The sequence below is a fragment of the Diplotaxodon limnothrissa genome, linkage group LG11 (assembly GCF_057381915.1).
Source record: "Diplotaxodon limnothrissa isolate DT_005_m linkage group LG11, D_limnothrissa_male_GT1.1, whole genome shotgun sequence".
NCBI lineage: Eukaryota > Metazoa > Chordata > Actinopteri > Cichliformes > Cichlidae > Diplotaxodon > Diplotaxodon limnothrissa.
The window spans coordinates 2996993-3140425 of record NC_140606.1 but is presented as its reverse complement, the minus strand read 5'-3'; the positions used below and the strand labels follow the sequence as shown (position 1 = coordinate 3140425).

The 143433-nt window shown below is 43.2% G+C and overlaps 6 protein-coding genes across 9 annotated transcripts in view; 2 read left to right on the top strand and 4 right to left on the bottom strand.

Annotated features, from left to right (window-relative positions):
* Positions 1-9353, bottom strand: part of LOC146622203 (aldehyde dehydrogenase, mitochondrial-like) — a 30159-nt gene extending 20806 nt beyond the window's left edge. The window contains exons 1-5 of the mRNA XM_085366103.1: positions 9135-9353; positions 6988-7092; positions 2409-2549; positions 1304-1383; positions 1041-1152 (exon numbers count right to left, since the gene is read on the bottom strand). Coding sequence (XP_085222229.1) covers positions 1041-1152; positions 1304-1383; positions 2409-2549; positions 6988-7092; positions 9135-9338 — 642 coding nt within the window. The 5' untranslated portion in view covers positions 9339-9353. The remainder of the gene's footprint in view (positions 1-1040; positions 1153-1303; positions 1384-2408; positions 2550-6987; positions 7093-9134) is intronic.
* Positions 9354-22734: 13381 nt separating this feature from the next.
* Positions 22735-29772, top strand: rbm42 (RNA binding motif protein 42). Its single transcript, XM_085366102.1, has 12 exons — positions 22735-22992; positions 23088-23144; positions 24398-24533; positions 24620-24689; positions 25065-25133; positions 25465-25610; positions 25717-25887; positions 25989-26123; positions 27113-27230; positions 27432-27529; positions 29375-29471; positions 29565-29772. The coding sequence occupies exons 2-12, from the start codon at positions 23089-23091 to the stop codon at positions 29675-29677; spliced, it is 1209 nt and encodes a 402-aa protein (XP_085222228.1). The 5' UTR covers positions 22735-22992; position 23088; the 3' UTR covers positions 29678-29772.
* A 95-nt stretch (positions 29773-29867) lies between these two features.
* Positions 29868-41145, bottom strand: ppox (protoporphyrinogen oxidase). Of its 2 annotated transcripts, none has more exons than XM_085366101.1 (13): positions 41089-41145; positions 38884-38974; positions 37513-37647; positions 37183-37298; positions 36886-37018; positions 35627-35771; positions 35074-35267; positions 34580-34640; positions 32996-33114; positions 32646-32759; positions 31747-31896; positions 30877-30919; positions 29868-30795 (listed from the first exon to the last, which is right to left on the bottom strand). In XM_085366101.1, exons 2-13 carry the CDS (start codon positions 38965-38967, stop codon positions 30659-30661), a joined length of 1431 nt encoding a protein of 476 aa, XP_085222227.1. In that variant the 5' UTR covers positions 38968-38974; positions 41089-41145; the 3' UTR covers positions 29868-30658. The 2 variants fall into 2 exon arrangements, with proteins under 2 accessions (XP_085222227.1, XP_085222226.1); XM_085366100.1 differs by lacking the exon at positions 41089-41145 and adding an exon at positions 40964-41066.
* Positions 41146-45442: 4297 nt separating this feature from the next.
* Positions 45443-104644, bottom strand: dyrk1b (dual-specificity tyrosine-(Y)-phosphorylation regulated kinase 1B). Of its 2 annotated transcripts, none has more exons than XM_085366099.1 (13): positions 103974-104644; positions 62049-62215; positions 57788-57907; positions 56508-56696; positions 55903-56050; positions 55282-55431; positions 54456-54592; positions 53634-53780; positions 53141-53281; positions 51655-51775; positions 50676-50858; positions 49880-49983; positions 45443-49048 (listed from the first exon to the last, which is right to left on the bottom strand). In XM_085366099.1, the coding sequence occupies exons 2-13, from the start codon at positions 62115-62117 to the stop codon at positions 48533-48535; spliced, it is 2025 nt and encodes a 674-aa protein (XP_085222225.1). In that variant the 5' UTR covers positions 62118-62215; positions 103974-104644; the 3' UTR covers positions 45443-48532. The 2 variants fall into 2 exon arrangements, with proteins under 2 accessions (XP_085222225.1, XP_085222224.1); XM_085366098.1 differs by lacking the exon at positions 103974-104644 and adding an exon at positions 76735-79516.
* Positions 104645-105604: 960 nt separating this feature from the next.
* Positions 105605-114988, bottom strand: fbl (fibrillarin rRNA 2'-O-methyltransferase). Its single transcript, XM_085366097.1, has 9 exons — positions 114882-114988; positions 114039-114155; positions 111385-111537; positions 111134-111228; positions 110860-111030; positions 110347-110479; positions 110086-110198; positions 109448-109593; positions 105605-106764 (listed from the first exon to the last, which is right to left on the bottom strand). The coding sequence occupies exons 1-9, from the start codon at positions 114889-114891 to the stop codon at positions 106740-106742; spliced, it is 963 nt and encodes a 320-aa protein (XP_085222223.1). The 5' UTR covers positions 114892-114988; the 3' UTR covers positions 105605-106739.
* Positions 114989-123627: 8639 nt separating this feature from the next.
* The window catches only part of sacm1lb (SAC1 like phosphatidylinositide phosphatase b), a 20552-nt gene continuing 746 nt past the window's right edge, over positions 123628-143433 (top strand). The window contains exons 1-20 of one of the 2 annotated variants that reach the window (XM_085366096.1): positions 123628-123682; positions 124084-124181; positions 125492-125566; positions 125673-125800; positions 127268-127417; positions 129807-129866; positions 130581-130614; positions 130994-131095; positions 132473-132558; positions 133576-133662; positions 133749-133817; positions 133965-134044; positions 134141-134239; positions 134323-134461; positions 138616-138685; positions 139189-139261; positions 141007-141100; positions 142650-142742; positions 142825-142882; positions 142959-143433. The exon at positions 142959-143433 is cut by the window's right edge and continues 746 nt beyond it. In XM_085366096.1, coding sequence (XP_085222222.1) covers positions 123654-123682; positions 124084-124181; positions 125492-125566; positions 125673-125800; positions 127268-127417; positions 129807-129866; positions 130581-130614; positions 130994-131095; positions 132473-132558; positions 133576-133662; positions 133749-133817; positions 133965-134044; positions 134141-134239; positions 134323-134461; positions 138616-138685; positions 139189-139261; positions 141007-141100; positions 142650-142742; positions 142825-142882; positions 142959-143095 — 1761 coding nt within the window. In that variant the 5' untranslated portion in view covers positions 123628-123653 and the 3' untranslated portion in view covers positions 143096-143433. Of the gene's footprint in view, positions 124182-125491; positions 125567-125672; positions 125801-127267; positions 127418-129806; positions 129867-130580; positions 130615-130993; positions 131096-132472; positions 132559-133575; positions 133663-133748; positions 133818-133964; positions 134045-134140; positions 134240-134322; positions 134462-138615; positions 138686-139188; positions 139262-141006; positions 141101-142649; positions 142743-142824; positions 142883-142958 lie in introns of both variants that reach the window. The other variant, XM_085366095.1, reaches the window with a different exon arrangement.

The following is a 143433-nucleotide window of genomic DNA, read 5'->3' as shown; positions in this document are numbered from 1 at the left end:
TGTTCCTGTGCTACTGCGACTGTAACTACCCCCCCCCCCTCCCCCCGCTCAGCGCAAGCCCCCTTCTCACGTGAGGAGTGAAGCAGAAAGACAAAAAAACAAACCTTGGGAGCCGGCTCGTGTCGTTCACTTCATAGAGCCGGCTCTAAGACCATGAACCAGAGCAGTAACTGTTGTTTCAGTGTTAATATCCAATGATGCTGTATCTGTATAGCTATATCTGGTGTATCGTGGTCTGTGGCTCAGCTGCAGGGGAGGGGTGGTACACTGGGTTCAGGGGGCAGTGCCAGGGGGGGCTGGCAGGCCTCCCCTATTTCAGTAGCATGCTGGGACCTGGGAGAGAGAGGAGCTGGACGGTCTGCGGTCCAGACTGTCAGAACGAGCAAACAGCAGCTACTAGAGCCTGGAAAGGGCAGATTATAAATACATGGATCGCTGTGCGTATATGCAGAGCTCGGCTGAGGATAAAACTACTCTGTGTCTTTCAATCACAGGATAACCAAGTGACATTTACCTCGTTACAATTCGGTAGCAAAAGCTGTTACAAACATACAATCATGTAAAAAAGTCGCACACCCTCTGTCAGCGCTCAGATTGTTCTTATCAGGACGGAGTAAAACAATGACCTGGTCCCTTTTAGGTTTGACCCTCTTCATGTATGTTGGTACACGTCGTTCTGCACAACACGGCAAAAATGTGACCAAGTGTAGAACCTGTTTTATCAGCAATAACTTAAAGTGATACAGAAAATTATGATTTCATCAGTATCTCATATCACTGGACTTTTCGTCAGTCAAGTCTTGAAATTTTTTTAGATGCAACTTTTTAAACGTAAGCCACGTTGCCATGGTAACCCTTCCAAACAGGTGATACTTGCTCCTTCATCTCTTAATCATGCTGTCACTAACTTAGCGTTTCACATGCCCACTGAGGCATTCATTTCATGCCACACTGTATGTACACAGAGGTCACGGGTGACTCTGCAGCCTTCACTCTGCAGGTGTAAAGAGAATATGTGAAGCATCTTTCTACTTCCTTACCGGTATGATCTGTCCACAGACTCCAATGGGTTCATGTCTAGTGTAGCAGAAATAATCTCCATCGATGGGGATGGTCTTTCCCTCCCATTTGTCGGCCCAGCCTGCATAATATCTACACAACAGAAGTGGATTTACACACTGCGGGGTTGGATAAGGAGGCAGCTGAATGCTTCAGCAAGAAATAACAAGGAAATGATTGGACTTTGTAACATCATTTCAGATACACTTTGAAAGGCTCTAAAACTTTGTTGTGTGTTTGTTACCTGAAAACTTTCACTACTGTGGGCAGATCCACTGCATAGGCAACAGCATAGGGCTTCCCATTGTCAAGGGTCTCAAGCTCCTGTGGAAACAACACAACAGTTTCACATGGTATAGAAAACATTGACATAACAAAAGTGCAACATCATGAGGCTCCATGTACTGCAAATGTCGTATAAAGGAACAATGCTGTGTTGGTGCCATCTTTACAGGCTGCAGAGAGACGCTGTAGATGACAGCAATGCTACCCAAGCTCCACAGTCGATCATCAAACCCTGATGAATGTGAACCAAACAGGTCACAGTAAACGATAAAACAGTCCTGTGAAAAAGTCCGATGTCCCACGGGAACACGGGCTTCTTAAGGAAGTATTTCAGAAATGAGAGCGCACAGAAAAGATGACACTTGTGCTTTGTACTTTTTCATAATTGAAGTGAAAAATAAAGAACCTTTGCTCTCGTGGCCAGATGGTTGTAGACAAACTGTTGTCACATTGGCTTGTAGAATATTTTCCCAGTAATCCGATCGTTTATTTCAGTTGGTTTGGACAGGGTTGAGTCACAGGCATTCACAAACTTCACTCTGAACCACAGCTCTTTAAATCCTGTCGTTACGATGCTCGACACTAACACAGCATAGGTGGATGTAACCGACGCCAGTGCGCTACATTCTCAGTGACAGAAAAAGCAGTCGCAACATCTGGAAGACGTCTAAAAGTTATTTCTACCAACTCTTCTCACAAGAACACTGAAAGTTTTATGATTGCAAATAGAGGTAATGCATCAACGAGGATTAAATGTCTGCTCGTGCGGTCGCCGGTTTAGCTCAGCGCGCTGAGCGGGCGGCCACATGCCATACGGCTGAGGGCGGCCAGCCCGCGGCCCCTCCTCGCTCTGCCCCACGCTTTCCTGTCATTTCTTCACTGTGTCTATCAAATAAAGCTGAAAAATGCCAAAAGATATATTTACAAAAGTTTGCTCATGCATGACTATCTCAGAAAGAGCCAAATATTTCCATCAGATACTTTTGCACATGACTGTGGTCACGATGAACAGAGAAGTACAAGAAAAGCTGCTGTCAGAGTTTTAGCCTTTAAGGATCACTCACAGCGAGGTAGGCAGCATCTCTCTCTATAGCATCAGCCAATCTGTTCAGCAGCACGCCACGATGAGAGGCATCCGTCCGTCGCCATGGTGATCCCAACCTGAAGGCATTACTTGCTGCTTTCACTGCCTTCTCCACATCTGCCTGGAAAGACAGCAGTGCAGGATTAGCCGAGCAGTTAGTTAGGAGGTGTTTATAAAGTAATACAGCATCAAACACTGGTTAGGGCCAAGGAAAGCCAAATGAAGGAATTCGTGTGCATTCAAATTGTGGTCAGTAGACAAAGTATAATTCACCAGTCCTCTTTTGATCGATCCGTCAATATTCATATGATACTGTAAATATCCATAACGAAAGAAAAAACATTTACAATCAAATAGAAAAGACAAAATTGAGACTAATACAGATTTATATAGTGCCAAATCACAGCAACAAAAGTCTCAGGACACTTTATGTTGTAAAGTAAAGACACACAGAAACAACAACCATCAAACGACCGCCTTTGAGCAAACACCCGGCAGAACCAGGCTCAGGGAGGGGCAGCCGTGGACGGGAGTGTGGGGAGTAAGGACCAAGACCCACATCAGCTGATTCAGATTGCGTGGCAGAGGACAAAAATAGCGACGCAGTTCAGAGCAGGGATGTGGACATGTGCTTCTGCACACAAGAGGACGAGATAAACAGGTTCCAGGACAGAAACAACCGCACCGTGCTGCTAACACAACTTCAGTTCTTTGCAAGCGTCTGCTAAGACAGCATGCTAACACTAAGCTAGCCAAGAAGCCAGAGTGAATGGCGACCCCAGCACCCTGACCATCGACCTCAGCAGTAACAGGCAGATGAGCAGTTGGGCTGCAGCCGCCCATTTCTACAGCAGAATCACCGTGGTGATCACTTTCTTGTGCTGGTCTTCATTTTTGCTTTATGCAATCAGTAACGGTTTCATTAAATGAAGGCATGTTGTACAAACCCCATTCATAGAGATATTTAAGCAACATTAATTAACAGTAGCTTCTTTGAAGAAATGGGATCTAATAGACACATTTGGAGGAAGTGATTATTGACGCTATTTAAATATCAATAGTACTGAAAGTAGCTGTGAGTAATGACATGTCTGTGAGATGCTTATGAATATTTTTTTCTCCAACTGTTAAAATTGTATTTGTGAAGAAATCTGTGAAGTTGTTACTAATTAAGATTGAATGAATACTCAGCTGACCACAGCCCGACTCTTACTCTGCCTAGATACAGCGCTGAAGAGAAACCTGGGGTTACTAGTGGGGCGACCGTGGCTCAGGGTTGGGAAGCACATCTGTAACCAGAAGGTCGCCGGTTCGATCCCTGCTCTCTCTGTCCTGGTCGTTGTGTCCTTGGGCAAGACACTTTACCTAACGCCTACTGGTGTTGGCCAGAGGGGCCGGTGGCGCGATATGGCAGCCTCGCTTCTGTCAGTCTGCCCCAGGGCAGCTGTGGCTACAGCTGTAGCTGCCTCCACCAGTGTGTGAATGAATAGTGGCATTGTAAAGCGCTATAAATGCAATCCATTATTATTAGTAAGATGTCCTATATTTACAGAGGGCTTCTTTTTACAACAATAGACTGCTTTCCAGGCTCACTGAGAATCTAAATGAGTGAGATCCCATTTCCTCTCCACCTTACAGGAAAGTTGCTTTAAGGAGTGTGTTTGAGCATTACACCAGGGAGTCAAGTACGTCTGATTTTAGGCTCTCTTTGCTGCGAGGAAGTAACACTGTTAACCAGATAATCAACTTATTTGGAAGTAGATGATCAGACATAAGTTTTCATGTCAAATGTACACATAAATGTAAAGTCATAAGCACTCCCCATGACTCAGCAGCTTGTTTGTTCAGATGCAACTTTGCAAACCTCATCCATGCTGCCACGTTCTTTTTGTTTTATTAGAGAAGAGGGTTTCTGCTGGAAAACCTTCCAGACAAGCCCTTGTTCACTGTCATGAACTTTAATATTTAACATGCTCACTGACATCTGTCGAGTCTGACATGTATTCTTGGGTTTCTTACAATTGGATCTGAGCAGTGGAGCTCTGATAGAGATGTGACCACCTTCAGGGATTTTTATAAAGCTGCTGGGACAAAATATGGACCACAAGCCCCCAAAATTCCTAGTTTCTCTTCATATCTTAATGTTTCCTTCATGAATAGATGATCCACGTCGTACTGGCTGTCATAATGGAGTAATGTTTTATCCACCAGGGTAGCAACTAGGTCACATGACTGAAAACTATGAACACTGTATGATAAAATAAGTTTCCATGGATGGAATGTGTTATTTCATAGGAACAAGAGTAGACTTTTATTTTAAGTCCACCCTGAGTGGCGTCCCAGTCCCCATGCATGTTGAAGAGGCAAATGTGTCAGGGCATCCACGCTGCCACGGACTACAAGGCCCCACCGTGTAAGCGTGTTACCGACACCTCTCTCCCAAATGTACTTAACACATTCCATGCCAGGTTTGAGACCCAAAACAACGAGCCAGCACGGAAAACCATCCCCTCGCCAGACAACCAAGTGCTGTCCCTGACTGCAGCCAGTGTGAGAAGGACTCTCGCTGGGGTCGACCCACACAAAGCTGCTGGACCAGAGGATATACCTGGACGTGTGCTCAGTCTGTGCTGACCAGCTGACTGATGTCCTAGCAGACGTCTTTAACAAGATGTTAGCATTCAGGCCAAAGAGTTCAATCTTTGTTTCATCACAGATTTTTGTTTCTGTTATGTGACTTTTACTGAGGAGCGGCTTCCATGTGGAGTGCTGTAGAAATGGCTCTTTCTAGATGATTCACCTCTCTCCAGTCCAACACTGGCGCTCTGTCAGAGTGACCTTCACCTCACTGACTAAGACCTTTCTATTGTTCAGATTGGCTGGACGGTCAGTGTCCTGTGAACTCCCATCAAGTCACTGTAGAAACATCTGACAGATGCTTGAGTCTCAGGTAAAGGCTGTGAATACTTCTATTATATTTCTGTTTTTCATTTGAAATAGATGTGCAAGTATATTAAGCAGACTTTTTTCACTCAGTGGAACAAGTGAAGCGCTGTGAATACTTCCTGGATTTCTGCATATCTGTAAGCATGTACTGATTTTAATCACAGAAAGTTTAAAAATACAGACAAGTCAGCAGCTACAAGTCACACAGCCTTCTGACACGAAGCCATACTTGAGTCCTAAAAAATCCTCCACACTATTATAATGTATGTTTTTTACATGGATCTGAGCGTTTGCTCTTCATCTGGTTCATCAGCAATCACTGCTGCTCCCAGTTACAGATAACACTGTGGTTTTTACAAAGCTCCAATACGAACTAAATATGAACACACATAAACATGTACCTACAGTCAGCATATGGTAAATTCATTATGGTCAGTCCATCTGAGCCTGCCTTTCACCAGCACAGCCAGCACTAAGCAGCTGCTCAGTGTCACAGTTAAAGTGCTGAGAACTGGTGATGGCGCAGCCTGAGCCTGTAAGTCTGAGCTCAGGGTTGATGATCCCTGAAAGACACTGTAAGGTTCATCACTTACAAGGTGTAAAAACAGCTGGGCAAAAACTTGTCTGTACTTTTAGTGTCCACTCACATCTGGTTACACACAAGACACTTTGCTACAGTAACAGTCCCACAGGTTATGGGTTAGTGGAAGAACGTAGACTTTAGATTAGTGATGCGCGAATCATGAACGAATCGTTCATTACTCGAGAATCACTTTACTGACTCATGAATCATGATTCACAAGCCCAACTGACTCACTGACTCATCCCTGTTGCTGTTAGCAGCAATGTATCTAGCTTATAATTAAAATTGTGGAGAAAAACACAACATCCAGTATCTTAACAAAAAAATTTCTGCTCTGAACTGGAAGAAAAAACCCTGAGTAGAAGCTCACATCAAGAAAATAGCTCCTCGGTTCACAGTAGCATCGCTCTGCTAACATGCTAACAGCACATTTGAGCTACTCACCCCCTCCCTCCTGTGCTGAATCATAGAGCGAGCGAACGAATCACTCACTCACTCACTCACTCACTCACCCCCTCCCTCCTGGCTCACAGCTTCTTCTTCTTCTTGGTTGGCAACCAATGTTAAGGCACATTACCGCCCCCTGGCTCACAGCTCAGTGGACATTTAGATGAGAAAATATATATTTAACACATTTAAGGAAAATACTAATAAAATAAAAAATAAAAATATATTAAAATAAAATAAAATAAATGTTTATTAAGCAATTTTGATAGGAAATTGCTTAATTTTAGAAATGTTTTTGCTCTTTTTTGCTCTATAAAATAGTTGTTTTCTTTTAGAATCATTCATCTTAGCAGTAGGATTTACATGAAAAGAGAAACAAATTAAGTTTGAGTGAAAATGTACATTTTTTGCACACTCTGGTCGACTGACTCAGTGAATCAAATGACTGAAAAATCGATTCACTTTGGTGAGTGACTCATTAAAACTCGATTCAGTAAAAAGAATCAAATTTACCATCACTACTTTAGATGGTTAACAACCGACTGCAGGATATCTTTGTGTTTTTACCTTTACAGACTCTTACCTCATCAGCTTCTGCAACCTGACAGATGACTTCACCAGTTGCCGGATTTATCGTAGGAAACGTTTTCCCACTCACTGCATCATGCCACTCATTGTTGATAAAGAGCTGAAACATTAAAAAGGTCAGTACATCATTACGAGTGCAGCGACTCTGATAAAGTAAAACACTCAATACTGTTTCCTGTAATGACTGTAAAACACTGATTTCAAGACAGCCAATTGAATGTTTTAATGAAATAAAGACAAAGGTCTCGCAGACTTCTGTCAGACATTTTCCTTTTGTATCTTTAAATGTAGCAGGATAAAGAGGAACTTCCACTTCTGTGATTTTTAAAAATGAATTTTGTTTTCATGCTTGACTTTTTATTGTGTTCTTAAAGAGCTTACACAAAGTCACAACTGTCATTTACTGGTGTCTAATAGAAACAATGACACTGCATGTGATATTGTTACCAATTTACCAACTAGCTTCCTAATATTAAGTGTCTCTGGGCAACTGTTGTTGTAATTTGTTGCTCACTAAATAACGAACTGAACTCTTAGCCACAAAGTCCAAACTTTAACACCAGCTAAATGCAGACAGACGTATACTACAGCCCGCTGCTACACTGGCAGGTAAATGTTTATACCAAGGCTGCAACGATTCATCAAGAAACTCATCGAAGCCAATTCTTTGTGTTGATGCTTCGTTTAACGCACAGCTCTGACGCGCTCAGTGGTGACGATGGAAACATAACCATAGTTGGGTTTATGACTGAACGATCTCAGGAAATGATCTAATTACGATTTTTCTGGCAGATATTGTGATTTCAATTCAATTCACGATTTTCTTCAAATTAACCTTCAGCACAAAATTCACAGGGTACAGTAACACTAACAAACGTGACAGAAAATGACGTCATATCATCAAAAAATAATGCCGTTACTCTAATGTAGCATGAAAAGTAAAGGTAAGAAGTGATTTCAAATGTATTTCTTAATAAGAAACATGCATGTAACTCTCTAAAGTTTTTGACCAATGGCAGTTATTACAAATGAGGAACTGAAAGAGCCATTTTTGACTGTCTTAACTTAAAAAATCCTTAATTGTGTGACGTTAAACAAGCTTGAGAATCAAGTTAATAATTACTAATTAGAAAAACAAAATTCAACAATTCCAACAAAGGAAAAAGCCTCTGCTTTGACCACATATCAGTAACACTCTGCTTGTTCTTTACACTCTCACAGCTGTGGGATGGTCAGCTGGACAGTAGGTGTGGGGGGGTATCGCATATCTGCTGTCCAGCGTGGGGAGGTTTGTATTTAGTGACCGTGTTAACACACACCACGTCCCTGGCTATATGGGCTCAAAATGTGGTCATAAATATTGTGTACTTGTAAATCAGTTTCGTATGTGTAAAAAGATTTGTGCGTGGACTTTGCCAAAAAACCCTGCAAGTTACAAGTACGAAGTTTGACCCTATTTTTCTTCCTTTCATCTGATTGGTCAATGCCATGTCAATCACAAATGTAACAATCCAATCAGAAAACAGATGGCTTTTATGAAACTGCAGGTAACAGGGACCATGCTGATACAAGAAACACGCGTGACCCGTGGATCTTCAGAGAGTCTCCATGAGCACAAGGACAACATTTAAAGAGGAGTTCTTTTGACTTTCTCAGTCTTGGCCATCTCCTCCTCTGCCCGTGAGCTCAGTCACTGCACACCACGCAGCAGAAGGTCTCCGTTACTGCAGAGCACTGCGTGCAGGATCTGAGGGAGCACAGCTCAGCTGAGTGAGTTTTCACAACAAATACCGGAGAAACAAGAATCATCCCATACTGGCCGTTTCTGTCGTGCATAGATTAAATCTTCATGATCTTGTTGTGAAATCCCACGAGCTCAGCGTGGCGCAGCGCTCAGAGTTATATAAGCTCCAAGTGAAAGCTGAGCGTGACCTGTTGCTGCTTCACTGTTAGCTCTGTGAGCAGCTCGTCCCTCCTATCATAGCTCTGCATGCAGAGTGCTGGAAGCACAGCACCGCGCAGTTTATACACTTTATAGCGCTTTAATAGCGCTCCTGTCACGCTGCGCGCACTTGTTGATTACGCAGTTGGCTAACATCCAACATCTCGTCAGCGCAGTAACAACCGCTGGAGCGACTCTACCTTGTTGTAGTGGACCTCCGGCTGGGTGCTGGGTGCTGGGATGGCGGCTGCAGAGTAGTGACAGACCGGCAGTCGTCTTAGTGTTGGAAGGCTCCGAAAAAGCACAGCGCGAAGCATGATTCCTGCTGCTGAACACCGAGACAGCGAGCTGCAAACACGGGAGATGTGGGTGAAGGTCGCGGCGGGGGGGCTGAGCAGCACCATCAGGGCCGCCCACTTTCGTGACGCCTTGTCACGTGGAAACGGATTAAGACAGACGAGGGTGGGAAAAGTGAAGGTAAAGCAAAAGTGCCTTCAACCTGCGCTCTACCAAAAGAAGACCGCAAAGAGACTTCCGGTCCTGTAGAAGTCTGTGAAAACTGCTTTTTGTATTGAGCCCTACGAACACTTTCCACACTGATCACGTTGAATCAAAAGCCCAGTCTGTTTGTGGATCTCACTCATGCTGGAGGATCACCCGTGGAACCTTTCATACCCACCAGATCTCTGATGGGCTCACGCCATTACACTGGTCTGTGTACTTTCAAACTTACAGTGACTCCTAACGGACCTTCACTTCAGCGAGGTCAAGGTTACAGCCATTTTTGTAGTTTTCAGCGGGTTTTCAGTCAATGTCAACCAGTGACAAGAAGCCCAATCAAGGTCTTTCTGTACTTTTCACACTACAACAGGGTGTGAAGTGCGCTGATGTTTCATTTAAATACCAGTTTAATGCTAATGATATAACTGTCAGTTTAAACGAATTTATTGTATTGATATCCATATAAGCTGCACAGAATCTTGAGGCTACTACAATATACCTCTGCTGTCTGGACAAAAAGTGCATGCATTTCCAAAGCTTGGCTTTAATCACACCAGTACTCAGTCACACTAGTTTTTGGAAAACCTGACTTTGTTCCTTCTGTTTACTCTGCTGCTGCCACAATGTTAACCTGAGATTCAACCGTATGCAGGACTGAGGTCACAAGAGGGTTTTTTTTTATCAAACTTTTATTGTTTTTAGACAAACACAAACATATAATCACTATTAGTTCAGTTCAGTTCATTTTTATTTCAAACATTTCAAACATGTGCCTTCACAATCATTACAAAATATCATTCCATTATTTGTTTGAAAAGGAGTAGGCTGAAGTATTTACTTATTTGTCCCTACCCCCTCAAGTTTTACCTCTCATTCATTTAATTTTTTTTTGTCTTAAATTAAACAAACAACATATGAAACATATAAACATATGAAGTAAAACAAAACATAACATACATAAATCAAAAACAAGAAATTAGCAAGCCCCACCACAGTATAGTTTCTTTCATATGAAAAATACAGAATGTGTATATTTGCAGATACACAAGTTATGGAAAAACAACAAACCAAAACAAAACAAAAAAACAAAAAAACAACCAAAAAAGAACCGCAACACCATTACCAGCAACATTACCATCCTGGGTTAACCCCGTTTTCTTCATTCTTATACTTATTTAATTTAACTTATTTAATTATCAAAAATAAAATAAAAGGTAAGCAATCAACAACAGAAAGAAAGACAACTTCAAAGACCAGAGAGAAAAGGAAAAAGCTGCTCTGAAAGGAAGCATGAGAAAAAGAAAGAAGGGGGAGGTAAACAGCCCAGAGCAAAAGATGTGGGAGCACTGTTGTCCCCGGCTCGGGCCCAAAGTTTCACTGCGTCTGTTTTAGCTCCATGGGTTTGAGCTGCAGGCAGTTCAAGATAAGCAAAATCAATAAACGCTGCCCACTGCTGCCAGTGAGCAACTGAAGTTTCCAGTGACAGTCAACTTTTTTTTTACAGCTATCAAACCCAGCTTAAAAACAAAAGACAAACATCTCTGAGCCTTATTTTGTTTGACTTGATATAAGTCGTTTATAGTAGAACAGACATGTGTAATAAAGTAGACAGTACATTAGAATGTTCTAATGTTTTTTTTTCCAATGGATGGTTCAGCAGTTATTAGATTCAATTCAGTTCAGTTTTATTTATATATCCCATAATTTCTTCACCTGCTTGCATTTAAATCCAGATCTAGGGTTCGTTCCAATAGATTGAAGAAGGTTCCTCACTGACAGACCTGACCCCAAAACAATGAAATGGTGGCAAAAATAACAGTTCTTCCAATTCTCTAAATATTAAGGAAAGGAACTTAAATGCACAACTGAACTCTGCCAGGTGCTCCTAGCACACCCTCACTATACGTTAAGGTGCACCAGGTCTGTCCAGTGTCCTCTCTTGCCATCAACCCACTACCCATCGGATCAGTGATCAGTCCCCACCCAAGGCACTCATCCCTATGAGAACCCATCAGATAACATAGACCCTGGGATCACTGGAACACACACACCCTCCCACCACAGAAAGTTGGGGATTTGTGGAGGGTAGAGAGTGATATTATACCCCTTTCGTCAAAAAAAGTGACAGGTTACTTCCGGAGCTCATTAATTATTCATGAGCTCCGGAAGTAATTAAATTATTCATGAGCTCCGGAAGTAGGAAGTAATTAAGTAATAAAAATATGATATTCATAAAAATATGATATTCATAAAAATATAATTGATTATTTAGAAAGTTTCTTATATATCAAAATAGCATTCTTTTATTTCTTTAAGCAATTAAATTTTTATTTTTATTTTTTTTATGCTCAAAAAACGCCATCTGGTGGCGGGTCAGTGTGTGTGCGCGCGCCCGCGGCTGTGTGTCTGGGCGCGCGGGGGCGCGCCCGTGTCTCCGGACCGTGCTCTCTCGGGCTCCGTGCTCATGTGTTTAAAAATGTATTAAACCATATTAAAATTGTTTAGTTAAACTTGTGCTTTTGTAACGTTCAGTATGGCCACAAACACATGCTGCATGCCTTGGGGGAAAACTTTATTTCGATTTATATGCATTTGTAGATTTAGAATAAAACTCATACTCAGAAAAAACTCGCGATCCCCTAACCCTCCTTAGATACATAAGCAGGGAAAACTCCTTAAAAAACCCTCCGCGATTTCTCCAAAACCCTACAATAACTTGTTAGGGTACCCCCTCTATTCCCAAAACCTTATATTCGATAACAGGGAAATCCTGAAAAAATCCTTAGTCTTTTTTCTCAAATTCAGCGCCCCGCGGCTCCCTTCATGCTCAGCCAAACAAAGCCAAAACTCCTTTTAAAAATTTCTCCGCGATTTCTCCAAAACCCCTAGAATAACTTGTTAGCTACCCCTCTATTCCCAAAAACCTTATATTCGATAACAGGGAAAATCCTTATTCTTTTTTCCTTCAAAAACTTCCCTCTTACTAGCAAGCTCTAAAATTCAACCCACACTCTAAGTTCTACCTCGCTCTTAATCTCCGATCCACAACTTCTTGCAGAGCACAATTTGTCCTGCTTGTTCGCTCCCCGCTCTGCTCCCGAATGCGCTGCTTACCTCGTTTGAAAATTCCCCCCTTAGACCAACTCCGCCTCACTGCGCCCCGCTGCCAATCACATAACCCTTGCACCGCTCCCTTCGCACCCCGGTTAGCCAATCCGCTCCAGGTCTGATTTTACGATCTCCCGCTGATGTTAAGACTATCTTCGAACCCCCAGAAGACCCCTGCCTTCAGCCATATCAACAACTGGAACCGCTCAGACTGCTTGCGAGTTCGCATAGGGAGCGGCCGATTTCAACAGCAACTTGCGTCTCTTTCCTTATCCGCATATCATTCGGTAAGTGTTAATCTTCCTCTCTAACTACATTTTTGCATTTTCCTTTTTACCATTCTGTCAATCCTTTCATTTAAAAAAATAAATAAATATCACAATGGTTTGTAACAGGTACAATACACCATCCATCCATCCATTCGCCTCCACTTATCCTTTTCTCAGGCTCGCGCGGTGCGCTGGAGCCTATCCCACGTACAATACACTTTAAAATATATATAAGCTCCACTTTTAACTCCCGTAAAAGTTTATACATTACATGTCTACATCACCTATCATGGCCTCATCGGGTATCTCATATCATCTTGTTATTGTTATGTTATGCTCCTTTGATATTTTGCTAGTTTGCGTGTTTTAAAACTCTTTTTGTTTTTCTTTATATTTTTAGACCCAGATGTGTTAACCTGATCCCTGCGAAACACCAGCTCTGCGTGGATTTTGACCGCGAGTGACCGGATGTTGTTTCCGGCCTGAGGTTGCCTGAAATGCCGTGAGGCTCGTTTGAAAGATTGCGCCCGAGACCAACTCCGCCTCCAAGGCATGCCTACCTTTAGCTGCCACCAGTGAGATATCAGAGCCGGGCTCCACATATCCAATCAGGAGCACGAGCAAGACAGCTTTTGCAGACTCTCCAGAAATATACAAGTCCTTACCAACTGCTCTGCAACCCAGTGTTTCTGGTCCCCTCACTAACATCGCTTTTTGAGATATTTTTTATGAACCACCAAAAAAGCAATTTTACCCCACAGTACAGAAGACTGGGTCTGAGGGCAGCAGCAGGGACAAATGATTGTAATGAAGCGACGGACATTTCATGGCTGGTCTTGCATAATCGTGAGTTATTATGTCATATGGTGATAAGTACATAGTTTTGCAAGAGGCATACAAGCACTGTGGAAAAAGTAATCATAAAACTGTTTTTGTGAACACCCTACGTTATGCTTTAAAAAATGTGATACATGTAATGTGATCATCAAAGAACATGATTTTTTAAAAAAAAAACTTTTATTCTTATGCTTTTAAAGTATGTCAGATTATCTTAAAACACTTATTTGTATGTTATAATGTTTTTCTTACACCATGTGTAATTTTTATAGACACCTTATTCATTGTATCAATGTGTAATTATGTATCTTTGATAAATAAATAAAATATTTAATCTTGTATTTGTGTACTTTCTGGTGATTCAATAAAAAATTAGTCACATATCGCTCTGATAAACACAGATGGCTGAAAGAAATGTTTGATGGAACAAAGGAAACAAGTGTCTTGCTGCTAAACTTTTAAGTCACCATGGTTTAAATGAGAAAGTCTGTATGTAAAACATGAAAAACTCCATATCAGTGATATCTACAAAGGTGTACTCATTTCTTTGTAATGGTACTTTACTGTTCCAATGAAACAAAAAGAAAATCTCATTTTTAAAGTACATTTTTCGGCCACCCTGACCTATTTTCAGGGGCAAGAATGTTGATGTTAGACTGTGTTTTAAATCAGGTTGTGATCTTAAACTAACTATCACAGCACTGATTTCAGTTGTAATGTCAATTAGAATCCCAATTTGGCTTTTCTCCAGTCAGTGTTATGGTGAAATTTAACTTGTTCTTTTGTGTAATTGCACATGGCCCAGCAAAGGACCCCTTAGTAAACTGTACAGCATAAGTTTTCAATTCACTTTTGTCAGAAAACTTCACAGTATGAGAAGTTACAGCACAGTTTCTCCAAACGTGTGGTTCTTTTTCAGCCAGCGTGCTTTTAGAGCATCTACATTAGCTCATGTAGTAAAAGTACAATCAGTAAGTGTACTTTAACATTTGAGATTCCGAGTCACTCTTGCTTAGATCATGTGAACTATATCATGAACCTTTTTTTGTATAATGCATCAAACGTGTTCAAATCAGTTTATTTTCAATTTATTTTAACTCATCTAGAGACAAGCAACTCCTTTTTAGCTTCTGTTATGCATTTACCTCTCACACCTTAATCTAGATGTTAGTGTTCTCAGAGTTAACATGTCTCATGTTGCCATGTTGTATTTCTAATACCCAGCCTCAGTGTTCGCCCTGTTGACCCTCAAATCCAAACACCAATGATCTAGATATTCACAACATTCATAAGGAGATTCTTAAGGTCTTAAGTTTTGTTGTTTTTATGTTTTACAAAAAAAAAACTTCACATTTTTTATATTTTTAAACGAAAAGTGACATGCAAGGATATTTTTCTTTAGTGATGTTGCTTCAGCAATCTCAAATACTAATTATTCTGGGAATTTTTATGGTCAAACTATGTGATTTTCCAAATGTGTGTGTGTGTGTGTGTGTGGAGTAAAATGACCTTGTTCTTATGATGTTGTCACCGTGAATCATTTAGGATTAACAACACAAATTGTATCGATAGCAGAAACAGTCTTATAACTTATAATTCTCACACGTTACCGCTAGTTTTACAAACGCAGTCTTCTTCAGCTCTGTTTATGTAGCTTTTATGAAACTGATTTTCCATAGTACAAGTAGAATTTAATTTTTCTTTGCTCTCCAGTATAAATGCAATAATTTGCAGGCTTTTTACTGAAACTCTCACAATGCAACACTCAATGCTCAGAGCTTCATATATCAACAGCTCTGAAAATATCTTCTTTTTTAAAGTAATGTAGGACAGGATCTCTCACTCTCTGTGTCTCAAAAAAAACCCCAACTAAACTGGCAATCACCACTAAACAAATGAAAGTAGTTTATGGCTTTTTTATCAGCTGCATTTCTTTCATTTATGTATTGATCCCATTGTTTATTGGTAATGCTTTTAGGTCACTGTTTTAGCATGTCTGCCTCACACTCCATTTAAACAGTTTAACAGATAGTGGGGTCTGGTAAGGAAGTTGGGGGGAAGCAGACAACTCCACAGGAAGAGTCTTTTTGTCTTTTCTCCACTGTAAAAGATAGCAAGGCAGTGTGAAACTTTCTTTGCGGGAAAGACAAAACTGAGAGCCATGCTAGGCTCAGTGAGAGACTCTGCTCACCCTCTGCCCCAGCGATGGCAGTCCCTCACCAAGCTCGATTTCTGTTCTTTGTCTTGATTAAAGAATGTTAGCTACCGCTCATCGCTTGTCTGCAGGCTTTATTAAACGGAAAACTTCCACAACAACCTCTAAACAGTGGTTTATGGCTTTTTGTCACCTGCAACACCATGTAACACTTGGATGTTAGATTCTTTTACCAGTCAGTGTTGTTAGCCCCAACCCCCAGGCTCCAGGTGTCTGAGCTCTAACCCTGGCTGCCAAATGTCCCCCTGAGGCCTTTGTGCCTTTTACCACCAGACTAAGTTTGTAGTCCTATCTACTAATATTATTTTATTTTTTTATTATAGCACAAGTTTCAGTTAGGTTACTACTTTGACTTCCTCAATTTGAGCACATTTCTGACCCGATACTTTATCAAGCTTTTACTCGAGTGTTTTTGACACTAGCAGCTGTACTTCTACTTAAGTGAAAATTGCCTGCAATTTTGCCACCTCAGTTGCCACTTTTCTGGAGTTTGTACACTTTTTATATTGAAACGTTCAACGTTTTACGTGTTATCCTTGATCACAGTTCTAAACAAGTTAACTTTCTTCACTTCAAAGTAACCCAAAAAAGAAACTATATGTCCAGTTCTCTTTACTCCAAACCTGGTTTAAGGCTATGCTGTTGTTGTGATATGGCCATACAAATAATATTAAGTTTAATTAATCTTTTAAAAAAATGGCTGCTTCATGGCTACCTGTTCAGAGAATTTGCAGACTTTTATGGAAACTGTCACAATGTAACACTCTCACTGTCAAAACAGGGTTGATCCATGTTTCTATGAACACTGATTAATATATCAACAGCTCTGAAAATCCTTTTTTTTTTTTTTTTAAGTAAAGCAGAACAGGATCTCTGTGTCACGGTCTGGCTGGGGCAGACCGTATGTGTTGCAGAGGAGGACTCAAACGCAGACCAAAACGTAGTGTGGATAAACAAAACAAGCCGTTTATTGAGGCTAGCAATGAGGGTAAAAATAATCGGGCATCGGTGAAAACTAAACAATAACCTAAACTGGGTGAACTAATAACAAAACATGAAAAAGCTTAACCATAGTGAACTGACATGGGTACCTGGGGATGAGACATGGATGAGCAGACGACCTGACAATGGCATGCAGAAAACAAAGGGCTTAAATACATACATGAGGTGATCAGGGGAGGTGGAGACACATGGGGGAAACAGCTGACAGACATAAACCTAATGACAGGACCAGGAGAGGAAAGCTAAATACAATAAACAAAGAACACATGACATTGTCAGAATAAAACAGGAAATACTAAAACTAAAACATGACAACACAACTTAACAGACCTAATATGTGATGAATAAATACAAAACCCCAAAACATAGAAAACCCAGGAACAATAACTGCCTAAACTAAAGGCAGATAGGAAATAACACAAACTAAATCACATAACAAAATGAGACAAATACAAACATGAACTCAGAGCGCTGGGTCAGAGACCCAGCCTGTGACACTCTGTATCTCTAAAAATCCCAACAAAACTGGCAATCACCTCTAAACAAATGGAAGTAGTTTATGGATCTTTATCACCTGCAACACCATGTAACACCTAGATGTTAGACTCTTTTACCATCACATTTGCAAGGGTTTATGTGTTATCCTTGATCACAGTTCTAAATAAGTTAACTTTCTTGACATAAAAGTAGCCCAAAGAAGACAAATATATGTCCAGTTCTTTTTTACTCCAAACCTACTGATCGGAAAACATTATGTGATGCTGGAAGTTTTCATCCTATCCATCTGCAAAACAAGTTTACCTGTAAGCCAACACATTAGACGTAAGCAAATTTGTGAAATTCCTGAACAATGTGCTTTGTGGAGTAGCAGTAGTACTAGAACTAGTACTAGTAGTCCTAGTATTCTGCAGCAACCAGGCTTCAAGAGTGATCACTCTTCTGGCTTTCAAATGGTGAAAACATGTCACAGTCTTAACCGCAAATCAGAAATGTTGGTAAATTTAAAAAGGAATTTAAACGTCAGCTTTGACATAGACACAGACTTTATTAATGCCACACTCAGGAAATTCACATGTTACACATGATTTAGCTCACCTGCTAAATCCAACAGAACACCACTGGGACATTATGTTTCACTCCATCTGACTGTGCAGGAGCTCAGTGTTGGGTATGGTAAATGGTCTGTTTCATATTTAGTGCTTTTAGACTCTTCTTGGTTGTTGATGTTTGTTTCTAAAGATGTTGTTGATGAGACTTTGCAGAAAGCAGCTTCACCTCTGATCACACACACACACACACACACACACACACACACACACACACACTCAACTCCACTCACTCACCTGGAGGATCAACACTCAGGCTAATGATGCTGATGGGGTTATTGCTCTGGGGATTTAGCAGGTGAGCTAAATCATGTGTAACATGTGAATTTCCTGAGTGTGGCATTAATAAAGTCTGTGTCTATGTCAAAGCTGACGTTTAAATTCCTTTTTAAATTTACCAACATTTCTGATTTGCGGTTAAGACTGTGACATGTTTTCACCATTTGAAAGCCAGAAGAGTGATCACTCTTGAAGCCTGGTTGCTGCAGAATACTAGGACTACTAGTACTAGTTCTAGTACTACTGCTACTCCACAAAGCACATTGTTCAGGAATTTCACAAATTTGCTTACGTCTAATGTGTTGGAATGTTCCTGGAACATTTGGAAAATCACATAGTTTGACCATAAAAATTCCCAGAATAATTAGTATTTGAGATTGCTGAAGCAACATCACTAAAGAAAAATATCCTTGCATGTCACTTTTCGTTTAAAAATATAAAAAATGTGAAGTTTTTTTTTTGTAAAACATAAAAACAACAAAACTTAAGACCTTAAGAATCTCCTTATGAATGTTGTGAATATCTAGATCATTGGTGTTTGGATTTGAGGGTCAACAGGGCGAACACTGAGGCTGGGTATTAGAAATACAACATGGCAACATGAGACATGTTAACTCTGAGAACACTAACATCTAGATTAAGGTGTGAGAGGTAAATGCATAACAGAAGCTAAAAAGGAGTTGCTTGTCTCTAGATGAGTTAAAATAAATTGAAAATAAACTGATTTGAACACGTTTGATGCATTATACAAAAAAAGGTTCATGATATAGTTCACATGATCTAAGCAAGAGTGACTCGGAATCTCAAATGTTAAAGTACACTTACTGATTGTACTTTTACTACATGAGCTAATGTAGATGCTCTAAAAGCACGCTGGCTGAAAAAGAACCACACGTTTGGAGAAACTGTGCTGTAACTTCTCATACTGTGAAGTTTTCTGACAAAAGTGAATTGAAAACTTATGCTGTACAGTTTACTAAGGGGTCCTTTGCTGGGCCATGTGCAATTACACAAAAGAACAAGTTAAATTTCACCATAACACTGACTGGAGAAAAGCCAAATTGGGATTCTAATTGACATTACAACTGAAATCAGTGCTGTGATAGTTAGTTTAAGATCACAACCTGATTTAAAACACAGTCTAACATCAACATTCTTGCCCCTGAAAATAGGTCAGGGTGGCCGAAAAATGTACTTTAAAAATGAGATTTTCTTTTTGTTTCATTGGAACAGTAAAGTACCATTACAAAGAAATGAGTACACCTTTGTAGATATCACTGATATGGAGTTTTTCATGTTTTACATACAGACTTTCTCATTTAAACCATGGTGACTTAAAAGTTTAGCAGCAAGACACTTGTTTCCTTTGTTCCATCAAACATTTCTTTCAGCCATCTGTGTTTATCAGAGCGATATGTGACTAATTTTTTATTGAATCACCAGAAAGTACACAAATACAAGATTAAATATTTTATTTATTTATCAAAGATACATAATTACACATTGATACAATGAATAAGGTGTCTATAAAAATTACACATGGTGTAAGAAAAACATTATAACATACAAATAAGTGTTTTAAGATAATCTGACATACTTTAAAAGCATAAGAATAAAAGTTTTTTTTTTTTAAAAAATCATGTTCTTTGATGATCACATTACATGTATCACATTTTTTAAAGCATAACGTAGGGTGTTCACAAAAACAGTTTTATGATTACTTTTTCCACAGTGCTTGTATGCCTCTTGCAAAACTATGTACTTATCACCATATGACATAATAACTCACGATTATGCAAGACCAGCCATGAAATGTCCGTCGCTTCATTACAATCATTTGTCCCCGCTGCTGCCCTCAGACCCAGTCTGTGGGGTAAAATTGCTTTTTTGGTGGTTCATAAAAAATATCTCAAAAAGCGATGTTAGTGAGGGGACCAGAAACACTGGGTTGCAGAGCAGTTGGTAAGGACTTGTATATTTCTGGAGAGTCTGCAAAAGCTGTCTTGCTCGTGCTCCTGATTGGATATGTGGAGCCCGGCTCTGATATCTCACTGGTGGCAGCTAAAGGTAGGCATGCCTTGGAGGCGGAGTTGGTCTCGGGCGCAATCTTTCAAACGAGCCTCACGGCATTTCAGGCAACCTCAGGCCGGAAACAACATCCGGTCACTCGCGGTCAAAATCCACGCAGAGCTGGTGTTTCGCAGGGATCAGGTTAACACATCTGGGTCTAAAAATATAAAGAAAAACAAAAAGAGTTTTAAAACACGCAAACTAGCAAAATATCAAAGGAGCATAACATAACAATAACAAGATGATATGAGATACCCGATGAGGCCATGATAGGTGATGTAGACATGTAATGTATAAACTTTTACGGGAGTTAAAAGTGGAGCTTATATATATTTTAAAGTGTATTGTACGTGGGATAGGCTCCAGCGCACCGCGCGAGCCTGAGAAAAGGATAAGTGGAGGCGAATGGATGGATGGATGGTGTATTGTACCTGTTACAAACCATTGTGATATTTATTTATTTTTTTAAATGAAAGGATTGACAGAATGGTAAAAAGGAAAATGCAAAAATGTAGTTAGAGAGGAAGATTAACACTTACCGAATGATATGCGGATAAGGAAAGAGACGCAAGTTGCTGTTGAAATCGGCCGCTCCCTATGCGAACTCGCAAGCAGTCTGAGCGGTTCCAGTTGTTGATATGGCTGAAGGCAGGGGTCTTCTGGGGGTTCGAAGATAGTCTTAACATCAGCGGGAGATCGTAAAATCAGACCTGGAGCGGATTGGCTAACCGGGGTGCGAAGGGAGCGGTGCAAGGGTTATGTGATTGGCAGCGGGGCGCAGTGAGGCGGAGTTGGTCTAAGGGGGGAATTTTCAAACGAGGTAAGCAGCGCATTCGGGAGCAGAGCGGGGAGCGAACAAGCAGGACAAATTGTGCTCTGCAAGAAGTTGTGGATCGGAGATTAAGAGCGAGGTAGAACTTAGAGTGTGGGTTGAATTTTAGAGCTTGCTAGTAAGAGGGAAGTTTTTGAAGGAAAAAAGAATAAGGATTTTCCCTGTTATCGAATATAAGGTTTTTGGGAATAGAGGGGTAGCTAACAAGTTATTCTAGGGGTTTTGGAGAAATCGCGGAGAAATTTTTAAAAGGAGTTTTGGCTTTGTTTGGCTGAGCATGAAGGGAGCCGCGGGGCGCTGAATTTGAGAAAAAAGACTAAGGATTTTTTCAGGATTTCCCTGTTATCGAATATAAGGTTTTGGGAATAGAGGGGTAGCTAACAAGTTATTGTAGGGTTTTGGAGAAATCGCGGAGGGTTTTTTAAGGAGTTTTCCCTGCTTATGTATCTAAGGAGGGTTAGGGGATCGCGAGTTTTTTCTGAGTATGAGTTTTATTCTAAATCTACAAATGCATATAAATCGAAATAAAGTTTTCCCCCAAGGCATGCAGCATGTGTTTGTGGCCATACTGAACGTTACAAAAGCACAAGTTTAACTAAACAATTTTAATATGGTTTAATACATTTTTAAACACATGAGCACGGAGCCCGAGAGAGCACGGTCCGGAGACACGGGCGCGCCCCCGCGCGCCCAGACACACAGCCTCGGGCGCGCGCGGGCGCGCGCACACACACTGGCCCGCCACCAGATGGCGTTTTTTGAGCATAAAAAAAATAAAAATAAAAATTTAATTGCTTAAAGAAATAAAAGAATGCTATTTTGATATATAAGAAACTTTCTAAATAATCAATTATATTTTTATGAATATCATATTTTTATGAATATCATATTTTTATGAATATCATATTTTTATTACTTAATTACTTCCTATTTCCGGAGCTCATGAATAATTAATGAGCTCCGGAAGTAACCTGTCACTTTTTTTGACGAAAGGGGTATAATATCACTCTCTGAGGGTAGTCTAAGCAACTTAGTTATTTTATTATTGTGCTGTATTAAAAAAATCAAAAGTCTAATTTCGACTTAATTTAACTGGAACAGCTTTGAGAGTAAACTAAAAAAAATGTAATTATATCTCACACAAGATTTCTGTCTGACCTTTGTTTAAAAACTACAGGTTCATATAATAGGATATTATTTTATAGGAAACATGAGACGAAGAAAGGAGAGGACACCAGATTTCCAAATGCCAAAGGAAAACTGGAGAATGAGAAGCACAGGAAGGAACAGGAGAGAGGAGACAGTCATATCACAATTTATATCACACAGTTTTAAACATTATTCATAGCAGCCAAACGTGATTCAGACAAATGTGAGTGCTGTACCGGACAGGAAACCATAGAGCAAGCTGCACTACACTATGAAGCTGAGAGCAGGGTTAGAAGAGCGAAAGCTGACCTAAAGTTATTTAAGACTCGTTTGTTTCGGTTTTTGGAGCGACGTCATTCACACGCCCTACCAGTTGGTGGCGCTAATGCACCGTTTTGTTTGTCAATCGCTAACAAACATCAAGAAGACGAAGAAGAAGGTAAAGCAGAAGAACGTTAGGACGGTGGCTCAGTAGCCCGTGAATGTGTATTTGTTAGTGCATAATCCCATTCCTCTTTAGTTAGTTAGTACTGTTAGCGTGGAAGTGGGTTGGTGGGTTAGTGAGTGGGCTGAGAACAGCAGCAGAAACGGGCTCGTTGCTGGTTTAGCTCGAGCCTAACGAGCTAAACATTACTTGTTAGCTTGTAGCCCAGTCGGTGAACGTAGGCAGCGTACAAACTCCAGCTGAAGGTAAGGCTTACAGCGGCCAGCCGTGTGCAGACGGAGGCGCTTTTCTGAATGCAGCTGTTGTAGCGTTGAGCTCATGTTGGCTGTTTTTCCCACAGCATGGCGCTCAAGTCCGGCGAGGAGCGTCTGAAGGAGATGGAGGCTGAGATGGCGCTGTGAGTACGAAGCATCCTCACTGCACACACCGCAGAGCTGTACCAGCACCTCTCCGATTACGTCGCAGGTTTTTCATGTGACTGTTTGCATGTCGACGCGAGGATGCACGAGTGTGTTCCTCTGGCCTTTCTGTGTTAGCAAGGTGCTTCACTGAGACAGTATTCAGTCAAAACACTTCACTTTAAATGTCACAATAACAACATTAAACTAGTGCTGTGGTGCCCATTTGCCTAACAAGCAACAGATCCCAGTTTGAAGAGACACAGATGCGTGCAGCGTGCAGGTAACCCCTCAGGCAGCTGTGCAGGAAAATCCCAGCTGACATCAGCATCCAGCCACATTCAAACTCGGTGAAATCTCCAGTTTTCCTCATTCCGGTGTTTGCTTTGAACATCAGCAGTCATCTTGATAGTCTCGACAAAACTAAATGTATTGAGTAGATAATTGTATTAAAAAGCAGGTGAACACTTGTACCTAACAAAACGGTACTTGCACTTAGAGCTGCTGCCCTTTCTCTTTACTAGTTTATCTGTGAGCCACAGATTACTCCCTTTGCTCTTCACTGTCACGCAGGATGTTTCCTGACTTCTATTCCAGTTTATTTCCACAGCTTTGTGTAGATGCAGTCAGGGAAACATTATTTGAACCCCAGCTGATTTTGTAAGTTTGCTCACTAACAAAGAAATGATCAGAGTATAATTTTAGTGTCGGTTTATTTGAACAGTGAGAGACAACAATAATCTAAACAATGCATTTCAAAAAAGTTACAAATAAATTAGTATTTTGATGAATAAAATAAATATTTGATCCCCTGTCAATCAGCAAGATTTCTGCCTCCCAGGTGTATTTTATGCAGGTAACGAGCTGACATTAGGAGCCTTCTCGGCTCGTTACCTGCATAAAAGAGAGCCGTCCAGAGACTCAATCAATCTGTCCAGATTCCAAACTCTGCACCATGGCTAAGACCAAAACGTTTCCAAGGATGTCAGGGTGAAGATTGTGGACACTCAAGGAATAGGAGTAGGCTACAGGACCATCACCGAGCAGCTGCGAGCATAGCATCCTGCTCGCAGGGTCTCTCTGCTCAGGAAAGCCGCCGTACAGGCCTGTTTGAAGTTTGGCACTGAGCGTCTCAATCTCAGAGGACGATTGGGCGAAAGTGTTGTGGTCAGATGAGACCGAAATTGAGTGTTTGGAGGAGGAAAAAATGTCAAAAATGAAATCTAATACAAACATCACTCTGCTTCTCTAGCTTTGAGCAGGAGGTTCTCGGTGGGCCAGTACCAGTATCAGGAAGTCCACCTGTCATGGAGGCAGTACCTGTAGCTCTGGCTGTCCCAACAGTTCCAGTGGTGCGACCCATTATAGGAACCAACACCTACAGACAGGTTTGTGTGTTATAAAAGGATTGGTCTCGATGTGATTAATAACAACAGCACCCTCTCTCGCTCACACACTCCGTGGTCTTTCTCAGGTCCAGCAGACATTAGAAGCCAGAGCTGCAACTTTTGTTGGACCTCCACCACAAGCCTTTGTGGGACCAGGTAAAGACAAATGCTCACATGGCAAGAGTGTCACCATCCAGTAAAACTCTTCCTCACCTGGAAGCACGCTGACAGTTAGATCTGCTGCTCGTGGTTCGGTCCGGCTGCTTGCGTTTGTGTTTCAAAATATTTGGATGGAAACCAAAGCTGATGAAAGCTGTAGCTGGAATGGATAACGATATCAGCTGTTTCCTCAAAAAAAGTACTGGAGCACTGTAACCAAAATAATTTCCCCGAGGGATCAATAAAGTATTCTGATTGTTTTTGATGCATGTTGTGGTGCTAAGATTCATTTATGACTGACCAAAGTTTAGAGGCTTAAGCAGTATTTCAGATGCCGCCACGCTGTGCTCACTCCTGCTCTCTCTGTGTCAGTTCCTCCAGTACGACCTCCTCCTCCTATGATGAGACCGGCTTTTGTTCCACATATTCTGCAAAGACCAGGTAATTTTTGAAGACTTGGTGTTTTTGCCTTGTGGGTGTGTCTGAACATTACATGTAGCATATAGTGTATGAAATCTGCCTTATTTGGAGCAAACAACATGCAGACTTGATGGTCCGTGTTTCAGGACAGGGTGTTGATACAGCACAGGCTGATCACTCAAACTCCAGCTGAAGACGGAGTTTAAAGGAATCTGCTGAAAACACTCTAAGACACAAACCAGTCAGATGGGTTTGCAGAGTGTTGCGAAGCATTGAAATGGTTTCATAAACCAGTGTAGATGAAGTTTGTCCCAGCTGAACATGGATTGTGGGTTGGACTCTGTGTTGTCAGGTGGTCCGAGGCTACAGATGATGCGTGGTCCTCCAGTAGCACCTCCTTTGCCACGACCTCCTCCACCTCCACCCATGATGCTCCCTCCTTCCCTGCAGGGCCCAATGCCTCAGGGACCATCTCAGCCCATGGCTGCTCCACCTCAGGTTCACAAACACGAGTCTGTGTGCAGACTGCTTCATGTCTTACTGAGATCATGTAAAATGGACGAGCGCCACCTCGAACCCTCTCGTCCAAATTTGTCTCTTTCAGGTTGGTGATATGGTTTCGATGGTGTCAGGCCCACCTACGCGACAAGTAGCCCCACTTCCTGTCAAACCAACACCGTCAATCATCCAGGCAGCACCAACTGTGTACGTTGCTCCTCCTGCCCATGTTGGACTAAAAAGAAATGAAGTTCACGCTCAGAGACAGGCCCGAATGGTATTTTGATCCGTGCATGACGCACACATTTGTTTTACGCTGGATTCTTTCAGATGTACAGAACTTGTAGTTTCTGAGGCCTTGTGATCTGGGTGTTGCAGGAAGAACTGGCAGCGCGGGTGGCCGAGCAGCAGGCTGCAGTGATGGCTGCAGGTCTGCTCAGCAAGAAGGAGAGCGAGGACAGCGGCACGGTGATTGGACCTAGTATGCCGGAGCCTGAACCCCCCCAAACTGAGGTGGATTTCTGCAAAACACTTTGCTCTTTACTTTGTAACGAGGAGCGAGAGCCCGTAAATATTTAGACTGTGAAGCCATGTAGCAGGCGACGTGCTGGCAGTAACACTGCACGTGCCGCCGTTTCAGGGGTTATATGCATTTTTAAAATACTGGTGAATGGAAAACTTCTACGTTTAGTGCTGTGGGCGTAGAATTATAAATATTATTCTACAGCTAATTTCCTTCAACATCTAACATCGTGACCCAACCAATATGTGGGGACATTTATGAGTTTGCACATTTACAAATGAGATATTTATTTATATGAAATAATGTGTAAATCAGTATCTGTCACAGATTTGGGAATTTCTTTTGTTTAAGTTTACATTTTAGTGTTTTAGGTGCTGTTACAAATGATAAACAATTAACATAGAATGGTAAACAATATAAAACAATGTTTATAAGGTAAGTATTTAAAATCAAAATGCATACAATCAGAGTACATTTCAATGAAAATATTTTGAATATTACAGAAGTAGAAGTCAAATATTTGCTAATTATCAAAGCAAAACAAATGTTCAAAACACCTGGATACAAGCTGTTCTTTAACAGGACCATGCTTTGCTTTGCTGTTAGCGATAACGCTAGCTACCCACATAGCACAGCATTAGTTTGTTGTTATGGCCCTCTGGAGCTGCCGCTGCATTAACAGTGATGACTGAGTGCTCGTCTCAGACTGGATAGTGTGGAAAAGTAAATGTCTTCTTTTTAATAATTGTATTCAAAAAGGTAAACTTTCATATATTATTAAATGTAAAGTAAAATATTTAACGATTTTTTTTATTTTTGTTGACTGTGGTTCATCAGCAGCATATCAGATTATTAGAATATATCATCTTTAATGCTGCTGACTGTCCTGGTTGTCCAGATGATGCTTGACAACAGCAGTTTCTACCCAAAGTTAAACTTTGTGTGTGTGTGTGTGTGTGTGTGTGTGTGTGTGTGTCAGCATGTGGAAACTACTACTGAAGACAAAAAAAGGGCAAAATCGGAGAAGGTGAAGAAGTGTATCCGCACAGCTGCAGGGACGACCTGGGAGGACCAGAGTCTGCTGGAATGGGAATCAGGTGCAGCTCCACCAACTTCACTAACAGTAATAACAGAACAGAGACAGCTCAGTGTCATTGTTGGTTTCTTCAGTTGAGTGATGTTCTTCCATCAGTTGAATGCAGCTAAAGTAAATGCATTTAAAAAAAGGTGTGTTTCAGTAGCCATGGTGATTTTAGTTTTTCATGTGTAACATCAGCAGAATTGTCTCCATGTTGCAGATGACTTCCGTATTTTCTGTGGTGATCTTGGTAACGAGGTTAATGATGACATACTGGCCAGAGCCTTCAGCAGATACCCATCTTTCCTCAAAGCTAAGGTCGGGTCATTTGTCTGTTCGTCTTTCTTTTTTCTTCTTCTCCTAACAAAAAGACGATAACTGAGTTAAAAACGAATGACACGCTTTTAAAATAAGATTAAAATGTTATGGATAGATGAGATCAAATTAGAACAATTTAAGTTGTGTAGAACATGACGAATATGGAAATGATTCAGTCAGAAGTAATCCTGTGTGGGCGGTGACCTCTGACATTTAGTTGTATTTTCATGAGAAATAAGCAGCAAAGTGCTTGGAAGGAAGAGACGAGCGGAGACGCCTCAGGTGAAGGAAAACGAGAAGCTCTGTAAACTGTGGAGCTACTCTGACCAGTAAAAACACAAACAACTGAGTAAGCTTCAGATTTCATCAACTATATTTAGTCGACTAAAACTACATAAATGTACGTTTCTAAATTTTGATTGAAGCTAAATTAGATTTTAGTCAAGACACTCAAATGAAATCATATGCTGTCAAATTCAGTTGGATAGGATATCAATTCCCTGAACATTTAACACATACGCTGTAGGTAAACAATGTCTTCCATCTGGATTTATTAATATCTGGTAACAGATGAAAGCAGAGTTGGAGACTCCTCAGCTTCAAGCTGTAAACGGTTCATGTCGTCCTCCATGAAAGAGCCTTTATGGCAGCTTATATTAAAGGAACGCTGTTCAAGAGGCAGTAAAAACCTTCATGTTTGTTGTTTGTGCCTCAAATGTAACAAAAACCTGAACTCAAGGTTTTCTCAGGGGAAACCACTGATCTGGCAACCAGTGGATTTTCAGGGCAGGTGCACTGGTTTGACCTCTGACTGGGATTCTGCGAGGAGTTTGCAGAACCCCAAAATATTTTACTGTCATCTGCAACAAACTCCTGCTGTTGGTGCAAGGAGTGGCTGCACCTGCTCGCTCGGAGTATGCTGTTTCCTCCCACAGCCCAAAGGCATGTTATTTAATTAGCAAATATTAGGGTGCGTTGGGTATAAAGTACTGTTAAAAATACAACTTCTCTGTGGAAGTGTCTCGTGTCACCAGTTGGTGGGTAACATGAAGTCATTACTAGGGCTGGGCCATATCATACCGTTCACGGTAACACCGGTATAATGTTGGGCAACGATAAGAAAATGAAATATGGCGATAGAATATGGGTAAAACGCGCATGCGCAGTGCCTTTGTTTTCATACGCACATGGCGGAAAAAGCATGGCGGCGAATGAGAAGGTCGAAAGCGGATCGTTGAGTGAAACCATGAACCAGAACTGGTTTGTAAAAATGCTGCAGCTTCACTGGTGTGGAACTGGTTTAGCTTTCGTCCGTCAGATACACAACAAAGCACTATTTTTGGTAGCGCATGCTAGCGGGCCGTCGTTATTACCGCGTTGTTTGGAAAATACGGCGCACTTAAAATCAATCCTTTGATTTTTCTGAAAATCAACAGAGCCCCTTATAATCCCGTGTGCCTTATGTATGAACTCTGGTTGTGTTTCCTGACCTCGAAACCATTTTATGTGCACGGCGCTCGAAAATCTGTCAGATGTTTCAGTGCGACTTTGCTGAGCTACGAAGCACCGCTTGATGGATTGTTGGAGCATTTTGGTTAAACTGTCAGACAGGAACTTGCATTTGCACTGTTACATTTTTATATAACTTTAATGCACATAAACAGCTGCTTGTTTCAGTGAAAATACAGTGATGGGTTTTTTTGCACTAATAAAGTTGAGGAGTTGTAAAGTATTTTGTGTCAATTATATCGTCAGTTATATCGTTATCACAAATTTTCAAATGTATATCGTGATAAGTATTTTGGGTCACATCGCCCTGCTCTAATCATTACTGTGTGTCAGCAGGTGGTCAGGGACAAACGGACTGGAAAAACCAAAGGCTACGGTTTTGTGAGCTTCAAGGATCCAAATGACTACGTGAGAGCCATGAGAGAGATGAACGGTGAGTCTCACACAGGCTCTCGCTACAGCTGTTGTTACAGGGCATTTGGTACCATCCTGGCACTCTTACACTTCTTTCCCTCTGTTTGTCCAGGGAAGTACGTTGGTAGCCGTCCCATCAAACTGAGGAAGAGCATGTGGAAGGACCGCAACATTGAAGTGGTTCGCAAGAAACACAAAGAGAAGAAGAAACTGGGCCTCAGATAGTTTCCAGTTTGTGTGTGGCCTCAAGGCCAGACTGTGAGATCATGACCCGGTCCATGGACTCATAACTTTTTGTTTTCCTTCTAAAATAAAACCAATATTTTTAAGATGTTTGTTTTACGTGATGTGCTTACATTGTATCTCTACTGACTGCCATTGTGATCAGTTTATTTTGGACGAGGCAGTGGTTCCGTCTCCCTTTGGCTTGGAAAATTATTGGAGGGACTTTACAATAATGATTTGGTGCAATATACAATTGAACTGGAAGCCATGAGAGAAGGCTCTGCAGACAACAACTCAAGAGGGAAAGATCCTCATGACAATTCAGGGCTGACGAAATAAAGAAAATCACTTTATAACCGCAGAAACACAGGCCTACGTCTGAATGTTTTTATTAATAACATTGGCTCAATGAAAAGGCCTCAGCATGTGACATGGTTAACTGTCAGCATCTACAGGGGGAAGTAAAAGCTGTTACTTACTGTCATGGCAGGAATTTAAAGGCTGGATGCACACGCTGATTTTTGAGGGAAGAGCTTTATGACGGCGCTGCAGTAACAACTCGACTGGTGTATGTGCAGGTTACATCAGCTTATCTTTATCAGCAATTACATTCAAAATAAATGCAATGAAACAAAAACAAAGATCTTAAACTGCAAATCATGTCAGGTGGCAAGTTGGCCATTTAAAGTGAAACGTTCTCATATCTGTGTCGCCACAGACCATCCAATAAAAACAATGGGAACAAAGGCTGCACAACCTGAAGCAGCTGCGCGGTGACATTCAGCCGTGTTAACACAATCTTGAGTTACACAGGCAAAAATATAAAGTTTCAGATGCATCTTAGATTCAAACCGCTGCAGCTGACATCAGTGAGCGCACTTTTTCCAAACAACGTCAGATATGTCTGGATGATTCAAGGCATTACAGGTGGTAGAAGATTCAAGCCCACATGAATCCCATGATTCATAGCAACCAGCTTCATCATACTACAGTTCCCAACAACTCCTCCACAGCTGTCCGTCCACTGAAGATGACATCATTCACCGACACACCATCGTAACAGGAACCAGTCAAGGACAGGGCTAGGTTATTGTTCTTTATGAAGCCACGCATGGACTCTGGGAAGTAGACAAAATAGCATTAAACGATTTGTCATCACACTTTGTTGATGTTTAATATTTAAACGGATTCATACTCACCAACTCTCTGAAAGTGTCCTTCATAGTACTGAGGTATGCAGTCCTGTTGAAAAGATGATCAAATATAATTTATCTCTGTTAAAGTAACTCAAAGTGCAGTATTGGTATCTCTCAACCAGAGGCCTGGGAGGGTCCTGTGCAGGATCTCAGCAGTTCCTAAGACTGCGCTCTTATGCACACAGATCTGGGATGTTGTTCCCCGGATCTGCTGGAGCCACTCGCCTAGCTTGGGGGTCACCGCACCGAGTGCTCCGATTACCACTGGGACCACTATTACCTTCACCCTCCACATCTTCTCCAGCTCTTCTCTCAGTCCTTGGTACTTCTTGAGGTTTTTGTGTTCATTTTCCCTGATGTTGCTACCATTCGGTATAGCTACATCTACCACAGCTGACAGAACCTCTATGCTATGAACCCATACGCAAAGGTTCAAAGACTATCCAGCACATATTAGCAGGACATCCCAGTTATGCTGCAAACAGCTGATTGCAGTTCTTGCTGCCAATGGTGGCACAAACAGTCATTAGTTTTCAGGTGGAATGACTTCCTCCAGTCAAAGGCAGGAATGTTTGGATGGCCTTTTTCTATTAATAAATGAAATCGTTATTTCAAAACTGCAGTTTGTATCTGTTCGTCTGAAACATGTTTACATGACGATATGCAAAAAAGTTATTGTCCTTCAGAAATAGGAAGAGATCCCGCCATGATGACATCCGACTGAGAGATCATCTGACTCCTCGTGTGGCACAGTCGTGTGTGTGTGTGTGTGTGTGTGTGTGTGTGTGTGTGTGTGTGTGTGTGTGTGTGTGTGTGTGTGTGTGTGTGTGTGTGTGTGTGTGTGTGTGTGTTATATAATATGTGGGGTCATACCCTGTGCAGAATCACTCGACTCCAGCTGGGTGCCGCAGTGACTCCGAGGTGGCAGCGCACCGCCTCAGTGGCTCTTGATAAGAGACGCTCCGCTGTTGCAGCTTCTGGAACCCCAAACTCCTCCTCGAACCAAGCCCCGCCCATCATTACCTAGGAAACATGATGAAAAGATATGACAGATAATCACATGTGAAATGAGTGGAAGTGTTGTTGTCATTATAAAAGCTGAGTTCTTCAAATACTATGAAGATATGCTTCAGTGCTTCCTGTAGTACCCCCCCCCCCCCCCATTAGCACAGGATACTCCAAAGCAGTACATGAACAGCGACAGTTCATGTAAATTCATATTCTCATTCTAAGTTAACGAATCCAGTCAATCTTCCACGTTCCTTAGATCACCATGAGCTGGATGAGAACCTGCACAGTTATACTTGTAAACAGGTGATCAGGCATCCAGTCCAAGTGTTTCTGGGAAAGATACTGAACACCAGATTATCTCTGATGCATCCATCAGAGCAGTGTTTCCCAACCACTGTGCCATGGAAGACTATCTGGCTCCACCTGATTAGTACTGTAAGCAATCAGTGTGAGTAACAGTTACATTTTATTCCACTAGAGGGCAGCACAACCACCTGCTCTAAATGTGCTGCCAACTGCCAGTAAAACAGAAGAAGACGAAGAAGAAATGACATAATAGTCATGCTGTGAGACGTAATAGCAACAGATAAATGTCTGAAAAGAAAAAGTAGTGTAACAAGAAAAGACGACCATGATCACAAATCAGTATGAGCCACAGTGAAGATGCTGGCAGGCAACAAATCTTCCACAAGGCTGCATCGACCGACTGTTACACACAGAAACACACTGTGAGAGTGACGCAAGGTGTTGTTCGTCTGTACCGTCAGTCTAGTAGTCTGTCCATCTGGTCTGTTGTGCTGAGGGAAGGGAACAGAGTCATAGACCACCCCGAGCAACCCTCGGTCCTCCGATGACGGGACGAGGTGACCAAAACCCTGCCAACACACACACACGGACGCACACAGGTTTGAATAAGCTTGTGTGCAGTCTGTCTGATGCTCTTTTCTCCAGGAATCAGAAAAGAAGTCAGTGTTTGCACTGGAGGCTTCAGTGGCTCACAGAATGAAAGCGATGCCTCAATATAGTTTGTTTTTACAACAGTGAAAATCTTCTTGTATCTGGTAATCTCAAAATTCAAAGAAGTGTTTTTTGTGCTCTCCTGTATTCTCACCATTACAGGCAAGATGGAGCCGTCATACTCCAGATTGACCACAGCTACTGTTACTGAGGAGATGTCCTGCAGCTGCTGGGTAAGAGGTTGGCAGGAGCGGGGCAGCACTGAAGAAAGAGCTGTGAACAGAGAAACAAGGGCTCGAAAAAGGAAACTTTTAATGTCATCCTTCAAATGATCCAGAACACTTGGTGTCACACAGGCAGGTTTTCGAAATGGGGTCGCCGTCGTCTTACTGGAGAACTTGAATGCTTACATGTTCATAAAATCGACCAGCAGTTGGAAACCATCCTGCCATTTAGTGCTAACTCAGCGGGTTCAGCTGCGACTGATGGCCTGAGAAACAGTGCGTCATTACCAACGTGTCATGATGTAAAACCAGCGAGCTCAACCATCAAAGCTGAGAGGAAGCATTCTTGTGCGTTTGAATTCAAAGGAGATGATGTTAAAATGGATGTGATGATAAATCTGAGTGAGACTAAGTGAAGTGTATCATATGTGACAGGATTTCTACACTAAGAATGAAACAAGAAGAAAATGTCATGAAGTTACTTTGAAGTTTAAAGCTTAGCTCTGACCCACGCGAACGGTGCGGCTGGATGTTGGGCAACAACAGTGATTGGGTGTCCAGAAAGAGACGCCAACGTTTATAACAAGCACCGCCCAGCACTGTGGACGTGTGAGTGGATTTGTGATTTTTCCATGTTAGCGTAGAAATTCAGGAGGATTTGGATTCCTTCTGTTTGTGTCTACAAAACTACTTCCAAGCGCTCGACTCCTCGCCGACAGACTACATCCACATAGATGTGGCGTGTCCTCTTCTTCTACCTCCCAGAGGTCAGAACAAAGTCCGCATTAGTTCACAGCAAGCTCGTTAAATAAGTATGATTTCAATCATGTCACTGGTTGCTTCTGTGATTCTTACCATTTGATTCAGCTTTTGATCTTTTTAAAATGCTTTAATAAGATATTTGCATTCAAAAGGTCTAAATTGTGGACATTCCCTTTTAACCCTTTGTAAAACAAAGCTAACAATGAGTATTGAACTACATTTGTATAAATAGCTCTTACAGGTCACTCCAGTCTCCAGTTAACAGACCCTAGTGGGTCAGCTTCCCGAGCCACTAAACTAAACCTAGTCGTACTGCAAGAGCAGCGATCTACAGCGGCGCTGTCGCTGACGTTTCTGCGAGGCTGCTCAGGACCCCGGTTGTGGTCAAAGCGAGCGGGGTAGACACCTGGAGGAGAGCGGCAGTCTGAACTGGTCGAGTTCCCTCACCCGTCGGCTGCACCTAAGTTTTGCAGCGGCTACTGAGGAAGAACCGAAGAGCAGAAATAGGACTTTTTAAGCTGACGGCCAATCTAGACTTCCTGTGTCGGAGTGCTGGTCCCACAGAGCAAGAATTTCAAGAGCACCTTTAGAAATACACGTAGGAAATGATTTTACCCACTGTACAGTCACAAGCTGTGGGTAGTGAGAGAAAGGATGATGTTACACAAAGCAGTGGAAATCCCTTACAGCTGTTCAGGGAAGCTCAGAGTGAAGCTGCTGTTGCACCATCAGTGCTTTACAATCATACTTGCCTTTAGCAGGCAGTGCAGAGATGATGTGGTCGGCTGATAGGACTCCATCCTCCAAACGGACCTGCAGACACACGCAGACAGACACACGCAGACAGACACACGCAGACAGACACACGCAGACAGACACACGCAGACAGACACACGCAGACAGACACGTAGACACAGTTAACTTGTGTAGACCAAATAACAACATTACTACCCTGATGTTCAACCTGCTGGTGATGCAGAGATAAGAAGAGATTGATCTGAGCTCCCTTACAAAACCTCATGGCAGCACAGTCCAAGTTCACATCCTTCTTTCTTACGGTCGCTACTTCCTCGTGCTAGCAGGCGAGGGAATCAGAACATTACACATTCAGGAAATGTGAAACCTTGCAAGAAGCAAACAAACTGCCATCCCCCGACACTACCATGTCTGATATGATGGTACCAACATAACACACCACTGCAAACCACCTAAGGTTTAGTTAAACGTCTTTAACCTCCGCACTAACCTGCCAACCAGAGGCTGAAGGATCAATCTGCTTAACAACAGCCTCTTTGTGAAGTTGCACTCTCCCACTCTGTTGTAGGTTCTCTGCAATGGCTTCTGGAAACGACTGCATGCCCCTCTTCAACGACCACTGTGCCCACGACTCCTCCTTAGATCTTTTAGCCAGAGGGCCGCAGGTAATCACCTGAGCCTCACCTGCAGGTTTCAAACATACAACCTTAGTCCTGCAATAAAGACAGCACACTTCACTGGTAGCACAGAGGAAAGTGAGACAGCCTGAAAACGCTGAATCCAAACAAATGATGACAGCACACAACAACCATCTGTTAGCATCAATGCAGGCAGAAAAATAGCCACGAAGAGCCAGTGTGTAGAACCAGAGCTCAAATCAATTATTTGATTTTATGAGGCTAAACACAGACGTTTAATCCTGACAAACACGTCAGAAAGTCCTGGGAGTGATTTTAAGATCAACTGGAAGTGCAGTGCAGGTAAATGGTTGCACGTACTGGGAAACTGTCAGAAATGGTCAGAGTGGAAGTGTTGGAGCGTACCTGAGCCCAGCAGCATTCCCAGGACGATGGAACCTCTGTGCTGCTCTGCGTTGTAGAGGACAGGAAAACAAGAGCGCACACTCAACTTCCTGCAGTCCCCAGCAAATACACCCCGACACAAGCTGTCCACAGCTATGTCTGCTAACTACACACACACACACACACACACACACACACACACACACACACACACACACACACACACACACGTTACCTGTTTAGTTAAGTGAATCTTATGTAATTACTGTTAGAGACTAGCTTCATGTCTTCCTTACTAAATACACTCGTGTTTCCAAATGATAATCCTCGCTGCATCATGAGTGTGTCACCTCCCTCATAAAGAATGAGATAAACAGCTGTCAGGTATCTACACCTGCTCATTCAGACTTTGGTTCAGTCTGAGTTTTTGCCGGCCTCCTGGTCACGCGTCAGCTCTTTGCTTCAGAACCTTTAGATCTGCCTACAGGGGTCACTGGGTTGAATGTTCAAGCAGCTCTAATCTGAATAACGACTGGGGTGCATGATCAGGCAAGCACACGGGAGTTTCCACTTTAACTGAACGGCTGCTGCGGTTTTGTTTCTTTTAGTAAGGAGTTTTTTTGTGGGCCTTTGCAAAAGCAAAAGTGCAACTGAAAAACATTTGTCTGGGTTTGATAACATGTAAGTATATTGCTGATGAAAGGAGTCTTATTGAAGTTATTAAATCAGCGAAGTTTTTCCAGACTGAACATTTTGAGACTGACATCAGGTCACTTTTGTTTGGGTTTCTTGTTGCTATATTTAATAATAATAATAATAATAATAATAATGGAGTGGAATTGTAAAGCGCTTTTCGAGAACCTCAAAGCGCTTTACAATTCCACTATTCATTCTCTCTCACATTCACACACTGGTGGAGGCAGCTACAGTTGTAGCCACAGCTGCCCTGGGACAGACTGACAGAAGCGAGGCTGCCATATCGCGCCATCGGCCCCTCTGGCCATCACCAGTAGGCAAGTCGGGTAAAGTGTCTTGCCCAAGGACACAACGACCAGGACAGAGAGCCCAGGGATCGAACCGGCGACCTTCCGGTTACAGATGCGATTCCCAACCCCCTGAGCCACGGTCGCCCCCATTAGCTGGTGTTAGGTCAGTAACTTGCTTTCAATGATGCCGTTTGATTTGTGGCTCCTGTTGCATCTCTGTTTTTGCCATGTTACCACAGGTTTATTGAAGCGACTGTGTGTGGGGCTTGTTTACTGACACAAAGTTCTGCTCACCTCCTTTCCTAGCCTCCTCGAAACGAACGAATGGACTGACTCGTCGTCGTTCTTGGTTTTATTCACCAGGATCTCAGCAGCGACGCTCAGCAGCAGCGGCTGAGAGAACGGTGGGACTGTCCGCACAATCCCACTGAAGGAAAAATGCACAAGGAGACGGAGAGGAAGACGGAAAGTTACAGGTTACGCTTCGTGATTTCATTTGAAATATATGTATATCTAAACAGCCGGTCGACATTCAGCAGCACATAATGCAAAATCAATGTTTGGTTTATTCAAATGTTTGTAAACACTCACCTGATTCCTGACGGCATCTTGTGCAGCTGACCATTAACATACAGGTATCTGTTTCTGGAGGCAACGTGGCTGTAGCTGACCGGCAGGATCTCCTCTCCAAGACCCAAATCATCCACCTGCACACACACACACACACACACACACACACACACACACACACACAGACACACACACACACACACACACACAGACACACACACACACACACACACACACACACACACACACACACACACACACGTCCAGGTTTCAGTCTGTCGTGGTCAGTTCAGCTCTTATCAACAGTTGCTGTGATTTGGTCTCAGTGTTGCTGTTATGATATGAACTCACCATATTGAGCGTGTTGGAGCCCACCGCCCCTGCAGGTCGAATCCCTCTGGGTCCATGTTCAAACACTGCTCCATCTGATCTCCGAGTGGACCACAGCCAACCTCCAAAACGACTGCTTGCCTCTAGAAGGATGACCTGTTTGGATATTTAGGTTTAAATCCTCTCAAGATGTGCGCAGCAAAGGCCAAGAAATGAAAGACAAGTGAAACGGAGGTAAGAGGCACAACATTTCATATAAACATCTTAGTGACCTTCCTGAATCTTCATTTGCATATCTCATGTTTTAGATGTTCCTGGAGGACATAAAGCCCTGCACCTGCACAGGAAGTCCTTTAATCACTACATCCTTTCACACTGGACGCAGCCCTGAAACCCACTCGTGTCTACAGGTTTCGCCGCACATTAAGTTTCCTGCTGCGCCGAGGAAAGAGCATCACAAGCACAGATGTGGAGCGTGATATACTCGTGCATCGACCACGGTGCGTGGCGATGCACTTTCCCGCAACCAATAGAAGCAAAGCCTGCAGAACATGAACGTTCTGCACACGTCCAAGTTTGGTCAACTTTTCCACGTACAGGGACCTCCAGAGTCCTTTCAACGGCTCCGTGGACCTCGGGGGACTATTGTGGAAACGACACACTCTTCACTAGTCGGGACAGTTTCAGAGCTTTAGTGCTGATGAATGAGTGATACATGTTTTATTAAACATTTGGATATAAAACGACACAGACCCTCGTAGTGGATACAACGAGGGACACAATTTTTTGAAATGAAGGAGCATCTCGTACACGCAGAGCAGCCGCAGAGCAGCCGCAGAGCAGCGCGCTCAGCGCAACACAAAGTTGGGTCATTCGCTCTAGCTAGCAGTGAGGTCAGCGCACTGATGTGAAACAGCCTTCTTATATAAAGTGTCCTGAGATAAGTGTTAAATAAAAGTGAACAGAACTGAGCACACAGGACTTCCTGCCCGTCTTAGCGGAGGACATTTTACCAATGGAATTCCTAACCACATCTCGAGGTTTCACTTCCTGGTTTGATGAGGGTTAGAAAAATGAGGGGTAGGGTTTCAAATCCAACTCTGGACTAAACAGGGAGCCAGTAAAAGAAGCTAGTGTGGGGGAAACACCACCTGCCTTTGTTCCTGTACTTACACTGCAGCACGTGGGATCCGCTGACTCCCTTTCAAGCGCGCTTTTCAAACAGCGCGACAATAATGAACTTCAACCAGTAACAAGCAGGTTTTCAGCTCACTGTCACAGGGTGTTTCTAACATCTGCCAGATGTAATAAGGGTGCTCGAGAAACTTGCTTCATACATGGAGGGTTTTTGTTCCCAGCTTTTTTCTCCTAATCAAACAAAGCATGTGTTACCTTGGTAACCTGGGGGCTCTTGCACAGGTAGTAGGATGCAGCCAAACCCCCAATCCCTCCTCCAAGGACAGCGACTGTTCTCATTGGCCAACTGCAAACACAAATGAAATCAAGAAGAGTGAATAGAGTGAATATGCTCGTCCGGTTTTTGGACACACGTTTGTTTTGGGGTTTTTACGCCACCATGGTGAACGTGAAATGAAGAACCGAACTTAAAGGTTTAACATTAGAATGACTGGATTAACCATCCATCTCCAGACCTCTTAACTCTGCTCTGTTGTGAGATTCTGAGGGGAAGTGAAACACCTGCTCATGTGAGCTAACAATCCTATATGTTTAATTCAATATTAGAGACTAAAGCTGAACCTCTGCTTCATGGCAAACAGACTGTAGGATAGACAAGCTGTGAAACATACTGATGGACCTGAGCTGGGGTGGAAATTAGGACCCACCACTGGCCAAATGTGGGTAAATTTATGAAGTGGCGTGTAAATTTAAAACAACGCACAAGCCACCGTGTCAGGTTTAAATTAAGTTACGGTGTTCATACTGTGTTACATCAGTGTGTGCAGGTACACATGTATGATACACTGTAAGAAAAAATGTACTGTACAGAAATGTAACAGAGTTAATTAATTAGTTAGTTGGGCGATCGTGGCTGAAGAGTTGGGAGTTCGCCTTGTAATCGGAAGGTTGCCGGTTCAAGCCTCGGCTCTGACAGTCTCGGTCGTTGTGTCCTTGGGCAAGACACTTCACCCGTTGCCTACTGGTGGTGGTCAGAGGGCCCGGTGGCGCCAGTGTCCGGCAGCCTCGCCTCTGTCAGTGCGCCCCAGGGTGGCTGTGGCTACATTGTAGCTGCCATCACCAGTGTGTGTGTGTGTGTGTGGATGTGTAAAGCGCTTTGGGGTCCTTAGGGCGCTAGATAAATACAGGCCATTTAAGAATAAATGATACAATTCATAAGGTTTGGTTGTTCTGGCCAAATGTTACACACAGAAACTAGCGGCTGGTAAAATGTTTGGAAGATTTTTATTTCCAGCCCCGACCTGAGTGTAGCTGATAGCCGATAGCTGGTAAAGATATAGCCGACAGTTGGTTTATCAGGCCTCTCACTCTGTCACCCTCCACCCTGTCAGTCTGTCAGCAGTCTGTCCAACCGCCCACCTTCACACAAAGAGCCCTGCAGCCTGGCAGGAGGCTTTTTGTGTAGTTGATACTTAAAAGAGCAGAAATAAAGGAAAGAATTCCAATTTTCTGTCCTTGGTGTGTCGCCTTTATCCTCAGTGGATCAGTGAGCTGTCATTTGTGAGATGTGGTGAAGCCAGCCGCCTCTTATCTGACGCGTAAATGTAAGCTTCGGGCACGCGCCTCTCCTTCAGTGATGATCAGACTCACACACGCGTATGCGCGTGCACACGTTGCAGAGTCTGATTGCATCATATTCATATAAAATCATCCTTAACAGTTGACGTGAAACTTTCAGCACATTTTCTCTCATCAGTTTCATCTCAAACTGCTTTAAAAACTGTAAACAATGTGATGTCATGATGTGACGTCATGTTAACATTTTATTAAAACTCATCTGAATTTTTTTAATCATGTTTCAGCACAGATGTGAGCATAACTGCCCTTTGATTTTTTTTAATATTGCAGCTGACAGACATGAACCCAGATGTTACCGGACCAGAGGAACGACGTGCAGAAAGTTCCACAGCAGGCCGTCCCCGCGCGTTTCTACACCGTGTTGAGCAATCAAAGCGCTTCACGTAACTTGTGCAGTCACACCAGCACAGGTGGCTTAGCTAACTAACATCTGCACACATCCCGTGGATGCATCGGAGACGAACACGGGTCAGTATCTCGCATGCAGACTAGGCTCGAACCAGTTCTGCCACCTGAGCTACAGCCACCCACGCGCAATGTGTGCGTGCGCGAGTCTACAGACGCTGCCGCACAGCCTAGTGTAGACGCGCAAGAAGGTTTACGCGCCGCGTAAACATGTCAGCAGAACTGTGGCACGCTGCTGACATTTCCAAACAACCCGACGACAGGTCACAGTGGAAAGTGTGAACGAGCGTACTTTGGCAGGTGGACGATGCCCAACACCATCCCCGTGAAACAAACACGCGGGCTGTTACAGAGTCTGCGCCAACAGCGGGCAGAGCCGCTTCACGGTCAGCGTCCTGCTGCCGAGCTCGGGCTTACCTGTAGACGAGGCACGGCAACGAGTCCGCGCTCCGCAGCCTCCACTCACGACCACAATAACGCTTCCGACTTGTTCTTGATTTTAGATTTTTATTGGCAGCTGGCAAACAGCTGAATGGTGCAGTACCGCCACCAACTGGTGTGGAGTGTGGTCTGGGTCTCAAATCCAAACAGCTTCCCCTCTCTTTAAAACTGAAATAAGGCCTGATGACCTTTGATCACAAAGGTCCTATTTGATGTTTATGTTACTGAGCATGTTTCCTCCTCTCCACAGTAGTCACACTCCCCGTATTATGTTTCCCCATCATGAGTAGTGTAGTGGTCAAACCAGTATGTCCAAATCTCATTCTTGATACGACCACCTCCTCTCTCCTACTCCGTCCTGTGGCTCCCATCCTCCTTTGAATTCTACACAGCCATCGTCTCTTCCTTTCTTCCTCCCACTGTCTTTGCCATCTTTTCCTCACCTCTTGCCTGACCATACTCTTTATCTCTGCCTGGCCAAAGCTAACAGCCATGTCAACCACCCCATGTTTTGTGCCCTTACTTATTTCCTGAGTCCACAGTGCGCCGGAATCCATAAACACACCTGTAAGTTGCATCATGTGTGCTCTGAAACGTGTTTGCTGAATCTCTGCTCCACCGTCTGAGTGACTGTAGACGGACCAACGATGAGCTTGAATCTGAACGAATGACTGCATGTAATGGGCTCATGCCTGCTACCCACTGAAAGCTTACAGTATTGTGAGCATTTCTCCGGTGTATACTGAAAGTCCATCATTAATCCTTTTGCCTATTTCAACCGTAAACTCCGGGACCACAGCTACACCAGTTTGACCAGCTGTGTTTGTATATATTTGAACATAATTATAAACTGGTCAATGAAATTCTTCTTTTCCAATAATGTGAAATCTACTGTGGCATCAGGAAGTATCCATGGAGGTGTAGCTGGTAACGGCCCTCTTTGACTGATGTCTAACTAATCCAGTTTAAATTCTGTTGCTCGCCGTCCCACAATCCACCCAAAGCTCTTTGTTTCCCGCCTTTCTTTCTCCCAGCAAGGTTTGATTACTCCTTGTGTTGGAATGCTTCCAACTTTCAGACTCCTTCAGAATAAAAGTACATCCTGACAGGAAAGAGTTTCCCGTTTTGACTTTACTGCTGCCAACTGGTTCAGGTGCGACTCAAATAACAGCAGCGCAGTTTAACAGTGCAGGTGAAAAGGTCAGTATTTGCTTTATTTATGTGGCCCTACTTCTGCTGGGTTTCAGGTTTCATCAGAAATGCTCAGCGGGCACGAGGTGAAGTACTGACAGCTAGGACTCCTCGGTCTTTAAGGCTTTTAGGGTTAGAGCACAGTCAGTGTGCATGCTTCAGCTTTTTAGTGAGGTAGAATCCCCCCAACATGCCCCTACAGGACCACTAAAGTTTAAAAAGCAAAACAACAGCAATCGGACAGTCTGCGCAGTTTAAATTACAATTTAATTCCTGACAGATTTGTTTCTTTGTCGCAGCATCTTTTTCATTGTCATGCAGAAAAACAGTCGTTCTCCTTTTGCTTGTTTTCTTTTTTCCCAGCAGGTGATCCTGCAGATCGTCTTTTCTCACTGTCCTGCTTCCCCTGTTTTTCTTTCCCTCTCCTTTTCTCAAACTTCTCTTGTCTACGTCTTTCCCTTTCCTAACCCCAGTCACGTCTGTTCTGACTGTAATAACTTAAAAGTTAAAAATAAATAAATGAAATTATAAAGCTCAATCGAGTGGACCAGTATAGCAAAGCTGTAATGATCCACTTGGGAACATAAGTCTGTGGGACATTTTTCTTGGCCTTCAGTCAATAATTCTGATGCTACAGTGCTGAACGGGACGGCAACAAAAAACAACAAAATCAGAGTTTTACTTTTCAAAAACTACTAGACATCTGAAGGATCCTAAAGATGGAAAATAATGAAATCTTCCTATGGGGACATGATGAGATGCCAGTCTTTGAAAAATGAGAACTGTGACATATTGAACTGCATGTGAAGCAGCTTAATCAACAGGCGGCTGTGGTGCAGCCAACCAGACTGAATCTGTGGTCCAAGCCTCCACAGGGCTTTGAATCTGTTGGAGCTAAATCAATCTGCAGGACCAGATCAACTTGATCCTCTTCTTAAGTTGGCTGCAGATTTCATAGCTGAACCACCAACTTACATTTTTAATCTTAGCCTCTCAGACAGTAGAAATCTGCCTTTGTTGAAATAACTACAGGTCCATATCTAAATCCTCTGTTTTTGCAAAAGTTCTAGAAAAGCTTATTAATATTAAAAGACCTGTTTGGACAAAAATTCAGTTCTTTCCCAACATCAGTGGAGATTCAGACAACAACACAGCACAATAACCGCTGCATTAAAGTGGTTAATGACATCATTGATGTAATGGGCTGTTTTAGTCAACAGACTAAACAATGTTGGTCTATCTGTAAATGCTGTAAGCTGGTTATCAAATTACTTGTCAGCAAGAACACACTGTGTCCATGCTGGGTCTTCTTCCTCTTTCCCCCCACTATCCAAAGGAGTTCCTCAGGGCTCTGTACCAGGACCGTTGCTTTTTTCTCTTTACATAAACAACCTTTGAGATAACTTATCAAATGCTGCATTCCATCTTTATGCAGATGATAAATTATCTCTTGTTCATCTCCTTCAGTAGCACAAACCCTGCAATTTCTGCAGTCTGCCTCTGATGTCGTTCAGTCCTTGAACTCAACTTAAGTTGGTGTTAAATGCAGAGAAATCCCAGTTCATGTTATTCTCAAATGGCAAAGAGCTGCTAGCTACGTCTCCTAAGATTAAAACCATTCAAGGAACTGAAATTGAAATGTTCTTACGAGTATCCAGGGACCGTTATAGATCAGAATTTATCATGTTAAAACTCACATTCAAAGGCTTGTGTCCAAGTTTAAACTAAGCGACTTTTTTAGAAATCGATCCTGTTTCTCCCTCCAAGTGAGAAAACACTATATTCATGCAAGTTTTTTCTTTCTTTTTACCTGTATTGGATTACGGTGACGTGCTTTTTATGAATGCACCTGCACCCTATCTAAAGAAATCTGATACCGTCCACCGTTGTGCTTCACGTGTCATTACTGGCTATAGGAATCGTGTACATCTTTGTATGCTGCTGCTAAATGTCCGTCTCTGTATATCCACAGACCTTCCCATTGGTTGGTCTTTATAAATCTCTCCTTGGGCTGGTTCCCTCTTATCTGTGTGTTTATATGTGGAAAACAACCAATACAGGCTTCGTTCTCATAATATCAGACAATTGATTGTCTCAAAACTCAGAACAGAATTAGGAAAAAGGGCTTTTAAATACGCTGCCCCTGCTTCCTGGAACATCTGCAGAAGGAACTGAAATAGTCAGAAATGGTTCCCTGAGGGGAGTTTAGGTCCATCTCAAAGGAACAAGAGAATAATTCTTTTAGTATGATTGTTTTAATGTTGCTCTTAATGACCTGTTATTGTAAACCTTTCACGTTTGTGCAGCATATTGTATTTGTTTTCATTCTTATGTACTTGTGTGGTACATGTATTTTTGACTTTTGCTGCCATGATGCCAGGTCATTGAAAATGAGATTTTTACCTGGATAAATAAAGGACTAATAAAAAATATATAATAAAATCTTCAGGACCAAACCTGAATGTGCAGGGAAGTAACTCTCTTATCCACTTTGGAAAACCCCAACATACAGGATTCAAACCAGTGGCTATAGGGATGCTCACCACGGCACATATTCACTGAGAGGAACTCCCAAGTCCAGCAGAATTCATTCCCTCTCAGGGAGACTGGTTTCCAGAAACCTCTGCTTTGAGGTGCACATGGATATATCAAGCCAATATCTCTCAACCTCAGATAGCAGTTCAGATACCTTCCAACCAGAAAGCTGACAGTCTGTGTTCCCAAGAACGTTTCAGCAGTTGTTTGTTGGCTCACCAAGTAGCTTTGGACTTCCCTGATCCCTGCCCCACTCCTGTAGGACAGGGCGCTGGTGACTCCACACTAAGTAGCACATTAATAATCGCTTTTGATGTAGAGAGCTATAAAAAATAACCCAGTGAATAACATCAAAATGAAAGCAATCGTCTCTTTAAGCCATGCAGGCAGTTTAACTAGGCTGCTTTCTCAGAGACACTGTTGGATTTCAGCATTCGTCACGTTTTGTTTTTGTAAACAAGCTTTTAAAACTTTCACAAAAAGACAAAACTTACTGTAAACACCTGTTTTAAGATTTAAAACTGTTGTTAACCATAATCTTAAAAGCACAGGTTGACATGTGATTCTTTTAAACCAATCATCTGACAGTCGTAGTATATACAACCTCCATTTTGTTTGTTTGAATGTTAGCTAAAAAGTGCTGGTATGAGTGTGCAGGTGAGCGCAGCGTGAAAGAAGAAAGCGCTCAAAGCACCACACAAGCATGATTCCCTGTAAAAGCCGACGGGTGAACCAGAGTGGTCATATACACGCTGAAGGCTGAGCTTTATCACTGTGCGCCTGTCAATGTGATGATGAACCTCTGAATAAAGTCACTTCTTAAATAAATTAATATGCACGATATTATCAGCCTCCTGTTTGCCTCTTCAAACATCAGCAATCCAATCATGCTAAAGTTTAACTTCTCTTCCACTTAATGCCTTTTGGCCAGCTGTGTCTTTTAACTTCGAGATCTCAAATTTCAACAGCACAAAGTCCTGTCAGTACATCCTTCCATCTTTTCTGCTTATCTGGGGCCAGGTTGCAGGGGCAGCAGCCTAGGCAGAGAAGCCCAGACCCCCAGCCACATCCCCAGCTTCTCCAGGGGATCACCAAGAAGTTCCCAGGCCAGCTGAGATATATAATCCCTCCAGCGTGTCCTGGGTCTGCCCCGGGGCCTCCTCCCGGTGGGACATGCCCGGAACAATCTCGTTCTTTTGGTTACTACCCAAAGCTCGTGACAACAGGTGAAGGACGAATTAGATCCACAGGTAAATTGAGAGCTTTGCTTTTACACTCAGCTCTCTCGTCACCACAACAACAGCATCCGCAGCACCAATCCGACTGTCGATCTCTCGCTCCCTTCTCCCATCACTCATGAGCTAGACCCCGAGATACTTAACCTCCTGAGACCCGAACTCTTCCACAGCAGCATTTTTAATTCCTCTTTGATATTCGGGCACATTGGGGCCTGATGAATGTATTTTTTTTTTACCTTACCTTTGTTTAAAGTTTTGATACAACAGTAGCAGCACGTCCTTGTAAGTGGATATCAGGCCCTTGTAGAGCAAAACTGAGTATTTTGCTCTTTAATCGACAGTACTCTTGAAGAACTGTCAATTTTAAAAAAGCTTCCAGCAGATTCCTAAATATCAGACTTGGAAAAGCGTCTGCTTTGATGATGAACCTTTTCTGCAGAGTGTTTGCTCTCTTTCACTCACAGCTGAAAATCTCCATTCAGGGAAGGAGGCACGTCTGTAAGATTTAAAGTCAGTTGAGGAAATCGCTCAGCCCAGCAGCGCGATCTACAGAATCTTTGTTCCCAAGTCCTAACCTACGAATGAGTCGGGCGAGCTTCTTACTCAGAAGTGCGGCTGCTTCTTTCCATCAGGTCATCACAACAGATCCATTACTTGCAGGGCCAACATACTGTACATCCAGTTTCTTTGGCAATGACCTTCATAAGTGCAGGGTGCTGCAGACATCAGAGCCAGCGCGTAGCTACAACTCAACAAGTTCAAAGAACAACACACAACTCACCTTTGTAAGGTCAGTGATCAGGCAGTGGTTGACATTCAGTAGGAAGTCTCCTGATGCCCAGTTCCTTTCTCCTATTTAGTTTGTGGTGGTATTAGCACCGAGCTAACAACTACAAGTGTACCACAGCTCATTTTCACGCCTTTAATTAAGACAAAAACCTTATTGTAGCCTGTTTCATGTGTAACAGCTGTTATGATGACATGTTTCATTAATTCAGTGGATATCCACACAGAAAGTGTGGTGGCTGTACGAGGAGCAAGGACGGAAAATGAGAAGTGCAGCATTCAACCTGACAGGGCGCGACGATCAGATCAGGAGGAAGAAAAGCAGAAAGCTGATGTTTGTTTGACTTTGGTGTGCAAAAGTATACTCTTTATTCTTATTATATATCCAACTTTATTTTGCCCCAACCCTTACCCTCCACCCAGCCCCACAACCAGTGGCATTCCCATGTCACCAGTTACTGTCACTGTTACAATAGCCAATCAGAGCTCACCTGCAGAAAGAAGGCAACCAAACAAAGAAGAGCAGAAAAAAGGGTTACTTTCAGTTTGTTTTTTTCTTGTTAAATAGTAATAAATACATTGAGATGCAGTGGTTCTTACTTTATCCTTTTCTCTTAAGCAGAAGGGTTAAAAAGTTTCTTTTAAATTTCTGTTTCTATTTCTTTTTCTTTTTTTATTGATCTGTGTTGGATCTTTAGCAGCAATCCGGACCAGTTGTCATGGTGATTAGCAGCACAGAGAGGAGGAGCTGTCTGGAGGAGAAACACAACAGGAGAAGGAGAGGAAGAGGAAAGCAGGGAGAGCGTGAGGCGGAGAAGGAGGAGGAGGAGATCCCTGTGAGTGTCAGCAAGGCATCAGTGTCCCGTGACCACCTCCTCCCTCCGTCTCCCTCTCGCTGTCCGTGCTGCTGCGACCAAAGAACATCAGAGGAAGAACAAACGCAAAGAAAAACGAGAGAGAATCCGCCAGTCCTCAACCACAACCTTTCAAATCGCCCCGTCTTCTTCGTGTAGCAGTACATATATATACACATACATATGCATATTATATATATATGTATGTATGTATAGCCTCCTGCCTGCATTTACACCTACTTTCAAAATGGGTCCTTTTCACTTCAACTGTGACCTGACTTCGACGTGTCAGACTGATCAATAGACACCGTCCGTCCAGACCAGCGAGGGGGGGCCTGCTACAAATCTGATCTCATATCTTACAAACACACATGCACGTGTGCAAACATGAACAGACCAATGCGAGCACGAGCCCTCCTTCAGCTTACAGCTACTTTATGGAATAAAATGCAAAAACTTCTCTCTCTTTCCCCTTCATCCTCCTCCTCCTCCTCTCCAGACTCAAACAACAACCACACAGAACACACAACTCCTCAAACCCGAGAAAAATCAAATGATATTAATCAACACTAAAATTAATAAAAACAAACTGGTCACAATCATTCCTTTCCAGTTACAGGCGCGACAAAGACAAACTAAAACAGGAAAAAGGAGTTTCCCAGCATCCTCCTCCTTCTTCTTCCTCCTCCTCTCATGCAGTACAAAGTCTCCTTCAGCACAAAGTTCACCTCTTTGTCTCTGAACTCTGGCTGTATGTGTGTAGTTGTAGTAGTTGTAGTTAAAATTGTATGGCTTTAGGGCATGGTTCAGGTTTTATCAAGAGTTGGCTGGCCCCTCGTCTGAGTCCGGCCTCCCTCTGCCTCCCCCAGTGGGGTTATTGTTGTTGGAGGCAGGGTAGTAGTCTTCAGGGGGCTGGGCTTGTGGCCCTGGGGCGGTGGGAGCCGTCCGAGTCCGGAAGGCAGACAGTCCGATTGGCAGAGCGAGGGGCAGAGATGCAGAGCCAAACTGAGAGGCCTCCATGGAAGACACCGCCCCCAGGTGGTGCAGCCCCAGGGATACACTCACATCCATGCTGTCACTCATCTGGGGCGAGGATCCCTGTGGGCCCCCCCCTCCGCCGATGCCTGTCTGTCCACCCTGCCTCAGGCCACGGCCACCATTCCCATGGTGGGAGTAAGTTGGGTGTGGGTGGTGGGGCGGGTCCAAGAAGTGGCGCTGGTGTTGTTGGGAGGCAGCTGGCTTATGGAGCAGCAACTGGGTGTATCCTGGATCCTGACCCCCACCTCCGCCATCACTGCCTGGCCACATTCTCATCTGCTGCTGTGAGGGAGCCTAGATGGAAAAGAAGAGAGACACGGTCAGTGGGTTGGGATTATAATGGGACCAGTGACAGCACCATCTCTTTTCCACAAGCACCGACTCAACTCAGACACTTGTTTAAGCTACTCGGCCAGGGTTCCCATCGGGCCGTGTAGAGATGACTAAATGCCACTGATTGGCCAGGAAGCGACCAATCAGTGGACTGGTCGGCTACATGCAACCACAAAGACGGCGCGCTCCGACGTTTTTGTGCCCGGCGGCTGACGACAGCATCCAGACAGAGCGAGTCGACTGTTTTACACACAGATGACATCACGGCACTTTCAGGCTGCTTTGCTATAACAACCCCACCCACACTCAGGTGGTGCTTAACAATTGAAACCAAGAGCAGAGTTGAGTCAGATGGTGCCCAGCAGGTGCTACTGGAAAAGAGGCTTATTTGATGAATATTATGGGAACTCCAGTAAGATTTGGATGGTTCAGTTCCAGGTTACAGAGAAGTCCTTTACAAACAGGCTGGAGGACGAGCGTTTAAGGACAAATATATCATGATGAATACTGGTTTTCATGGATGGAAGTGAAGAGTTTGCTATGCTTATACTGTTGTCTTTCACAATTTTTAAAGTCAATATGCAGATTTTCAAAATAAAACTACTCAAAAAGGATTAGGGTCAGAAAAAACTAGTGTGGCCAAAATATTTCATCACTGCCAACAGGAATGAAGCTGCTAAAGTAATCTGACCCGGGATAAACATTCCTGCAGCAGCGAGTGACTGATGCAAAGGTCCTCATACCGTCTCAATAATTCTCTGTTATTGTGTATGCAAACAGTGACAGTGGTACCTGAGGGCTGGTCATCTCATAGTCTGAATGTGTAACAGCAGAGTTGTAGTAACGATTACTGTAGCGGTAGTTGCGGTTGTCATTGGAAGAACCACTGGAGCCACCTGGAAATAATTGACACCAACATTAAATTCACACTTGAGCACAGCTTTACTTCATGGATATACTTTTAGCTAAAACAAGCCATAATGCATTCATTCTGTGTGAACTAAAAGAAAGACATTTACAAAAAAGAAGAAGAGGAGGGGCGTGGCTTCAGTAGGGTGGTTAGAAGGTCCCGCGCCTCTGTCGGGTATGTACCCCGCCACGAACGCTGGGCGTTCAGCTCTGACTCGTAGCGTGTTTGCGCGACGCTGAAGAAGACTAAAGAGTGGATCTGCTTTTCCTGTCACCGAGAACGAACTCGCCCGTCTCCTCACTTTCATGTTCATCAAGAAAACTATGAAAACCTGACTGAGAAATAAAGTAATGCGCTGACAGGGAGGGTGACCGTGCTGCAGTGTTTAAGTACATAGACCCTCCACTGAATATCACTGGGTCACATCAAATCTGTATTATGAAGCACTAATAAGCATCTCACACACGCCCAGCAAACAGCATCCTCTCAGCTGTTTCACTACACTCCTGCCCCGGTCTACTTGACCCTAACAAAATCCTGCTTGAGACATTTTAGGGATGAAATCTAAACTGCTACCATTTCTTTGGACCTGTGACAAGGATGACATATTCCTCATTCTAACAGATACGGGAAAAAGTTCAAGGAAAGCTGGTGCAGAAAGAGAAGAGTCTACATTACCAGAGCTAGAAACAGAGCTAGTAGTGGAGGCAGAATGAGAGTGGTCCATGGCAGGAGAGGTGGATGTAGATGAACTAGTATTGGTTCCTTCATCTGTTGTTTTCTTGAAGAAATTGTGCTGCAGGGCGTAGAATGGCGTGATGCGGCTTTTAGGGTCGTAGTCCAGCATGCGCAGGATCAGGTCTGGAAGAGGACAAACACTGACATAATGATGGTGGCCAGCTACAATTGTAGTGTCAACCCCGTGATGTTTCTTGTGTCCCTCGCCCTCACTTGATATCTGCTCCTCATGCTAACTCCACATAGAGGTTCAGCGCTTTAATCCACGACCACATCCTTTCAGTCAACTCCCACAGGCCAAAGACAAGGGTAGGAACATAAACCAAACACTAAACTGACAGCTTTGCTTTCACACTTAACAGAGAATGATAGCCAGGACCCACTCCATGAGCCAAAGGTGTGGGGAAGCAACCCTTTTGTCCACTGGGGAAACCCCAGTGCAGCGAACTGGGAGGACACAAGTATACCGACCCCTGACTCTTACCGATGAGCAGAATCCAGCCCCATCTCCGGGACAGTGCTTCCAGAATGCAGGCTGTGCCCTGAGGTGAGCCCAGCTATAGCTTTCTGGTACCTCACTCAACAGCTCAGGCTCCTTCCCCTCCACAAGGAGGCTTTTATATTTCCACAGCCATTTTGACCAACCAGGGACAAAGTGCCGAGTCCTCCACCTTTGACGGCTGCGCACTGGCCTACATGCTGCTACTATTTACGCTATGCTTACAAATGAATATAGATTTCATCTATACACATCACATTAGAAGAGACACCTCAGGAGGACATTTACTGCGAGAATAATTTACACAACTTTAATCACTCATTTATATTTCACCCTCTCTGTGTTTGTTGTTTCCACCTCCATGAACTTGTTTACATGAATATTAATGCTCAGTCCTGCAGTAATCATGCAAATGCCTACCTTTAAACTTTAGGTAGTCACAAGGGGCGTGTCCTGGCTCTCCTGCTCGCCGGCCCCCTGGACCCCCGGTCTCAACACCCAAAATCTCATGTAGACGCCGTGTGGCTGGGGGCTTATACTCCTGGAAAACACAAAAACACACACACGCTATGACTATTAAGGAAAGTCTGTGAAGTTCCAATAACAACATGAAGGCACGCTGTTCTTCAACACTTTGCTCAGGACACAATACTGAGGTTAACACTGAGACTCGTATTCTAATGAAAGAAAACTTCATTCATTTAGCTCCGTTTCCCAAACTCTGTCGTCTTGGAGACACAATAGTCCAGGCTTAAAGCTGAAACTGCAGGAAACAAAGGTCCTCCATGGTGGATAAAATCTATGAATCCTTCTTCACAGAAAGCCTGTGAGGAGTCCTCAGCTTGTTCGGTGCTTTGCACTTTGTACTGGGTTGGGCCTGTTTTTGTCTTAATTTTTAATGGCACAGATTCAACGAGGTGCTGGAAACATGCCTCAGTGATTCTGATCCATAGCAGTGTCTCATCGATGGCTGTGTATTCATGAAGCAATCCTCCAGTTACACCACCTCCCAGAAGTGCTGTATTAGTTTGTGATCTGGACCATGTGGAGGCCCTTTGAGTACCGTGAACTGACGGTGGCATTCAAGAACCCAGCCTGAGAGGCTGTGAGCTTTGTGACAGGCATCAGGCGATGGCTATAATGTGATGATAAAGGGATGGACATAGTCAGCACCAATCTCAGGTACCGTGTGGTGTCGTTGTGGTACTGAGTCGATACAAAGTGCACCAAGAAAATATTCTGCACCTGCAGCTCGTCTGCTTCATGATTCCAAGTGTGAGCACTCAGAAACACTCTCCTGCCCCTGTTATAGCTTCGTCGTAACAGGTGTTGTGTTATTTATAGTCACTGTCGCCTTCCTCATTATCCTCTCATATCTGGCATTAAGAAAGCATTTTCAGAGCTGCTGCTCACTGCACATTTTCTCTTTTTCAGGTAAACCTGATGGTTAGAGAAGAACACCCCGTGGATCCTCAGGTAGAAACAGAACACACCAGAAGCCATGGCATGTTTAGAGTCACATGTCTTCCCCAGTCTGATGCTCAGCTTGAACTTCAGCAGGTTATCTTCACCATAGCTCAGCAGGTAGGTATCTATGAATCATCTACCAACTGGAAGGTTGGTGGTTTGATTCCTGGCTGCTCCGCTCTGTATGCCAAATAACCTTGGGCTAGATACTAACCCACTGCAGTATGAACGTGTGTGTGACAGCAGGACGACAGAAAGGACTTGAACGGAAAAACGGGTGAATGAGGCAAGTTGCTTAAGTGCTTCGAGCGCTCAGGTAGAGTAGAAGGGTGAGTCCACCTGGATATCCTGTGTTAGTCAACACTTGGAAAGTGAACTGAACTAAACACACAAGTTAAAAATTTTCCACATGTGAAGTCAAAACAGAAGCAAACTCTACCTTCTTGACATCCTTGTTCTTCTTCACCGTCCACAGACCATCTGACAGCTTGTCAAAATACTTCCTGGCTTTAGGAGCTGCATCCAGCATGTGGCTGGGTGGAACTCCCAGAACCTCCACAATTTTATTCATCTGGTCAACCTACACACACACACACACACACACACACACACACACACACACACACACACACACACACACACACACACACACACACACACCAAAGTAAGAGCATACCACAGACATGCTGTTGCAAACACATGCGGTCTTCAAATTCATGCTTCTCAGTACAATCTCAAAGGAACTAAGAGTAGACTGGAAGAGACAGACTTTCTGTCATCGTAACAACCGTGTCTACAACGTGGCCTCTCTACGCTAGCTTCTTAACACATCTAAATGGATGTAGCATAAAACACTGAGCACGGATGAAGGACATCCCCGATTCAAGCCCGACACTACCCGACACGTGTGTTCACGCTGGTGTTGCTGTTACCTCATTGGAGCCGCTGAAGAGAGGCTCCCCTGTGTGCATCTCCACTAGGATGCATCCCAGAGACCACATGTCGATAGCCAGGTCATACGGCATTCCCAACAGAACCTCGGGAGAGCGGTAAAACCTGCTCTGGATGTACTGATAGATCTAAGAAGGAAGTGGAGTTTAGCAATCTGACACCAAGACTTGACAGTGTAGCTATTTAACTGAACACATGCAATCACATTTGACCACACATTCATACCTTGCTTTATTCTATACACTTTAAGCACATTATCAAGGGTTGTGGTCAGAGCAGGCATGAATGTCATGGTAACTTTTTCCCACAACACAGAGAGAAGCTAACTGCTGTTCATGATTAGCAAGAAGACAGTGTAGAGTAGCACTTCTTAAAGATTTAAATGGATCTGTTTATTTTTGTCCCTGCATGTAAACTTTTGAGCCTTGTGTGGATCAAACGTGTGCGCTCAGTTTTGTTGTCCAAGCTGCAGTATTGTACAATTATTCCATCACGGAAAAAGGACAGTAAAATTTTTAAAAAGCCCAAAGTTCCCATGACATTCATGCCGATGAGATGATGACAGCTGTGTCTCTTCTCCATTCCCACTAAAGCTAACCTAACCTGTCTTTGGGCAGTGGGAGGAAACCCACACAAAAACTAGGAAACCTCTTATCATGAGCCAACAGTCCTAATTATTCTGCCATCGTGCAAGCCACGCTACTTGATATATTTTCCAAATGTGAACGTTGTGAGTAACGGGGAGTGATCCTAGTAGGTGAGCAGCGTTTATAAAGAATCATATCTGGAGTAAGTGTGCTCACTCTCTGTCCAAGCTGGCAGGAGGATCCAAAATCAACTATTTTGATGGCTGATCTCTTGGGGTTACACAGCAGTATGTTCTCTGGTTTCAGGTCGCAGTGGATGATTGACAGCTCCGGAGTGGCCAGGAATAATAGTGCTGTAGACAAAACACCAACATGTGTCAACAATATTATGCAAACTGAAGACACGTATAGTCTAAATAAGTGCACATCATCAGCATTAAACCTGCATTTACTGCACATTTCTAGAATTATTACCAGTGTTTACATATCGATCAGTAAATGTATTCAGACACCTGCCTCACTACACATGAATAACTGAACTGTTTAACATCTTTTTATTCCCTGATAAACATGTAAACAGTAGCAGGGATTGCTGTTTCCATCCTTAAGAGCTGAAGGTGTGAACCTTGGATGAGAGAGGCTGCAGGGTTAGGCCACTAACCCAACCCCACTAACTGCTTTGGACTGTGGGGGGAAGCCGGAGCACCGGAGAGAACACGCCAGAACGGGAGAACGTGCAAACTCCACACAGTGGAATCGAACTGAGGACCGTCTCCTTGTGAGGCTAGTCACCGCCGTGCTGCCCAACCACACCACATTTACAACCATTTATTCAAATGTGTTATTGTTACTTTGTGGTGCCAGCTGTGTGCTCAGTTTTAAAACGCTCGCCGTGATTGGCTCAGTCGTTCACGGTCAGCGCTTTGTTTAAGCGTAACTACAGACCACGACTATCACACATGCTTCCAGCACCTTTTGTGGAATCACAAGTACAAACGCTCAGCCACAGTGTTGCAGCTGCATGTCGTCTCTATGCACCCACCTGTACAGAGCTGCTGTGCAAATTTCCTGGTGAGGTTGAGGGAAACTCCTCTGAAATTGGTGTTCCTCAGCAGATCGTACAGGTTGTAGCTCAACAACTCAAACACCAAACAGAGATGGTTCCTAAACATAAAGTGACGCTTCAGGTGGACTGCACAGAGACAGATTGACAGACAGACACAAAGAGACAAATGGGAGACATGGGGAAAAGTTAATCCACTGAATCGTTTAAAAATACCACAGTTTTGAGACGTTTCAGTTTCAGGTGTCAAAGGTGAGGTGAAATATTTAATATGTTTTTTGATTATTCGTCATTCCCATCTATGTCAACATTAACGGGACAGATTTGTTATTTGTTATTTGTCATTTCAAATGCAGGTAGTAAGTGCTTGCATAGACAGATCTTTGTACTTAAACAGCCTCAGCATGATAGGAGAGCGCACACTCTAAATACCTCGCATGTTGGATTTCTGCTGTTCAGCAGCCAGTGTTAGCAACAGTGCGTGTGCACACTAACAGATGTGTGTGCACAGAGAATAAATGTAGTAAAGGGCCCCCTGTGCGTCTGTAATGAACCAAGAGAAGCTGTGTTGTACAGCAGTGTACAGAGTGTGTATCTTACCTATGTAATATTTCATCTCAGTGTCGTGCTTGTTCATGAGCTCCAGCAGGCGTAGTTCTATCTGTGCCTGGTTCAAAAAAGCCTTTTTGTTCTTAATGATCTTAATGGCAACCCACTCCTGCTCATGGTGGTCGTAGGCCTTCACCACCTGTGGACACATGAACACATGTTACATCACAGGTAGTGAATCACTCAGTTCAAGGACAGCCAAACACTTCCTGTCTGACTTTGTCCTGTCATGTACACAATACATGTAGCCTGTGTCATAACAACAATGGCTTTGCCTTTGATTTCTTAATGTAACGCAATCTACTGATTACAATTACTGAGTGCAGCTCCCTGTAAGAGCACGTTGGTTTGTTTGCTGTAATCAGTGACCTTCAGATGTGCTGCTGGCTGTCGCTGGGTTAGCCATACCGACGCTTTAGCTCTGTACATGACAGCTTTTACTAATCCTTCACACAGAGTTTACTTTCAACTTTTCACAGAGACACGGCCAAATTTCACTAACGGCAGAAGCCGTCAAATAACTTTAGTTCAGACATTTTGGACTTTGCGTCCGCAGTAGTAACAGAAGTGGAGAATGTTTCTTGTGGAGACCTCACCTGTCCGAAAGAGCCTTTCCCAATCAGTGAGTCTATCTCATAGCGGTCCAGCCACTTTTCTCCATTTTTCACAATGTAGTCATAATTGTCATCGTCATAGCCATCGTTATAGATTTTTCTCTCCTTCTTCGTGCTGCTGTCCTCAGGAGGGACCTGCTGGGCCCGCCGCTTCTTCTTAGTATAGTACACCTGTGGACACAAACACAGCTCAGGCTCTGCTTCACAGTACATCTGAAAGCAACAAACCCAAATAACCTGTGCACCAGCAACCAGCTGTTACTGCTCTGTTCTTCTCGGGGTGTAACAGCAGAACTGCCTAGATTAGTCGTCTCTTAAGTGGATGCTGGATTTCAGTGCAAAAAATGACGTTCACATCAATGACCTGTGGCGCACAAGTATAATAATAATAATAATAATGGATTGCATTGCTTTTCGAGACCCTCAAAGCGCTTCACAATGCCACTATTCATTCACTCTCACATTCACACACTGGTGGAGGCAGCTACAGTTGTAGCCACAGCTGCCCTGGGGCAGACTGACAGAAGTGAGGCTGCCATATCGCGCCATCGGCCCCTCTGGCCAGCACCAGTAGGCGGTAGGTGAAGTGTCTTGCCCAAGGACACCACGACCGAGACTGTCCAAGCTGGGGCTCGAACCGGCAACCTTCCGGTTACAAGACGAACACCCAACTCTTGAGCCACGATCGGCCCATTTCATGGATGAAAAACTATAGATCAGCGCTGCTGAGGGTTTCCTTGCTTCAGAGAATATTTTGTTTCCTTGCTATAAAAGCTTGTTCTGTTTCGAGGTCTGCACTCTTCTGGACAGAGATCTCAGATGTCGTTTCTTGGAATCTGGTGAAGCCACTGGCCCAGTTTGGGGGTCAGTGGTCCAGTTACCACAGGCACCACTGTTGCCATCATCTTCCACGTCTTCCTGCGATCCTCACCCAGCTGTTGGCATTTCTCAACCTTCTTGTGATGCTGCTATCACTTGGTATAGCTGCATCTATCCCTCCGGTTGGTTAGCCAAGATAGCAATCTCTTTACAGTCAGTCTCCAGGAAATTTAAGGTGATGTCCTCTGAACTTTTGGACTGTGACTGTGTGTGTGGTCCAGCTTTTACAAATGCAGTGGGACCAGAATCTGTTTAGACAGTTACATTTTCCATTTTTAGGTAAATCACATGTAAGGTTTACAGTAAGTCTCCAGGAAATCATGGCGACACAATTTAAAGTACAAAATAAAAGGGTGTGTGTGTGTAATGTTACTGTTTCATACCTCATTGATGTGCTTATAAGTTTTGATGAGGTCAACAGAGAGTTTTCTCAATGGAGCGCTGGCAGGGTCTCTGAAACTAGGGGGAATTCTCCGCTGGAGTATGGTCATATCAGACAGCACCTACAGAGAACAACAACGTTTCACAAACTCGTCTCAGGTTTGATGCAGGAGATGTTCCTCATGTGTGTATCAGGACAGCTTCACACTAAAAACAAATGTGTTCATTCTGTGTGAGTGCACATCAATAACCTTTGCAGTTTGTACCAACTGTATTAGTTTGCTATTACAACTAATACATGATAAGTTGTTCCACTGCACCAACTTTTAACAAAAAACAACTCAATACAAACTAAGTTGCTGGTAGTCTGAGGGGAGCACAGACCATCAGGCAAAGCACACACTCGTTTTTTATTCACATACAGGCCAGTTTCTTAAAAGGTCAGGTAACAGAATCTGACTGACTGAGGATTTTTAAATTAAGATTTTAATACTTGGTCCTTTTTTTGACAGATTCCTCACCTCAGAAACAGAAAGAGGAGGATTACTGACTGATGTTCTGCTTGGATCAAGTGTTGTTGCAGGGAAACTGCAAAGTGCCCTCTGGTGGACAAACTATGCAACAGCAACACTCATAACACAGTTGAAGGGAGTTAGTCTCATCTTTTCTTGCTTTTTAGTTTTTATCTGTCTTCTGCTGCTCGTCTGGGTTTGGGAAGCAATGACTGTCTAGGACAAGCCTGAATCACCTCACATAGGAGGCAGAGAGAAGGTCACACAGCTGAACCACCTAAACCTGCTCCTTTACTAATTAGAGGTGTAACAACTCATATTTTGAGCCCCTCTGAGGTGTCTGAGCTCTCTAAGCAAGTGTCCAGCCAGTACCTGTAGAAATGAGACTAGTTCTGGTTAGTGACCCAGAGGTCAGGACTATATCGAGGCTTGGAACACAGCTCAGCTGGTAAACCCAGCCTGTTGGTGTTCGTTAGTCAAAAAAGGAATCTATTACACATTATTTGTTACTTTTCTTAAATGTAATGCAAGTGATCGCCACAGAGCTTCTACTTTCGAAACATGCACAGGTAGCCTGACTGCTCATTTGTTTGTCACCTGTTGAAGATCAGAAGTTTGCAAACACTCAGCTTTAACGTCACTCTGGGTTCTTGGCTAGCCTAGCGTTAGCATGAGGTCTGTGCAGATGTTTGCAGAGAGCTGAAGTTGTGTTAGCAGCACAGTGCAGCTTGCACTTTACCATAGCGCTGGCGTCCTTTAGTGTAATAAAAGCAATCTGCTGTAGACTGCTCCACCATTTTCCTCCCACTGTACATGAACTGAAATCAGCTGACCTTTAACAGGAGCGTGCAGGAAGAAAAAAAGCATCTTTGATGTTTCTTCTATCCACCCGAGTGCAGATCACCCAAGAACCTTTGTTACTTTGTAACGCATTAGAACCAACACTGCTCTTCCTAGCCTTAGTACCTGCTGAAAGTCACACTGAGGCCAGAAGAGCCACATTAGGGTAGCCACGTCGCTTGATTGCTTCTTTATAAATTCCAATGCTGGTACACTTACAAAAAGATAACGTCAGGCTCTAATATGTGGAAGAGCTTGGGACTGTGACATCACCATTTGAGTGGAATGGAAGTTCTTTACAGACTGGAGCACAATTTGTTGCTCTTTCCAGTTTGGAAGCAGCAGCAAAGAGCTAAGGTCGCAGACCAACAACAGCTTGGGCAACAGCTGGAAAAACATTACCTACAACAACATTTGGGAAAATCACAGTATTGTTACCTCTTGTAGTTTTCATGTGGTTACACAGCTGAGATGTGGCTGTTAGCTTGGTGGTTGCTACATGGCAGCATCAAAGAAACTCTATATGCTTTTGTTTTTAAAATACCGGGTACCATCAATACCTTGGACAAGTTGTTGTGGCAACCTCTGACCAGAGAACTACAAGCTGCTGCAGGTTTGTTGCACACATTACAGAGCTACGGCTCGGTCGACTGAGCCCCACACTCATGAATGTGTGCTGAAAGACATTTCTGCACTTTAACTTGTTTGATGCGTAGGTGCTCATCACAAACAGGTTCTGTGTTTGGGATCGTGAGCATCTGTAGCTGGTTCAGATGGATCTAGGGCTGTTCGATATAACCATATATATCGGATGACGATATAAAAACGTCTGTCGTTTCATTTTACGCTGTCGTTTGTTTCGTGGTGTCGCAAAATAAACCGTTTACGGCAATATTTGTTCATGGTTCTGATGGTCACTGTAGTTATTATTAATTTCTTAAAGTTCTCTCTTTCTCTTATATTTAATAAAACCACACCACGGACGGACAAGCGCCTGTTTGTATGTGTTGTGGTTAGCAACAATGACGGTAACACCATCGTGTGTCCGCATGTTTATTTTCCACATACACTTTTCAGAATAAAGCTCAAGATCCTGTTGAGACTTTTCAAAATAAACCGAATCACGTGAAAGAGCAGATTATTTATGGATGAGAAGTAAAAAAGAGCCGCCAGGTGCTAAAAAATAAAGCTTAGACTCAGACGTTAGAACAGGCTTTTCCCCGCAGCACGCCGTGTAATAAATACTCACAAAGAAACGGCGCCGTTACAACTTATGTCTAAAAATGTATCGTTTCATGCATCGGTTAAAACTCGACTCCAGCTACATGACGCACAGCTGGAAACACTTCACGCAGGTCGAGCTGCCCGAGATTCACAGAGTTTACAGAAAATGTTACATTTCTGTGATTTATATCGTTATCGGACGATAGATGTCTCATATCGGGATATGAGGTTTTGGACATATCGCACAGCCCTAGATGAACCCATCATTTTCTCCTAGATGAGGTATAACATTATTCGTTTCTGACCCATGGCATTAGCTTTCCTGAGGAATCCACGAGCAGTTAGTAACCACTATTGGATCAACTGCAGACTCCAACTTTGCTCATACTAGTTAGCGATATTTATTCATATCATTACCACTGTTCACTAATGTAAACTACAGTCTGTTCTATTTAGCTGTGTGAGGAGAGCAGCAGTGCCCTTTGGCATACAGGCCGGTAGGACCTGAGATCAGGATCAGAAGCAAATTGTGTATGAGACAGCCGGGAGATGATTATGATGTGCCCTGCTGCTGCTGTCGCTTCAGTTTACAGAAGACCCACAATGCCCGGTAGCTGTTTGCTATGAAAACACCTTAAGTGTTTACATTTTGAGGGATAAGATGTGGGTGGAGACCTGGCATACAAATGTCAGTATCGATTACAGTGACCGCGAAGCAAACGTCTATCTTCTAACTTTAGCTGTACTGGGTGAATCTGTAACACATAAAGTGGAGACATCTCAAAACTGAGACCCACTGAGCCAGGAAACATATTTTAATCATCAACTTCAAAATGCCTCTGAAATCGTTCTCGTCAGCTTAGAAAAATCCTGGTTACATTTAGAGATATTTAGAGTAGTCGTGTTATCTTAAAGGTTAACCTACTTTCAGTTTGAATGGTTCTGGTTCTTATATAGCAGTAGGGTAAGTGTTAGGCATGAATAGGTTTACGTGCTTTCCTCTTTACTTTGCTGAAACCTGGTTGGAGATGTATTTCTGAACATGTTAAAATAGTATAACGACAATAACAACTGAGACAAAGAAAACAAAATAAGAATCATTATAAATCATTTACATGTTAAAAAGGCGGAGGAAGCATAAGCTTATTTAATCCCACCCTCTTTCCACTATTAAGTAACTCATAGTCTACACGTTCTCTTCCTTTTATGCATCCATCAGAAATTCTTCATTACAATTTGCTACATGATTTTTTTAATAACCCCAGTAACACCCGCATATATACACATCCCCACTGTGAACATCGTGGGTGAGAACGCCCTGCCTCCTCCCTGCAGTTCGCAGTATGTGCAAAGGAGGAACAGATCCAGATGTTTAAAGTTACAGAATACAACGCTGACCCCAGAGTGACTGTAAATCTTCACAGAGTACCCGCATCACAGCTGATGGTAACAGTAGCTACCGCAGACTTTGGCTGTGGGGGCAGTGCCTCAGGAAGTGTCCAGCTTAGGGACGGATCCTTTTGAATAGCACGTGTCATTAAACCTTCATGACCTCGCAGACATTTCATGTTCAGTAGCTCTGCAAAGCAACAACGTTTGAACATCTAAAATGAATACAAAATGTTGATGCATCCCTCTGGCACTGGCCCACAGGCATGCGTGGTGGGACTGCTGCTGCGTGTGGTACCTGCTGCTGCTCGGCCATGGAGTGGATGGAGCTGAAGGAGGGGTGTGTATGTGAGTGCTGGCTGGTCATGGCTGGCTCAGCGAGGGAGAAGCCCTGGGCAGTGGAGGAGGAGGAGGAGGAGGAGGAGGAGGAGGAGGAGGTGGGCGGACATCCTGAGCTGCTTACACCTAAGAAGACAGAGAGAGATGATTAGACAGGGGAACCCCGACACCTTTGTTTGCATTATGGGAACATCAGAACTACTATTGTTTTGTTCCTGCACGCCCATGCACCACGCTCATCACCATCAACACTGCATCCTTCATCCCACACGTCTACTATGACGTGTGGACTTGATATTGTTTTCTTATCATATTAATATAACACAATGTTCAGTTACCTTTGCAGAAAAATAACTTTCAAGCAGCTAGTTTTTACTAAGCTAATATTTGTGTTCCCTTTTGGTTGAGTAAAGAAGACGAATCAGCAGTTTCACAGAGAACAGCTCACAACAGAGATTTTAAACTCTGAAGCTTCTAACTGGACCAAGTCCAAATATTATGTGTGAAACTTTTTACACCATCAGACAAGGACGTGTATCTGAACCAGTGGAAAAAACCTCACAAGACTATGTCTACAGTAGGCTGCTACGATTCGTCGCCATAATCTATGATGTCATACTTAAAACCAGGTGAATGTGTTTTTGTGACTGCAGTTACACTACAGGAAGCCGTGGGGCAGTATCGCCTGTATCGTCTGCGAACCGCCAAACAGGAGGAAGAAAAAGGATTTCCCAAAAACTACGTGACTGTGCACGCTGCTGCAGCGCACGAGCATTTAAACACGGCACGCTGGAGCATCAGCTCTGAACGCTCACGCTGACACCTTCATGTTTGTGTACGGTCATTTCATCTGAGGTTTTGTTCTTCTCTGCTTGATTCTGAATAGCAAACCTCTTCCACCTCACGTTAGCTTGTTAATCTGTGGGTCGGCCTATATCATTAATTAATTATATATATAATCAGTTAAGCAATTTAATTGGTGTTGAACACTACACCTTCTGGAGGCGTACAGATGGGTTTGTCCTGTAAAGAGGCTCATGCACCAAGTCATCTCACACATGGTTATCAGCAGCTGGGAACGCTGCAGTTGTGAATTCACGACCGGAATCATCTGTGAACTTTGGAAACTGGACAAAAAATTATATTTAAATTTTTAAGTTGAAGTTTGAACTTAAGAACAGAACATCCATAGTTTCCTATCTGCACATTACTTTTGTTTAAGTACTACTCACGCTTTGATTTGTATTACCTAATAATTAATTTGCTGTGGGATGAGACAACAGGGCGATATTTACAGGGGGGCAGCCTACAACAGGAGGTTACAGTTGACTAATCGACCGATCCAAGAACAATTAGGCAGATTAGCTGACTATCAACATAATCGTTAGTTGCAGCCCTCGTTTACAGCTGCTGCATAGCTAAAGCAACCACCTAACTGGATAATCTGCCACACCCCTAGATTGGTCTTTTCCACACGTAATCAGCCTTTTCTCCTGATTGCATGTGTTACTTCATGGTCAGAGTCCATATTTGGCTGAGACTGTCATTTCTATATATCGACGTTCTTGTTGTTTTAAAGTAGCCTTGAGAAATAGTTCTCCAGCTTTTCTGAAGGTCTTTCTCTGGACACGGTCTCATCTTAGTCCAGTCCTTATACCTGACCATTCCCAGAGTGTTTTGTTTGATACTTAACAGACCTGCATGTAAAAAACCCGAAGCTGGACAGTGTGTGCACATAAAGACAGCTGAGGAAAGAACCATTTTAAATGGTCTCTTCAGCTGTGTGAGCAAAACCGTGATCCCAGGTAAAACACAGTTACAGTGCTGTTTTACATTTTTCAGCAACACAGTAATGTAATGTTTTACTGTATTAAATTTAGTAATCAGATTACAGTTACAATTATGTTGTTACTTGCATTACAGGGTTCTTTGATTATCTGCATGACAAACTCAACTCCAGCTCGTTGCAGGCGTCCACGACTAATGAAGTGCTCAGACTTCTTCCATGTAACAAAGCTGGAGCCCTCCGTGCTCACTGGGAGCTCCAGCGTTGCTGTCTCCACCCTCAGACCTGTGCCTCCACACCATCCTGTCTCGGAGGCCTACAGACGATTCCTCGGACTCGATGGCTTAGTTTGTTCTCTGGCATGCACCAAAAATATTTCTTACCCAATTACTCAGTTAAACATGGGAATACTCGATTGCTGAAACAGTCAATAGCTACAAGCCTAATGTTGTCACTTAAGCCATGTTCGAGGGAAGATCCTCCCTTGCGTGCACATCATGAAACGCTGCACACGTTCTAATGAGCTCTTGAAATGGAGCACAAACGAACATTATCTTCAACATCCTTTGTCCAGTATACCCACTGCACAAACCATCAGTCCATCCAGTCCATGACCACTGCAAACTAGAAGAGGCTTAGAGGAGATCTCTGATGTAATTCCACCCCCACCTCGAACCCATATGTCACTCGTTTTGCACACCTCACCACTGTCCTCATACATGTCCTGCACCACCCTCACAATCTTCTCTGCCACTCCTCATGCAGTACAACAGTTCCTCACACAGACACAGTGAAGCTCCTTCAGACCTCTTCTATAGCTCTGCATTAATATTCCCAATGCAAACATCACATCTGTAGTTCTCAGCATCAAGCCATGCTGCTGCTCACTGATCATCGCCTCTTTTCTTAAAAGCTCCGGACATCATGGTTGTTCATGAAGACTGCCACCTTTTATTTAAATATCTCGCTCTCCAGGATTGTGTTAAGCAATATTTATCCCAAACACCTCCACAGGTATGCAATTTGGACCAATCGCCTTTCCACATTTCATAGCTGCCCTGGCTTCCCCATTTTCTACATTCATCAGCTCCTCTGTCCACTCTGTCCATCTTCTCAGCCCACTTCTGAACTTTTTTGGACTTTTCCATTTCTGTCCTTGGTCACCTGCTACACATCTTTCCCCCTCAATCTCTCTCCCTAATAATAATAAATAATTTCTGCACACCTTTTGCATGTTGCATCAGTCCTTTTGAACAGTTATTGTAGGTGTTGCCAACAGTATGCAAAGTACGTTTGCTTCTCTGGCCAAGCAACAAACAGGTGTTTGGAAGTGCAAACCAAGTGCACTGGTGCCATTTTCATATTCATTTCATTTCTGTTCATCCTTCTAGTTATGCATTTAAGGCTCAGACCCAGAGCAACAATTCAATTCATACAAACACCCGATCAGAACAATAGATCTATCAGGACGTTGTGTCTTGTGTCTGACTCCGTGAGCCTCATAGAAAGGTCAGGTAAAAATACATTTGCTGAGCGACCCTTTTATTTAAATATCACAGTTTAAGTGTCTTCAGCTCGGCCATGAACCTACTCAACATAGCACAGTAAGTCAACTAGCTACCAAAACAGGACGTGTGACTTATAATACTCCCGGTCCTTTTACATAATTAATGACGGTTTTAGAATAAACAGGGAGTGGCCCAGCTGCTGACCATGTTTCTTCCTCCAGTTAAGTCACAAGAATGAGATGAGTGATAAAGGTTGCTCTTCTTACTATTCTCAGGATGAGAGACGCAATAAGAAGCGCTCCAACATGTCTCCCTTCTGCCAGCTGGCAAATACCAAAACCAAAATAGAAAAGTGTTATTTAGATATGTGGTTAAAAATAAGGCCGCTCACTACGCAGAGTCACTAAAAATGGGATCAAATTAGAAATTCTCGGGTCTTTGCCTCCTTCAGGTGACACGCAACTCCACACGGTGCTCTGTAGATAATCAGGTCGAAACCATTCAAGAATGTTCACATCAGGTCAACGAGAGGCCAAACCAACAGAGATGTAGCTGCTGCCATCCTCTTCAGCACAGGCACGTCTTTTAAATGATACACCTACACCTAAACTAAACTAGAAAAAATCCGTTACATACAGTAGGCATTTTGACCGCGTTGTCAAGCTCTGCCCTGCACTGTCTTCATTATTCAGACAGCACAGCTAACACTGGTCTACTGGCCAGAATCTGACGTAGAGTATAAAACATCTGATTTTTACTTAAGAGAATATAATAATACTGATGGTCAAAATCATCCTTTGCTGTGTTTATTTTATTTACTTAAATATAATAATTCGATATTGTTACTTAAGATACAAATGAAAAAAGTACTCGGTACACAAAATGGGATGAAACTAAAATGGAGCAGAAAACTTCAGTGATGTAATCACACCAGCGACAAAAACAGAGGAGCTACCATGAACTCAAACGTTTACAAGTAGGGATGGCACCGGTTCTGACATAAACGGTAGTAACCAGCCGTTCTTCTCTGCGTGAGTAGCTTAATGTTGTTCGTGTGTAATTTACGTTGAGTAGGCTAACCACGTTATTACATTAATGCATGTAAGGTGAACTAGCAAACATCATCATAGCTACATGCGGCTGTCTTCTTGTTTGATGGCAGATACTCCCTTCACCCTGGCCAAAAAGGCTAAAATGACCAAAGAAAAAGTGGAAAACAGTTAAACATGAGAGGTTTTTGGACAAAGTTTGTGTTTTTTCCATTGTTTAAGCACTGCTTCCTCTAGTAAGCGTGCAGTGATAGGAAGCTACCGCAAGTAAGAAATGGAAATACTGTTTGGGAATGCAACTGGAATTACTTATCTCAATATGGAGCCTGGATCTGTATCCCTCTTTACAAAGTGTAAACTGTGATGCATTAGACACAGTAGGCAGTGCACCAGAAATGATGATAGGTGGCTAGCATATTAGAAGACGATTAAGACTCAACTGAACCTGGTGAAAGCAAAGTTTTAACTCCAAATCACAGGAAGTACTGAGAGCTGACTAGTTTAAGTTTAAGAAACAACATGTTGTTAGTGGAGGTGCCCAGTGTTGATTGGCCCATCCTCTGATGAGAATACAGGTCAGAAAAGCTAAAGCTGCTGATTGTGGGCCTCATGGAAAAGGCCAAACATCAGTTTAGATCATCATGGTAATGGCAAGTGGTTCTTATTTAGTGCTTTTCTACTCTATGTGAGCACTCAAAGCGCTTTACAACAACAATTTGGAAAGCAGCAGTCATGCTTAAAGTCCAGCGTTCACTACATCAAAGTAAAAGAGATTTCATGGCTTCATGGTTCAAGTATATCCACCATATCTATTTCTAATCAGGGCAAGCATGTCAACATGGAAAAACAACTTGCAATTCTAGGCTTGCCCCCACTATCACCTTCCATCCACAATATGAAGAGCTCTTCTGTTCATCGTTTTCTAAATGGCTCAATGAGAACGTAAACGGAGGTGTGCGGCTGGATGAAGGGCCTAGAAAGCTGTGAGTAGCTTCGAAGCTCTGTGCTGAACTGCGTGTGCTTGCTTGTGTGATGAGGTAGAAACAGTGATTCAGTGTGGGACTGTTGTGGTCCAGGTCCTGGCCTGCTTACAAACATGACACTCCTGGAGGGAGAGAGAGAGAATATCTGCCTAGTACTGAGAAACCTGCACAGTCTCTTTAAGAGACTGAGAGGCAGTCACAGCACTTCCTCACTCGGCCCCCCCCTCGCGCCTGTTCTGCCATTGGTTGAAGCGCGTTCTTTCTCTCTCAGCTGATTCGCTGTTGGTATCTAAGGGCTGGCTGGCCAGCACTCTATAAATAAACCCAGTGCTGTCTCAGCAGCCAGGCTACAATACTCATTAGCTACTTCTCTCTCCTCTTCTCCTTCTCCCCTGCTAAGCAAGTAGCTTCCAATAGCAGTCCTGGCTCTCAGCAACACTCTGACATACTCTCCCCTAGCAACTCAACCCACCCTACCAGCCGCTTTCTCCTCCCCCTCTTCTCCTCGTCATCTTTCCTACTTTCTCAAATCTCACTCCCTTCTGTCCTACTTATCCATCCATCATTCATTCATCCCTCACTTTCTCGCTTCACGACTTCAGTGCATCTCAAACAGCCATCTTTTCTATTCCTTTCCTGACTGCTGTTTCAATAATGAGAGAAACAAAGAGGAGTTACCTCAGGCAGCACAGCAACACACACCACAGTCAGAACAAGTTGGTCGTGTAAAGCAAACACTGTTCCCACTACAGCCCAGTGAAGAAAGGCCTCCTCATTATGGCAAACACAAAGACACCACCTTTCACCTTCTAAGGTTTGATACAATAATAGAAAATAACCTGGTCCTCAGCAGGGCTTGTGTTTGTGTGTCTGCACACCTGGCTGCAGTGAACAAAGGCGAGCACATGTGAATCCTGAGGTTTACTCTGAGCTTTGATGCTAAATTTTGTGCTGCTGAAAACAATAAGTTCTTAAGGTGTACATGTTAATAATTCATAATAATTAAATGTTCACCGCCCCAGGTCAGCGGCTCAGTTTCACTGGCCTTAAAAAAAACTGTTATTTTTGTATTCAAAAAAAGTTGTATTCATATAATATTTTATTTTATTTCACTTTAAATCTGAAAAGATAACAACACAATGTTTTGAAAAAAGCATCGAAGCAAAACGTTTTGCCTCAAAGATTTTTATAATGAATGTGTTACTCGATGAATTGTGGCGCCTTAAGTCAACGCACAGTTTAACGGTCTAGGTGATGTTAAATGGGCTGGGATTGGCATCATCTGACCAGTTACACTGGTAACTGTATCAGCAGCTGAGTGATTTTACAGTAAACTTCACTCATAGAAACATAATACAGAACGCAGCTAACACAGCTGTGTATGAGGAATGGCACGTACAGGAGTGTAGTGTTCAAAGCGCTGTATGAATGTGTGTTTGAATCGCTTTGGTCAGTAAGACTGGAAAAATAAATAAACAAATAAAGTGTGGCCTATTTAAAGGCAGCAAGAAAGCCTGCAAAAAGGTCACTTGTGTGAATTAACAGACTTCTTAATATTATTACAACTTTATCATTAATCTATGGGAGAATCTGATGGTCCCATTAAATGCATGTTCTAACTTGCACAGCTTAGTTTTTACTCTCTCGGCTGCAGCCCGATGGTGCTGAATGGTTTAAAATGTTCAAATGTTTACAAAAAAACAAATAAAATCAAGGATCCCAGCCTATGATTCAGTAGGTTGTATGATTTCAGTCTCTCACATTATTGTGGAGGAGTTCTGGTCCACTCTTCATACAGCTTTGCTTCAGTTCATTGAAACTGGTGAGCTTTGAATGAGCCATTGCATCACCTTCAGACTGATGGGCAGCAACAGCCGCTTCTCTGAGATCACTGCTGATGTTGATCAGCAAGGACCAGATTATTTTTATGATGTCTTGATGTAAAACCTTTAACATTTTACCATTAATGTGTATACACACATGCCAGCGATCAGAGTAGAGTCAGATCTATTCAACTCTACTGTACGCTGACATGACATCCAACAATAAAACACTACATGTGTTGTACCTGTACACGGAGGACTGACATGCAACTCATGGAACTAGCAGCTCATGTTCTCTTGGTATCCATCATACCACACACAGCTTCATCCTACAGAAACTGGACTTCTGTTTCTCTCTCCACAGACAGGAAGGTGGGCGAGTTAGGGGAATGACATGGAGAAAAGTGACCAGGTGTACTCAAACCTGGGACCCCTTCTCTTGGTTCACACAACACTGGCTGTCAGAGAAGTAACATACCACATGTACTGTTGCTGTATTTAAAGTGTGTTGAGCAAACGGCTCCTTTTTTGTTTGCACTATGACGACCACAAATTTCTTGCTTGTGTAAAAATCTGGTAAATGAACTGCAAATAACGCTTTTCTACTCTGAGCATTTGCTTTAGTCAACTTGCCTCAGACATTCCCACAAAATCCTTTTTCTATGCGAGTGCCTTCCATCTACCATTCACAGACATTCATACTCTGATGGATGCATCAGACAGCAACTTGGATTTAGTATCCTTCCCAAGGATATTTGGGATGCAGACTGGAGCAGCCAGGGATCGAACCACCAACCTTCTGATTAGCAGATGATGTGCTTTACCTCCTGAGCTACAGCCCCCCCCCCCAAAAACCCCTCTAAAACGTGGCAATAATTATGATGAAAGCAAATGATAAATAAACCCAGGAAATGTCCTCTACCTGCCACACACATCTGAACAAAGATGATAAAGTCTGAGGTGGATGGCCATACATCAATATCGCTGGGCTTCTTTTCTAACCACCAATGTTCACTCTAATAATGCTAATGCATTACTCTGGTACAAGAGCCTCTCACCGTCTGTACAGACTTATTTTGCACTTGAAAATGGGGCTAATTCTTGAGTCTGTTATCCACTCTGTCCCAAGCTTTTAACACAGACATTAGAGTTTATTAGGAATGCCATATTTGTAGGTTGATGCTGTGTGACTGTAACTGTAACATGCCAGCAGATGGCAGACTGTTACACCTACTGTGTGTGCCACTAGCACAACAAGAGTTATGGATTTCAATTCTGTGAATGCTTTACATAAGTGACACAGCTGGTTCCTGAAGTAGTCCTACAGGCACTCCATACACAACAGATAATTACAAAGAAACACAGCTACTGCTCTGAGCAAACAGGTCCATGAAATCCTTGGAATGTTCCACACAGTCGCTCTGCACCTGTTGTTTGGGACAACAGCGCACTGTAGTCAAGAAGCACCAGCATGTAGTGAGTTTGAAAAGGTAGCTGATGACCCGAGATGCATCAGCTGGAACATGAGTGTGTTTGTGAACATTAGACAGAAAAGTGCATGTATGAATGTGACTGGGTCAGTGAGGCTTTCATGAAAGCACCAGTCCAATGATCATTTTTCAATCAAAAGATATTGACAAGAAACTATTTTTCAACAATTTCAAACAAGGAATTTTACACAGAAACCAAAACTATGACGACATCAGTTACCGTATTTTCACGACCATAAGGCGCACTTAAAAGTCTTAGATTTTCTTCAAAAAGTGCGGCGCGCCCTATAGCGCAGTGCGCCCTATGTGTTGTAAGGAGGACGTAGTAGAGAACACCATGAGAACGTTAAAGGGTGAAGTGTGGGCGTTGATCGTATATACCGGGACAATCGCACATACCTGTATAAAAGAACAGGTATGTGCATTATGCGGAACATCGTTGTTTTAACAACCCTGAAAATGGCAAAGAGACACGCTTACGAAGCACAGTTTAAACTGAAGGCCATCAGCTACGCGGAGGAACATGGAAATCGAGCAGCGGCGAGAGAATTTAAGATTAACGAATCGATGGTTCGCAAATGGAGGAAGCTGGAAAACAAGCTCCGGCAGGTCAAGAAGACGCAGCTGAGTTTCCGCGGACATAAGGCGAGGTGGCTCGAGTTGGAGGAAAGACTCGAGCGGTGGATCATCGAGCAAAGAGCGAGCGGGAGAAGCGTTTCGACGGTCACCATTCGGCTAAAAGCAGTTTCACTTTCACTTTTTATGAAACTGTGCCATTTTTCCATCCGGACCAGGACTACGGTAGCGCAGCAACTTCCAGCGGATTATAAGGAAAAGCTGGCCATCTTCCGCTCCTACTGCAGCAAACACATCGGCGACAAAAACATCCAGCCCAGCCACATCACAAACATGGACGAGGTCCCGCTCACTTTCGACATCCCGGTGAGTCACACTGTGGAGAAGAAGGGGACCAGCACGGTAGCGATACGCACAACGGGGTTTGAAAAGTCTTCTTTTACTGTTGTGCTTGGCTGCCATGCTAATGGACAGAAACTGCCGCCTATGGTGATTTTTAAGCGAAAGACTTTGCCTAAAGAGAAGTTTCCAGCAGAAATCATCATTAAGGCAAATGAAAAGGGCTGGATGGATGAGGAAATGATGAAAGAGTGGCTGAGGGAGGTGTATGTAAGGAGACCAGGTGGTTTTTTCCACGCAGTTTCACTAAGAGTGGAAGGCAGCGCCGGGCGAGTTACGCCACAATTTGCCAATGGATTGTAGATGCTTGGGCTAACATGTCTGCTGGCACTGTTGTTCGAGCTTTCGCAAAAGCCGGCATCATTTCCGAGGAGCTGCACGGCACGGAAAGTGACTCTGACAGTGAAGAAAGTGAACCTGGCATGTTTGATGGAGATTTAGCGCAGCTGTTCAATTCAGACACAGAGGATGAGGACTTCGATGGGTTTGATTGATGATAAAAATGTGAGTACCAAACTTTGTTTTGCTCCTGCTTTATTTTTAAATACGCACACTTGTATGCTTGTGTGTTGTTGATGATGACGATTACCGGCAATAGAAATGTGAGTAAGGTACCGAATTCAGGTTTGCTCCCGCTTTATTTTTAAATACTCATACGGTACTTGTATGCGCCCTATGATCCAGTGCGCCTTATGTGTGTGTTAAATACAGTAAGGGCACACATAACTGAGACTGCGCCTTTTAGCACAGTGCGCCTTATGGTCGTGAAAATACGGTAAATGAGGATTCAATCTAAAAGGCAGAGCACCCTAGTCTTTCATTTTGGATCCATGTGTTGGATGATGCTTTTTAGCTCCATCTGCAAAAAACATGCAAAACAAAGGAAAACAAATGAAAGAGTATGTTTAGAAAGGATAGTGTTGCACTCCTCTGGTAGTTTTCAGAGACTCTATGAATCAATGTGAACATTAACTGTTCACATTAGCAGTTTAGTAAAGGCACCTGCATGGTTGTCAGTCCTGTGGAGAAAGGACAGACAGCAGGTTGTTTTCTGTCACAAACACGCTCTGTGGGCTCCTCTTGCTTTTGCTCTTGTTGGTCCTTCAGCTGGCTGGAGAAGACTGAAGTTCTAACACGCACACAAAGCTGCGTCTACTGCAGCCACACTCTGTCCTTTCCCCACGTCAACTATGCTGTCAATCCCCTGGAATGGCACACTGCACACTCAGAATCTTTCACTCTGTGCAGCCGAATAGCAACACAAAGACACTAACGAGCAACCTTGAACCCTGATTAAGACACTGGACATTAGGTGTGAGCCATATGGCCTCAAAATAAAACCACGAGTTTTCAGGAAAAGTTTGCAACAACTTGTTTTATTGATGCGTGCAGCTTGCATTTACAAGTGCACGTTAATATAACTCATTTTGTAATGAGTTACTGTCACTGATGACACACTGCCAGGTTTGAATCGTGAACCTACTGAAATAAGCAGCAGCAGCATGATAGTGACACAGTCTTAGCTGAATGTAAGCACAAAAGCAGGTTAGATGGATTTCGCCCTGGAAATTTCCAGCAAACGTATTAAATTACTAATTAAGACTTTAATTTAACAATAAAGTAACTTCATCCTTGTAATGCTTCAGTATTGTTACAAAATACACAATCATACATGATACAATAAAAGTGAAAAATCATTTCTAGCTAGGATGTTGTCGTTTTTTTGCTCATGGATTTCCATTTCAGACATGGACATGTTTTAATGGTTTAATGCACATCTGTCAAAAACCCACCAAACCCTTTGATGATAGCATTGTATCTTCTAGATGAGGTAGGTTTCATGTGTGTGTCTGCACCTTGAAGTGTATTAGTGAATGAGTAATTTTAAAAGAGTACGTTAGGCTACAACAAAGAAAAGTGAGCGTATTAGCTAGAGCTTACACTGTGATGCTAAATGTTGTGCTGCTGCAAACAAGATGTTAGATGCTCAGGATGAATGGGAATTGTAATTCAGTGTCCAACATAAGAGCACCAGGTGCTCCAGAGTTCTACTGTCCTGCCAAAAGACTTTTCTATTTATATTGGAAAACACAGTTTTATTAATATTTGATTTCATTTAGCTTTAAAACTGAAAAACAATGTTACAAATGCTTTGAAATGTGGTCTAGTACACCCCCATCAGACTCCCCTCTACTACTGCTCTCTTAGCAACGTAGAACTTTAGGTTTTTTGATTTGACCTATTCAGAATACGTTTGGTTAGTTTCTGGTGTGACTTTGCTTGTTGCACTGTCATTTTAATTTGTTTCAATATGGGCTGAATTTCTTTTATTGTTGTAAAGTGGGTGATATTTGCACAGGAAGATTTCAGAGAACTTCCAACACAAACAACAGTTGAGCAGACATCCCAGCCTCAGTAAACATCATGGCCGTGCTGATCGGTTTGACACAGACTAAAGGAAGACGCTTCCACTCCAAGTTTTTAGCTCATTTTGGCTGTTTTACGTTGTGCCAGTTTTGTAAGCACACATTGTTATTTCATTTATGTGCGTTTGTAGTCTGACCATTCAAACTAACTGCATGCCACATTTAGCTCATTACCCATGTTAATAATCTCACGCACATCAGTGCTTTATGCACGTTGCATTCACGAGTACAGTTGATTAGAATCACCAATGAAGCTAACAGATGTCTGCACTGTGGGAGGAAGCTAAAACACTGTCCTAAACACTAATCACATCTTTTCCAAAAGTCTGCTTATTATTTTGACTTGAGTTCAATTTGTTAACTTTGATCCTCGTCTATGGGCAGTCGTGCCCTCACTTCCAAATGGCCTCTCCAAGTGTTGAGCTTTTCTCTGTAGGACACTGGCCTGTTTGTACCTCTGTATTGTGTGTCAGATATCGCCTGTCATAATACCAGGACACATTTTAGGTGATATAAACATGTCAAAACACAATATAATAGCAAGCAACGGCATCCAGTTACATTTCGTAGCGCACACAACGGCACAAGCTAAGATATTACTGAGAGACAGAAACGTGTCCGTCTCCAGTGAGCATTTAGTCAATCAAAACTGAGCTTCTTGAACAATCTCACAATACTTGGAAAAATATGCAAAAAAGTAACAAACCATGTGACTCAAACACACACTATCGAGTACAGCCTGGCTATGACAGCGTGCAAGGAAGAGATCCTGGCAGCTGCTGATGTGCAAACACAACTCCACCAAGCATCGCTGCAACATTTCAGCTAGCTGCCCTCCATATGACAGGAGGAGCAAACAGCGTGATGATGTAGTTACATGGTGCAAAAGCAGCTCGTTAAATAACTTGACCCAAAATACAGAATCAAAGCCTGAAGATATGTTTTAATTGTAATCTTATTGTGCAGATTCTTGAAGAGTTACAGAGTGAAGTTAGTTATTGTTAAACTAAAATGGCGGGATATACTTTTCCTTTAAAATTTCCTTTGTTGTCAATGTCAGTAGCTGCTGGAAAAGAAGGATGGAAAATGCAGTTTTGTTTGCACTTAAAAATACAGCTGCGCCAAGCTGCAGTTAATAACAAAACATCAGTATTTGTTTTCTATACTGTCAAACATATCACAGCTTTCCTTTAAATGCTGTAATATATATATATATATATATATATATATATATATATATATATATATATATATATATGTCAGAGATCTCTGTCCAGAAGAGCGCAGACCTAGGAACAGCTAAGATACTGTGCAGGACCCTCAAGCTCCCAGGCTGTGGTAGAGGACCCGAGCTTGAAGGATTGACTGCCCGCAGGGGCGAGTGGGGAATTTTATATATATGTATATAACAACTAAAAGCAGAAATCCAACTACAGGCCAACGTCAGGCAGCTAGCATACATATAACTGCTAGCAGTAGACAGAGATACTTGTGTAGGCTACATTAAAGGCTATACATAGGTTCACTGCACCAGCATAGATCAAGTAGAAGCATTTGCTTTTGTGTGTGTGTGTGTGTGTGTGTGTGTGTGTGTGTGTGTGTGTGTGTGTGTGTGTGCGTCTGTGTGTAATTACACAGTCGCATTTGAACCAGGTAACCTTTCATTGTCATTTGGTTTAACAAAGTCCTAAAGGCACACTAGGTCCAGACTGTCTCACGTGGTGTTGCTCATTACTATTAAAGGTCTGACTAACCAATCTTTGCTAAACATCAGGTATACATGGACTACTGAGCCTAAGAACATCAAGGCCAAACTTTGGCATGTTTAATCTCAACCCAGAGGTAATCCACTGCAAGGACTCTAGATTTACCATCAAACACGTGTGATATAGATGTTGTTCTTACAACAACAACAACAACAACAACAACAACCCACTGAGAGAAACACTGACCTGTGTGAACACATAACTCAAGTCCACTCAGGTGCAGAGTATTTGGCAGGAGTGGAACGGTGGATCAAACACAGGAAACAACAACATGAAACAACTTGCACTTGCTGGTGAATAAAATGTTATAAACTCACTGACTGGAGAAACAGCAATGAGAAGTATTAAGATGCTTTAGCGCTGACCCATCTGAAATCTTCATGCAAGTAGAAGTATTCACTACATCAGCCGGCCCTCTGGTCTAGTCCTCACAGTTGTGTTGCAAGAAGCACAGACAGACCTCAGAGCAATTATAATTCATGCTGACCATGTGCTAGAAAACAAAAGCCATTTGTTGCACTTTCTGAACACTACTAAATAAAAACTGAAAAGTTACGGCCCATCAAAACCATTCTTTTTGTTTATTTGCTTTTTTAAGCCCATCGAAACGCTAACGGTCCGACTGTAGACAGACATGTGGCCACTTTTAGAACGCCGGGGTCACACGCCAGGACCCTGACACAGTCAACGCACAATTTAAAGTCAACACATGCTCCTAACATTGTGTATATATAAATGATCACAAATGACCACACACACAGGTTACTATACTGTGAGTAAAGAAGAGTTTCCACTGTTTTGAAATCAGTGGGATTGTGTATATTCTGGTGTGTACTAACTCTTGTTCTTGCGGAGCAGGGCTGAGGCGATCCAAGGTTCTGACTGGACCATCCTGCAAGTGGGCACAGTCTGGTCTTCCACAGATGATGACGTGACAACCATGGAAATGCTTGAAAATGTCCAACGCAGCAGGGAAACAGTGTCAATCAAAACGCTGTGACAGACGAGCAGAACTCGTGCGGGTCAGGTAACTGTCATCAATCCCAGAGTTTGCTTCAAAAGTTTACATCCAACTAAAAAAGGAATCTTGACGTGGTGGGAAACCAACCAACCAACCAATCAAAAGGCACCGTCTTCTCTGGCTTGTTTTAAAAAAAATGTTTTTTTAAATCTTTTGTGACTGTGGTTTCTAAGGCAACCAAATGGTGTACAGGCAGCTTGTCTCTCGGAAGTAAAAATATAAAGGATGTAATTTCTGTCTTTTGTGGTGTTACACTATATATAGATCTCTCATGGTACATATAGATATATATTCTGTCTCTCTGCAGACATGGGAGTGGAAGGGAAAGAATATTTGGTTAGTCAGGTCAGTTTTTCGTTAGGTTGGTTTTGGCAGTTTCATGCATTCTTTCTGTGCGCTGGAGGCGTATATCACTCCAGGTCGCTGGTGACTGATCTTTCAGGTAGTCAAAAGCAAGTGTTTTATCGAATCTAGTGTCTACTGCGATCACGCGTTGAGGCCAAACGTCCCAGGGATAAAGGCATAGAGTCTCTTTGATACGTTCAGTAAGTCCTGGCCAGAATAAACCAAAAGTAAGTAGCTAGTTCTTCCGCCATTTCAGGAGCAATCCAGAACGGGCTTTGTGTCCGCTGAAGATTTGACTAGTGGAGCACAGGACTGCTAGTTTTGCCAGGTTCCTTAGACTACATGGTCAGTATGGTTCAAGCACATCTTTTATTATTTATTATTATGCAGCAGAGTATGTCCAGTTGTTGCTGTTTTTCCAGACTACTTATAAGCCACCTCAACTAGCTGTAAGTGGAACCTGTGCTAACCAGGCTCGCCAAGCATACTGCCAGGTGGACGAGCGAGGTAGGATGATAGATGGGATGGAAGAGAAGGAGATGGAGGGGAGTTGGGTTTCCAGCTGCCTGCTTTTACCCCATCCCTGACACTAAAAATAGCCCCAATTACTGGTGCTTTCTGGGGGACTCGTTGCCAGACAGAGTAGGACAGCACAGAGTGATGTGATCACTCAGACTAATCCAGTGACACAAACAGCCTGCACCGAGAAAGTCACACAGTATATTCAGCCTGAGCCCCACGGAGTCCTGTGCCGTTTCCCTTCAAAGCCTACAGCAAGAGGTGGCTGCCCTCTGTCAGGCTAAAAAGGCGCCCTTTTATTAGCCAAACAATATTAGTATACACTCAGCCTTAACAAGAAGCACTTTTTTGCGCAATCCAGTGCGCCTTGTTGCTTCAGAGGTGTGTAGCTCCACACAAAGTTACTCTAACTGTACTTGAGCATTCGCGAGTCAACGGGACCGCCGGCTGGCGCAAAGTGACGAACCACCAGCACGGGAACACTTCACCTCAGCCGAGGAACTCTTTCAGCTCCGATTCAGAAGCGGAGGAAATATCGAGAGGCAGTATAGCTCCAGCGTCTGTGCGCTGGGGCCGAATGTTCCCCGCGTTAGACAAAAGCCGACGACGGGCCGCGTTACACTCCGAAACACCGGCACAATAACACGGTCCAGGAAGAGGTCGAGTCTCTGAGGTAATTACTCGCTAGTAATATCGCAAACAACGACTGAACTGCAACAAGCCAAAACTTCAGAGTCGCCTCGGAGTAAACAAAAGAAACCAATTCCAGAGTTCCTGAGCTTGCTGCCTTTCGCTTCTTGACGGGCCCACTCGTCAGTCTGCTTCCGCTTTCTTCTCTCGCGCTTACTGTCCTCGTATACTCGTCCTTCTCAGAACGGGAAAAATAGTTTTATTCCTTCAAGGTGGAAACCTTCTCCGGGGCGATTGTGAGTCATATTTTTCGCCCGTTTCCTTCTCCGTTAGACAGAATCTGTGCGCCTCTCCCACACGCTCCCCCACCCTGCGATAGGGACTGTACCATGTGCCGGTGGCAGGGGTCGGGGCTGGTGTGTCTGGCACAGATACACCGAGTACTATTAATACCAGCAGAGCTGCGAACACAGGTTAAACACGTGGCATTGTGGACGTTCCACACAGACTGTCATATCAACTACCAAAAGTATTTCAAATAACTATACGAAACAGCATCAACAAATCAAGTGAGTTAGCGGTACAGCTGCCTTCCCTCTGACAGCAGTAGTCTGCTCCAAGCAAACCTCTCCCGTCCTGTCCATTTATAGTAACAGCGGGATATATATACTGGAAGTTTATACACAGGCATACATGGACAACGTTCACTGAAAATCGAAAAACGATTGAACATTGTATACACGGGACAGCTTTGACGGACGACTGTTTTACATAACATTAGTCCGTGTTAACAGTGTTAAAATGAGTGAAACAGATAATCTCTGTTTTACTTCAAACTACATCAACCTTAGTTTGTTCTCGGTGGACAGCAGCCTGTGAGACCGTAAAAACGAGTAGTTAAATGACAGTTTAATTAATGCGTTATTCGGTTGTCAGAAATGAACCAAATGCCACGTTTATGTTGCTACCGTGTAACACACAAAGGCTCTTTTTGTTCTGGCTTTCAAAATGTTCTAACTTCTCTGTACTCTGGCAGTCGTAGCCTCTACCCTCACTCTGCACGCACACTCTCTGTTGCTACCCGACGCCATGGCAGCTGCAACGCAATTGGCTACATAAAGTCCCATCCCCTGCTGTAATTGGGTAGCAACGGCTCTGTGGGCGGGGCGGTCGGCTTAGTTTCCCTGGGTCTCTTCTGACGGCGCGGTGCGAGGCAGTGGTGACGCGGAAATAGTTTGAAGATGTCAGGTAGAAATGGAAAGAAGGACAGGCAGACCGAAATGGTGGGGGTGGAAATACAGCGGGGGAGAGAAAGGGGCAAAAGGTTCCAATAAGCACATGGTCACTGAGTGACTTTACAGCTGAGAGGTTTGACTTGTCTTTACAAACCAGCCAAAGCTAAAAGTTGTTCCTGTTGCTATCCGAGCATTCTGGCTAAATCAAGCACAATGCTGCCTGGGAACAGCACAGTGTTAGAAACCAGCTGATAGCTCCTTGCTTTAAAATCACCCTCAAACTCAGCTGCCTCAACAAATGTGTCAGTGCTCATCAGTTTTTAGGATTTGTTTTAAATACAGGCTGACTCTCGAACTGGTGTTGAATGAAGTCATATATGGTTTTTAAAACAGTAACAGCCTAACTAGTCCACAATAGCTTTGTGTAATCACCTCCCAGTGCTTCATCATTCTAAATGTAGTGCCCTTTCAAAAGGGCAGAATCTTCTGTCACGTCTACTGGTTACTGTTGGACTTCACATCCTGATTGTTGTATTGGTGTTATATTTCTGTTATTTTGAGATGACTCCGCTTATTAGCTCCAGTATGTAATTCATTTATGGGCAAATGCTGTTGATATAGTCCTATGAAGGGCATGCTACAACAACAGACAGATACTCTAGTTCTGAACACCAAGCTAAATTTCACACCAAATGTATCAGAAAGTCCCCAATTTATGCCTTTGCAATGTTCCTCTGACTGCAGCCATCTCCAAAACACTTGGGGTCCAATTTCCCTCACAATCACATGATGAAAAACAGCAGACCAATCACAGTTAAATTAAGACAGCCTGGCTAAATAATCAAATTTGCATTTTTAAAAAAATCAATGAAAATAAAAGGCATAACAGACAAATGCAAGACAGTGGCAACAGGGTATTACATGAAGATTTATTGCTACAGGTGCTCTACTTCAAAAATGACTCATGCCCAGCTAAGGTTGACTGGGCCTGTGTAGGAACCAGTGCAATGTAAAGCATGCTACAAAGGGGAAAGTGCAGGCCCCCAAAGTTCTACAGGAAGACAGTGGTTTGGCGGGTATGATGGTTTTAGTAAATATGATCTAACCTAAAGCAAATTTCTCCTGAACAATGATTAAGCTGATATTTGGGTGCAAATGCCAGAAATCTCACTGGATCTAAAGCTGGAAATAAAAATAAGAAAAGCCCCAAACTACAAGTGGACAACGTGCCCCTCTTCAGCTGAACCATAACAAAGTGGACAGAGAAGGTGGGAAATCTTCAGTTTTGACTTTCTCCTTGACACTGGACGAGAACTTTCAGATTTGAGACACAGCCCAGTTTCTCATTTTTGTATGTGGGATTACAAAAGTGTTTGATATTACGGATAGGCTGGGGCTGAAATGGATCAAACTGGCAGGTGTTACAACGATGGCTGTCCAAATCTGATAGAAACAAAACACGTTTGAAGCAGGTGCAAGAAAATGAAGCCAGAACTGAAAACAGGTATTTTTGCATTTATCATACACCAGCAGATGTTGTATAGCATAGTGTTGATGTTAAAATCAAAATAGTTAACTTCATTAGGCAAGAGCAATGATCATAGACAGTTTATTGAGCATCTGGTGACATAGGCTACCACACATCTGGTGGCTCAGCCAAAGTGATACAAGAGTTTTGTGAGAAGTAAGGCAAGGACATCCCAGATCTCCCAGATGCAGAGTGGAAGGGCGATGGTGCATTTGCTCAGACCCTGAACCTGACTTTAATGAACTAGTTCAAGCCCAAATCAGAGATGTCTCTCAGGGGATAAGGAGAAAGAACTGAACAAAATGAGAGATGAAGCAACCGAATTACAATTAAAATAGCAGTAACACTTTATATAAAGTTAAAAGTCACATGCACATTTTGTTCATAATTGATTTTAGGAAAACTGATTATATGTTGGTTTTTGCTGTGCTGATTTCACATTTTCATTGGCCAAGGACAAACAGCACTATGACAAAGTTGACGTCAAACTGATGTTACATCTGCTGTCACTAGCAGCACTGCAGGTCATGCACCTCTTAATGCTTGTAACCTGTCATGCTGTGCTGCTACCACTGATTTGAACACGCAACTGTATAATCAGTGCAAAGATCAGAGATTCACAGATTATACAGAAAGATATGCTGCAACAGTTTGAAAATCGGAGATTTTTTGGAAAAAAACAAAACAAGCTGTAAACAGTTTCCTTGCTTCCAGTTTTAGGTGTTTCTCCTGCTGTAGCACTGCTGATGGGAGTTACTGTCTGAGAGGCGACGCCCATTATTCAGTGATGATGTTAACGGCGATGTGCGAAGCAACTAATGACAATTTAATTGTAGCATCCACTCTTACCAGTAGGTGATAAAAATTAATACTGATTATAAACAAGTTTATCTTATTGGTACTCCACAACAGACCTGGGTTTTTATGTGGCCCTTTGGGAGAATGAATTGCACAACCCAGAGCTTATAACAGTTCTACTCTCACGATGCAGTCCGCCACCCTTCAAAACTATCAAAACAAAAACATTTAATACAAATATCTAAACTATGACATTTATATACAACAAGTCTTGACTCACATTTCTTTATATTTATCGTCCAAGGAGCCAGAGTTACTTGTCATTTTTTTTCACAGTGGTCTTAAGCAAAACTTCTTCTACTTTCTGAAGGTCTTTCAGAGTTTTTATTTGGACATTGGCTTCTTTTTCACTTGTTTTTAGTCCAACACTTGTACCTGACCACTTTCAACACTGCATCTTGATATCTGGCCCACGAAACATAAAAAAGTACTTAACAGACAGTTCAGCAAATAACCAGTTTTAATTGTTCTCTTTAGGCAATTTTATAATAGCAGCCTTTTGCAAAAAACTCATCATTTGTTCTCATTCTTTTAGTTGACTCAATTTTAAAAATGCAAATATAGGCATTAAATGGTATTTTTGAAGTAGCAATGTGATTCCCAAAAAGCTATTAGCTGAAAACTATCATATCTTAAGAGAGTGTTTGCAGTGTCCTTAAAAAACTGAAGGTGGACAAGGGAAGGAGTCCAGTACAGACATGAACCTTGACTGCGAGATGCATCTACTATCCACTGAAGCCTCATCAGGAATGGTCTCAGTAGAAGGGCTGCTGTCAAGAAACCATTTTTAAGGAAGAAAAATGGGAAGAAAAGACTGAGGTATGCCAAATTACACAAGAACTGGACTGAAAAATCAGGGGAACAGGTCTGACGGAGTGGTGAATCCAAATGTAATAATCAGTTCAACTTGAGATCAGTATGTATGAGGAGGTCAAGGGAAAGGTCCAAATGTGAGCTCTGTCATGGTTTAGGGTGCATGTCACTCAGTGGTTTTAGAGATCCTGTCAAAATTGATGGAAGTATAAATGTAGAAAAGCATTCGGATTCAGTCGGGAAAAGGTTTGGTTTTTCAGCAATGATCCAAAACACACTGCCATTGCAGTAAAAGCATAGTTGGATAGAAAACATCACAATGATACACTATCAGTCGTGGATTGGGTTCCCTCAGACCTCATCATTAAAACAGGATAAGATAAGATACGCTAAGATGAGCTTTACTGCCATTGTAAGCATGAGCATACAATGAAATTGGAAACATACAATGAAATACTGAAGCAGTGTGGGCTCTTCTTGACAAACAACAGAGCAAATACAGAAACACCCAAAGAGATTTGAATGTCCTTCAAGACGCCCGGGAACTATTCCCGAAAACTATTTAAAGAAGTTACGGGAAGCTGCTGAAGAGAGCAGTGAGAGGAAGAGAGGTTGTGTTGAAGAGTGAAACTGGTCATACCAAATATTGACGCTCAAGCTAGTTAGAACTGTATGTACATACTATATCTCCATGTAAGTGCAGCATTATTTCCCGTTTTCCTAAGAAAATATAAAGAAACGTGGAGTGGCTCATGACTTTTGCACAGTACTGTACACTCAGGACTTCATTACTACGTGGATACTGGTGTATATTAAGCACTAGTTTCATTTAAGTTCCTTTGTACAAGGAGTTTTGATCATAGATGGTATTTTCTCAGAGTCTTGCTTTTTCACATTTTTTTGTGCTTGATTTTAATCGGTACTTGATGAATAACAGTTTAAAATGTATCCTGACCTGTAGTAACCCGGTACAATTGGCTTTAATATAGATTTTCTCTCGTAGTATTTTTGATTTTGACTTTGATGTAAAATAATTCATTCTAAAACTAACATCCAGCTCAAGTACACTATAATTATGTGCGTCCATTTCCTGCTGAACTGTTCTTTTTGTGTGTGTGTTTTATTTCTCTACTGCTGTCTATATTTCCAAATATGTGAATAAACTTTAGTATTTCCCTTCATGGACTTACTGTCTTCCACTAAATCACGTTCAGCTGTACTAACGACCAGACAGCGGAGATTACAGCAGCAGTGCATGGAGGCAAGCAGACTTTGAGTCTCACGTGCCTTGCAGCAAAATTCCACCCGGCAACTATACACTGTACCATGGCAACAGCCTTGCTATTGGTCCCCGGTGCGTTTTCAAATGACCAATGGGATGGCCAGCCGCGGGTGATGCTTGTTGCTAGGTAAACATGATGCAGAGGAAAGATAGAGGAGCAGAATTACCATGCTGCTACTGCAGGGTGCTTTAAGCAAGGAATGGAAGAGCACTTTACAGTCGGAGATACCCTTCTCTTTCTCAGCACTTGGCGGTGCCATAGAGACAAAGAGAAGACGAAGCAGGAATGACACAGTCAAAAAAAGAGATAAATATTAGACTGGTGAGGATGGCACTGCCATAGGGAGAGCTTCCTTAGAAAAATTTAAAACAGTAACGTTTTCCAGGTTTTTGTGTGTGTGTGTGTGTGTGTCACCGAATATTACTGATTTAATGAACATGTCCATTTCCATAGGAGAAAAAAAAGCTGCCTCAGTACAACTCAGCAAATGTGGGTAACACACCCTAACAGATTAATGTTAATGAATACGATAACACAGTAAAATACATAGTGCTTTAGCATGATAGTTAAAACAATCATGTAGTGACATTACTATAAGCCTACAGTACTTACTAGCAGATCAGGACACAGGGCATATTGCATAGATGACAGTGATGCACATATGAACAGCTGTGATCTACTTCAAACACTGGTTTTCAGTTAAATGATACCTGGAATAAAGGAATTACAGACCAAAAGATACTGAACTTTCTGTTTCAACTGTACAACCTGAACTGCACATGACCTCATTATTCTTCTACCAAACAGTCACCCGTGTACATATCCAGTCATCTCACATCATCAGCATCAGAATACTTTATTATTATGTGGTCACGTAGGGTTCCACCTAGCTCAGGGTTACAAAGTTTCTGTATGACATGCCCTCTAACAGCATCTTGATTTCATTTATTTAGAAATGTTAGGAAAAAAGAAACGTACCAGTTGGCTATTGTTTTAGTAATAATAACTATTTGTTATTAATAATAATAACTAATAAATAAGCCACACACTAAAGATAAGTATACATGTGTGAACCAACAACTGTAGAAAAGGTGGACGACTTGTTTGTGGGGGCTGCCATGTTCCACTTTAGGAGCCAGAGTCTGCGCAGTATCGACTTTAGGTGGAGTTGCGTCAAACCCCGCCCACACGCCCGCTGGACTTGCACGCGAATACGCCCCCTCTACACTTTTTGCGTAGCTTGGCTGCTCCAGTTTTGAGGACATCTGCTGAGTGGGGTTTCCACGACTGACAGATCGCTAAATTAGGATAAGTACAAGAACATCACCATAATTAAAGAGACACACATCTTAATTTGTTATAGTTCTACAACGTCTAATATCACTCTGTAGTTCCTGTTGTTAATTCTTTAGCTAGATCAGCCATTAGCATGTCTATATTCAGTCCTGTACAAAGTTATATACATATAAAATATGCACATTACTCTCTCTGATGACTCTGATATGAATGACACTGAAGTATTTTATGCTCCCGTATACTGACACCAGTTACACGGATGATAAATCCCTTTGACTTTTTGTCAAAGCTGGACCTCCTCTCAGTGTCCCTGCTTTATCTGCTGCTCCCAACAAATATACGCAAGTTTCTCTGCGACTGCAGCTGCCAGTCAAAGTCTTGATATCATGATGATGTTGCACCTAAATTTTACAGCAACAAATTAAATCAAATTTATGAGAAAGGAGACCCCCCTCAACACAAATCAGTTTGATATGAACTACTAATAATGGCAGGAAACATCTTTGGGAAAATTCCAACTTGGAGTTAGTATTTTGCCCAAGCAGACTAGAACAGAGTTCGAACCACTCACCTTCTGATTAGTAGATGGCCGGCTCGACCTCTGAGCTACAGCCACCATCACCATCAGTGGTTCAAACATACAGACGCATAATAGACCATGCAGTCAGACATTCATTCCAACACACATGCAAACAGTCAAAAACTATGGCTGAAAATAGGAGAGAAAGATTACATGAACGTTAACCTAGAAAAAGTCATTTTCAGCAGCTGTTTCAAACAAATCTCAAAATCTGCAGACCTGATTGGCTGAGGAAGGCTGCTCCACAGTTTGGGCACCACAACCTCAAAAGCATGATCACCTCTGTTTGTAAAATCAGAGTGAGGGAGTGAGGAGACTGGTTAGAAGATCGGCTGCAGTGATAAGGTCTCAGAAACTCTGCTACATATGCAGGAGCTCATATTGGAGTCATATTTATTAATAACAGGATTTTAACCTCCTAGGACCTGGCATCCACATATGTGTGGACGTCACATTTTGGGTTATTTAGACCAAAATACTCTATTTTGCTCTACAAGGGCCTGATATCCACTTACAAGGACATTATCCTGCTACTGTTCTATCAACATTTTAAACGAATATCCTCATATGTGGATCTCATTTTTCTTAGAAACAAAAATTAGGTAAAAATAAAATCTGGTAATTCTTTGTTTTTACATTCATCAGGTCCCAATCAGCCCAAATATCAAAGAGAAATTAAAAATGCTGCTGTGGAAGAGTTCAGGTCTTAGGAGGTTAAAGTAGATTCTAAACGTCGCCAGTGAAGGGATGCAAGAATGGGTGACTAGCTGAAGAGGTTACTTGGATGAGTGATGAAATGTTTCTCCCACTGAAAACGCTACAACCAGATGAACAGAATCGACTTTTTGGGTTACCCTTACCTGGATGATTGAGCACGCATCAAGACAAAAACTTATTATAGTACTTCACTCGTGATATGTGTTGCAAATGTAAACACTTTGCTATTGCTAAGTACTGCAGTAACATATATTGGGGTGGCTGTAGCTCAGGAGGTAGAGCAGGTGCTAATTGGTTAGTGGTTCAATCCTTGGCTAATCCAAGTCGGCATGCTAAATACTAACCCCGAGTTGGTCTCTGATGCATCCATGGGAGTATTAATGTGTGTGAATGGTAGATAGAAGGCACTTCTATCGATGAAGTGCTTGTATGAATGGGTGAATGAGAGAGTATCAGAATCAGAATAGTTTAATAATCCCAAGAAAAAGTAAAAGAGTAAAAAAGCGCTATAAAAGAATCAGTTCATTTAAACACTTTTCTTCAATGGCTGTAGCTGTACTATAACTTAACTTTACCATTATTTACCAGGATTATGACAGCTGTGAGAAAAACATTTAAACAGTGTCAGTACCCGGGTCCCAGTGTCATGAGGAAGAAACCAGAAAAAAGCCTTCATTTTGTAACAACGTCAAACACAGGTGTTTGCACATAAAGTAGATGATGGATTGTGTAGCTCACAAATCTTAGTGCTTCTGATTGCTTTCCCTGATGCCACCACTTTTTTTAACTGTGCAGCACTAATGTTAAATATGATATGAAAAAATGTTACGACAAAAGATTAAACTATTACAAATATATTCGTTTTTTGGATATTAAAAATATCCAAAAACTAATAAATTGAAACTGATCAATTTTCTTGCGCTTATCTGAAGTCAGGTTGCAGGGACACCAGCCTACGCAGGGAAGCCTCCCTCTTGCCCGCTACCTCCACTAGCTTGTCCAAGGAAACCTTGAGGTGTTCCCAGGCAATCCGATATAATCTTTCCAGCATGTTTTGGGTGTACCCCAGTGCCTTCTCCCAATAGGAGAGAACACCTTATCCCCTACACACACAGATTTTCTTTAATATTCCTACGTAACAGAGCGTGTGCCTGCGCTGCCTCTGTGCTGTCTTTCAGTCCAGCCACTGGTAGGATTTCTGGAGGTCAGCTGCCTCCTCTATCTGCTGGTGGTACGTATCGTGCAGGGGCCTGTCCTTCCAGGATGGTTCCTCCTCTTGCTCCTCTTTCTTGGGTTTCTGCTGCCTGAGGTATTCACTGAGCAGATGTTTGTCTCATCCTGGACTGTGGTGCTGACACTCACCAGCCCCCAGCCTCCTTCCTTTTGCTTAGTGTACAGCCTGCATGGTCAGGAGCCTCCTTGTGTTGATGTCAGTGGCTTCTATCTCCTCCTTTGGCCAGCTTATTATCCCAGCAGGGGACCTGATCATGGACAGGGCGTAGGTGTTGATAGCCCAGATATTGTTCTTACGGTTCAGCTGACTTCTCAGGACCTGCCTGACCCTCTGCAGGTACTTAGTGGTTGCAGCTTTCCTAACAGGGTCTTCGTGGTTTCCATTTGCCTGTGGGATTGCCAGGTACTTGTAGCTGTCCTCAGTGTCTGCAATGTTGCCTTCTGGTAGTTTGATCCTCTCAGCTCTGACTACCTCCCCTCTCTTCATTACCATCCAACTACACTTCTCCAATGCGAACGACATGCCGATGTTGTTGCTGTGTATCCTGGTGGTGTGAATCAGTGAATCGATGTCTCGTTCACTCTTGGCATACAGCTTGATGTCATCCATGTACAGGAGGTGGCTGACAACTGCTCCGTTCCGTAGTCGGTATCCGTAGCCAGTCTTGTTAATCATCTCACTGAAGGGGTTCAGGCCTATGCAGAACAGCAGTGGGGACAGAGCATCTCCTAGATAACGCCCACACTTGATGGTGACTTGTGCTATGGGCTTGAAGTTGTCCACTACATCCCCATTGAGTTCCTGATGAAGGCTCTTAGGGTCCCATTGATCTTGTATAGTTCTGGGCATTCCAGTATCCAGCTGTGGGGCATTGCATCATAGGCCTTCTTGTAATCAATCCAGGCAGTGCACAGGTTGGTCAGCCTGGTCTTGCAGTCTCGGCTGACTGCTCTGTCTACCAGTAGCTGGTGTTTTGCTCCACAGGTATTCTTGCTAATTCCCTTCTGTGCCCCACTCATGTATTGAGTCATGTGCCTGATCTTAGCCGCTATGATGCCTGAAAGGAGCTTCCACGTGGTACTGACGCAGGTTACTCGCCGATAGTGGATGGGAATGGTCCCTTCTGGGGGTCCTTGGAGATCAGGGCTGTCCGGCCAAAATTCCTTGTGAATTCCCTTAGTGAATTCTCATTACCGATATGCGCCCGGATCCACCTTTCTAACATTTTTGTTAATGTCATAAAAATTCCTTATCGTCTAAAATAAATAAAATTTTGCCGACATATATAAAAATATCTATAATTATGTTTAATATTAAAATATATTGTGTTTAACAAAATAAAACATTTGAATTTATTAAAAATGACTAAATGTTTCTTATTAGCATGATGCGACTTCACCTGCTCTGACCAGGCCAACAGCAAGTTTTCATAGAAGATTCAAACTGTTCTCTCTTCTCTCGCTTTGATATTCTTGTTACTGCATCTCCCGTCTGTGACTCTGCCCATTATCATTACCCATATGGGATTATACTCCATACTTTTCTAAATATAACAAACATTTTTTATAATCACAAAGAAAATGTAAGGCTCCAGCATGAAGCAGTGTTCAAGGCTGTGCAGTATGCTAGCATTTCAGCTTATTTGTGAACTTAGCCGAGAGCGTCTCATTAGCGTTGCTCATGATTGTCATTAACACGCACTCAGAAGGATCTTAAAGGTGACGAGAACCTTTAATGCGGAGATGCGACCCGCATATAAGCTTCATTTTAAAAGCAGTTAAGAGATTTTGTGTTTAAAACTTTTCAAACGTACTAATATTGTATTTTTAAATTAGCTTCAGAAACAAAGGGAAAGACTGTATATGGATCGTGAGCTGCAGGACACATTTGGGCAAAGTACTTCAAAAACACGAATGATCACTTTGAACAGTAATAGCAGTAACATCAGTCTTTCAGTTGTTTTTACTTTCTTTGTTGCTTGCATCTTTTCTCAGTCAATTGGGTAAACTCAATTATTTTCATTACCATAATTCTTATCTCCACAAGAGACTTTTCATTACTGCTATGCATGAAAATGTGCAGATTTCTAAAATGTTTTATCTTCCAGAGACAAGAATTTGTCATATTTATCAAAACATTTTCTTTAATCGTCGCCCTGCTGGTGTTTTTGTGAGCAATAACATTAATTAAAAAATGAGCTCTACATTTACATGTTTGTGTGTCGGTCATGAGAAATATATAAATCATTAATTTTCATTAATTTTCATTTATTTAGGTAAATCAGAAAAGATCTTTTAAAAATCTTTTCCTAATTAATGGTCTCAGTTTGTCGGTAATGAGATTAATTTTTGGATCATGCTGCCATTAAATGAGAATAAAAAGTCCATGAAACTGTTTTATAATAATACTTTTATCAAACTGTATGGCAGGTTTACAGAATCGCTTAAATAAGAGAGAGAATATTTATATTTTGATCTTCGTGAGAACCACCCGTGAACGGAGAGGTCAGCAGCGTGGTACGGCGGTATGTGGATTACAGGTCAGGGTTTGGGTTGATCTGTCAGTGATGTTGGGACTCTTGTGAAAATTGATGAAATTATGAATGCAGATCCACCGTGCAATACCACCTGGAGAGGATCTGGCTGGAAACAGCTTCATTTTTTTCAGCATGACAATGATCTCAAACACACTGCCAATGCAAGAAAAGCATACCTAGACAGACAAACTTACAAAGGAACGATCAGTCATGGATTTGTCTCCCCAGAGCCTGGATCTAAGCATCATTGAAGTGGGGATCATCTTGCCAGAGAACAGAGCAAAAGGCAGAAACATCCAAATTAGAGCTTTGAATGTCCTTTAAAAAGCCTAAAGTATCATTTGTATAGACTAAAAGAAATTATATTAAGCTCCTGAAGAGAGCTCAGGCTGTGTTCAAGCATAAAGATACTCACACCAAATACTTTTCAATCTTATTACAATTTTATGAACTATGTTTGTACTCTGTTCTGTACTATGACAAATTTACATCCAAAAAATAAACTGAGTGTGGCGTATTGTGCTGTACATTATGAACGACGCACGCTGTTCCAAAGTTCACGAGAACAAGTTCAATAAAAGTTACAATCTAAAAAACAAGAAAAATTAATTATCCATCCACTACAGCCAAAAATATTTATCACGATATACATTTGAAACTTAGCGATAACGATATAACTGACGATATAAGTGACGCAAAATACTTTACAACTCCACAACTTTATTAGTGCAAAAAACCATCAGTGTATTTTCACTGAAACAAGCAGCTGTTTTTTATGTGCATTAAAGTTATAAAAAATGTAACAGTGCAAACTCCTGTCTGACAGTTTGACCAAAAGGCATTTCCAGTGGAGTCGACATAACCATGTATAACATCCACAGAACTTAAAGAGGTTAAACACACACAGTAGGTAACATGTTGAAGCACAGTACGTATCACTGCGCGAGGCTCCGCCTACGATAGCCGTAATGCTCCGACAATCCATCAAGCGCTGCGGCTTCGTAGCTTAGCAAAGTCGTACTGAAACATTTGACAGATTTTCGAGCGCCGTGCACATAAAATCGTTTCGGTAATAACGACGGCCCGCCTGCATGCACTACCAAAAACTGCTTTGTTGTGTATCTGACAGTAAAGCTAAACCAGTTCCACACCACTGAAGTTTTCGCATTTTTACAAACCAGTTCTGGTTCATCGTTTCATTCAACGATGCGTTTTCGCCCTTCTCATTCTCCGTCGCCGCCATGCTTTTCGGCCATGTGCGTATGTAAACAAAGGCACTGCGCGTGCGCGTTTTACCCATATTCTATCGCCATATTTCATTTTCTTATCATTGCCTAACATTACACCTGTATTACCGTGAACGGTATGATATGGCCCAGCCCTACCATCCACTTTATTCTGCTTATCTGAAATTGGGTCGCGGTGGCAGCAGCCTAGCAGGGAAGCCCAGACCTCCCTCTCGCCAGCTTTCCTTGCTTATCCGGGGAAACGTTCCCAGACAAGCAAATAGATAGGCTCTCTCCAGCGGACACTGGGTCTACGCCGCGCCTCCTCCTGGTAGGACATGCTTGGAACATCTTACACATGAGCTGACTGCCTCAGCTGTTTCCTTCCAATGGCGGCGCCACTCTGAGCCCCTCCCGAATGACTCTTCCTCACCTCAACGCTAAGGGAAAGCCCTCATCAACCCCCCAGGAAAAGCTTCTTTCTGCCCCTTGTATCTAATGTTTTGTCTACTAGCAATAATAGTCATTTATGGCGTTTCTCACCTGTCCACTTGGTGACAGATGGTTGCATATAAGGACTTATCAGTAAATGACTAGTACCTCTGGTACCGACTAGCAATGGTGGAGGGTCAGGGTGGCTGGGGTGGACGCAGAATCCTGACCACCCTATGCCTGCACTGGTGCCGCACTTCCAGACACGTTTGGAGCGGTCAGGAGGTGTGTCCCAATTTAGGGACTACATCCTTTAAAGGACCCGGCCAATCCAAGCAGGCCAGGTCTTTTGAAGGAGGCAGCTGAGGCTGTTAACTGCAACCATGACACTAGCGGGTAGAAACATTTTATACAGCATTGCTCGACAGAAATGAAGGTGAACATCTTAATTTTTTACGCTGGTATGTATGTGAGGCTGAGAGACCACGGCAGCAGGAACTTTAACATTAGCTGATTAACAACAGTTAACTAATGTAGTTCATGAGACTAGTGTTGGTAATATAATGTAAAAATGGTCAACATTAAATTTAATGTATTAATATATGAAAATTAATTAAAAGATTCAATTCAAATATTGAGCATCAGTAAAAAAATAATTCAAGGTGCATTTATTTCTTTTTCATTTCACTTTATCTCTTCATCTCAAGTGAGATGGAGAAGATATGAAAGTCTTAAATGGGGCAGAGATTTTATTAAAACTTTTAAGGAAAAAATAGAAAAGTAAAACATCAAAATAAAACAAATAACACAGAAAAGAAGCAACTACCATTCTGAGGTGGTTTTCTGACCATCCATCCACAAATCTGTCTGTTTCTAACGGTAGTCTTGCTGTCATTTTTTCTTCTCAATCGTTTTCTGCAATCAGCAGCATAATTCTTAATAGATATATCAGTTTCTCATTTATTATATTGTCCAGGGGTTTGCCAAATATATAAAGTTACAGATCTAACATAGCATCAATTTACAACATGTTTCATCTCTTTTTGAAAAAATAGGGTACCAGAAAGGACAGGTGGAAGGACCACGCGCAACAACAACATGCTTGCCCAAATTACCAGCACGTATACTGACAGGAAGCTCAGAGCTGAGCAGACTGCAGGTGTCTAACACACCTGTTAAGGAACTTGGCTGATTGTTAAGAATTTTGCGTGGCTGCAGATTACTGGGCAAAATCACACATGAAGCATGAAGACATGATGGTAAACTGATAGGAATTCATACAAACATTCACACAGCTCTTTTTATTCTGTGCCTTTAACCACTTTCAACACACACACAGGAGTAGCTGGGGATCAAACCACAAACCTTTTCCTAGTGGATGACCCCTCTACGTCCTGAACTACTACTTTTGAGAGTGTGAGAGCCTGTATGTGTGCACCATAGACCTACAGAGACAGCAGCAGCTTAGTACATGCATCATATTTCTGAGCGGAGATTCATGGTGGATATTATAATGATGAACACGCCTCGTAAAAGAGAGCCTCCAGTACCTGTCATTTAAACTTAGGCTGACCCAGTTTACTGGAAACGTTTCATCACTTCACCTCCAGATGGTTAAGTCAGAGTTCACTTTCCAAGATTTTCACCTTGTGATTGTGAAACTCAACTGCATTCAATGCCCATCCTTAAAGTGACATTTCAACTGCCTTTTATTAAACTGACACATTCTGTGATTTCAGTGCTTAAATGCTAACTGCAGTTTTAGCTGCTTCCATCTACGACTCGACTGTATCCAAGGTGTTTGACTCAGCTGCCCACAGCGTGCAGCCATGACGCAAAGCAGGGCTGCGTTAAAGCAGCACAGCAGGTGCCGTTGCTGGGAGTTGCAACTTGAGACGTTAAGCGCAATTCGATTGCTAAAAGTAAAAGTGCACAGTGCTGAAAAGCTAAAGCTCTAAAAGACAGTCAGGGCAGCTCCATCGTTCATTGTGACAATTTTTCTGGAAACTGTTTCACTTTAAAATCATCAACTTGTATTGATTACACTTTACTAAATAGTTATTTCTAATTAAACAATTATTTCCAATCAGCAGTGTTTGGTTTGTTAATCAACAAAAGGAATGTACTGCACATTACTCATTACTCTTTTTAAAAGTAATGCAATAAGTTACGTAGTTACTCGCTGGAGAAAGTAATTTGTTACACTACTTGTTACTCCATAAAATGACCTGAAACGCCAAACTTTATACATCCCAGATATATCGCTGTAAAATAGTCACTTGGAAAATGAATTTAATAATAATAATGATGATAATTAAATAACTGTGTGAGAATTACAGGTAATTAAAACTTTACACTGAAACACTACCAGGACTCCTGGTACTGTACATATCGTAATCAATAATTCAGCATTCGAAAAGCTTGTGGGAGGGAGCTGTTGATCAGTGCTGCCTTTTATACTGCAGAACGTTTGCCTAATAGCAGCAGTTCAAAGAATATGTGGAGAGGGCGTAAGAGGTCCTTCATGACGATCAGTGCCCTAATCCTGCAGAGGCTCTGAAAGAGGTCCTGGAAGGAGGGGAGGAAAACTCGGATGACGTTCTCAGCGGCTCCAGCTATCCTCTGAAGTGCTTTTTTGTCTGACCTACTGCAGCTGGAACATCACGCTGATGTGCAGTAAGTGAGAACACTCTCCACCACGCCTCGGTATAAAGTCCTGAGGATGCTGGAGGAGAGACGCCTGTTTCAGGAAGTGCGGTCTCTGATGGACCCGTTTTGTGATCACGGAGATGTTCTTGCACCAGCTCAGGTCCTTCGAGATCTTCCACTCTTTCCACTGGGCAGCTGCTGATACCCAGAGGAGTTTGCTCGAGCTGCGTCTTCTGGAAGCTGTGATCATCTCTTTTGCTTTGGCTACATTTAGCACCAGATTGTTTTCTCTACACCAGCCTACAAGCTGTTCAACTTCTTTATTGTACACTGAATCATCGTTTCCGCTAATCAGTCCTGCCTCTGTGGTATCATCCACAGATGTGAGGTTCCCCTCATATCTAGATACACAGTTGTGTATAAACAGCGTAAACAACAGTGTTGTTTAAACAGCCTTGAGAAGATCCAGTGCTCAGCCTGATGGCTTTGTAGAGTTTCCTAATATGGGATGTAAGGATGCATCTTCTATGGAGCGGTTGGGACAACAAGCAAATTGGTCAAATGATGCAGGAAGGCTGGCTGTGATGTGTGGTTTGATAAGCAGTTCAAAATACTTCATTACAATTGGTGTCAATGCGACGGGACGGTAGCCACTTAGACAGGATACAACTGGTTTCTTAGCTACTGTGGCCTGGCTGAGAGAGGTTAAAGATACCAGCGCGGACATCAGCACGCACGCCAGCGCAGTCCCTGAGCACACGTCCTGGGATTTTATCTGGACCTGCTGCTTTCCGTGGGCTGACCCTGACCAGGGTCCTCTGGGTATCTGCTTGCTTACGATAACAGCTTTGTAACGGGTCAGTGCCTGCACTCCCTGCCACATTGGTCTGATATTTCTTGTCTTGCGGATTCTCTCTGCATAGGTGCCAGTCTGGCAGTTTCTTCGCCCGCTCCAAAGCTGCATCAGGCTGTCAGCAGTGAGCGCAGTTCTGTGGTCATCCAGGGTTTCTGGTTGCCATGTGCATGACGGTCTTAGCTACAGTGATATTGTCTGTGCACTTGGCAGTGTAGCAGGTTACTGCTCCGCATACTCCTTGATGTTTATCTGGTCTCCCAGTGAGGCTGCCGTCTTGAACAGCACTCAGAGTGCCTAAAGCAGTCTCGAGGTCCACCCTCTGGCCAGAGGCTGGTCTGTGTTATCGCTGGTCTGCTGCACTTCAGGAGTGGTTTGCAAGCGGGCACCAGCATGTTCACACCATGCACTGCTTCAGCTTGGGAAGCACAGTCGTTAAACTGGTATGGTTAAAATCCCCCACCATCACTCCACAGCTGTCTGCCATAGCTGTCCCTCTTCTGTTTGCATTCACAGCGCTTTCACTCTATCTCTCCGACAGGATGCCGTATTGACTTCGTACGACCAAGTCAGAGCTGAGCTTTGCAGTTCCAACCACATACTTTGCCCTGAGTATTACTGAGGTCTCTCGTTCTTAAGTTTCACAGCCACAACGTTGAAACACTCTCACTTGTCCCTAGAAGAGCCGCTGCATCCATGCGCTACGCCATCTCTGAAAAATGTAATGTGATTACAGCAACACATTACCCCCAGCACAGCCAGTTAAATTATAATTCATTATCATTCGTTATCTATGAATAATATACATTGTATCGTAGCTGATAAAACATGAGCTACATAAGCTTTTATATATCATGTACTCATAAAAGACAAATGTTTTTATTTATTTTTAAATAATAAAGGTTTCACCACTGATCAGTAATCCTGTCCTCATTCCCAGCATCACGATGGTTCGTTTCATGGCTGGCACTAGCTGCTAGCTATGCTCTCAGTTTCTACACTACGGATGCTTGAACAGTGCCATAACCACTGACATCAGTTAGTATGGCATGAGCTACTGCAAGACAGTCACCTATCTTTTGGAAATGCATCCTACAGATACCACTACCATGTCTCAGCACGGTGTGCAGTCTGGCCTTAAAGAATTTGAGGAAGCTGGACTCTCTACAGGCCTACAAATCTCTCAACTGACAGTAACTAATATTATCAATAAAGTCTTACAGATATCCATTCCTGCTCAGCAGCACTCGTGTCCACACACGACCAGAGACAAATGTCACACTACTACACCCGCGCTTAGCACCAAACTTCCTCTATTGTTGAATAATTGAAATGAAGGTGCTGAACGCAGATGAAGCATAAGCTTTGAAATTGCTCTTTTTGACAAAACCTATAAAATTATAAAATTATATTCACATAATTTCTTTGAAAAGACAAAAGTCTAAATTTATGGGGCGACCGTGGCTCAGCGGGTTGGGACGCTCATCAGTAACCGGAAGGTCGCCGGTTCGAGCCCCGGCTCCGACAGTCTCGGTCGTTGTGTCCTTGGGCAAGACACTTCATCTACCGCCTACTGGTGTTGGCCAGAGGGGCCAATGGCGCGATATGGCAGCCTGGCTTCTGTCAGTCTGCCCCAGGGCAGCTGTGGCTACAACTGTAGCTGCCTCCACCAGTGTGTGAATGTGAGAGTGAATGAATAGTGGCATTGTAAAAGCGCTATATAAATGCAATCCATTATTATTAATTTCAGTTGCATCATGTAAGTGCTTTAGCCGTTACTGTAAGAATTATGGCCAATGACATGCTTTTGGATAATATGAACTTCAACATTTGTCCAAACTGCCCCAAACATTTGTTTTAACAGAGGGACAACATGGCATCTATAAACAAAACACTTTTCTTTATAAAGTATACATTATTTCTATTTGCACACAATAACAGAATTATATCAGAAAAACTGAAGTTGTCTGTGTAGCTAGTTAAAGCCTACACAAGCCTTTAGGATGGCAATAATTAACCAGTTACTAAAAACAAGAAACAAAACTGTCTTAACCCATCGTAGACCAATCTCTTACATCCTTTGTCTCTATGTTTTGAAAGAGTAGTTGTCAAACAGCTAACAGATCATCTGCAGAGGTTTATTTGAAGAGTTTCAGTCAGGTTTCAGAGCTCATCACAGCACAGAAACAGCTTTAGTGAAGGTTACAAATGATCTTCTTATGGCCTCTGACAGTGGACTCATCTCTGTGCTTGTCCTGCTAGACCTCAGTGCAGCGTTCCATACTGTCGACCATAATATTTGATAATCGATTAGAGAATGATGAAGGTGGGTGATTCTCACAAAGACTGCGAGATCTTTCATATTCTGATAAAAGTATTATTATAACACAGTTTTAAGGAACTGTAATCTTATTTAATGGCAGATGATCCTAAACGATTCTCATTACCAATATAATAAACGACAAACTGAAATAATTCATCAAAAACTATTTTTAAAGAGTTCTTAGACTGACCCAAATAAGCATATAAATGAACAACACACTCCATGAAAATTGATGATTTATATATATTTATATATTTCAAATCAAGTCTCATGACCAACACACAAACATGTAAATGTAGAGCTCATTTTTAAATTAATGTTATTGCTCACAAAAACACCAGCAGGGCGACGATTAAAGAAAATGTTTTGATAAATATGACAAAACATTTTAGAAATCTGCACATTTTCATGCATAGCAGTAATGAAAAGTCTCTTGTGGAGATAAGAATTATGGTAATGAAAATAATTGAGTTTACCCAATTGACTGAGAAAAGATGCAAGCAACAAAGAAAGTAAAAACAACTGAAAGACTGATGTTACTGCTATTACTGTTCAAAGTGATCATTCGTGTTTTTGAAGTACTTTGCCCAAATGTGTCCTGCAGCTCACGATCCATATACAGTCTTTCCCTTTGTTTCTGAAGCTAATCTAAAAATACAATATTAGTACGTTTGAAAAGTTTTAAACACAAAATCTCTTAACTGCTTTTAAAATGAAGCTTATATGCGGGTCGCATCTCCGCATTAAAGGTTCTCGTCACCTTTAAGATCCTTCTGAGTGCGTGTTAATGACAATCATGAGCAACGCTAATGAGACGCTCTCGGCTAAGTTCACAAATAAGCTGAAATGCTAGCATACTGCACAGCCTTGAACACTGCTTCATGCTGGAGCCTTACATTTTCTTTGTGATTATAAAAAATGTTTGTTATATTTAGAAAAGTATGGAGTATAATCCCATATGGGTAATGATAATGGGCAGAGTCACAGACGGGAGATGCAGTAACAAGAATATCAAAGCGAGAGAAGAGAGAACAGTTTGAATCTTCTATGAAAACTTGCTGTTGGCCTGGTCAGAGCAGGTGAAGTCGCATCATGCTAATAAGAAACATTTAGTCATTTTTAATAAATTCATTAATTTCATTTTTTTTAATTTAAATACCATATAAGTTAATGTTAGGCACAATTAGACATTCTTACATATCTTGGCAGAATTGTATTTCTTTTATATGATAAGGAATTTTTTATGACATTAACAAAAACACAGAAAATGGATTCAGACTCACATCGGTAATAAGAATTTACTGGGAGAATTCCCCGGGTTTCTTGGTTAAATTATTGTGAAACTGGGGTTAAATCTTTCTTTACATCAAATATCATAGTTTATATTAATAAGAACGGAGCCTGTTGAGGTGGTTCCAGCATCTGACTAGGATGCCTGCGGGCATGTCCCACCAAGAGGAGGCCCCGGGCAGACCCAGGACCACAGTGGAGAAGGTAGATCTCTTGATGGGTTTGGGAAAGCCTCGGTGTTCCACCGGCAAAGCTAGAGCAGGTGACCGGGGAGGTGGAGGTCTGGGCTTCTTAGGCTGCAGCTCTTATGGTTCTGCTGGTCCTGTACAGTCGTAGGTGAAGCATTGAGTTACAGTCAATGCAGGTGGTCCAAAGGTCGATCAGCCTGGTCTTACAGTCATGAGTGACTCCTTTCACAGTGCTTCACTTGTTCTACATTTTCTCATGTTATTAGAGTTATTATTGCAAAATGGATTCAATTCATTTTTCACCTGAAAATTCGATAAACAACGCCCCATAGTGAGAAAGTGAAAAAAACAGCTTCAAATGTTTGCAAATCTATTAAAAATAACTTCTATTTCTCCTGACTTGCATGGTACAGTTTCCTCTTCTCTTTTTTTCATAGCATTATTCCAGTTTGTATCTGTTCTTTCCACTCATCTGCTGCAACACTGAATTTCCCAAATCTGGGACAAATTAAGGCCGTCTTGTCTTGTCTGAAGTCTTTTTGAGTATGATACTACAGCCTTGCCACACCCATTGTTGTTGTCCTTTTAGACGATGAACCTTGCCCCAGTCCCAGATCCGGAGCATCTTCAAGCTGAATGCTTAGATTGGCCTAGTGACCAGCTCCTGGTGATTCCAAACTTTCATATTTGTGGGTGATGGAGAACATTGTTCTCCATTTTCAATTCAGTGTTATGTGTATAGCATCAAATCCCAACAACAATCACCTTAAGGCAGTAGGATAAATAAAATACAGAGAAAATCCAAACAATGAGATGATGCCCTATGAGGAAGCGCGTGGTAATAGTGGGGAGGAAAAACTCCCCCATTTACGAGGAAGAAAAGTCCAGCAGAACCAGGCTCAGGGTCAAGAAGAGAGAAACTGCTCCACAGCAGGAGCTCACACACTAGAGAAGCACAGGGATTAATAATAACTGATAATTCAATTCAAAGTGGTGTATAGACACACAGTGAGTGAAGGAGAAACACTCATCATGGGAGCCAACAGCAGTGTAACTAATCACCTGATCCAGCCCTAGCTAGGTTTTATGGCTAATGTTTAGAGTATAGAGGGTGTCCATCTCCTGGATCCAAACTGGGAGCTGGTTCCACAGAAGAGCAGACTGAATCTGAAGGCTCTGCCTACTTTAAAATAGCCTTGGGATCACAAGTACACCATTAGTCTGAGAGCAAAGTTCTCTATTGTGCTGATACCATACTACGAAATCTATAAGAAAACATGGGTGCTGATTATCAGGCTCTACAATGCTGCAGACGTCTATACCTTTGCCCAGATCTGTGCCTGGCTCAGCACTCTACAATCTCAAATTCTCCAGACGTCATGGATTGGTTTGTGCTCTGACATACACCCTCAGCTCTGGGAAAAGCTATGGACTTTATATAGACAGGCTTTACAAATCAGCTCAAATCAACTGAATTTACCACAGAATGGCCTAAACTGATCATTTTCCTACTGAAGTCAGCTAACTGTTGAACAACATGATGTCTCAATACTAGTGTGGTGTTCAGTAGCTCCACTGATACTTGCATGTTCAACAGCAAGTTGAAAAGTTTAACATTTTAAGACAAAAGCCCCACACTGGTCACAATATTATAGTGGAAAAAATAAAGGTTTTGTCTCACCAGCATAATTCAATTATTTGAACTGATGGAGTTTGATGCAGCACATAAGACTTGATGTGGAGTTCAGGTCATCTTTAAAATTAATGGGCATTTATTTAAATTTACCTATCATAAAAAACCCTATAACAGTTATACTGTGGTTACTTTTGGAACGGTCTACAAGACTTTTAAATGCAAGGCAGCCAGCTATACATGTGTTTTAGAGGTAAATAGCCTTAAGTTCCTATGGGCCCGTGATGTTCAGTTATTTTGAAAAGAAGCGCATCCAATGGAAATCAACTTTTAACGAGCAGACCCAAACTCTTTAACTAGGATTAGTGGTGATATTTAAAGAAAAGAAAAGAAAATACACCTAATACCTACAAAAACACGGCTCCTCCTTTGGCAATCGTAGGAAAACCCTTAACACGAGGGCAAAAAGAAACGCTGCAGAGGATACACATCCATCCTTCCCCTGGTCCAAATATATGACCAGTGTAAAGAAAAGGAAACAGGTCTATCTAGGAAGCAACAGACAACGTAACTGCACAACATGGACTGATTGGGATTCTTGTACAGCGCTTTTCTGCTCTCCCAGAACACTCAAAGCGCTCTATACAACATGCCACATTCACCCAGTCACACGAGCATCATCTTTCTATGCATTTAAGTGCTTTCTAACTACCAGTCACACACATTCATACTCCAGTGGATGCAGCGGGATTACTATCTTGCCCAAGGATATTTGGCATGCAGATTAGGGGGAGCCAGGGATCAAACCACCGACCGTCCAATCAGCAGATGACCTGCTCTACCTCCTGACCTACAGCCACTCCTAAAAGTGGGGGAAAAATTCAGCTTGAGTAACAGTACCAGCACTCCGTATGTAAAGAGACTCGGTCATCACTGAATGTGGAGGTGTGTTCAAAAAGACCCCATCAATTTTTGGAATGAACCTGTGACGAGTCGACACTAATTTTAAACTGGTTTGCAAGAGCTGTCACACAAACAGACTTAGCTTGTTGTCACAGCTGTGCTATCAGCTGGGAACAAGTCTATTGACCATTTGTGGCCAAAAGACACAGGCTGCACACCACTCCAGTGGTCAAAGTAAACCAGAACATTTACTTGACATTTTATCAGTGAGATGAGGCGTTATCTTGGGAGTAAGACAGAACACTAATAAAAGTGACTCGTGCGCTCCCACAGAGCGCCCTGCCAGGAATCCAGATGACTCTTATTGTATTGTAGTTAATCTTAGGATTTGTTTGATCACAAAGTATTGGTTCATGATAGTTTGAAAGATATCAGTATCACAGCATCTTTAAACATACTGACTTTACTCTGGGTAGGACAGTGCTTCCCATACACACAGCCACTACATGGTAAGTGCTGATGACCCAGGGAAAAGATATTCAGTGAAACTGAGCTGAATGAATGTGAATGCTTTCCTTTATTTCACTAAAAGTCAGCTTGGATTCTTCTTTTATTTGCCGCCTTGCATCTCATTGTTAATGCAAAATGACGTGACGTTTGAATGAGAACAGGTCAGAGAAGTTTGCAAATCACAGGTCCATCTTCTGTGATGTGCAACTGAAGCACAGACCATCAAACATTCAGCCTAATTCCTGATCACACAGGATAACGAAACGAGACTAACATTTTCTCTTGGAGCCATGGAGCGCACTGTGGCTGCAGCTGCCCAGACGCCAGGTTCAATTCCACAGGAAGCTCACACACTGAGTAAGCACACCTTCACTGAGGCATCAACATGATGTCACAAAGAATGAATGGAAACAATTAAGCAAATTGTCTTTCACCCATTTTATGACCGACCCACCAGCACCCAAAAAACCTACAGAGCGCTAAATTGGGTGTGTATGTAGTGAGGGCATTCTGTGACATTTAAATAGTGATAAATATCTGCCTACTGTTAACCAAGAACAGGAAAGGAGCACGGAAATAGATTAAAAAGGTGTCAAGTTATGACTGTTCCAGATGTGCTTCGGCACCGTCCATTTGTCGTTCTGTTCTTGGCTACGAATAGCTATCTCCAGGCAACTGGATGCCAGTGTGCCTCTATTTGAGGGTAGGGTAGGGTAGGGTAGGGGCTGGGGCTGATGCGGTAGCTAAGCTAGCGGCTATGTTAGCTGCCACAGCAGATGAAATGCTGCAGGTCCACTGAGGACAGCCCGGGGTTGCTGATCGGCTGCTATGTCACCTAAACTCATCCGAGTCCTCGCGGTACAGCAGAATATTCGCACATATGCTAGAGGACAATCAACACGTCTCTAATGCAATCGTGTAATAGCACACTCATTCAGCTCCCATCGCTTTTCCCGTTTTGCTCCGCCGGCATCCCATCCCAGTCTACTGGATGTCGCGCGTTAACGCGAGGCAGGTCACAATATCACAGTATGACACTTGTGTTCGAATTAACCAGTAGTCCCTTAATGACCAGCACAACTATGTCAACTCGCCAGATGGTTACTTGTCAGTCACAGGCTAAAGTGGAGGAGCAGGGGTTGGCAACGCTGCACACTATTAAAAGCCAGAGTAACGACTAGTTATCGTAAGGCACGTCTCAGCCACCGAGACGCATCACCCCAGCTTAAGCTGTTCAACATCAACCGATGTGCACCAGCAATGGTGACCAACCGGTTTCAGTCGAAGCCTGCCTCTTTGCCTCATCAGCTATCTGAGGCGCCGCGCCGGAGAAGCGGTAACACGAGGCCGGTAACAGGGGCGAAAAGAGGGTAACGTTCTTCTACCAAGCACTGTTACCACTAACCCAGTGTCAGCCTCCACCATAACCAGCAACTCCTCCATAAATAAGACCAACGCCGGCCGGCTAGTTCTTACCTCAGGCGGTGTGTCGAACCAAGTTCCGACTAGCAGCCATGTTCGGAACCCCTATTTCCCTTCGTCCACACGAACCGAGCCCCCTCCCCCAGGTCAGTTGTCCTTCGTTCAAAGCAGAAATCCAAAATAATGTCGAGTTGCCTTATTTGCCAGGAACTGGTTTCCCGTTTCCAGTACAATATGATAGTCTATGTTCTTCGGAGCTCGAGGAGCGGGGCTGTCGATGGGGACTGATTGCCGGCGCAGCACAGCTAGCCGTGCCTAAGGGGTGGTGGGCAGCCCGCCGCTTCAAACACGGACACCTCGAACTCAGTCTTCTTTCTGTTAAGCAAGCTTAATGTACTGGATCGATATTTATTCTCAGGTGCACAACAAAGTCCCTTGCAACCACAGCGTGGGGCAACTGAATAGGCGATCTCGTCCTCTTCTCAATTAATTTAAAGGCAAGATGCTAACATTAGCTAGCTAGCTAGTAGCTAGCATGCTAGCTGTCTTGATTAAAACACTGCCATTGGAATTTGAAGGAAGACAGTCCGCAAAGTGCAGGCTGTTTGATAGTAACGGCCAGCCGACGGACCGAACCTGCAGACGCTATGAGAAAGACCGTATTTTAGCAGACACGGCTAAAGCTAACTCTATGCTGGCCAGCCCCTCTGTGATGTTAATATCGGTCAAAGGAGAGGGGCTGCATTGAGAGCGCACTCCCGACACTAGGCAAGTACGGCCCAGCGCGTTCCAGAGAAATTTCCCACAAAATGGCTGCCAAAACAAACCGCACCGCATACTATCATACAAACTTCCCAAAGTTCAGTCTGTAATGGTGCTAAAGCAATCATTTTAGAGGTCTGCCCGATGCAGACCGTGTAACGCTTCGAAAAGATGATGGTAGCGTTGTCACAAACTAGCACGAGTCACCACTTTAGAGAGCACTTCCTTTCCTCTGCAGGTACGAGTAGTTAGTTTCTCCTGTAACTACACAAAGCGATTAATGTGAGTTTCACTGACAGCACGGGCACAGGCAGCAACGAGCTAAACGGCCAAACACCCGCCGCACACAGCGCTCGTGCTACCTGTCCACACATGAGCTCCGCGTCACACCTGAGAACAGGTGGACACACTCATGTTCGTCGGGGGGAGGACTGAGCGGTTACAGCGCGAAACCTGAGCTGTGGTCGTTAGTGTTGTACCCCAGCACCTGTGCGCTCCACGGTCACGTCTTTGAGTGACGCGCAAAGTCAGGGTGGAGCTGCACCCACGGACACTTGTTGGTTCAAAGCTGCCTGAATTCTTCAAGAAGGCGCTGGAAACGCTTCAGATTCTGACAGCATGACACACCTGCTGCACAGCTGACCGGTTGAAGTGACACGGTGAGTCATCGTCACACAGCTACAGCGTGGATACGACACGGTAACAATGCTCCAGTAAGCTGTGGCGTTTAAATGATGCTGCGTTGGTACTCAGGGGCTCTTGACACCACACGTATGGAGCCGTGCTGCCATGTTTGCCAGCAGGACTCAGGACTGACGTCCGGTTGGAGCCGGTGCGGATTGCGGTCCGTTTCCCGTTCTCAGCGGCAGGACTGGCCTGCGTGGGCTCCTGCTCCAGCTTTTGACACGTTGAGTAGAGCTGCTGCTCTGCATGCCTTTGTTGTAACAAGTAGATGAGTGACTGTTGCATTTGTATGACCGGTCTCTTACCTGTGGCAGGTATCACAGAACTGCTGCTCACTGCATTGTTTAGTGGGGGGACCAGTTTCTGCAACCCTGTGGGACAGCTGGGCCGTACAATCCAGGGCCCAGCAACCTTCCACGTTCAAAGTCATTAAAGTTACCTTTCTTCTCAGCTTGAACTTCAGCGAGTTGTCTAAATGCATCAGGCTACTGCCACGTGACCGCATGATTAGACCGTTGACCATGTGTACCTAACAGAGTGAGTAATGGCATTTTTAAAACCACCTCAGTGCTGTGAATCTGGACCAAAGAAACCAAGAGAGCAGTCAGATTAATGTTCGTCAGTGTGATGGTGCATTTAGCTAAAGAGTTCAATTATAACCAACCAAAAACATTTATTAAAACAAATATGGCAGCTATGTGGAAAACAGAAAAATACTTAAACTGGTTCAAACAAACAGCTACAAAACAGGAAGTGTGTATAATGGACGCTGTTTGTCACCCGAAGAAGCAAAAACAACATATTCACTTTGAATAAATGGTCCACTGTTAACCATTTAAAGATACCAGCAGTGTGGGTGCAAGTTCAGAATATGGAGCCAGTCACAGACTAAAAGAATCATTAAGAAAATAATCAGGAGCACAGAAGCCAACAAACAAAACAGCAGAGCACACAAGCAACCTCGCTGCAGTCAGACTGATCAGGGTCCTCAGCACAAACAGCTGGGTCCAAAATCCCAGGACAAGGCAGGTTCACAGCACGCAACAGTGTGTGTTACTTTGTAACCTCATCTACTGTATACATGTACATTATAAACAACGGGACCTTTTCACAGCGCAAACAAGGTACTGCACTGATGGACCCAGGTATCACATAATGTTCTCCACCTGATCTGTGAGAACTGGAAGCACCAGAGGAGATGGATGGTTGATTAAAGGACTGGATGAGAAACCCCAGCTGAAGGTCTGCTTCAATGTGCTTGGAGCAAGCTGCAGACCGGTGCCTGAAGCCGAAGAGGAGGGTGACAGACGGCAGACGTGCCAGAAGGAGGTTGCAAATCCATTCTCCTCCTCTGGCCCAGCTTACACGCACACATCATTTCTTCTGTTTTGGTGGAGGTCTGAGAACAAAAAAGAAAATGCACGGTTACCACAGATACACACAGCAGGTACTATGTTTACAGACACATGCAGTGTTTTTGGTGCAGGTCTGTGTCTGACAAATTCAATGAAAATCAATATGGGAGGGGGGTCCTTAGTAAGATGGCTGAGGTGTTTAAGTGGTTCATGATCTGGTGACTGTAGTCATGTGGTTCTCATGTTGCCTTCAGCGAGCCTCTGCACTTACAGTAAAAGCCAGAAAAGGTCAGAAACGATTCTTTGAGCAGTTCGGCTGCAGCTTGATCTGGTTCCAAACACAGACACATATCTGTAAATACATTTATGCATCCATGTGGCTCATTACCTGAACTCTGAATGGTAAGTTAGCAAGTTCTTAATGGAAGCAGTGAGAGGTTTTCCTTCCATCTCCTCCAATGAACCTTAAATAAAACTACAGACTGGAGCTGACAGCAGGCTGTTTCTTCAAAGCCACTGTGCTGCTGCCAGCTGGGTTTTGTTTTTAAGGAGTCCACCAGATGGCGCTGCCGCAGCGCAGGAGCTGAGAGCTCTGTCCTCAGGAACCACAGAGGCTGAGGAGCTAAAAAGCCTCGTGTGCAAGTCCTTAGTCTGAGCCCTGATGCAGAGGCAGGAAACTGAACTGATTAACTGAGTTTCAACTGAGCAGAATAAGCTCCGCCTTTCTGATAACAATGGTAATGTTAGGCTGCGTGTTCTTTAAAAACTAAAGCAACATTACATGGTTACTCTGATAAACAGTTACAGGTTACTCAGCAACTGTTCCAGTCCAATTATGTTGGATCCACTTCAAAGAAAGCTTTCAGAAAATGTAACCTTTGACCCGGAGGTTCAGCAGCTGCAGCCATGGCTGCCCGACCGACAGGCTGGTCGCCCACCCGCTGTCATCAACCGGGGTTTTTGTTTTTCCTTTAAGAGGCTGGTATTCAAAGGCAGCCAGCCTCCCCTCATCCACACCAGTTCCCCTACAGGCAGGAGCACCATCAGTGTGGTTCCTCACCCCGCCCTGCAACATCTGGGCGGGGCAGCGGAAACTACCTGCCAATGCTGCCCATCGACATCAGCTCTGCCTTTAACAGTGACCCCAGACATACTGCCTTAACCACACCTGCACGTGGATTAAAATCATCCTCACCGATCGGGCCAAGCTTTACAAACAGTGAAGCTCGGCCCACATCTCTCCTCCACTCACACTTTGTAACGGCTCTACAAACTCGTCCCCCTCTAACTCTTTGAGTTGTTCAGTCTGACGTCACTAGCCGTGTCTGGACCTAAACTCTGCTGCAGGTCCATATATCAAACGATCACTATGGCATTACTGAGAGTTGAAAAACTGTCTAAAGTCTTTCATCTTTAATAAAATGATCAGCGTTCTGCTCTACCAGGTGTAACAATTGAGTTTAACATCCAGGCATCCATGAAAACGGAATTTATGACATTTAACGGAGTTAGAAGTTAGCAGGAAGTTAGCTCGCTAGCTTCTATCTAAATACAATATAGCATGTCCTGACTGCGGGGTTTTGGAAACAAATTCAAACGTACAGCTCTGCTATCACTTCCAGCATAAATGAAGACAGAAACTAAACAGCAGTGACGTTTGTAGGGTTACTGAAGTTGGGCTAGCTGGTATATAATGATGTGCTACGTGACCGCTAGCGACACAGCTATGTTAGCATAATATAAACAAGCTAACTTTTTTTCCACTGGATAAAAGTTAACGTGAGTGTTCTCGGTGGTCAGGAACAAATGTAATCGCATGGCAGGATGCTGTAAAAGGACCAAACTTCAGCCAGGAGAACAACTGAGATAATCCATCCACAATACGAGGTTAGTCATTCATATACTGCTGCATGGGCTGGGCTGTAGTTACATCCTAAGGTTTTAAAAACTGAGCTTAAATAAATGATTAGTGGTAATAAAAGCCGAGGGAGGTCAACAGTGATCACTGACTGTTTTAGGAGCTTTTTGAGATTAAATAGAAGAAAATACAAAACATTAAACATGTTAACAACACAAAAGCCATATTAAACGCAGACTACTTTAGACCCGGAAGTAGGATTCATCACGTCATCACTGAACAACCGGATAGAAATAATCATGTCACAGTGGGCATAGCTGGACTCATCTCAGACAAGGTTCACCTGGTGCCCTGAACAGCAAGAAAACAAAAGAGGTCATCATGGGTTTTAGGATGTGCAGAGCAGACTGTGTGGACACGTTCCAGCATTTCCCACAGAGAACATTTGGTGGACTGCCCACAGCACCGCCGCCGTGAACAAAGGTCAGGAGCACCTACGCTTCCTGAGAGATCTGAGGGGTTGTAGACGCAGCTGCTGGTGTCTCGCCACTCCTCCCTGCTGTAACGTCAGTGTGTTTTACAAACTCCTTGTCCACAGTAAAAATAAATAAATAAATAAAATTGAAGAGAAATAGCATCTCAGCAGGAGGATGAAAATGGCGAGGGAGCCTTCACATACTTTACCTGGTGCCCTCAGGGCAGCGTGTCAGGTCTGGTAACCCATACAGGGACCCTTCATGTGAACATGCAAAGGAAACACTGGTTTCCAACTTGGTGAGTTGCTAAGCAGCTTCCTGTGACCGTTTCTCCTGATCACCAATGTTAGTGGACGTGAATCTGGGTGCAGAGCCTCATTAAGGGCGCTTTACCTGTAGATGCCCACCACCACAGCGTGGTCTCTCTCATAGGGCTCCAGCGTGAGCTGTTCCTGTGGTTTCATGTTCTCTGCACTCATCTTCTTCACTTCTGAGGCAAACACTGCCTCTGGAGCTGCTGTCGAGTCTATACAGTTAGCCTTAAGGAAGAAGAGCACAGCTGGAATCAGACTCACGAACAACAACAAGTCCTGAACAGGTAGACATTCCTCACCATCACACGAGTATCCTAGCACACGACTAAAACTAGTTTGAGTCCAAATCAAGGATTCAGTCACACATAAGCTGATTTAGCAGCCGTCTACAGTCATTCTGTAGTGAAGCAGGAGACGCCCTTTTATTCTCTTTAGCTTTAGCAACATTTGCTATTAGAAATCACGCCATGTGAGAAACTTACTCATGTTTGTGGGTCAGTAACTCGAGATAACTGACTCGGAAAATGTCTTCATTCGTTTTTTGAGATTGAACAAAGCCTAAGCTAAAACGTGTGAAAATGGTCAGCAGCCACTGGCCGAAGAGGAACCGTGAAAGACCTTTAGAAAGCCTGGAGAACTTCTGCATAAGACAACGTTAAAACCTTCAAAGTTTAGCGTTCAGGGAGCTGTTACCTGTTACGGCAGTTATCAGCGTACCTTGATTGAGATAACAAAGTGGCCGCCGTTCTTCAAAAAGTTGTGAGCGTTCAAAGCAACGATCCTCGTCTGGTCAGGCTGGGCAACATCAGCAAAGATCACATCCACCATGCCTGCAGAGGGACAGACGGCACGTGAATGCTCTGCATGTGTTCACCGTGCAGGTTCCTGATGGGACGATGGCCGCCCCTCGCCTTCGTGTCAAGGATTACAAACAAACCTGTTCGTCTTTCACCAGCTCATCTGCATCACACTACTCACCAACAAGCATTCTGTATTTGTGCGGGTGCCGAGCGTCTTCGATGATTGGAATGATGTTGGTGCGTTTTTTCGCCACGTTGAGAAGGTCGCGACCTGACCGGTGGGAAAACTCTACTGCATAGACCAGCCCTTCCTGTCACACAACACACTCATGTCAATGCAAGCTGCTTTTGTTTCCTGTGTTAAATCTACACCACCCTAGAAATCTTGATGATGCAGCCCATTGGCCCACTCATGACTTTATTTCCACCCAATTCTGTCCCCATTTTTAATCCACTGGGAGAGAAACTCCAGTGAGCCGTGTTTGTCTCTTTCATTTTAGGAACATCCCATGACACAGGGATTTCCCACCGTCCGGTTCCCCAGTTTTTGATGGAGGAATGAGGATCGTAGTTTTAATTATTGTGCGTTTGATCCCTTTGCCCCTCCTGTCACGTCCCCTGTGGTCAAACACTACTGCCAGCAGTGGTCTGCCCGTTCGGCAGCTACAAAGAGAAAGTGTGCGGTACTCACGGGTCCAACGATGTCGGAAACGTGGGACACTGTGGTGCCAGAGGCAGCTCCCAGGTACATGACCTTGGCTCCAGGCTTGATGTGGATCTGGTCGACTCCTCCCAAGATGGCCGCAGCCAGCTTGGAGCGGAACGGATTCCAGGCTCTGTATTCAATCTTAGTCTCTCCTTCCTACCAAGACCGAAGCGAACATCGACTCAAAGTGTGGTCACAACAGCAGGAAGAGCACACGTTTTCATATTTGGCATAGCAGCAACAGCTGAACTGGACTCACTTCCACACTGATCCTCTTCTCTCCATACACAGACTCTCCTACCACCATGTTTTTTGTCACCAGGGCATCCTCCTTTCCCCTGCAGATGAACACTCCTGAGACACACACACACACACACACACACACATAAGCTTCCAAATGAAGGCAAATGCTGAAAGGTGAATAAAATGTGACAAACTGTAGCCGAGGCTCAAAACAGTCCAGCCTTCAGTGCAGAAAATGCCTCAGTCCTCTAAAATATGAACAATCACCTTCATGTCTGTGAGGCTCGATCAGGACCTTCTTCCCTCCTCCGAAACCACCTCGGCCACCCCTCCCTCCTCTACCCCCTCTGCCTCTTGGGGTTCCTCTGCCACCACCACGGCCCCGAAATCCTCCACCGTCTGGGGACTGGAAGCCTCCACCTGAAAAACAGCCGCGCACAAGAGAAAGTTCCAGAACCTGGATCAGCAGGTCGCAGAGTGATGCATTTCTGTCCTTCACTGGGACGTTGGCTGGACACCTTTTGCTGATCATTAAATACACAAGTAACTGTTTTGTTTAAAGAACAAACCAGTAGTTAGACTTTTTGGGTCTCGCTCCGTTTTTTCCATCCTCAGGTGTGTGTTTACAACAGCATGACCCTCGGAGGGCGATGTAAAAACATAATGGCCCATCATATGAAAAAGGCTCCCACCCCTGCTTTACACTGAAACAATTCATGCAGAATGACGACAAGCACCAGTCACCTACCACAGAAATAACTGTTTATTAAAGACAGAATCATTGAAAAGGCAAAGCAGCTGCTCACCAACCAAGTCCTTCCACGGCTGCGCTGCTAACAGCAGCAGATGGTCCCAGCTTGGTACACATTACTGCCATGATGGCTTTAACAACGTGCCCAGTGGCCACAGTGAAACGAGTCATGTGGCTCATATTTACGTGGAAACTGATGTTTTCTTCCCAGAATAAGAACAGACGAGCTGAGGTCTGACTGTCAGTTCACTGTTTGTATACTTCGTGGCAACTTTTATCTTGATTTAATCATCCAGGTAGGTAAAACCTAGAAGGTTGATTCTGTTCTTCTGGATGTTTTCAGTGGGAGAAACGTCATCATCATCATCAAGTGTCAGCTGCCTGCAGGTCTACAACCTTACAAACAGGACATTTACATAATGACTGAAACCAGCACCACTGAAGGAACAACGGGCTGGAGGTCAGCTCCTCGATCACTGACCAATGGTCATGAGTGCCATTCACAGAGAGTGGGGGGATGGCTGCAATCACATCATTGTAAGACTTAACCTCCAGTGTTTGCTGAAGGTGGGACCTCTTCATCACCATCTGATGGTCTCGTTTTTCTTTTCCACTGTTTGAATCCATGTGAGCTGCACAGCTGTCTGTAAGACTGCGGGGCATCAGTGAGCCAACACACACATCTGTGGGCCTTGTATCTGAAATCCACTTTGTGTTTGTTACAAACAGTTATGAATGCTGAGAGTTCAGGAGCTTCTTTTGCCATCGTGTTCGTTTAGTCGAGGACCCCCTCCGAAACGTTTCACTGCTGCTTAAGTCTTTCACTAAGCAAACGTCAGCCTCAGCTCAGAGTCTCACAGTTACTGAAATAAAGCCACAGTGCTGTGGGTTAGCAGGCATTATCACCTATAAATGAAGGTGGAACTGCTCTGACGCCGAGACCAGAACTTTAGCTGTAATGTTAACCTTTCAAAGCCGGTCGGAGCGGCACGCTCTGTTTGGCGTAACTATTTTTAAATTCCCGTAGAACTGGAACCACGTAAGCTTGTGCAATCATTTTTGCACATGAAACCGGAGGAGTTGTACTTACATCTCATCCTCGGTCAGTTTCCTTCCACATGTGGCTTTATAGCAACAAAAACATAATATTCCAGAAACACGCTTTGCCGATCCGATCAGCTGTTCGTAACACTTCCCACATTGGAATAGACGTCAGCGTGAACTATGGCATGTTCGCCATGACCTGCCCGAAACCAGAAGTGACGTCATTTTCACAGAAAATGTAGTTTTTCTTACCTTCGGGGGCTCATAAGCCTACACTGGTGTTTTTAAAAGTCATGTTTGACTCTGTGCTTTTCTCAATAGTTTCCGGGATCCTCAAACTGCACTGCTGGAAATAGTTTCTTTTGATGCACATGCTGGTTTTTATGCAAATTTGCATTTCATTATGTTTTTGTTTTTCCTGCAGTGTATAAAAATTGGTGTATTTCAAAAATAAAACTATGAAGACCATCAAAATAAATTTCCTGTGGTTGGAAACTATTTTGTACAACTTTTTTTGTATTTGCAGTTTTGAGGGATAAGCCTCTTAAATTTCTCTGAATAGAAGTATATGTAAAAAAACAAATGATTTTTTTTTGTAGTTTATTGCACTTTTTTGCAATTTATGCAGTTACTATGGACTCGATACCTACGTATCATTAAAATGTGGGCTATAACGGTTGTATTGATATATAACAACTTGAAATGCTCCCAAAAAATGGCGCTATATAAATGCAATACATTATTATCATTATTATTATTACTATTACAGCATGTGCAAATATAAAGATAAGCCCTGGCGGGCTTGGTTCTTAAAGGTCTTAAAGGGTTAAGAAAGAGTGGAGCGCTCAATGCGTGGTTAAAACGCGGTGGTTGAAGATTGCTCGGTAACTGGAGAAACAAATACAAAGCAACACTTCATCTGCTGTTTGTGATCAAGTGGAGCACAGAGTGTTTTGTGAGCTGCTTTAACTCTGAGACTGTCACTATTTGAACTTAACAGCCTATAATATTATATTATTAGCAGATACCTGAATAAAAATACTTTTAATTGCTTCAAGTCGTCATCCTGGCATTTGAGGATCACATCCACGATGTGATGATACGAACGGCACGTTTCCAGTCTCACCTCTTCCTCCCCGGAATCCTCCCCGGAATCCTCCTCGTCCTCCGCGGTCACCAAACCCTCCTCTGCCTCCACCTCTGCCTCCACCTCTTCCTCCTCTGTCCATGCGAGGACTGAAACCTGAAACCATGAATCGTTATTATATGTGTAAACAGACACATCTAGCAACCAGTGCGTGGCTGCTTACGCCAGTGCCGCCATCTTGGATCGTTAACCCGGGTCGCTCCACATTTAAACACCGACTCCGACCACTTGGGGGACCCAGCACAACACGCACACAACGCGGCTGTTCAAACACACACTCGGAAACACGCTTAATAAAAGTAACGGGGCTGAGACTCGACTCACCGCCTCCTGTGTGGGCTTTGAACGACAGGCGTGCTCGCGGCGTGCTCCGCGTGGCCGTGATGTTTGGACACTCTCACGGAACCGCAAACACACAGACCGGGCTAACGTTAGCGCGAGCTACGTCTCGTGGAGCAGAAAACAGCTGTAAACGGCTGGAACGGGTTTCAGCCGGCGTGACCCGACTTTGGCTTTTCCTCGCGGAATAAAACCGTAACTCTGGTTGTAACGGAGCTCGCTGTGTGGGCCCCACGGAGTCCCAGACACGTGCGAGGAGACACAGCGCGTGTTCAACTCAGAGCACTTATTCCGCCAGCGCGGACACGCCAACGGCTCACCGTGAACAAACCACGCGCTCAGACAGCCAAGTCTGCGGTAGTTTTCACAATAACGTGGCCGTGTAGGCCGTCCACGCAGTGTACCTGACTGCACAGACTCACCGAATACACGATCAGACATCAGCCCGCGTTAGCGAGCGTAAGCACGTGTGTCTTACTGTACCTGGCCTCATCGTTTCTGGCGTAAACTACTGAAATGGACGCAGCCCGCGGAGTTGAATCGCTTCTCTCCTGTGTTGATCCTCAGTGAACAGACACGGCGTGATCACGTCCCACGTGCAACTGTGCGACCCAGAGCAAACTTTCTTCTTCTATCTAATCTATTGTTGCTTAGCAAGCAAAACGGCGCATTAGCGCCACCAACTGGACACAGACGGAGACCTTGTTTTCAAACAGAGGACAGCTGCTGTCAGCTGCCGGATGTTGTGCCGAGACAACCTTCCTGTCACAAGGTAGAAGCTGGAATCCGTCTGTGATTGCTGATTGATATCTGCATCTAAACGATAACGGTCAGGCTTAATGTTCACATCTCACATGGTTTGAAAGAGGCACTTATCTGCACAATCTCATGCACACATATGCACACCTGCATACACCAAGTTACTTTTTGCACAACCCACTGTCGTTGTTGCACTTTTGCGATGTCTGTATTATTCGGTTCTGCCTGGCGTTGCACTCTCTTTGCTTTGGTTTGTAATCCTGTTTGATTGTCTGTAGCAGCGTGGGCTCAGAGGAACGTAGCTCCTTTCACTGTGTACTGTACCACTGCACATGGTTGCAATGACAATAAAGCCACTTGACTTGAGAACCACCGATGTCCACTGTGAGCAGCCATCTTTGACGCCATCTGTCTGCCATACAAAGCCGTTTCAGATTCCTTCCCAGACGCTTAACAGACGCTGACCCTCACATCTTGTGTCAGGTGATCTCAATGGGTCGCATAAGGTCTCACAATAACTTCACCCAAAACCTCTGCTAATAAGGACCCCACGCCCTTTTTCACACCTCGGTACATGTGATAAGGCGGATGATCAATATAGTTGGTCCTCTTAAGGCTCCCACATGGGATTACATACCCAGGACTCTGCACCCTCTGCTTTTAGAAGTGAAGAAGCTCGATGAGAGGTGAAACGTCTTCAAGGAACTTAAAGAAGTCCAGTTGTTTTTTTCCAAGCTCCATAGACGAGACAACTATTAAATGACCACTTCAAACTGACAAGAAAGTCTTTGTACTGATGTTAGCTAAATGATCAGAACACACAGACCAAGCACATCACTACTGCTCAGAGGAGCAGAGTGTAACTGTTTTTGAAAGGAAATCAGATTCATTTCTATTGAGCAGAAATGTTGGAAATCACAGTGAATAATTGCTGAGTCATTTGTTATTCTGATATAGGCTCAGAGCATCAGGTGAATCCCCCACTCCTCTTTTCACTCCCACTGCTGCATGTCATCAACATCTTCGTTCCTCTTTTCTTCACCATTATCTGAACGATGGCTGAATCAGAATCTTTATTGTCATTGTGCTTTAAGAACAACCGAAACTGTATGCAAACCTGCTCTAAGTGAAAAGAGCACGCTGTTAAGAGAAGAAAAGAAGAATATATGGTAAATGGCCTGTATTTGTATAGCGCTTTTACTCGTCCCTAAGGACCCCAAAGTGCTTTACATATCCAGTCACACACACATCCACACACTGGTGATGGCAGCTACAATGTAGCCACAGCCACCCTGGGGCGCACTGACAGAGGCGAGGCTGCCGGACACTGGCGCCACCGGGCCCTCTGACCACCACCAGTAGGCAACGGGTGAAGTGTCTCGCCCAAGGACACAACGACCGAGACTGTCCAAGCCGGGGCTCGAACCGGCAACCTTCCGATTACAAGGCGAACTCCCAACTCTTGAGCCACGATCGCCCCATGTATAATAAATAACAATACAACAATAAAAAGAAATGAAACAAATAAAAAATATATATTACATAGTATATCCAAGACTGTATATAAGAGTGAACAATGGAAAATACGTTGACACAGTGATTTTTCACAGGCTGCCCTTTCATGACCCTGGTTTCTCCTTGTTACTCTTACAAAGTGCTGCTCAGAGTGGAGCTCTGAGTGAAGGCACCTTGATTAAACTATAAAAAATATATAAATAAAACTGAACAAGTCAAATTTTAGGCCCATTTTCAACAACAGTGAGTTCCAGTGTCACATTAATGCAAGTTTAAAATATTAAATGAACAAACTCATTGGATATAGGTTTACAGTTTTTACACACACAAAAACGGATGAATTAACACAATTAATCAATTATCAATTTTATGTAAATCTGTGTTGCTGCTGAGGCGGAGACCATCCAGAGATGCTGGCAGCATTGATGTAAATGAAAAACAAACACAAGGTGAAATTAGCTATCATTAGCGTTTAGGTGTACATAGAAGTGCGATCAGTGCAAAAAACACGACTTAACACTTAATTTGAATTTTGAATTTATTTATTTTAAAGGGACAGTGCAGTTTAACATAGTTCAAGTACAAAACATGAAACTGATGTAACGCACATACGTTTATAGCTAATTTTCAACAATTGTCCCTTGTTGGGCTTCAATCAAAATAGATACATTTTACAATAAAACATACATTTTCATAAAACCAACTTACATCATAAATACAATTAATAGACAATAAATTAAAATAAAATTAAAACCATCAGTCAAAATGACTACATCTCTGATTTCCCTTTAACCAAACTTTAACCTTCATGTAAAGGATCTGATGTCTGTAATCAATCTGATTTCGGTTGGAAGTGTGCTCCTCGGTCAGTCAGGCCTGTATGGAAAAAGCTGACTGACCGGATGTAGATCTGCGATATATCTTGCGGTTGCCGTTCACCTTGCTCCTGGTAATACGATTACTATCTTGTCTCTGGATGTATCTATTGAGACACTCTGGGGCCATCCTATTTATACATTTAACGACTAATTTAAGAAAACACAGATGATTAAAACTCTTAAAACTAAGTAGATTATATTTCTTTAAAATGTCCACACTCCAGTCCAGCAGGCGGCGGTAATGCGCATCTAAGCTGGTTGACCAACCGCCATTAAACTGAAAAGAAGAAGAAGGTTACAGTCTCATGGCCATCAGTCGCAGCCCGCGCACTGTTTAGCAGCTCTCAGTGTTTATGGTTTTAACTGTCACAGGGACATTAAACTATATTTTGATAGGTTGGAGGAGCGCCTACTGCGCTGCTTATCTAAATATCCCAATTCTTTTATCATTTTTGGTGGAGACTTTAATACAGTGTTTAACAGGCATTTGGACCGATGGCCTTCAGACTCTTAACTCATTCAGAAGACTGTTGGCACAAAGATTCAACTCAGTCGATTCTTGGAGGGATTCTCATTCATCTCAAATAGCTTACACGTGGTGTAGTAAGACTCAAACCAGGCACTCGCGTATCGATTATTGGCTTATCTCAAAAGGTTTAGAGAAAATTTAAACGGATATTTATCCTACTCCACTCTCAGACCATAAAATGGTTAGCTTATCAATCCCATCCTCCCTCATCACTAAAACCTCATAATGGAAGCTAAATAGAACCATTCTTCAGCATAAAGAAGTGATTTGTGAAGTTCAGAGATTCATTAAACTTTATTGGAGTAAAGCTCTCACAGATAACACATTTTGTAGCAAGGTTCAAGGTTCAAGGTTCTTTATTTGTCACATGCATAGTTATACAAGTATAACACACAGTGAAATGTAGCCTGACACGCTCCTCGACATGTGCAAAAATTGGGGGGGGGGTGTAGAGGAAGAACATTATATATATATATATGTAGTATATACACTGGGTGAATGTGCAGTAGTAGCAGCTAGCAGGTGAATTCTGTAGATTAATATGAATAGACATCTGACTATTTTACAGGATAGACAATATAAACATATTTAAAATTAAAGGAATTGAAATGTACATTGTTCCTTGGTTTAGTGTCTGGAAGAGTCCTGTCTCAGTCAATTATAGATGATGTGAGAGGGCGGGTGTGTGTGTTTAGGGCACGGATGGCTTGGGGATAGAAGCTCCTCTTGAGTCTCTCTGTCCTTGCCCGGAAGATGCTGAACCTTCTACCAGATTGCAGAAGTTGGAACAGTTTGTTGCCAGGATGGGACGGGTCCTTCAGTATCTGCTCTAGTCCGGCATCTCCTGGTGTAGGTGTCCTGAAGCGGGGGGAGACCAATCCTGCAGCAGCGTTCTGCTGTACGGATCACTCTCTGGAGAGCTTTTTGGTCCTTCACACAGCTGTTCCCGAACCACGATGTGATGTTCTGTGTGAGGATGCTCTCCACAGCGCCTGTATAGAAAATCCTGAGGATCTTTGGAGAGACCCTGAACTTCCTCAGTTGTCGTAGGTGATACAGGCGCTGCCTAGCCTTTTTGGTCTGGACCTGAATGTGGGCAGCCCATGTCAGGTCTGAGGAGATGTGGACACCAAGATACTTGAAGGACTGCACCCTCTCCACTGGAGCTCCATTGATGATAATGGGCTTGTAGTCTCTGTGCTGACCCCTTCTGAAGTCCACCACCAGCTCCTTGGTCTTGCTGACGTTCAGCTGGAGGTGGTTGTCCTGGCACCACGATGCCAGATTCTTCACTTCATCCATGTAGGCCGCCTCATCGTTGTTGGAGATGGCACCCAACACCACTGTGTCGTCAGCAAACTTCACAATGGTGTTGGAGCCATGGGTGGCCACACAGTCTGAAGTGTAGAGGGAGTAGAGCAGTGGCGAGAGGACACATCCCTGAGGTGTTCCTGTGTTGATGGTGATGCTGTTGGAGAAGCACCTGCCCACCCTCACCACCTGAGTTCTGCCAGTGAGGAAGTCCAACACCCATGCACACAGACGGCTGTTAAGTCCCAGATCCCTCAGCTTTGTGAACAGTCTGCAGGGCACTATTGTGTTAAACGCTGAACTGTAATCAACAAACAGCATTTGCACATAGTTACCCTGTTTCTTGTCCACGTGGCTGAGAGTGGTGTGTAGGACGTGGGCGATGGCATCCTCTGTGGATCTGTTGGATTGGTAGGCGAACTGGAGCAGATCTGTGGTGTCTGGGATGGAGGAGGAGATGATGTTCTTCAGCGGCCTCTCAAACACCTTCATTACTACCGAGGTCAGTGGGAACTTTTGAAATATAAAATTGGAAAACTCTTTAGAAAATACAGCAGTGATTTGGCAAAAAAAGAAGATCTGATGAGACACAGGTGATACAAACGATCACATGCCTGACTTCCAAACCAATAGACACCCTCAGTGAATCTGATAAGATAGAACTGGTTGACCTGCAGCACAGGTTGGATGAGATTTACAAACGTAAAGCTGACGGAGCATTTATTCAGAAAATGGTTCGAAGAAGGAGAGCAGAATTCAGCCTATTTTTTCAGACTTGAAAAGCATCAATCTTTTTTTTTTTTTTTGCCTGTCCCATTTGGTTCTTTAGTCGTCAGAATTGTTGTCTGAAGACCAACAAGGATACCCAATGGATTTACTTTGCCAAATGGATCATCGTGGCATTGCCGTATTGGTCCATTTGATCGACCTTTGTTTTTATTATTTATTATATTTTATTTTCAGATGTTACAGACGGGACAGACATGAGTGAGGGATAGGAAAGGGAGAAAGAAAGAGGAAGGAAAGGAAAAACAGAAGGGGAGAGGGACAGTGAGAAAGGGGGGGAGAAAAAAAAATCTCCTGGATCACCTGTTGAGAGAAGAAGAGAAAACAAGCAAAAAAAACAAAGCAACATACTAAACACAACACCATCGCATTAATCTAGCTAAGTGTAAACAGCAGTAAATACTAAATATTCAATGTTGTTGTGCAGCACGCAGGACAGACAGCGCACAATGTGCTTTGAAGTAGCAGCCAAGAGAGGTGTAATGTAAGTCTACGAGCAGTGAACACGCGTGTGCACACCTGTGTGGATCAGCGCGCTTGTATTCAAATGGTTTCCACATGTAATGGTCTGCAAGAGGATGTAGCGAGCCATAGCCCCGCCCCCCAGGGCATGAAGCAGGCATGGAGGAGATCCAGGCCCCAGACATCCAGAGGCCCCAGAGTGCGAGAGCCCAAGGAGGACCACCGGAGGGGCATCAATCTAACACCAACTCCATCCTACAACTAAATAGTAATGGGACAATTTCTAATGATAAGGATACCATAGCAAAATATTGTTCAAACTTTTATTGCAAACTTTATTCTTCTAGTTATTGCCCTGAAGCTTGTCTGACTTTTTTAAATTCTTTAGACAAAATCACTCAGCTGAATGAGGAGGAAAGTCAGCTTTGCGACAGATCAATTTCTTTGATCGAGGTTGCAGATGCTATAAAACATCTAAAGATTAACAGATCCTCTGGAACTGACGGCCTTACTGCCGAGCTTTACAAACAGTTCGCTGACAGTTTAGCCCCGTTTCTTTTAGACGTTTTTAAGGAAAGTATGGATAGAGGTGCACTCCCTAGACAACTGGCGACCAATCTCTTTACTGAATAATGATTATATATTGGCTAATAGAATAAAACACGTATTAGGTAAAGTTATTGATGAGAGTCAATCTGGATGCATGCAGAATCGTCATATCTCAAACAACATAAGATTCATTCTAGACATAATAGATTACCCAGAACTTGTACAGGATGAGTCTTATTCTTTTTTTAGATTTCTACGAGGCGTTCGACTCCTTAGAGCATGAGTTTATTTTTACAGCTTTAAATAAATTTGGGTTCGGTCAGTCCTTCTGTAATGCCGCTCGGACACTGTACTGTAACAGCTCCATAGAGCTTGCCACTGGTACTTCCCCGAGAGTCTCTCTAAAGCGTGGAGTGAGGCAGGGTTGCCTCCTGTCCGTATATTTATTCCTTCTTTCTGTGCGACTCTGTAATTCGCACATTAAACTCAGTTCTTTAAAAGGCCTGGTCATTGCTAACAGAGAAATACTCATAAGTCAGCTGGCAGACGATACAGCTCTCTTCCTCAGAGACGCCTCGCAAGTTTCAGTGGCCATTAACAATATACAGCCATTCTCTAAAGCCTCCGGACTTTCACTCAACCTGCATAAATGTGAACTTTTACCAGTTAAAAGTTGTTTAGCAACTTCAATTCATGGAATACCTGTAAGAAACTCTGTAAGATACCTTGGAATTCAAATAATAAAAAATGAGCAATCCAGATGCTCCACAAACTTCATTCCTATTATAGATAAATCCCAAAAAATCACAGTGAGACCTGTCGTTGAAGGGAAGAGTTCTGCTGTCGGAGGCTGAAGGTATCTCCCGTCTAACCTGCTGCTCAGTCACTACATGTTGATAATACAACCTGTAAGTCAATTAACAAGTTATTATAAAGAATTTTTTATGGAAAAATAAAACTCACTGCTTGCGTAAATCAAAAAACTAATTAGTAAATCAAAAAAATATTTCCCACAACAGAGAGAGAAGTCAGAATAAATAAAAGAAACAACAAAAGTACAAAAATCTGTCCACAAAAGATTAGTGCAGTGAGACAGTAACAAAATGAACCGTTAACATCAGCGTCTTTTTTATACAAGAAAAGTTCTGGTGGGGTATAAACGATGAATGATTTCAAAAGACATTTTCTTTACTTTGTTGGTTAACAGGAATTTCGATGGAAAGGTCAAATTCTCTTCCACTCCAGGTCCCAGTATAAATTATTCCCATAAGGAACGGCCATTGGGACACAAATTGTGTCTTTCTGCACTGGAGTCCTCCCTGCATGCCAGATGGTGAGGAGAAACCCACTGTGTCTGTATCACGTACACTGAGTGTAGGAGAAAAGAACTACTCAGAGCCGGATAAAGAAGGATTAGCTGTAATATTTGGTGTACAGTATCTCCATCAGTACTTGTATGGCAGGATGTTTATGATTATCATGGATCATAAGGCATTGATACGTTTGTTTCATGAGATGAAGGTGGTGATACCAGAACGGCGTTCTTGCCCCATGCTGGAACAGCTACATCACAGTCGGGAATGAGCCGCCTGAAGGGCCTGGCCAGAAGTTACCTGTGGTGGCCACATATGGAGACTGACATTGAGCATGAGGCAAAGTCCCGCATTACTTGTCAAGAACACAGACACAGGCCTGCTGCACCCCTGAGAGTGGTGAGCGGTGCAAACTTTCAAGGAAAAAAGGAAAGAAAAGAAGCAGGAGACCTCTGGAGCATATGAGAGTCTGATAATAACAGGAAGGGGCACTGACAGGATTTTACTGTTATAGTGAAGTCTGTCGGATGGCTGGTTAATTAGTAGTGAGTGAAATTTGAGTTAATTTTGTGGGGTTTGTTTTATATTTATATATATAAGGTTAAGTTTTTATATGGGTATTTTATTTACTAATTAAACTACAGAGTAGTTTCAGTTAAAGGGGGAGGAACATTATGAAGTAACAGTTGGTTCACACGGGTTTGACCACCAGGGGGCAGCAGTGTTTTGAGTGCTGTGCCGGTGTCTTTATGTCCAGTTCCGGAAATTAAGCGATGGCTGAGGTCGAAGCCGTCTCTGTTATTCCTTAACGCTCAAAATATTACAAAGAAATTAAAATTTGCTTCTGCTTTGCTCTGATGTGCAGAAGGACAAAACGTTTTTTCTTTCTATCCGCCTGAAGAACTTTTGTAACGCAACTACACAACTAAATGTAGTCCAGTAACGCGTTACATAAGTAAGGCGTTACATTAACGCCTTACTGGAAATGTAAAGATGGCATTTTAACCAATGCTGCTTATTGTTCTACAGAACCGTGTTGTTCCGGTGTCCGGCCGCACGTGGAGCTCGCTCACGCTGCAGGTGGAACAAACGCTCGCGCGCTCACAGCTGACGGCGGAAGTAGCCTGACGTCACTGAGATTTCGGGAGCAAAGATGGCGAACACCTTCCAGAGTTTCAGCTTGTAAGTGCTGCAGAACGAAACAGTAACATCACACAGCCTGGTTTACGGTCCACGCTGCGTGGAGAGGCGTGCCCGTCTTTAGTAGGAGTGTAACTACAACGACACGTTTGAGTTACGTTCCGTCAGCTTCTCGTTAATTGTCGAGGAGCTGACGCTAACGTCCGTTTTATCCCAACTTGTTTTGTTTTTTTAAACAATTTCAGTTGTTTCTAATCACATTTAAATAACACATTTAAATATGGACGCGAGCAAACGCAACTTAGTAACTGAGCTTCTAAGCGAGGTTAGAAGATGTGATGGAGCCATGTTCCAGAGCAGTAACCGGCTCCTTCAGCGCTGCTAATGTGAGCTGCCCACGGGCTCATGGTGGCTTTTAAACCGGGTCTTGTCTTTCGCATCAGGCGCACCACACCAGAGAAGTTTTACATAGAAGCTTGTGATGATGGCTCCGTGGATGTCCTGGCTATTGACAGGGTGTCAACTGAGATGACTCTAACAGGTAAGCAAATGGACACGCCCCCTGCCAAAGGTCGGGATGCTGTCTAAAAATGTAGAAGAAAACAAACGACTGAGACCATTTAAACCTTTAATGAAAAGCCCAAAGAAAACCTCTGCTCGTTATGGTGAATGGACAGCTCTGCTCTGCCTGAGCAGCCAAAGCACTTTACACAACCTGCCTCATTCACCCCGCAGCTGTTTCTGTGTAAGCGCTTTCCATCTAACAGTCACACTGCAGCCCGGGTCGCTACCTTGCTGAAGGATATTTGGCATGTAGACTGAAGCACAGGTAGCAGATGATCGGCTCCACATGCTGAGCTGCAGCTCAAAATGGCATTTAAGTTTATTGTTATTTAAATATGGAATTAAAGAAAGTTTATAAAATTCAAAAGATTTTTTTGCCAGTCTTGATAGACACTTTTTATTGTGCTATTTCTTACTTCCTGTATTGTCTGTTTTTGTTACTGTTTGGACTGGAGCACTGTTAATTTCCCCTAGAGATCAATAAAGTATTCTGATTCTGATTTGAGCCATAGTTTATTTATAAAGCAATTTATTAAACAACACATGGCCGACCAAAGTGCTGTACAACAGGAATATAAAAAGTACAATAAAAACATATAAAAATACAATAAGAAAGACACTTTAAGTAACACTTCAGTATATCTAGCTAAACTGTATTTTGTGTGAACATTAAAATAGGAAATGTTTTCTAGATCTTATAAAAAACGAAACAAAAACATCTCCCATTAAATTTAGTTGATTTGGCAGATAGTGATTTAGATTTCCCGTCTGCATGCTAAACATCCTTGAGCACGATAGTAACCCCAAGTTGCTCTCTGATCCATCAGAGTGTGAATGTTTGATTTAAAGCATAGTTAAAAGCGCTTGTATAAATGGGCTGCACATAAGTGGTGCGCGTTCGCTGTCAAAATAAAAGACGTGCACCAGATAAGAAGTTGGACCGCGCGTTTGCATACATAAGATATTTGACCACATAACATCCACAGAGTATTTTGATTCTGAAGACAATGTGTGGCTAAGTGTTAAACACGTTTGAGGATACTTTCCTTCTTATTTGTTATTGTTTTGTTATTTCTTTTTTGGCGTGGGCTGAAATTGTGGGAGTGCCAAGATTTTCTCTGATCTTCAGTTGATTTCTTTTCTCTGTTGGGCTGCAGTAAGTCTGGAGAGTAGATCATGAAACGATAATAGATGGCCTCCTTAGTTATAATCCCAGCTTCGATGATGTTACAGATATATTTCCTGTGTCCATAAAAACCATTGTTGTGTCCCTGTCGCCCTTCTCAGTGAGACAGGATGTCCCTGCATCAGCTGAGACCAGGCCAATATGTGGACTGATGGGAACTATACGCTTAGTGGCAGGTAAGATCAGCATGCACACAGTATGGAGATACATTATTCTACTGTGAAATATTGGAAGTTGGATAATCCAGTGCATTTTTGCTCTGCTTTCTCCTTTTTCTGGAAGGCATGTACCTGGTTGTCATCACAAAGAAGAGGAAGGTGGGAGATCTGCTGGGCCATGCTGTGTGGAAGGCTCTGGACTTTGACGTAATCTCCTATAAAAAGACAATACTGCACCTCACAGACAACCAGGTAGTGTCTTCTGATTCTGCGCCTTAGTAGAATTTAGCAGAACAACCTTTAACAGCAGTAACACAAAGGAAACACATCATTGTGGAGGACTTTTGTCTTCTTTACAGAGTTCCTTCAGTTCACTGAGGTTTGCAGCCACGTGTTTATACACAGAAATCTAAAAGTCCAGAGAGTTTTGAACTTTAAATGCAGCAACTGCATCACCGTCTTGTCTTTTTTCAGCCATTGTGTTACAGATTTGCTGCTGAGCTTGAGATGGATGTGCTGTTGACCCAGTTTTAGCTAGGCTTTGCTGTGGAGCACACGTGTTGGCCTCACATTTGATGGTAGATACTTTGGTATGCTCATGACTTCATGGTCCACTCGGTGCCTGTCAGGTCCCCGTGTCCTGTGGATAGAAAACAAATCCAAATGACCCCTGAAGTATTTTTGCTAATGTGTTTGGTTTGTGCTGTGTACTACGGCCCAACATCTCCTCTATTGCACAATCTGACAGGAAGTTAAATTTACTGGGACGTCCAATCGACAAGATTGACCCGTAATGATTATGGTTTGTGAAAGAATCGAGAACGAGCGTGTGGATAATCTTTCTCACTGATGGACACCAGTGATCTCCACGGGCGTGTCTTTGGAGAGTTAGTGCACTCCCAGAACAGTGTTCCTGAAGTTAAAATTCAATTAATTGAATTAATTTTTTAAGCAAATTTGTCAGATGGTTCAATAAACTCTCCATTAAAAAAAAAAATTCTTTTATTGTTCAGAGTTAAAACGATGTCACGTTAGAATATTAAGCTTCAAAGTAGTTAAACTTGTTCCAGTGAACAAAGATTTGCACTGGCTGCTGCGCTCTGCTTTGTGTTGTATTATGTTTAAATGTTTAAGTAAAAAAACGTATTGCTCATTTCCTTTGTAACAATCCCAACTGGTAGTCTGAGCATAGAGTTAACCCCGAACACAGCCCGGTTACGATGCGACCCTTCAAGTTTAGCTTGAATAGAATTGTCTGTCCATATGCTAATCAAGTCCAAAACCTCAGTTTCTGTCCATTGACTCGCTCCGTCTCCAGTTACCGCCGTGCTGTCTCGCTTGTCTTCTCCGGAGCTGATAATTGGCATCTGTCTTGTGTCAGCGTAAAAGACAGATTTCATGCAACATGACCATCAAACAGCAGTCGCTTTCTAAAACATCGGATATGTATCGGATTCAGCACCACATACGAAAGTGACCCAGGTCCGATTTGAAAATATGGGATTCGTGCCGTTCACACTGTCACAGCACGGTCGTATACGGGTCACATAGGGTGATGTGCTTTGGCCTGCAGTGTGAACGTAGCCTTTGTACGCATGTTCAGATGTTCCTTACGTGAAACATTATTGCTCAAGCAGAGATCACAGCTGCTTCACCCAGGTTGTATTGTCGGCTCGTGTGTATCTCTTGCTTTGTTGCTGGATTTATTTCTTGTTGCAGATGCAAGACAACAAGACCTTCCTGTCCATGATTAACAGCATGCTTCATGCAGACGGTTTCTACTTTGCAACCGACTATGATCTGACACACACTCTGCAGCGCCTGGCAAACACCAGCCCAGAGTTTCAGGAGATGAGCCTTCTGGAGAGGGTAAGATGTTTCTGATGTAAAGTCTTTGAACTGTTTGTGTATTTGGACGACTGTGTGGCTGCAGTTCAGGGCTTAGCTGGAAGCACTTCTTTTTTCAATAATGGTTTAGAGCAGGGGTGTCCAACTCCAGGCCTCGAGGGCCGGCGTCTTAGATCTCACCCTGGGTCAACACACCTGAGTCACATGATTAGTTCATTGCCAGGCCTCTGGAGGTCATTTAGCCATTTAGATCAGCTGTGGATCAAGGACACATCTAAGACCTGCAGGACACCGGCCCTCGAGGCCTGGGGGCCCCTGGTTTAGAGGTTGGTTTTTTGTTAAAATATGGACGTGTCTCAGTCACTAATCCCACATGTACCAGTTATCACTAACAGGGTGTTGACCAGCAAAGTTAAGCTTTTTAACGCTGCACTTGTTTAATTCATTCAAGTGTGAGCGAGGAAGATTCAATTCAATTTTATTTATATAGCGCCAAATCACAACAACAGTCGCCTCAAGGCGCTTCATAGATACAGAGAAAAACCCAACAATCATGTGAGCCCCTATGAGCAGCACTTTGGAGAGCTTGTATCTCTGACCTCGGGTAGGGTGAGACCATCAAATCATGGTTAAACATGTTGGACACACAGCGATAAATGATCATAATATGGAAATCCAACAAAATTCTATATACTTTGCTTCCAAGGAGCCAGACTCTGATTTTCTTTTTTTGTGTTGAAAGTGCTCTTGAGCAATAGTTCAGGCTCCTAACTCACGGCATGAACCTGGGTTGTGTCTACACACAAAAAGGCAACTAAGCAGTGAACAAGTTTTAAATTAAAGTCTGTTTAGGCAGCCTATCATAAAACAACATCATTTGTTCCCATTTCTACTTGAATATGGCAAAGATAACACCGTTTAATGTTTTTGCACCAACAAGTTGATTGCCAAAGAGCTCTTAAACATACCTATACTGTTTGGTGCTTCTTAAAAATCAGAGGCCGAATAGAGGAAAGAGTAAAAGCTACAGGACCTGGACACAGGACATGAGACATGCGTCTGGATTGTCAGTTGAGCCTGTTTATCAAAGCCTCCTCAGGAATGATAGCAGAGTGGCTGTCAAGAATTTATTGTTAAGGACGGGAAGCAGGGAGAAAATGCTGAGGTATGCCGAATCACACGAGAACAGGATTGAAAATCAACAAGTCTCATGAAGTGATGAATCCAAACATTTGGCTCTTATTATCATCGCTGTGCACTCAGAGGTCTAAAGAGAGGTCCAACAGTGAGTGTCTGCAGCTATCAAAATCAATGGCATTATGAATGAAGAAAAGCACCATCAGATTTTGCTCCACTATATAAGAACTTCTGGAAAACATCTTGTTGACAGCAGCATTTTACATTTGACCCCAAACATGCTTCCAGTCCAGGAGAATCATACCTGAAAACCTCACATAACACTGTTCGGAGCTCAGACCTCAACATTATTGAAGCAGTGTAAACAGTGTAAAAGACAGCAAAACATCCAAAGAAGATCTCTGAATGTTCTCCAACATGCCTGGAGAACTACTCAAATCAACTTTATTTACACAGCGCCAAATCACAACAACAGTCGCCTCAAGGTGCTTTATATTGTAAAGTAGATCCTACAATAATACATACAGAGAAAAACCCAACAATCATATGAGCCCCTATGAGCAGCACTTTGGCGACAGTGGGAAGGAAAAACTCCCTTTTAACAGGAAGAAAGAACCAGGCTCAGGGGGGGGCGGGGCCATCTGCTGTGATTGGTTGGGGTGAGAGAAGGAAGACAGGATAAAGACATGCTGTGGAAGAGAGACAGAGGTTAATAACAGATATGATTCAATGCAGAGAGGTCTGTTAATACATAGTGAGTGAGAAAGGTGACTGGAAAGGAAAAACCCAATGCATCATGGGAATTCCCGGCAGCCTGCACCTATTGCAGCATAACTAAGGGAGGATTCAGGGTCACCTGGTCCAGCCCTAACTATATGCTTTAGCAAAAAGGAAAGTTTGAAGCCTAATCTTGAAAGTAGAGATAGTGTCTGTCTCCTGAATCCAAACTGGAAGCTGGTTCCACAGAAGAGGGGCCTGAAAACTGAAGGCTCTGCCTCCCATTCCTGAAGCTGCTGAAGAGGCTTGAAACTGTGTTGATAACTCAAGCTGGTCATACCAAATATTGACTTTCAAGTTTGTTAGGACTGTAAGAACTCAGTATGAGCTGTGTTATCATTTATGCTAGAATATGTTTCAATAAATTGCTGCACCTATTTCCTGTTTTCTTAACAAAATATAAAGAACGGGGTGGTTTAGGACAGAGGACTGTACGTTATCTCAGTTAATAGTAGCTTCGGCTTGATTTGCAATTCTGTATCTGTTCTTGTTTCAGGCAGATCAGCGATTTGTGTGGAACGGACACTTGTTGAGAGAATTCATAGCACAGCCAGAGGTAAGATCCAATTATTTAGTGAGTAAGGAAGATTATAAAAAGCACAAGAAAACATTTAGCATGGTGAAGGAAATCCCTTCAGTCCATAAGGCTCTAGAGTTTGTTTCATTGTGAGCAATTAAGAAAAGAAGAGAGGCAAGGCTGCAGTAATCCAAAACACACTAGAAGCATTTCTATGACTTGATGAGGAAAACATCAACCATCAAAGTGATGGAGTGAGGAAAAGTGTGGCACAAAACAAGGTAGGATGATGAGCTCCAGCACCCTCTCATCTGATGAAAATTCCTAATGTACTGATCATTTACCTGCTGCCAGAGGCACCAGGGTGAATTCACTCCAGCAACATTTTACGATTTAGCAGGAAAACGATGGTACATGTAGCCAACGTAACCAAGGAGCTTGTGTCATGGAAACTTTGAAATGTTCAAGTCAGTCAGCGAGACGACTTAAGGAGTTGATGCTGTTTTCAGTGAATCGTGTCATCGGGAAAAATAAAAACAGCAGATGTGTAGCTGCAAAACGGCTTCAGCTAATAAGTTTGTCTCCTGCAGTTCTATACAGAAGCAAAGCTGCTGAGCTCACCGTCCATTTTTCATTTTCCAAAATATGTGTAACTGTGGAGAAGGTCCGCCTGTAGCAGACAGTTTCATTTCAACATGTTTAAATATTCTGCTGCTGTACATAGAAACATTTACCGCTGCTCTCCTTTCACAGCTGCACATGTTTGTGTTTCCTGTTGTCCACGGCTGTATCCTTTCCTGTTTCCTTAGTGAATGGCAGCTTTCATGTTACCTGTGTAAAGTGGAACTGGACGGTGTCATTTAATGACCACTGAAGCAGACTGGTCTGTGCGCTCTAAATGCTTTGTTGTGATTGCTGGAGCACTTTTTTCTTCTTCTTGACAGAAAACTATCAGATGAGTAATAACATAACAATAAAAACATCCAGAGGACGTTGTTTAAAAATGTACCGCAGTGTAGATGTTTCGTACCACTAGACTAAACTTGAGTAAACCTTACAAATGTTTCATACTCAATTTTTTTTGGCAATGAGTCTTTAATATCATATCCCTACATGTGGTGATGTTTCCTGTCAGCACTGTTGTGTCCTTAACACGTGCTAATCAGTCATCACTGTGAAGTCGAGCTGCATCAGTGGAAAGGTGTTTGAGTGGAGCGTTATCTCCAGGAGGAGCTGTTTCAGAGCAGGGGTCCGCTACTATGTCCGAGGTAATTTATGTCCTTTGAGCTAGGGCTGGGTTTTGATGATCGATTCATCGATTAAAATCGATTCTCGCTTGGATAACGTGATATCGAGTCATTAAAATCCAGATTTTTTTAATATGAATTTATTTTGCCCAAAACGCCAGAATCTCAGGTGAAACCTCACAAAATATCAACACACACAGCGCGGCCCCGCCGACGGATCAGAATCAGTGAGCTGTGACTTTCTCACCGACGCCACGGACACGGTCGGGGCTGAAAGCTCGCTGACTCTGATGTGTCGGCGGGTCGAGCTTTATGTTCACGCCCTTTTTGCGCTGATTCAGAAGCTGTTAGTTTATCTCTCTCCAAACAACATTGATCCAAACTAAGCTTCACATAAACATCGTCATGGACTCACTCTGACTTTTGCTGTTTTGCACGTCATGCACAGCTCTCTCCCTCTCTCTGTGTACTTCAACAACAGTTTCCCGTCTACAAATCTGTTTTCTTCATTATTCGCTTGCTTGTTACGCACCAATCTGTCGTTGTTTACAGGCTGTCGGCCGCTGTTTTTTCCTTTTACTAAGAAAACCTAATTTCTGCCGTTCAACAGGCTTCTGAACAAATTTAAACTTTTTAAAATTATACAAAATGCAAAACGCCGTGTCTCTAATCAAACCGCTGTAACGTCAGAGGTGATGTTCATTGTTGATTAATGGTTTTCTTTCGTTTTTGATCGACTGCAGAATACTTTTATAAAATCCCAGAACAGGAAAATCTCCTTCATGTGTTTCTGTTTTATCTTCAGCTGCTTTGACACAAAGGCCTCTGCTGTGACGCTCACACCTTTGATAAAGTCTGGAAAGTGTCAGCTTCCTTTTTATAGATACAAAAAGATGTAAATGTGCTGATCTGAGTTATAATATTTCTGACTGTCTGAGGCAAAATTTCCCAGATTCAAATCGAATCGATTCTAGAAACCAGCCCTACTTTGAGCCCTGACCGAATGTTCTGGCTGCTTTATGTCTCTGAAGAAATGTTCTCAGTAAATGCATTTTGTGGTATTTTCTTCTGTTTTTATAACAACACTAAAAAGATTAGAAGAATTTACAGAAAGGATATTGTTGTTCTGGGAGGATCCTGCTGTGTTTGACACATACTATCCACCTGAGCAGTGTAGCAGACACAGCCTGGCTCCACCTGTTCAAGTGGCCCAGCGCACACGTTGCTTAACTGCAGGTGGGTACATGCAGCGAGCGCACGAGTCATTTGAACATAGTGGAGTCAGTGCGTTTGCACCTCAAGTCAGTGACAAGCTAATCAGCTCCTCATGACTTTGAAGGATTCAGATAACCGAGTTTGTCAACAGTTTTTGTGTGTGTTTGTGTGTTTTTGTTGTAGGCATTGATTCAGAAGGACACGCTGCTAACTATGTGGAAACAGAGCAGATAGTGCAGTACAACGGTGCAAAGGCTTCTTTTGTTCAGGTGAGCCAAACACTTAGTGCTCCAGCAGAGATTACATGAAATCTGCCGTTCAGACCAACGATAGCAAATAGGAAAATGGTCAGTAAGTGAAGGAACATGGGTCCAAAAGCTTCCTTCAGTCTGTTGGCTTCCCAGGGTGCAAAAAAGTTTACTCTAAAAACAATGTAAAAAGATGAAGAAACAGAAAAATTCCAAAAAGTTGATTCTGTTCATCTGGACGAAGCGTTTCATCAGGTGACCTGTGAGCGAGTGTGGCATTTACTTACCTGGATGATTGAAGACAAATCGTGTTCAGAAATTCAACATATTAACATCTAAATCACTGCAAAGGCACCTGGGACCAAGTCTGGGAGAATGCTAAATATCTGAGTGCAATGAAGTAAAAGCAGTCCAAATGCAAGTCTCACACCGAGCCCACGTATATAACTCAGGCCTTACTCTGCCCTAAGTGTAAAATAGAGGTGGACAACCTCACTCACTGTCTGTGCTCATGCAGAAAAATACAGCAGTATTGTTCATAAAGTGTGACCTGGATCAGATCTCTGCTGCCGCTGAACCCGTCGTGTTTGCTGCTCCGAATGACAAAATCGGGGAGATTAGAAAAGCAGCTTTACAGGCTGTTAACATCTGTGCAAGCAAGTGCGTCCTTTTGAACTGGATCACGGACAAGGCCCCATCTAAACCTCGGAGACAGTGGACTGTACTGGAATGTGTGTCATTGGGTTACCTAACATGCGAGTTACATAGTAGGGACAATGTGTTTGATCAAATATGGGACCCTTCATGTTGTTTGGATATTTCAGCTATTTTCACACAGGCGCTGGTTTAATGTAACGTATGGATGTATAGCTTAATCTATTAAAGTTAATATCTCAAGCCATACATGTCTCCACAGTTGGGTCTTTTTGAGCGACCAAGAGCTTCATGGGCTCATCCTGTAGACACGCTTCAGAAACTCTGCCTTCTCTGGGTCTCTCCTCTGATTTCAAATTCTCGTTGTTAATGGTGTGTTTGCAGACCAGAGGCTCCATCCCCTTCTACTGGTCCCAAAGGCCTAATCTCAGGTACAAACCAAAACCACAGATCAGCAAAACAGTCAACCATGTAAGTTCTTTACATGCAGATTCAAGTGAAAAAACAAATACCTGTTGTTTATCTTCATTTCTGAAATCTTCCTGTTTTTGTCGTAGCTGGACGGATTCCAGAGACACTTTGACTCCCAGATCATCCTCTATGGAAGACAAGTCACTTTGAACTTGGTGAGAACAATCCGTTAGCTACTGATTTTTGCATTTACAAGACCATGATATAACCTCACAGTCAAATGAAATAACAGCAAACCCACACATACCCATATGCAATCGTTTGCAAAGGCTCTTTGTTTTATTTGTTCTGTTCTTTCACAGATAAACCAAAAAGGCTCAGAAAAGCCGTTGGAGCTGGCATTCGACAACATGGTCACAAACTTGGGTAATGGCTTGATCAAGTAAGATTACCACTAATTCAGCCTCAGGCTTCATCTGTCTGGCATTTACTCGACATCCTGCTTTCCTCAGGTAATTAAAGCCTCGCTTTTGTCTAGGTACATAGCTTTTGACTTTCATAAGGAGTGCAGCCACATGAGGTGGCACCGCCTTCAGATCTTACTGGACATGGTTGCTGAAATGCAGGATGACTTTGGGTCAGTGAGCTAGTAGAGCAGCTTGTGTCTGTCCAATAGTAATACACTCTTCATGAGAAGTAATGTTGTGCATATGGATGCAGATATTTCCTAGTGGATGCAGATGGAAAGGTGCTGTTAAATCAGGAGGGAACTTTTCGGAGCAACTGCATGGACTGTTTGGATCGTACAAATGTCATCCAGAGCCTGCTGGCCCGACGCTCTCTTCAGTCACAGCTGCAGGTATTAAATGCATAGTCACATATAATAATGCGTAATGGTTCTCACATGCAAGAACTTGCTTATCCTTCAGCACCATCAGGAAACCTTGAAGTACTTTACTGTACAAGCACATTTACACACATTTAGACGTATGAGTCATGTTTTCTGTTTCTGTTCACCACCACAAGGATTTTAAACCCAACAGTCAGTATGTGACTAAAGTGATTCAAGGGTTTAACAAAAACAGGAATCCAGCCTGTTTTAGGAAGTTTTTCCAGTCAGTGGAAAGGACCCCGACATTTTGAGGTAGAGCAACGCACAACCATGTTTTTCATATACTGCTCTTGAGCTGTGCTGGTCTGCTTTTCCCCTGCAAGCTAAATTCTGAATTCTACTGATGGCTGAGCTGGTTACCCTAAAGGTTTGGTGAGCTCTGTGGTTTATTTGGGCTCTCGACCCGTCCTCGAGCTCCCTCGCTTCCATTGGACCGTATTTCCTTTTAGATTGCTGGAATTCATTTTTCATTAACTGCAAATCAGTTAATGTAATAATTTTGCTAAACTCCTTAAATCTGAGCTGAAGGTCATTATTTGGTTTAAAATCTAACACAGTACGTGTGCAGAGGCCAAATTACAGAAGTGCTTTCATGTGTAAACAGAAAGAATGCACAAATAAATAAACAGCATGTGATACTGATACGAACATGATACTGCTTTATTTAACTGGTGATGATTAATTGTACACATTACACCTTGATACAAAGCCTGTATAAAGGTAAAGGCTCAAATCTGTGTAACCTGTTTGCACTGTGCTCAGTCTGAGCAGCCTTGAAGTGGCCACTTTCTGCTTTAATGCTTCCTTCAGGTTGTTGGTCTGTTTGGGGTTTCACTGATCCCTAACAATGTGGTCAGAGACGATAAGAACAGTAACAGACTGAACTAGCTCGAGTCTAAATATCCACAATATTACAGAGATTAAATATATATCGTGTACATTTTACTCTAATCTATAAAACGTCGTTACTTTCACTGCAGAGGATGTGCGCTATTGTACTATTGTATCAGTGGAGGAGTTGTACAGGGAGATGGCCACAGACAGGAATGATTTCCTGTGGCGTTCAGTGGTGCATTATGGGTAATCTCAGCCTCTCAGTGAACGTGCTCCTGTGACTGGCCAGCATGTCATGGAGGTATTGTCCAGCCTCATCTTGGACAACATCCGCCTCTCCGACACCACCTTAAGGAGTCCAGCTCCGTCCCCGCAGCATTACTGGCCTTACGGATCAGTTTGAGTGTTTGGCATCTGTGACCCTCAGCCTGCTCCCCCAGCGTGCAGCAGCATAGAGGATGGCACTGCCACAACAGACAGCATCGTCTGACAGATGTTAAAAGACCTTAACCACTTGTGCAGTGTTGTTTTTAATCCAGTCCAGGTTATTATCTATGTACTCCAACGGACTTGTAGTCTTCCACGATGTCCACTTCAACCCACTTCCCCCAGTGCTCTGCCTCTTCACTGTCACTGATGCATTCATGATCAGAAAACCTCTGATGGCAGGTTTCTGTGCAGTGGCTGAAGTCTGTGGTGTACACGGTGAAGAGGAAAGAAGAGAGGACGGTCCCTGTGTTGCTGATCACCTGACACACAATGTTGCATCAGCAATCCAGGACACCAGAGAGGCATCCACCTGCATCGCTGTCAGCGTATCACCCAGGAGGGTCGGCCTGATAGTGTTGAACGCCTGGAAAAGTCAAAAAACATGACCCTCACAGTGCTCGCCGGCTGGTCCAGATGTGCATAGACACCATTGAGCAGGTAGATGATGGCGTCCTCCAGGCCTGCCTGGGAAGTCAGTGACACAGGTCTGCAATCCTGGGGTCACTGGAATGTGTCGACTTTGGTACAGGACCAGGGCAGGACGTCTTCAGCACTGGGAGCCTCTGCAGACTCAGACTCATGAACAGAGGGAGAGAGTGGCTGAGCGTTTACTGCAGTGTCAAATCTGTTGAAAAACACATTGAGCACATTAGCCCCTTTTTAATCGGACCTACTTTGATCAGCTTGCTATGGCTCACCACAGTTGGTTTTTCCTTACACTTGAGTAGCACCTAATGTGCCTGGTTGTTGTCATTGCTGCCTAGCATCCTGTAACGTAGTTAGTATGCAACATGAATGGTACAAAAAAGGTGGAAGTGGAGGCGTCGATATACCCGCTGCTCGGTCTCTGGCTTTTCGTCAAACTCAGGGACCGTGGCTTTGTTTCGTATTTCCCTCATTGCCGGGTTACAAGAACGGCAGGTTTGACTTTCATGAACGAGACGCTCTCATGACTCATCGAGTGACGCTACTGACCAGCCAATCGCTGGGATGCAGTCTCACGACGTCACCTGCTTAGATCGCTTGGAACGTACCGGCCCCAGCTTTTAAGGAGCCCCTGTCTTTATGCCACTCCACACCTCGCTCATGCTGTTCTGCTCCAGCTTTCTCCGGTAATTATTGTCTGATGTTACCTTTCAGTAACTGAACCATGCTCACCTCCTCTCTATTGTCCAGTCTGAAGGCCTTCTTCTTGTCGTTGAGGAGGGCTTTGATGTCCTCGTCACCCACAGCTTGTTATTTGGATAACAATGTCTGAGCTGGGACAGTGGAGTCGGTGTGGAAGGTGTAGTCGGTGAAACACTCACAGTCTCCCAGTCTGTCACAAAACAGCCCTGTAGCTCCACTGAGGCCTCCTCCGACCCCCTCCTAATACTACTGGTGGTCACAGGCTCCCTCTTCACAACAGGCGCATAGTGGAGGGTGAACTGAATCAGCTTTTGTCTGACCCAGCCAGTGGGGGTACAGAGGAGACTGACATTAGCATACAGTAGGTCTAAAAGTCTCTCCCCCCTGGCGGGACCGACCACATATTGTGTGAAGTTGGCAGTGACGTGTTTGAAGTCACCAGAGAGGCTGTAAGCTGAGTCTGTAACCGGCCAATGGGAGAGTGAATAATGTCCCATGCAGCTGTGAGCTGTGGGGTAGCAGTGGGAGGAACATAAACAGCCACATGGGTCCTGGGTCCAACAGCGCACAGTTCAGTGTCCGGGCAACAAATCCACAACTTGATTGTTATATGAGCAGAGTTACACAACCGTTTGTTGCAAGAACAACAAGCCCTCCTTTCTGCTCACAGCTGGCGCTCTCGTCTCCTTCCTCTCTCCCCCAACATGCCCCCCCCCCCGGTTCTGTTGCAGGTTTCTTCCTGTAAAAAGGGAGTTTTTCCTTCCCACTGTTGCCAAGTAATTGCTCATGGGGGTTGTGTGATTGTAGGGTTGTTTCCTTGCTTTGCAAAGCACCTTGAGGTGATTGTTGTTGTCTGTTGGTGCTATATAAATAAATGAAATGGAACTGAATCAGTCCCAGGCCTTTATGTTGGTGTTTTTCTTTACACTTTCACCATCATGTCAACATCTGCTTCTGTCCAAATTATAAATATGACATCAAAGAGCAAATAAAAGTATCTGAGCACACAGTTCATCAGTGAGTTCATCTAGCTGAAGGACTGTTGAGCAGCAATCTGTTGATGTCAATAAACTGGTCATTGATCATGATCAGGAGTACGTCTCCTCTCCTGAAACGTGATTAATTTGCCCTAGATGTAACTGTCTGCAATTCTTCTTGGCCTTAGTTGGTGCATTAAAGCTAACCAATGACAACAAAACGTTCTGTTTGTACTGCTTTGCACTGTAGTATCTGCAGCTGTGTCCGTAGGGACAGAGGCCACATCACTCCAAGGTCACCTGTTCCTCTGAGAATAGCAGACTTGTTGCTGAGCGGGTTTTTGAAACCCTGCTGTGTCTATGATTGTTCTTCAGATCTGGGTGCTCCTCCTGGCACCTTACAGTCAAAGTAGTCCCACTGCTGTCTGCAAATGCACTGAAATTAACTCCATACCATTTTGCAGTGGGATTATATTTGCTTTGATTCTTCTAAATGAAGGCAGCAGGTAAACAAGGAAAATGTTTGCATAACCTCTTAAGCCCCAAGCCCAACTGATCCCCTGCCTTTTGCCCCCGTATCAGGGGGCGTTGGGGCTTAAGAGGTTAAACGAGTTAAAACAGGGCTGTATTAGAAAACAGTGGCATTCAGACTCGAGAGCATTTGACAAAAGGTGTGTGTGTGTGTGTCTTTAGAGGATGGGAGTTCTCCACATAGGCCAGCGGATTGAAGAGCAGACAGACTTTGAGAAGATGTACAAGAATGGTGGGTGTTCCCTCACACAGCTGTAGCCTGAGTAGTAACAACTAATCAGAGTTTGTTGTTTTCATATCTAAACCCTGCCTAATATGCAGCTGGTCCTTTGCATGCTCGCAAAACCTTTTGGATCCACTAATTTTTACAGGACATCTAAAGGGCATTGTGTGGTAAACACTGCTTCAGTTTGATATGCTCTGTCCCAGCTACTATCTGGCCAGCATGATTTAGTCTTTGTCACAGTTTTACACACACACTGAGCAGAAGACTGGTCTCTTATTGCACTCTTTGACATTTTTGCTTCATGGTTAGACTATAACTTTATAAAACATTTAGTCATTGAACATTCCCACACATTCATACTCCAGTGAATGCATCAGAGAGCGTCTCAGGGTTCAGTGTCTCGTTCAAGAATACTTTGACATGCAGACTGGAGTAGCCAGGGCTTGAACGACGAACTCTCTGATTAGTAAATGACCTGCTCTGCCTCCCCTTCTGTGTTTCACACACAGCCTGGGCAGACAATGCTGACGCTTGTGCCAAGCAGTATGCTGGAACTGGTGCCTTAAAGACTGACTTCACTAGGTGAGTGTTCACAGCAAACACATGCTAACAGGTTTTTGTTTTAGCCCTACCTGTCTTCAAGTTGTGCCATCAGAACTGACAGTCGTCTCTTCCATAATGAGGTGAAAGCAACCACCCACTCTTTCTTTGGAGTAGCTATTTCCTTTTAGCGTTTTGTTTCTGACTTGTGCTACAGTCGATTGTACTCAGTTAAAATATAAGGAGTCTTTAGAGTTGCAATAAAAAAAAAGGGAACGGTGATGCTTTTCATGTGTTCATTGAACACACAGTAAAAGCTCCCAGAAAAGCCAAAATAAATGATGTCTTCAAAAGTGTGGATTGTAGATCGGGATGCACCGATCAAACTTTTCCAGTTTCAATACGAAACCAACATCTTGGCTTTGAGTATTATCGAGAACAGTACCAGTAATTAATGAACATGTTATGTCTCACTGTGAGGAAGACACTAGCAGCATCAGACCCAACGGAAAAACTGTTTTCCTACTTAAAAATACAAATTGGGGGCAGCAAGAATGGCAGCACCTCCCTCTTCCCAGCCACCTCCTCCAGGTGGCCTCTTTGCAAGGAGAAGCAACAGTACTCTGAGACCCTCTGAACTCCTCACTAGGGATGGGTATCGTTTAGGTTTTATCCGATACCAGTACCAAACCGGTACTTTTGAAACGGTGCCGGTGCTTAAACGGTGCTCAAACCGGTGCTTAAAGAATGGAGAACACACACAAAGTCCAAAAACCTCTCATGTTTAGCTGTTTTCCTCTTTTTCTTTGGTCATTTTAGCCTTTTTGGCCAGGGTGAAGGGAGTATCTGCCATCAAACAAGAAGACAGCTGCATGTAACTACGACGGTGTTTGCTAGTTCACCTTACATGCATTAATGTAATAACGTGGTTAGCCTACTCAACGTAAATTACACACGAACAACATTAAGCTACTCACGCAGAGAAGAACGGCTGCTGCTGCATCATCATCCTCATCATTTCTGCTACACTGGCAGGGCTAGGGGCCAGGACTCTCCTCTTCGGGTTCTTGGGGGATGTTGCTAACTCCGGGTCCGAAAACAGGCACCACCAGGGTAGGGTTATCGGGGTCCCAACCTGGGAGCAAGGCCTGGAGAGGGAGCTTGACGGAGAACGCCTGGTGGCCAGGCCACTGTTCTCTGCCAACTTGAAGAAGGAAATGACCCGCCTTCTTGTAGGTTTGACACCCACAGGAGATGCTGTAGGGGTTGGGTCCATTGTGTGTTGGGCAGTGGGCAAGAGCAGGAGCCCTGGTGAACTGATCCGCAGCTTTCGAGGCTGGCTACTGGGACATGGCGAGGTTCTCAAGGGTGTTCATTCTGCTGTGATGCTGGGAGACTTCAGTGCTGATGAGGGCAGTGACAGCGAGACCTAGACGGATGTGATTGGGAAGAGCGTCCTGCCTGGTCTTTGCAGCTGTTGCTGGTTAGTGTTGTTGGTTAATACCTGGTTCTAGCCTGCAGAGAAGTCTAATATTTAAAGATCACTACAGCCGCACATCATCAGAATATTACAGTTTGTTTTGTTTGCGAGGGCAAAACCAAAAACCCAAATTGGATCTTGCTCTTAAAGAAAGTTTCTAACTGGCGATAGGTTCTCCTCTGCGGACCGTCCTTGAGCTCCTTCATTTTCCTGTGAGTTCTGTACTTTAACACTTATTAAAATGATAAAGTAGCTGTAAATGCTGCTGCTTTTCTTAATGGTGCTGAATTTCATGTTCATATTTCAGGACAGGGAAGAGAACACACTGGGGACTGCTGATGGACGGCTGGAACTCGATGATCCGATATTACAAAAACAACTTCTCTGATGGCTTTAGACAGGTGGGTACCAGAGACGAGCTTCATGGCTGATCCACCAGAGTCAGAGTTACAAATATATGAACCCAACAGAGTAAATTATTCACCATTTGGCTCCAGCCAGCTAGTAGAGGCACTTCCTGCCTTCGTGCTGCCGGTGAAGCAGCTGCTGCTGTTCTGGACATTTGATATTGCTTTTTAGTAGCATTTCATTACCTGATTTCTGCATTCATTTAGTGGGAAGTCAGTGGTAGCTGCCTCAGTGCACAGCGGCAGCGGTTGAGACAGATGTTGAGAGATTAATTATGAATGGAAATGCTCCGTGGAGTCTAACGCAGCAATGACGACTGCCTTATCAAATAGAAACACATGATCACAGCAGCAGGAGTTGCTGCAGACCAGAAGCACCACTGCTACCTGCTGCTGCCCTGAGCCGGTCCTTCCTCCCATTTGATTGGCAGCAGTTAACAGGTCATGTTTCATATCAGCGTTCTTTACACGTACAAACTGTTTAAATTAACCTTATTATGGTCTCACCTTTACTTATGAAGTCCACACACCGACCCTTTGTTCCTTTTTTGCACCATGGACTCACGAGCGCCCCCTATCAGTGCCTCGTTGCATGGCAGGGCACAGTTTGTGTGAGTGTGTGCAATCAGATTGTTTCATAAAAAATAGTTCATAGATCAAACCATTCGATAAAGAAACGATTTCATTTATTTGATTATCATTATTTTTTTTTATGATGACCTCTGCTGACCACACGTCACTGGTGGGTTCAGGTCGTCCTTTATGTGCTACTTCATCAGTGTGGAATAGTGTGAATGCCATATTGCAAAGTGAAATGAATCTGTTCCATCAGATACTACAGCAATATCACAATAATACAAGCTGCTAATGACTCTCACATAATCATCATGTTATGAGTAATCAGACCGCTGCAGGTAGAGTTCGCTTTACAGGCACGTATTCTTTTAAAATCAGGCCGTGAGCAGCAGGGCTCAGCACTGATGCTGTGGAGATTTGGACAACACTGTGAAATGTAAATAAAAACAGAATGCAGTGATTTGCAGATCTCATTAAGCCATATTTCTTAGTCCGAATCAAACATGGAAACATGTTTAACATGAGAAAAATATGAGCTCAGAAAAGCTCAGAGACGGGGCCATGTTCCCCACTTCTTTTAACAACAGTCCAGAATGAAGGAGCCTCTGATGAGAGGTGAAAAGTCTTCAAACACGTCCAGTCTCACTCTTTTAAAGCCATGACCTCGACGAGCTACACACCCTTCAGTGAAATAACTGCTGATCCCCTTAAAGACATCTTTGGTTGCTCTTTTGTAAGCAGAGACAAAAACTGTTAAGCTGTGTTCAGTGTGGTCCTCGTTGCTTTGTTGCATTCTACAGATCAGTAATGACATCGGTAAAATCTTAAACCTGCATACAAAAAGACTTCAAAGTCACTGCAAAATCTTTTGCAACAAAACACAGTTAAAACTGTAATTCATATAGAAGAGCGTACCTGTGATGATGCCGCTGCAAAGCAGAGTTCAGGTGGGCTGTTTTTCCTGCAGGATTCCATCGATTTATTTCTGGGGAACTATGCTGTCGATGAAGCTGACTGGACCACTCCACTGCGAGACCCCAAGGACTGGAAGTTTCTGACAGTAAGAAGAGCTCAAGAAGCTCGACTCACAACATTTTCTTTTTCTGACGTCTTTAATGTGATGCCGCTTTTCTTTCTTCTAGTTGCCCATCATCATGGTTGTTGCCTTTTCCATGTGTATAATCTGCCTTCTAATGGCCGGTAAGACTAACTGCAATAAACTGAATGCAAATAAATTTCCTCCACTGACGCAGTTCGACCTGTTGTCTCCTGTCAGGTGACACGTGGGCTGAGACGCTGGCTTACGTCCTGTTCTGGGGAACAGCCAGTGCAGTAACCGGTGGGCTTATCCTCTTTTATGGACGGGACTTTGTAGACGCTCCTAAGCTGGTCCAGAAGGAGAAGCTGGACTGAATGTGTGCGTGTGGAAAGCAGCTGGGCCCTCGCAAACTCACCACCTCGTCCTCTTCCTCGTCATCACTTTATCTGCATCAGCAGGCCTGGAGCCTTTACTAACGCTGGAGCGAGGAGGTTGGTGGGCAGCGAGGGTGGCTTTGTGCACCACAGCAGGAGACTGAAGAGTGCACAGGCCTGCTGCTCTCCACACTGTAGCGGACTGACGGTCTGTCTGAACTCGACACTGAACTCAGGAGCTGTTCTGACCCGATGTCTTTGTTCCTCATTTAACTGGAATGCTGTGGACCTGTTTAAATGTGTTTCTTGTTGTTCTCCACCTCATTCCTTTTATGAAA

Excerpts from the sequence above, each read along its gene's own strand:
- rbm42 (XM_085366102.1), top strand. The coding sequence starts at position 23,089 with ATGGCGCTCAAGTCCGGCGAGGAGCGTCTGAAGGAGATGGAGGCTGAG. Across the intron at positions 25,611-25,716 it reads CCATGGCTGCTCCACCTCAG|GTTGGTGATATGGTTTCGAT; the intron begins GTTCACAAACAC and ends TGTCTCTTTCAG. Across the intron at positions 26,124-27,112 it reads CTGAACCCCCCCAAACTGAG|CATGTGGAAACTACTACTGA; the intron begins GTGGATTTCTGC and ends TGTGTGTGTCAG.
- ppox (XM_085366100.1), bottom strand. The coding sequence starts at position 40,992 with ATGGTGTTGGGCATCGTCCACCTGCCAAA. Across the intron at positions 34,641-35,073 it reads CTTCAGCCTCTGGTTGGCAG|GTCCGTTTGGAGGATGGAGT; the intron begins GTTAGTGCGGAG and ends GTGTGTCTGCAG. Across the intron at positions 31,897-32,645 it reads GACAGACTACTAGACTGACG|GTAATGATGGGCGGGGCTTG; the intron begins GTACAGACGAAC and ends CATGTTTCCTAG.
- fbl (XM_085366097.1), bottom strand. Across the intron at positions 111,538-114,038 it reads AGGATTCCGGGGAGGAAGAG|GTGGAGGCTTCCAGTCCCCA; the intron begins GTGAGACTGGAA and ends GCTGTTTTTCAG. Across the intron at positions 110,480-110,859 it reads TTTCCGACATCGTTGGACCC|GAAGGGCTGGTCTATGCAGT; the intron begins GTGAGTACCGCA and ends GTTGTGTGACAG.
- dyrk1b (XM_085366098.1), bottom strand. The coding sequence starts at position 76,837 with ATGGTTGTCACGTCATCATCTGTGGAAGACCAGACTGTGCCCACTTGC. Across the intron at positions 56,697-57,787 it reads CTTATAAGCACATCAATGAG|GTGTACTATACTAAGAAGAA; the intron begins GTATGAAACAGT and ends TTGTGTCCACAG. Across the intron at positions 53,282-53,633 it reads TCTTCAGCGGCTCCAATGAG|GTTGACCAGATGAATAAAAT; the intron begins GTAACAGCAACA and ends GTGTGTGTGTAG.